Source organism: Pinus tabuliformis, chromosome 7, assembly GCF_031772625.1.
Source record: "Pinus tabuliformis cultivar Carrire ecotype Pingquan chromosome 7, CPIR1, whole genome shotgun sequence".
Taxonomy (NCBI): domain Eukaryota; kingdom Viridiplantae; phylum Streptophyta; class Pinopsida; order Pinales; family Pinaceae; genus Pinus; species Pinus tabuliformis.
Window position 1 is genome coordinate 1,375,014,555 of NC_142293.1, and position 144,179 is coordinate 1,375,158,733.

At 36.8% G+C, this 144,179-nt stretch overlaps 1 protein-coding gene across 1 annotated transcript; it reads left to right on the forward strand.

Annotated features, from left to right (window-relative positions):
* Positions 1 to 9,555: 9,555 nt before the first annotated feature.
* LOC149252749 (E3 ubiquitin-protein ligase BRE1-like 2) lies at positions 9,556 to 97,965 on the forward strand. Its single transcript, XM_089459790.1, has 19 exons — positions 9,556 to 9,953; positions 11,855 to 12,016; positions 12,113 to 12,200; positions 12,338 to 12,568; positions 12,696 to 12,863; positions 13,170 to 13,363; positions 13,661 to 13,744; positions 13,890 to 14,009; positions 14,116 to 14,302; positions 14,446 to 14,606; positions 31,239 to 31,310; positions 31,669 to 31,745; positions 67,858 to 68,052; positions 68,546 to 68,618; positions 68,748 to 68,834; positions 96,763 to 96,900; positions 96,999 to 97,201; positions 97,292 to 97,454; positions 97,608 to 97,965. Exons 1-19 carry the CDS (start codon positions 9,852 to 9,854, stop codon positions 97,737 to 97,739), a joined length of 2,637 nt encoding a protein of 878 aa, XP_089315916.1. The 5' UTR covers positions 9,556 to 9,851; the 3' UTR covers positions 97,740 to 97,965.
* The last annotated feature ends 46,214 nt before the right edge of the window (positions 97,966 to 144,179 follow it).

Genomic DNA, 144,179 nt, shown 5'->3' on the forward strand with positions numbered 1-144,179 from the left:
AGCGCAATGCCTTGGCATTGCGCTTTTTCCTCAGGCATCTATTTCAAGAAAACTCTACATTTTTGGAAATCTCTTACCATCCTCTAAAAACCCATTTGCTCAGATTTTCCAGAGGTGGCTCAGATTTTGAGAAAAGTGGCAAAAAACTAGCTTTTTGGACCCTTTTTTGACAGGTGCTACGCTCCTGGAGCGACCTTGGGAGAATGGATTTTTGAAGGCCTTCCCATGGGTCATTTTCAAAAATTCAAACTGTTCTGGAAACTAGACTTGAAGGGCTAGTTGACTGTTCTCTTAGATCTGCATTTGGACCTCAGGAAGGCACCTGAAAATCAACTCAAAGTCGGCGTTGCGCTTCTGCATTTTTCTGTGTTTTAAATTGTAAATTTCATTGTGTAAAATTTCTAGTTTCCAGTTTGACTTAGTCAAAGTCAAGACTCTTTATGTAATGGAACTTGTTTCGAGGCTAGGTGATGTAGGCATGAATAAATGTAAATGATAGGTTTTTTTTTTTTAGGCCTCCTAAAGGAAGAAAACTCCTAAACAGACTCTCCAAGAAGTGTTTGAGTTTCACCTTCTCTCTCTCACCTGTTGGTTGAGAGAATCTTGGAGTCAGTTCCTCCACCAAGGAATTCGACTCCTAAAGTTGGGCAAGTGGTTTAAGAGAGTCTATATGTATCATTTATCTTTTAGAGAGAAGGGTTGGAATTTTTGTGGAGGAGGCTTGCATGAAATCATCTTTTCAGCTAATACAGACATAGTTGCCAGGGAAAATTTTCAAAACCACCCTAAATTTATATGTATAATAAATGGGCTAATCCCCATGATACATAGGGAAAATGGGAGGTGATTTTATCAATAATATAATATGTATATATAATTTTTTTGGCGAATCTCTCACCAGATTATATTATCTTGTACAGTGATGGAGAATCTTTCACTGAATTATAAAATCTTGTAAGATCTTGGCAAATCTTTTACTGAATAATAAAACATTGTGAAGTCTTGGCGAATGTTTTGTTAAAGTATGAAACCATATACGATAATAAGAAAACATATGCATTAAACTGTAATATACTAACATACATGTTTGGAAAAAAGAAACATAATTTTATCTTCCTATAAACAATGTTCCAAGTTTCAGTGGTAGTGTTTGTCAAGGTTCTTACAATACACTCTTTCACATCCTTCTATTAGTTTTGATAATATTCCACAACAAAATTCTTGTAGGTGTTGATATTGACAACGAGTTCTGTCAAGGTAGGAGAGATTAATCTTTTCTCTACAACTTTTCTCAAGCTACCACTTTTTTCAAGTTATCAAATTTATTTCTTATTCCATAGACTCCAACTGCGAGATAAAAAAAACACATCAAGTTTGTTTATCCCAACACTCCAACAAGTAGCAAGCCCCAACTATATTATATAAGAAAGTATTAGGTATCCCAAAGGCTTGAAGGGGATCTAATTGAAAGAAGTGACCATTGTGAGAATCCTTCCAATCAATATATGAATATATAAATGTAGATTTATTATTAATTTAATTGGAAATCTTCAATTAAATAATAAAATTTAATTACGTCTCTCCCAATCTAAATTGCTTATTAGCATAATTCACTACTCTCATAGGTCTCGCATTTTTTAACAACATTGTAACATGTAGATTAATTTCCTTTTTGGTGAACAATCTCCACCTTTTAGGAAAATATGGTGCAGTGGATCCAACCCCTACAGATCATTAGGACAAACTAAGAAAAGCACAAAAGATGAAAGGTTGTACAAACCAGCTTATTTTTCAAACAACTAACCCAACATCAGTACCTAAACTTTTTCATGAAGATATCATATTGAGAATGTTTGAAAAATGGTGAGAAATCTTCTGGGAGGGTGATGCGGAAAGAGTGACAAGGTTTCATTGTTTTGAATTTTTTTTTGTTAAATCAGAAAAAGTTAAAAACCAATATTAATGGAGATATTGGTATTTTTTACTAAAATGTAGCTTTAATCATTCACCTTAAGATGTTTTTACAATATAATTCCCTTAGTCTATTTAATATCTTCATTATCATAAAAACCAACCTATATCCATCTTAACTCCACATCTACCACTCTTAGGGGGATGAAATCTATTTATCCCTCTGAGCACTTGGTAGACCTAGAATTAAGATGGATCTAAGATGATAGAATTTCTGCTTTAAATAGTCTATGCTCACATGAATACCATGGTATTACCATGGGTCAATACCATGGGATATCATAAATCTGGAGCTTAAAAATGACTATTAGTAATTTATAAAAATTAATAATTGATTTTTATTTTATTTTCTATTTTAACCAAGTTAAAATGTTTAACATACATTAAATTACAACATCCATTTTTACTCTTATCCACCAACCCCCGAGAGGGATCAAATATTTTTTCACTCTATGCTAGTTTGCATATCACGATATTTGATCCCTCTTGGGGTTTAGTAGATCCAAAGTAAAGATGTATCTATGCTGGTTTAATTCCCCCATTTAAATAGGCCATATTCCATGTGAATACCATGTGCCATTTTTATTTTTATTAATACTAATATTAGGGTTAATAATGTTTTTTTGCATGGTATTAATAATAATCTAGCCCATGGTATTTGGCCCATAGTGTTTTGCCCATAGTTTCACCTAAATATAACGCATTTTTTGAGTGTTCTTAAATATAAGGTGATGTATGGAGTAAATATAAAAAAATGTTTTATTTGTTTACCATACCTCTCGTTTATTTATATTTTTATTAATTTACCATACCTCTTTTACAAATATGGTATTTGGCCCACATGATTCACTTAAATAAAACCTCTTTTTTGAGCTTTCATAAATAGAAAGAAGGTTACAGACTAAATATAAAAAGAGGTTTTATTTATTTAGCGTATGTCTAGTTTATTTATATTTTTATTTATTTACCATACCTTTTGAGTAAGTATAAAAAGATGTTTTATTTATTTACCATACCTCCACTTTATTTATATTTTTATTTGTTTACATCCTTGCATGTATATAAGGTGACTTATGGAGTAAATATAAAAAATGTTTTATTTATTTACCATACCTCTCATTTATTTATATTTTTATTAATTTACCATACCTCTTTTATAAATATGGTATTTGGCCCATAGGATTCACTTAAATAAAACCTATTCTTGAAAATTAGGGCGAATCGAAGGTTGTAACTCCTAATTTCAAGGGCTAAATTTACCCTTTTTACCCTCTCCCTTAAAATAAGGTGGGCTATTTGAGGCTATTTGTAAAAATGTACTATGATACAAAATATTCGCGCACTAAAAATTTAAAACCCTTTAATTTCGCCTAAAGGCGAACATTCGCCCCTAAAATTTTCCATGACAGTTGCAGCTATTTTTAAGGAACTCTAGCCCAATGAGTTCATGGTGTTTGTTCTTCATTTTATTTGTTTTCTAATGGCTAAGACATCTTTATCTACATGACATCTCTTCTTTCTATGGATTCCTTGCAGTGAAATACACAAAATTCTTGTTCACAAGCTCGGTTTATCTAGTTTTCTTAGTTATGTTCATGTCTTCCTAAGCTAATGAAATCATGTTTACTTATGCTCATTAGTTTCTTCTACACTCTTTCTTCTATACTACATTGAAAATATTCTAAATACACCATGGTCTTCTGACATCTAGCTCCTTTCCATATTTGCTTCTGCACTCCTACAACCTAGACCTATTTGTGGCTCCAAACCCTAGTCCAGCAAACCCTAAAATCTAAATTTTCACCAACACACAAACAATTATATATATCTAGCCTAAAACTTATTTGCTTTAAAGTCATTTCACTGATAAGAGACTTTGAGAGATCCCTCTCATGCTCAGTAGGGCTAGCTACTGAGCTGAAGTGGTTTGAGGTTACCCTTCTCGATCTCCTTTCAGCCTAGGAAATTGTAAGGGAATAACGCTCCGCACGATAGATTGTGGCGTCATCTTCCCAGATGATGAGGGTTGTTTGAGGAGATGTCTCACGTGGATGTTACTACTGCTCCCATTCTTTATACACATGGTGGAATTGCTCCAGATGGTCCTGGGGTATATCCTCAGCTCCCACTTTCACCCAACTTCTCAAGAAGGCTACCATGACCCTCTCTTCAGAGTTGAGATGTTCCATTCTATCCTCTTGTTTTAGAGCTTGATGTGCTTGTGCTAAAACACATTGGATCTTTGTTTCCGTTGTAATCACTTCCAATGATTTTCTCTTGCTGATTTGTTTTCCTTTAGAGTTTACTTGTATTTCCTCCACTTTCATTGTTTGTCGAGGTTGAATCACCATCTCAGTCTCCTTTACCCTTTCAACTTCTATTGGCTCTTCCAACACTACAAACCTGTTCGAATCTTGGCGGTTTTGCATTGCCAATTGAGGGGGTGGAGGCACGCAGACATAAGGGCCTTTGGTATCCTTATTGCATCTAATAGGCACCTCCTGTAATCCATCTGGAGGAGGGTTTGATGAGGGAGGTGGGTTCTCTTTAGGCCTCTACGGACAGTCGCGGAACAAGTGCCCATACTCATGGCATACTCTGCATTTAAACGACACATGCTCATAATCTAATGGTTGTGACCAGACTTCATCTTGGTACTCTATTTCCACTGATTCAGGTAAGGGTTTTGATATATTCATGTAGACACAAATTCTAGTGTAAGACGAATATCATCTATGCTTTGTGATTTTAGAGACTTGAACAAAATCACCAATGGAGTTACCTATTGATTCCAAGATATCCATCTCCCAAAAATCCTTTGGCAGTGACTACAACCTAACCCATATTGGAGCTGCCAGGAATTGCTCCTTGTCTAGATTATAGAAGGGTTCCCAATGCCTCATAAACAAGCCCACACTATTCATAAAATATGGTCCATTATAAAAAAACCCTCTTCCTATCTTCTAGATCTGCAAAAATCATTGTAAAAAAACCTTTTTCTCTCAAGTGGAGGTTGATTGGGGCTCTTGGTTGCCATTTTTGTTGAATCCACCGAAGGAGATCTTGCTCCTTGGGCTAGATACCCATAAGTTCACAGATAATTGCATGATCTTGTATGAATTGACGGGATTGTTCCATACAATTTTTGGGAATAACTACTCATGGGTTCGAAGTTGCTTTCGGAAGGCAATGACCCATCAATTGAGATTGCCATTGCACTCTTACTGTTGGCGGTTCCTGCTGCTTTTCACATTGTTGTGAGTTGCTTCCAGTCTCTCTGATTGAGGTGCGGAAGGATTGTGTTATGACATTTTTTAAGGAGGGGAGCGCCCCCCGAGGGCCATTGACATGCTGCCAATCAACAAAATTCAAAATTTCAACCAATCTTTAGCTTCCGTATGCAGGTAAAAGACCCAAAAGGCAACAAATTTACAAAATTTGTCTTTCACTGAAACCCTAGAATCCCTAACAAAGCTCTTTGACATACCCACACATAACAACACTTATATAAACATATGTGGCCCTAAATCCTCTTCTATGTCCCCCTTAAGGGTTGTAATTTTTTAATTTTATTTTTATGCCTAAGGTTGTCTTTTACCATTTAAAATAAGAGAGAAGTATAATTCATTTTCTGCGAAACATAGAACTAACACATAACACTAAAAAAAAGTTATTGACCCTAAATAAAATATTTAAACCCCCTCTACATTCAATTACTTTATATATAAAGTAACTGAATGCAAAATAATATTTTAATAGTTAAATATTTATGCATAACTTAATTATAGGAGTGTGTAACTCGTTCCATGTTCCACTTGGAAAAAGATATAAAATATTAAACAAATACAAAATACAATATTGTTATATGTGTGTATGTGTGTGGAATGTTCGTTTATTTGTTTGTTGTTGTTTTTTTTTGTCTAGAGGTATCAACAATTAAGTCGGTTTCATATTCGTGTGGCACAGGGTCAATTTCAACCGCTACCACTATAACCTCTAGGCGCCTACATATGCCCCTTCCACATAAACATGTAAGTCAAGGGGATTTGAATCTTGGTATATAACACTTCATTTTCATAACATTGCCAGTTGAGCTACCCCTAGGAGCTATATATCTTCATGGAAGGTTAAAACACTTTGGAGATCAATATAAATTTTAAATGTTTTAAACATGAAATATTATATTTTTTTATAAGTTCGACATTGGTGACGCTACATCATGGTCATGTCTAAAAATAACGCCAAAATAAGATCGGGAATTGAATCAATAACTTAACATCTAAGAGTACCTTAACAACCCACGTGATTACCATTTATCCAAGACCTTGTAAACAAATGAAATATGATAGTGACTCATAAATATTTTTTTCATTTTTGATTAAAAACTTTATTTAAGTTACTTTTTCTCCGCTACTTAATTTCATAGGATTACCATTTTCATTAATAAAACATGTGGAAGGTTATTAAAGAAATTTAATATCGATGAAATATTACAATTTCTAAAAAGCATTCTTTACATCTATAATGAGAAACCTTATTTACATTTAATTTTTCATTTGTTAGTTAGTTTCACGAGATTGTGCAAACATAAATACAAATAAAAAATACAATATAAGAATATACACATACTCCTCATACTATTACAATTTTCATTAATAAAACATGTGGAAGGTTCTTAAAGAAATTTAATATCGATGAAATATTACAATTCCTAAAAAGCATTCTTTGCATCTCTAATGAGAAACCTTATTTACATTTAATTTTTCATTTGTTAGTCAGTTTCACGAGATTGTGCAAACATAAATAAAAAATAAGAAATAAGAATACACACATACTCCTCGGAGAAATTTAATATATTTCAAATGTTTCAATGATAAAATATTACAATCATTGAAGAATATTTCTTACATTTATAATGTGAAACCTTATTCACCTTTTTTTCTGTGCTACCTAGTTTTGCAAAATTGTGCAAAAAAGGAAATTATGAAATGTTAATACATCACAATGATTATCAAAAAATTTTAATATATGAAAGGTTTTAAAGATGAAATATTAAAGTTGCTAAACAACATTCTTTACATTTATAGTGGGAAGCCTCGTTTACATTTACTTTTCCCCTAGCTACTCAATTTCACAAGATTGTGCAAATTAGAAGATAGATGCATTGGTTTATTGATACCTCATAAAACATGTGTTTTGTATCTCATGAAAAGTACTATGGGGTTGCTTTTATGTTCTATTTTCTATTTATGCTTAAGCTTGCATTATGTTATAGATTTAAAGAGATAAAGAATAAAAAATTGAATTGAATTGATATGTGGTATATAATATAAAAAAGACCAATATTAAAATGTTTATTTTTTAATTTATAAATGATAAATACAATTTTATAATTTATAATTGTAAATATAATTTTACACAAAATAATATTGAAACTATTTTATTATTATTATTATTTTTTTTAAGTGAAAAAGTTAAGTATTATTTTGACTTAGATAAGAGTTTTAATAACATTATTTTAAATAATGTATTGACATAGATTTATTTCAATTTAGTATTTATCATGTATTGAATGGTTTTATTAAAACATTTATGTGTAAATCTTTTTTATATTATATAAACTTAATAAAACATTTACATCTTGAGGGATTCAATTCTACTTTACACATGATATATCTAGAGTTAAGATAGATTTACACATGTTTTAAGACAAAAGGATTCGAAACTAATAACAATGTACAATGACTTTTTCACTATTGACTAAGGTTCCATATTGTGGAAGTTTTATTTGTTATCTTGAGGTAGTCATGGAGACACTTAGAGATAGTGGTCAAAATGTAGTCATGGGGACACTTAGATAATAGTCAAACATGTAGTATGCATAACACCTCCCATGTGCACACACAAGTATAGTTGAATCCCACCTCCATTTTCTCCTTTAGGCCCGCTAACGAGATGTTTTCTCACCACCTTAAGATAGCCTCATGGTCACCTAGAATTAGTTATTGAATGTGTGATAGATACAACACCCCTTACACATAGATATAGTCCAAAGTTGACTTCCACATGTCTCTCATAGCTTTTGGACTAACACAGATCCATCTCAATTTAGTATTTATCATGCATTGAATGGTTCTATTAAAACATCGATGTGTAAACCATTTTTATATTACATAAACTTAAAAAAACGTTTGCATCTTGAGGGATTCAATTCCTCTTTGCACATGATAGATGTAGAGTTAAGATAGATTTACACATTATTTAAGACAAAATGATTCGAAGCTAATAACAAAGTACAATGACTTTTTTCACTATTGACTAAGGTTCCATATTGTGGAAGTTCTATTTGTTATCTTGAGGTAGTCATTGAGACACTTAGAGATAGTGGTCAAAATGCAGTCATGGGGATACTTAGATAGTCAAACATGTAGTATGCATAACACCTCCCATGTGCACACACACGTATAGCTGAATCCCACCTCCATTTTCTCCTTTAGGCCCGCTAATGAGATGTTAGCTCACCACCTTAAGATAGCCTCATGGTCACCTAGAAGCAGTTATTGAATGTGTGATAGATACAACACCCCTTACACATAGACATAGTCCAAAGTTGACTTCCATATGTCTGTCATAGCTTGTGATTTTATATTTTAAAATCTAGAAGATTTTAGAACAAATAATGAAAAATGGCGTTGTCTACTCGGGTGTCAAATTTGCATGGATGACAAAAAATCATCGGAATCTGACCACTTTTTTCCAAAAAATTTGACAGTAGGTGTTCTTCAATCCTATTTTAGATGGTGGAAATGGATTCGACACCATCAAAAACCTCTAGGGCACCCAAAATCTTGAAGTTTGACAGCTATAACTGTATTTCCAAAAATTCCATCATTTTTTTTTCAAAATCGTCGATATTTCCATTGTTTTCCAAACAAATTAAAAACCTTATTAAATTACGTGATGAAAAACAATAATTTTCTCATTATTAACCAAAGTTCCATTCTTATAAACTCGTTTCAATATCTTAAAATTAAATTAAAAAATATTTAAAAATAAAACTCTATTTATTATAGATAAATTTTATATAATCAAATCTTATTAAGATAATTCTGAAAATATTTCGATAACACTATCTATATATATATATACTTGCCATATATATTTTATATGTAAATCTATCATATTATTTAATATAACATTATTAACTTGAAATTAATAAAATTGAATAATAAAAATAAATAAAAAACAAAATTTACAATCACCCGATCAAAACCAACCAACAACAACCGTATCCTTTTTACTAGGAAATAAGAAAAATAAACTTACAGTCTATATTTTATATATAAATATATCAAAATTATAAAGTTATCATATTATTCAATATAACATTATTAACTTGAAATTAATAAAATTGAAATAAATAAAAAATAAATAAAAAACAAAATTCACAATCACCCAAACAAAATCAACCGTATCCTTTTTACAAGAAACAAGAGGAATAAGTGTCCTGAAATAACCCCTACTTTCCCCCTCTTTTTCACCTCTCTCTAAAATTGCTCACCCTTTAACTCGCTCTCCCCAACATGACTTTGGTCCACATTCTCTATTCTGTCTCAGCACTGCCTCGGTGTGCTCATTGCTGTGATAACATCACCAATTTCCTAAGACCTGGAAACGCCATCGCCATTACAATTACAAGCCTCCAGCAGGGAAGACACGCCAAGAAGAAAAACAAGGCGATGGGTACGGCTATCCCCGAGAAGGACGCGACGGTCAGCTGACTCGAAGACGGGGCTTGTCCAGCATGTGAAGCTTCTAAAAGCTACGCGAGCTTAGATTTTAGCTCGAAACCCTATAATGATAGTGATAGCAGTAGCAGAATGGGAAGCACAGAGGAACCAGAGCGCAAGAGACGCCATAACAATTCCATTTCTCCTATGCTCAAGAAACAGCCTCTGCTTCCTTCGTCTGAAGAAAAAAAGGTAAATATTACCTTTTCTTTTCTTTCTCTGTGCATTTTTTTGTGGTGGGGGCTTCTTGAGGTTTCGAACCCTGGAATTTTGAGTACTCACAATGGAATAAGCTCTGGCGTTAACAATTAGGTTTCCTTAGACAACTGACCATGCTGTTATTGTCAGCGATAAGTTGTATTTTCATTTGCCGTTGGAATTTACTAATTAGGTCAATTTTCAGAGAGTTACAATGCACACATAAATTTTCACAGGTCCTTGCTCAAGCTCCTGGTCTTTTGGTTTCGAAGTCTTTTGCTTGTGTTCTGCATGTCTTCTGTTACTATAGATACGGGGGTTAGGGTATGTGGTCTACAGTTCTCTGTGTATTTTATGTTCCAAGTAGTGATTTGTTCAGATTATGCGGAAGGAAGGCAATTTCCACAAACCCTTTATACAGCGACGGGCTTGTAGAAGGTTTTGCCGGTAGCGAGGACTGGTTGTCACAATTATCGTAACGAGCTGGTTTAGCATTGATATGGCTGACCAATCTAGGTTTAGGGCTGCTTCGGGTTATTTCGTGGCACGAAGGAAACTTTCGGCAGTACCAGGCCAGGGGCTGAATTCACTGTGTTAATCTTTGTCATTAGTTTGAGGATAGCAGAAGTGTATTTAAGAGTCACTATCTAGAAGGATTTCAATCAAGTTTAGCCAACATCCTTATCTTATCTGTCTAGACTCTTCTTCTCACGTTAGTTAGTTTATGTTGTTTTTGTGATCGTTTAGTGTGACAATTGGAAACAAGTTGCCAGTGAGGTTGTTTATCAACAGTGAAGATGGTGACATTTCAGGCCATACACCAAGGTTCAGTTCTACTGAAAGCATTAATGAGCAGGTAGGGCAAGGTGCAAGTCTGAACAGATTTTGATGGAAGATTACTTCGATGTTTCAGCAGCTTTGTGTTCAACGGTTTGCCTCTTGGCCGTTTTACCCACACTGTGGTGTCCAATCTCTTTGAGCCAGTACTAATGCTTCTCTTGAGTTTAAATGAAGCACCTTTTAAAAAAATAACAACATGAAACAAGACCTTGTTTGAAGTAGCTGCATAGCTGCTTGACCGTTTGCATAATATTTCCTGCTAATCCACAAAATGAATGATAGGCTATAATCAAGCCTAAATTTACTTTATCTTTGGCTTAATTATGGCGAGAATATTTTATAAATCCAATCTAAACCTTGCTCATTTTTTAGAAGGGCCTTGTTGGTAACTGTTCTTGGTAGTTCAATTTTCTAGGAGTTGATTCATGTTCTAAACACATGACCAGTCACCAGGTGCAGACCCAATGGCTGGGAGTCTGCATGGTTGTACTTGGAGATTTTGACTTATAATGGTTTTAATTGTCCGTTCAATACAGTAGAACTCAGGAAATTCTGCCATGTTGACTTAACTATACTCTTTTCTGAAACACTACTTTGTCTTTCTCGTCCTGCAGCATCTCCTGTTTGGGATTAAATTAAAAATAGCCCAGATAATGATACTACTGTTCGGGGCACTTCCTGCATACTGCCTTGTAAAAATGAATTTCAGTAGTTCTTTCTTACAAATTCTAGTTATATACACAAAACCATAGCTATTACTGAATTTAGTGCTGAGTACATAGACTGCATAATGGTTGATTACAGGCGTTAGGAAAGTTGATTCGTTTTTAGCTTGGTCAATCATACCCTTTCTTTTCCGTGGATCACCTCTCAGCAAATTCTAGTTGCCTTCCAGTTTTTAACTGGGCTTCTAAGTAAATTAAGCTTTGTTATAGTCTATGTTTGTCATGTCCTACCTCTCCGTACCAGGAAATATTCTTTTGAAGTCCAGAAATCTAAGCTTTTTGAATTTCTATTGAACAAGGGATTACTAATTCATATTCAAATGTTGACAGGTTGATGCAGCAGTTCTGCAGTATCAGAATCAAAAACTTGCTCAACAGTTAGACGCCCAGAAAAATGAAATCCACGCCCTTGAAGGCAAATTTAATCAACTCAAAAGCAAACAGACTGCCTACGATGACATATTGATTACAGTAAACAGTGCTTGGAATCAGGCATGTTTTAAGTTTTCTGTATGGATTTTGTTTTGTTTTGTTTTTGCTTTTAATTTTTCATTATTTGCTAATTATTCTGATGAGTTTTGATACCAGTTGGTAGAGGATTTGGGATTGTTGGCAATACGTGCTAGTGGGAAGACAACTGGAGTTCAGGTTTTAGATAATCCTCGCCCTTCAAAAGGTGATATTCAACATGTAACAATAATTAATACTTTGCACTGACTTATATGATAATTATAACTTTTAAGTTGTTTCGAAGGATTTATAACTTTTAAAGTAATATGATTTATCTAATTTATTCTTAATTTTGTTTTCCAGAGAGTATTGCTTCATGTCATCCAGAAGAAACATTTTTGTATCGCCTTTTGGAGACAGGTGCAACTGAAAACAGTGGAGCAAATGATTTTACTAATCATGTTGAACAAGCTCTTGATTTACGGCATGCTTCAACCGTGAATATGATGAAATGTTTAGTAGAAGCAATTGATGATCAAAGAGCGAAAAATGAGGAACTGTCCTTGAGTCTCCGGGAGAGGCTATCCACAGACGGTAAATAATGGCAAGACTTTCTTTGCATTTTTACAGAGACAAGAAGTCATGAAAAGTGTATGGAGAATAGTAGGCACTGTATAAACTAGAATCTGTGATTTTAATGTGTTTTATGTGCCCCTGGCAGAGTCCAGCAAACAGCTACTGAAAGTGGATGATGGATTAAGACAAGAAGTCAAAGAATTGCGGGCAGCAATGGATGCACTTCACTTGAAACACAGGCATTTTGCAAATGAGGTTCGGACGTTTCAAGATAGCCATGCAAGGGATCAGTCTACTATAAAACGGTTGACAGGTATGAATGTTAAAAACAACGGTCATTATAGTTTCCAGTATTTTGAAAACACAAATGAGTATTTTATTCCTTGTTTTATGTTAAATGGGACCCAAGTAGATATGTTTTTTAAATAAATGTTGGGAAGATATATAGATGTTTTTATCGAAGTGGCTGAAAAGAGTCAATCTGAGAAAGTACAAGTTTTTAATGCTGGATCAGAACCTGCCCACTAGTTGTAAACTTTTTTGAATATCTATGAATCGCTGCAATCACAAGACAAGAATTAATCACAGATCAAAATTATGCTTTTGCATGGCAATCAAGGTGATCTGGAGGAGACTATAGCAGAGCTTGAAGAAAGCAGGCGCAAGCTAATAAGCTTGAAAACACAGAGAGATGCAACACCCGGAGCATCTATACCAGTGCTACATCTAGGAAATAAAAATGATACGGGGGACAGGTCAGTGGATAAGAATAGGGAGCTGGAGGATATAGAAGCAGCGTTGGAAGCTACCAAGGTAATGGATATTCACTGCGTTTTTTCTTTAATCTAATATTTGAAAAACTATAATAAATTGAGGATATAGAAGTGTCATTGGAAGCTACCATGGTAATGGATGTTAACTGTTTTTTTGTTTTCTATTATTTGGAAACCCATAATAAACTTCATTGGAAGCTACCATGGTAATGGATGTTAACTGTTTTTTTGTTTTCTATTATTTGGAAACCCATAATAAACTTTCTTTCAATATAAACAACAAAATTGATGCTGTGGCTATATTGTATATGGTTTCTTGTTTCCCGTTTCAATACAGATATTAGCAGCAAGCAGGCTGTCAGAGCTACAAGAAGCACATGAAGAAAAGCTGAAAATTTTAAAGCAGCTAGAACTTATGCAGGTTAACATATAGTCTTGAAACTTCTTCATATTCTGGTCAATGAACAGCTTTTAATTTTAATGATCCATATTGTTTGTCAGACTTCTGCTGATTCTGATTTTTTAAATTTTGTCTTAGACTAATTTTATCTTGTGCTCAATGACAGGAAACTGTAAAGGATGAGAAACATGTTTTATCATCAAGACCCTATATTTTGTTGAATGAGCAGCTTCAACATTTCAAAGTTGAGGTAGAACGATATCAGAGCAGGATTGAGTCACTGCAGGTATATTATTAATCATCTTGTTGGCATCAGTTGTTCCATATTCTTAAGCTATTTTTTGAAGTTATGTTACAAATACCATCCCTAAGTATTGGAATTCATACTGCAGGCAGAAAGAGAGAGTCTTCTCAGGCGAGAGAAGGAAATGTGCTTGAAAGTTGAATCAGCTGATGTTGCACGGAGATTGGCCGCCAATGCTGATGCCAGGATAACCGAGCTGGAGGCCAAATTACAAGACTGTATGGCAGAAAGAAATGATCTTGAGATTAGGCTAGAAGAAGTTGTACAAGAGTCAGGTATAATTGTTGTTGAAATGCTCCAGTATTGTATAAGAATTGAAGGATTGGGTTATATTTTAATTCTTTTTTTATCTTGCGCTTATAGATTTCTTTCAGTATGAGAAGAATAGAGTTTGATTGACAACTACATTCCTAACCAGGAAGGAAAGACATTGTCACTGAATTTAAAGTCATGGTTTCGACTTTACACAAAGAGATGGGCATGATGCAAACACAGTTAAGTAGGTTCAAGGAGATAGCTTGTGAAGTCCACTCTTTGCGGGCAGAAGTTCATTCACTTACGTCTATACTTAGTAGAAAGGTTACTCTCTCCCTCTCTCTCTCTGGAGTTGCATTTAGCATTTTGTGTGTCTAGCTTAACAGACAATTTTTTAGCATCTTTAGGTGCTTAATTCCTTTTACTGAATGAAGATTTATTCCTGATAGAGTTAGATTTCCTCATTATAGAGGCAGATATTTGTCAATAATCTCTGCTGAGTTCCAAACTTCCATTTATGGTTTGCTATGTTCAAGGACTTATTCTTTTTAGAGTCTAACTGCCTAATTTGTGAGAAAACTATTTTGACTCTCTCATTCCTGAATATCATTTAGCATTTTCTGTATTTAGTTTAGCAGAAAAATAATTTTCTAGCATCTTTAGCTGTTGAATTTCATTTACTAAATGAAAACTTAGCCCCTTTAGAATTAAAATCCCCTATTATGGAGGCAGTTATTTGTAAGTATATCATCTCTGCCAAGTTCCATTAGTGGTTTACAATGTTTGAAGAATTATTCCTGTTAGAGTTAAATCCATAATTTGTGAGAACTATTTCGTAATGTTTCACCCAATATCTTTTCTTTAGTTGTCAGACCCTAAGCTATGCTAATATTGGGAAATTTTAACTTTTGGGGTGTCCATTGGCGAATGCTTTGATCAACACTCTTGTTGTGACTTTGCTTCTGCATTCATGATGTTTTTCTTAATTTTAGCCATGTACTTAGCTCTTTTTCTGTTGCTGATATCGTGGCTATAGGAGTTGCTTAGGCAATTCCATTATGTAGTTACAGTGGATGTACTGTTTTAGTCCCATTGATCTACTTTTGTGGTCTTTTGCTGGACATTAATAAAGTTATCTTATCTTAGATTCGATATTTTAAGTGTGAAATTAGAATATACATCATTCTGCCTTTTCAGGCTTCAAAAATAAGTCTTTAAAACTGTCCTACAGCTAGCGGCTAGCCCTGATTCTATTCCATGACTATTTATAAACAGTCTGCCTAGTCTACCTGAAGGAAGCCTTCACAAAAAGAGACTTTTTCTTTCTACATTCAGCCAAAAGGCTACAACAAGTACTACATTAGCAACATAAAGACACCTGAAACAAATGCTAGGGGTTTCGAACCCTGCATCAGAACAGCAAGCTTTCAGAAGCTGATAATTATATCCCTCCCCCGAACTCTTGTTCAGTAAGGGACCCTTCCTGCAGTAACAGAGCTTTTTTTGATAACTGATCAGCCATAGTATTAAACTCTTTAGAGATATGTGCAAAAGATAGACCATCAAATCTCCTCTTAACCTCCAGGAACTAATTTATGATAGGTCAAGTAACAGATTATCTGTTGTGCACTTATTATTAGACCAATCGACCATCAGCTTCGAGTCTCAAAACACTTGTAACTTTTTTATACCCTATATGCTGCTGTTTTCTAGAGTAGCCACATAGCATAAATTTCTGTTTGGTTGTTTGTGCCAGGTCCTACTGCTAACTTTAGTTTGAAATGGTGATGTCGATCCACAAATAGAATGACACCAACCCACACAAACCTGGAACTCTCTGACAGGCTCCATCAAAAAACACCCAAGCCTGGTCGTGGCTATATTTCTGTTTCATTTAGAATTCTGGTTGGTTACTCTTTTGAGGAAGATCGATTTCTGCTGCAAGTATACCTAATTTTATGGGAAACTTGTGCTGGTCTCAACTGTAGATCTTGGAAGATCATTATGTTTCTAGATAACTAAATACCCCAAATCACAAAAGATTGTAACGCCCTGAAAACTTTTACAGATTTATCTACAATCCAAGGATAAAAACATTCAGTAAGAGTCCACTGCTCCCATTTATTTCTCCCACAGCAGCACCTCCAGAATCATGCTTTGATCAATGAACCAATCTGAAAAGGCAACAATGGTATGGTTTCTCAATGGGAGAATTGAAAGTCAATGGAAGATCCAGCCTAAGACCTCAGATGGCTACTTCATGCATCCTTTCATAATCTAATATATGATTAATTGCTCCTGGAAATACTACTGAATGAAGGTGAAAACCCCCACCCCCATTATATATTGGCACCGGGCTACCATGCTGATTTGATCTGGGACCAATCAGTCACTTGTCAGCTTTCTTATCATTGCCAGCATCTCTGTGCCCATCTGGACTGGCACTATACTCTATTCATGCTTCTCAATAAATAATATATTACAGGCTATCCATAGGTGAGCTTAAAAACAGGAAACAAACAAGTCGTCCATGGATTCCTCACTTGTCTTACACAAAAGACATCTTCCAGGACATCCTTATCCCAAGTTAAAATTTTGTTGTCTAAAGCTAACCAGTAAAAGATTTTAGCTTTAAGAGGAATTTCTAACTTTCAAACTAAGTGCCACCATGGGGATCTTTCCCTCATCATTTCTTCTTCCATCTTTACCTTGTATTCCAGTTTGGCAATATATTCATCAGGTCCCTCATTTTTTGACCACTTAAATTAGCTCATCTTGTTTAGAAAGTTTAATCATTAATGGCACTAGAATTTAAGCTATGGTTTCTTGCCTCAGTTTTTACCCCTCACAAATTCAAATCCCATGCTAAATTCAAGCCATGAGATCAAACATTCCTGCCATCATTTGTTGCCGCATTTTCCCTGGAATAAATCCCTAAGAGATGGATATCTCTTATTAGCTTACACAGTTTGAAATTACCTTTACAACCAATCTAGGGGTCTTCCCCTATTCTTACCTTGTTCCTTTGAATCCTCCATGCTGTCCATTTTCCAATTAATGGGAATGCTTTCACCAAATCTTTCCAAACAATAGAATTTCCATTAAAATGTTCCCTTTCTTCTGTAAACTAATCTTCTGTAGAAATCATTCTCAAATGTTTGGTTTTCGTAATTTTCTCCTACAGACCTTCATTGTAGACTAACCTCTGCAGACTTTTAGCAGCTAGAGCTAGATTGAAGAGATTTATATTTTTTTATGCCCCACCCTCCAGCTTCTTTAAAATTTACCACCTGGCTCCATTTAACTAAATAAATTCCTTTCATTTTCCTTCTGTTTTCAATTTTTTTTGTTAATATATATATTATTGTGTTTATGATGCCTTTAGGGATATGGACAACGGATATCCAATGCACAAGAATACTTTCCAGCACAGCCTTGACCAGCGCTAATCTCCCTCCCCTAGAGAACCATCAATTGCACCATAATGAAATTCGAGCTTCAATTTTGCTCTACAACCAAGTTCAATCATAATAAATATAATCAGCAGGCTTTAAGATCCCAAGTATATGTTTCCTTGATCTAATTCCATAAAATTCATAGGAAACAGATTCATGATTTAGGCTTTTTCTTCCTCAGCCAAAGCATTGAACAACATTGTAGAATTCCTCATAGTGATTTCCATACCTGTAGTTTTGCAGTAAATATGCGTTATACCTTTTAACTCCCTTAGTGATTCTTGCCCAGATGTGATGATATCATCAACAAACAATAGATGAGAATATTCAGAGTCAGAAATTTTTACTCCTTTCATCCGTGATCAGCATACACCTTCAACCACTAATAGGAAAAGAAACGGTGATAGAGAGCACCCTTGACACAAGCCTTTGGGGGACTCGTTGATTAAAACTGTAAAAGGAACTGAAGTAAGGCATCCCATTAACCATTCTACAATCTGCAAGTTTGTTCCCAGCTGAATCAACAGCAGTCTAAGAAAGAGCCAATTCATTTTGTCTTACGCCTTTGCAAGTTCTAGCATCATTGCTACAGCAGGAAGCTTGTGAGTTTTAATTGTATGTATTCTTTCATATATTGTTCCCACAGCAGCATAGATTTGCCTATTATAAAGGAGCATAAATTCTTCTTCAGAAATTCAACTGTCCATCCATTGGGTATACGATTTTTAGTTTTTTGGAGTTTAAAACTGCTTTTATCTCCTCTTTGGACACCTCTGCCTCCAAGTCTATGTTCATTTCATCTTTGATAATGCTGGAAATAGCCTGATAATTTTCATGATTTCACAAATATTTGCTGCCATTAGACTTTTAAAATGTTTCTTTCTCACTTCAGCTATCTCCTTAAAAGACTTATTAACCCTAGAGCTATCTGGCTCATGCATTTAAGGCTCAACAAAATTCGCGTTAAACATTGGCTCTCATTCTTGAAGATCGATTTACCGTGAAGCTCACATTCCCTGTCTTAAGTTCACACTTAAATATTGTTCGATAGCATCACATCTTTCACTTTAACATGATTGATATATGATGATCATGACACACATTATTGTGGCTTAATATATACAATGGAGAGGGTCACTTTACAATAGGTTCAAATCTATTTCTCCGTAGCTCAACAAAGATTCGCATTACAACGTAGCTCGCGTGTATTGACTTGTTTGTGGCTCGCTCTAAGGCACGAATTACAGTTGATTATGGCTCATTAACTCATGTTGCGACTTATTTTGGATTATCTCTATGGATCTTGCACTTGTATAAGGATATTACATCACCATGGATCGTATCTCATGTAACTTGCATCTATTGTTTGGTCTTCTCTGTAATTGAAAATGATGTTTGTGTGTGAAATTTATTAATGGTTCGATGGCTCGGTTCTAGGAAGGCATAAAAAATTATATGTTTGTGGCTTGCATAAATGTACAATATCGCATCGCTTGTGTGGCTTGTTCGTATCACTGTGGCAGTGCCTTTATGACTCAGACCGCAATAATATTCTTTATGCCAACTTTGAGTGGCATCGCAACACAATTCTGTGGCTGGGCTTATTAATCTCTATGGCACGACACGATGGTATGCTCATTGATCTCTGTATGGCTCGCATACATAACACCGTGGCATCAATTCTGAGTGGCTCGATCTCCATGACACACTGTGGCTCACAATGAAGGCTCACAATGAATACTCAGAGGCTTGCGAGTATTTTGTGGCATGTTCTAAACAATGGCATCGAACAATATTGACATTAGTATGAATCCACTGCGTAAGAATCTATGATAGGAACTCGCATATGGTTCGTTGACTTATCTTTGTGGTTTGTCAGGATGCATTTTGAAAGGGTTCGTTGACAAATCCTATGGCTCACATCCACTCTCCTATGAAACATATACTATGGCTCACAGACTTTGTCTCCATAGCTCAGATCAATGTTTATGTGGCTCAAGTTTGTTCATATGATTCGTACTCTATTTCTGTGGTAGCATAAAATGACATTTGGCACAATGAACCTGATTGATCTAATGAAATTTAGAAGTAACCCTAGTATGACAGTAATAGTTTATGATATACCACTACAGTATATGACAATGTTGGATTGTGAAATGTTCTCAAGCAGTTATGATATCTCGTTTCTATACATATAGGAACGATGAATTTCACCATGAAGCCGACTTGTTTAGAAGGAACCAAAACTCTGAAAAAGAAACCAAGATTATCACTTAACTTGAAGTACTTGAAGCTCATCTTTGCATGACGAATATGAGAAACAATCAATATATATATATATATATATATATATCAATTGATGACAAAGCTAGCAACCGAACAAAGGTTATGTAGTTGGAGAAGTTAAGGCACCTTTGTTGAAGGAAGTTGACTCTTGACAGTCAAAGACAAGTCAAAGGACAGGGAAAATAAAAAAGAGGTACGTAGAATCTCTATTCTTCAGGTCATGGTGATGATCATGAAATTGGTTTGCATATATAGTAGAGATAGTGACATGTAAGAGTTTGATGTTATGTTGCATATAAAGACTAGGTCGTGTAATCCAATGGAATAAATAAAAGGCATGTGAAACATTATCATTAGGGTTTTACAACATTTTGCAATGCTTGGATGACAAGTCTTGATGACTATGGAAGTTTTAGGGGTTGCATAAAGTTTGCAATTTCTAACGTAATAATATCTTGATGAAGCGAGGGTTGTAGAACTCTATAGTTTGTAAGTGACAGGTTTTTGCATCTAGGGTTAAGAGGGAGTCATGCTTCCTCTAGAGACAAGTATTTAACATCGACTTGATTATTACTAATGCTATTGTCTTTATATTTTCTCTCCTTGTTCTTTCATAAGTCTTCCAACCAAGGTTATAGTTCAAGGCAAATTCTATCTAAAGCATGACTAAGTAGGTGACAAATTTGAAGGAACGTAGCATAGCCTAAAGATTGTGAAGGAAGGAGCAGTTTGATGCATGCATCAAAGAAAACTTCTAGATGGCAATAAGGATAGGAAACTATAAAAGACCTTGATAAATACTATATCGAAGCATGTCGATCGGTTCGTTCACATTGATTGATGATTGAAAGGTGAAGTCCATAAACCAGAACTTGGTTACAATATGAAGATAGGCCATGCAAAAGAATTCCACACGTTGACTAAGGCTACTGTGATTTGGCAACTTTGATAATGGTGAAATATGATTTGGCTCCTTAGAAACACATATTGTAGAAGTATGTGTAGAGGTTGGAAAGATAACAATTGGGATAATTTGTTGGATGATATTAATGTACCTACAACTGCATGGTTTAATCATGGAACACATGGATTGTTTAGATAAGCATGAGGGCATAATTGATATTGGAAGGTTGATATGACTCCTTGAAGAATATGAGGCAAAGCTCTGTTGTGAAGAATAGAAGACATATGTTAGCAGTTATGAGGAGTTTGGCTCCTTTATCATTTGATATCAAAGTTATATGATGATTAACAAAGGTCCAAAAAGGTCGAAGCTTGATATGATGTGAGGAGCTGAGAAACCTTGTCATGAATGTGAAAGAATTCAAAAGGTCGAAACTCAGGTATGATGTAATGTGAAAAAGGAATCCTGCAACTACAACTATATCTCCACGAAAGAACAAGCAATCGATGTATTGATGAAGTATGAGACCATTTAAAAATTGTGGTTATGTCTCCATGATTGAGAGGGAGTAAGGATCTTCTCCCCGATTGAGAGGGAGTAAGGATCTTCTCCTCGATTGAGAGGGAGTGATTAGGGACACCATATTTTCCATGTGTCATGCACTAGACTAGGACTGACAATTGTAAGTCTTAGTGAAGGCGTTGGTAGGGAGGATGGAGGATTGGATAAGCATATGGGACCGATACTCCTTGAGGTTTAGGAATCAAAGATAAGAAGTCCTGTGGACTGACACTCTTTGAGGTTTAGGAATCCAAGATAGGAAGGCTCGTGGATTGACACTCTTTGAGGATTAAACAAGGTCTCCAAGATAAAAGTGGTCGAAGAGGACTGATATTCTTTGAGAATTGGAAATCCAAGATAAGAATGGTCCTAAAAGGACATACCTGGTGAATATCCGGATGGGGTATCTTCCTTAAGAGGCTATGGTGGTGTCCATTTGATTGCTTCCCAGCGTTGTGCTCTAATCTAGTAGAGAGATGGAGCTTGTTAGTCAAGGCCTTACTATATTGCTATGTTGATTTGAGCTCATTTGGACACACAATTCGCATGAGTTGATCTGAAATATCGTAGAAAGGAATGGTGAAGAGGAGGAGAGCCGAAGTCTGAAATTGAAGAAGGATTTTTCTTGAAGTCAGATTTGTGGAAGTTCTGACTTATCACATCTATTGTTGAAAATTGGTTGCTGATCTCTTGTTGTTGATGGATTTGTTGTACATGAGGGTTTGACTTGGCATCTAGAGAGTTGAAGTCTTTCCTGTAGTCATGGGTCTTGGATATCTCACGTTGATCTGATTCTATAAGAAGAGAATTTTTCTGGGTTTTTCCATTGGAGGGGTTTTGCCCTGGCTTGGAGCCTATATCTTGTGTTCTTTCTATTCTTGTGATCTTTATGTTTGATAATTGTTTGATGAAGAAGAACATATAAAATTAATAAGAAGTCAACAACTTTCACAAGCAATTATCAAAGAAAGAGATATCTAACCTAATTTGCAAGCCTCTTGATTTCTCAACAATCTATTCTACCAAAATTGTTGATGGACTAACACCTGTCCTTGTACAACTGCCTAGGAGAAATCACTAGTGTCCCGTTAACTATGAGATATTACAAGATGACACAATAGATTGGCCACATTAGCATGGACGTATGCTTTTTGTTGGTTTCAACTGGGATTACCTGCCTGCCTAGAACAAACTGCATATGCTCAGCCAACTTTTGAGATTTCACTAGATAACACAAAAAATCAGCCATATTAGCATGGCAACAATTTCTTGAAGGGATTGATCGTGAGTCTCTGGGCAAAGCACACTTGATCTACCTCTTGACCAAAGCCTGCTTGACAAACATCATCCAATGCTAACTCACTCATTTTTTGATGTAAAAAAAGTTTAGTTTTATGACATTTATTAAATCATTAATAAAGTATGTTATATTGGATGACTCATTTAACTGTAAGATTTCACAAGACAGTACGATGAATTGGCCGCATTAGCATGGCAGCATGAGCCCTCTAGGTCATCTGCTTGCCTAGGCCACCTAGGCTCAGCTAATTTTGAGAAGGCACAACAATTTGGTTTGATTAGCATGGCAACATTTATGTGAGGGATTTGACTCGTGTCTCTGTTGAAATTTGATGACTAAAATGTTTCCAACAATCCCAACTCGGTTTTAGTTTCACCTTATTACTCCAATTCAGTTAAATGCCCTTTTCCAAAAACATACATTCAACATATAGAATTCTGGAAATGAAAATTTCAGATTAAAACACATGGGACTGTCAACACATGCTGAAAATAAATATGGACATAAATTGACTTTTGCTTTTGACTAAACCATGACACAACTACCGAACCCAATCCGAAGCAACACCCTGAAGTGCTTTTCCTATCAGAAGCACACCCTGCCCAATTTGAATCTGTGTAGCTCACCAACCTTACTCCATCTCCCTGCCTATAGTCTAGACCATAATCAATAGTCCGCTGCATGTAGCGAAGAATGTGATTTGCAGCTAACCAGTGCACCCTCCTGGGCTCAACCATGAACTGGCTAAGTGTGTTCACTGCAAAGCATATATTTGGCCTAGTGTTGACCAGATACATCAAAGTCCCAATAAGTTGACTATACAATGTGGGATCCACCAAACTAGAATCTGAAGTATGAAGCTTCTTCCAGTTGGTGATCATAGGTCTAGACATGGGTCTACAACTTGCCATGTGAAATCTGCTCAACACATCCACAACATTCTGCACCTGACCCATAAAGATATGCCCCTCCTCCTGCCACACCCCAAGCCCCAAAAAGTAATGCATTAGCCCAATGTCCTTCATCTCAAACTCCATAGCAAGATCCTTCTTGCAACCAATAATCAGTGTCTCTGCCCCAATAATGAACAAGTCATCAACATACAACACAAGGATGAGCGGATCATCCCCTACAACAATGTAGTATAGGTTCCGATTTGCATCACTCTCTGTGAAACCCATCTACTGCAAGTAAGTATCAATCCTCGAATACCAAGCTCTCGGAGCTTGCTTAAGTTTGTAGAGTGCTCGTCTCAACCGGCATACATGGGTCGCCCGCCCAAGTACCTCAAAGCCCTGTGGCTGCTCAATATACACCTCCTCCTCTATAACTCCAATTAGAAATGCGGTCTTCACATCCATCAGATGGATCTGCCAACCAATTTTTACAACAATAGAAATAAGGGACCAGATAGAAGTGTATCGAGCTACGGGAGCGAAGGTCTCATCATAGTTAACTCTCTCTATCTGTGAGAACCCTCTAGCCACAAACCTCGCATTGAACTTCTCAATGTTGCCATCCGCAACATGCTTGATCTTGTAGAGCCACTTGGAAGTCGCAATTGACTCGCCCTCAGGTCTAGGCACCACTTCCTAGACATTGTTCTTAATGATAGAGGCATACTCCTGCACCATAGCCTCTCTCCATACCTCCTGGCTGGTAACCTCCTCATAACTAGTAGGCTTAGAGTCAACAATGCCAGTAGCCTTGGCTACATAACTGCAAAACCGCTCAGGTGGCACTCTCTCCTTGTTCACCCTCTTCGGAGGACCAATGGACTGCGCTTCCTTCATGGTGTCTTGAAGCCACTTGGGCCTCCTCTTCCTTGAAGAAGCTTCCCCGTAGGGAACCTCATCCTTTGCCCCCTAGTTTGGTGAACTTGAAGGTCTGCCAATTGAACCTGGTGTGCTTGTACTAGCACGTGTCCTCGAAGAACTTATACTGGCACTTGTGCCTGTGTTAGCTGAAGTGCCATGTGAACTCTGTACTAGTGGACTCCCTAAAGAAGTGCTTGGTGAACTTGCCATTGGTGCCCCAGATGTCACTGACACTGAAGTACCTCTTGTACTAGTCGATCTAGAACCACGAGGTCCTACTCCCTGTAACTGACCTCCTTGCTGAGGAGAAGTCTGTGACTCTCTCGCATCATATTCCCGTGATCTCCGATAGGCCCTCTCCTCGAACTTCACATCCCTTCTAATCATCACTCTCCATTTAGAAGGAATGAAGATTCGATAGGCCTTCGAATAAAGATACCCTTCTCTGCCATGGGTTCTAGCTTCGTCCTCTGCTACTTGGGGATATAAGAATATGTGAGACATCCAAAGATACGAAGATGTCCCATATGAGGCTTCTCTCTAGTGAAAGCCTCCTCCGGAGTCATATTCCCCAATACTTTGTGAGGACCCCTGTTCTGAAGATAAACAATAGTATTGTAGGCCTCAACCCACAAAAATAAAGGCAACCCCTGATGATGAATCATCGCTCTAGCAGCCCCAACAATAGCTCTGTTCTTCTTTTTAGACACTCCATTCTGCTGGGGGTTGTAAGGAACTGTGAACTCTCTCCTAATGCCCTCTTGTGCACAGAAGTCAAAAAACCTACCATCGGTGTACTCATCACCATTGTTTGACCTCAAGACCCGAATCTTCCTACTTGTCTGCTTTTCCACAAGAGCTTTGAACTCTTTAAAGCGACTGAAGACCTCACCCTTGGTCTTTAGGAAATATATCCAAGTCCTCCTAGAGTAGTCATCAATTAATATAACATAATACTCATAACCACCCAAAGACACATGAGACATACGCCCACTAACATCAGTATGAATCAAGTCTAGTATACTTGTAGATATGTTGTCGCTCACTGGGAATGGGAACTTGGTGTACTTTCCCAATGCACACCCTCTGTAGACCTCATAATGCTCGACACTGAAATTAGGAACTCCACTAGTGATCTCCCTCAGTACTCTCAAAGCTCCATGATGCATATGTGCCATCCTTCGGTGCCATAACTGGCAAAAGTCTCTACTGCTGGTGATACTAGTGTGAGTGCTACAAGATGTGCTACTCACCAATGCTCCTGCTGACTGAAAACTGAACCGATATAGTTTCCCAGAGTAGAATCCAATCACTTTGGCCGAAGTGATGGAAGCACCCCTGGATGCATCAATACCTACCCTCTTGAGAAAGTGACGTCAAACCCCTTCTCCTCCATAGTAGACATTGAAATCAAGTTCTTCTTCATCCTCGGAACATACAAAACATCCATTACCTTCTAAGGAGGCAAAGACTCCCTCTCAAAGGTCACAGTCCCCACACCAACAACTCTCACAATGCGGTCATCTCCTAGTACAATCGCAATATCAAGTGCCCTCTCTGCAAGCTCTAAAAATAACTTCTGTGCACCTGTCATATGGCGAGAAGTCCCACTGTTTATGTACCACACATCTGATGATGTACTCCTACTAGACGTAGAAGTAATAAATGCAATGTCCTGGTCAAACTGTGAAGCAAGCTGCTCCACCTCTGTTGAAGTTGCAGTACCCTTCTTCCCCTTGTTCTTCCTCTCAGGATACGTAGTAGCATAGTGTTCCATCTTCTGACATGCCCAACATTTGACTTTGGATATATCCATATCTTTCTTCTTCTTCTTCTCCTTTCCCTTAGCCCCATCTGATGAGGCCCTTTTTTTGGCCTTCCCTTTGTTCTTCCCCTTGGCTGTCAAGGCTACATCCTCCTCATCTGCTATCTTCACCCCACCACTGCCAGCCTTCCATATCTCATGTTGCACACAATCATCCCATAATTTGTCCCAATTGGGAAGATTCTCTCTAGAGGTCATAGCATCTCCAAAGACCTCCCAAGACTTAGGAAGGCCCTCTACAACTATCCTGACTAACTCTGTGGGTGCAACTGCCTCACCAATAGCAGTCAAATCATCACTTACCTATTTGACCCTGCGAAGATAATGAACTACATTTTCAGCCTTTGTCATCCTAATGTTCTTCAATTGTTCTTTGAGTATCATCTTCCTGCTCCCATTGGTACTCTGATAGAGAGTGGTTAGAGCTGTCCACATCTGATATGCATATGTGTTTCCTCTCACATGAGGAACCAAATGATCCTTCAAACTGTCCATCAAAATCCTTTTTGCCTTTGCATTATTTTTTGTGAATTCAGCAAGTTCATCTGCAGCAGTAGGAGGTACAACCACTTGCCGCACTATGTCTCAAACTGTTGCCTTCTCAAACACTGTCTGAATTATGTCTTTCCAAACAGCGTAGTTGGATATCCCATCCAGTGTGTCCTCTATCCTTAAGAACATGGCCACGACTGCTATCCAAAATTTACAAAACTAAGAAAATGGAGAAATGAACTTTCTAGCACACCTTCTTGTCCCAAAAGTTCAGTTTGTGTGAAATTTCACTTTGTTGTCCCAAAATATCGGTTTGCTGTCCAAAAATTCAGTTTGTTGTCCAAACCAATGTTTTTAAAACCGGAACCGGTGACCGGACCGGTCCACCTAATGAATCGGTTTACTGACCGGAACCGGTCGAATCGGGATTGGTTAGGTCTAAATGAACTGGTTTTAGAAAAATACATTAAATAATTAATTTTTAATGAAATAAAACTATTTTTAAGATTTAAAACCATGATTCCAAGCCAATAGAGACAAAATATGCAAAGTTTGCTCATTTATATACCATGTAAAGGTGAATATATGAAATGGCACCGAGTGCAATACATATCATTGACAAAATAGTAAAATACATAAGCAGTGACTCAAATAAACAATTTGTTTGGTTTGCAATTTTATTGCCATAAAAAAACCCTTTATCTTGCACTGAATCACCACAATGAAAAGATATGGTTGTTCATTAATAATGCAAAATGGTTCACCTGCCTCCACCACGTTTGGCTCTCTGAGATCATCAAAGATAGACCCTACAATGCTTTTTCTGTGCTCCATGAGATGGTCTTTGACACTAATTGGAATTGGAGTAATTGAGTATGCCAATTCTCAATATCCATGTCAGAGATAGGATCTCCACAAACAAACCAGTGATACAAATGCCATCTATGCCTTACAAATTTGTACACATCATGTAAACTAAACCTCAAATCCACCTTTATATATGGACAAGTGGGTCAACATGTTTTTCTTTCAAGCTCTTCATGGTCTCAAGTTAAACTGCTTCTGGTTATATGGACAGGTCGGCTCAGATTTAAAACTCTATTTTAAATCAATTTAATCTTCAGTCTATATGTCTTCTCAAACATTCCCGCATCTTGTCTTAGGTCAGCCCTTAAACACGAAAGAAGGCTGGGAATATATATATATATATATATATATATACCACAAAAATGTTCCAAAATCATGCACCCTCTGTAATTCTGCTGCCAGGAACAGGACTGAGCATACAATATCTATACAAGGGTTGATTATTCCTTTTCCTTCAATATTGAGCTTACCTTTTACTGTAACCAAAGTGTGAGCAATAAGAGGTGAGGTGTTCCCTTAGACAGGCTCAAAGTATTCTTTGTTACATGCTGAAAGGTGACTGCGACCATTGTTTCTAGTCTTTTGGCTGCTAGGCCCAAGGATGATCCAGGCATGAAATCAGGTTCAACCAGTATTCTTTCTAAACTAGAGAACACATTTTGCTGGAGTGCTCTTACTGCTGATATATTTTGCTACTTGACTGCTGTTACATGTTTATTGGAGATTATTTCTAGTCTTTTGGCTGCTTGGCCAAAGGATGATCTAGGCATGAAATCAGGTTCAACCAGAATTCGTTTATAATCTGAAAAGAAACATTGTATTGGAGTGTTCTTTCTGTTGATACATTTGCTACTTGAATTTTGTTACATGATTCCTGGAGATATACTTCACTACTGGAAACAGTGTTAAATCTGCAGGCTGTCTGAGATGTTGAAACAGGACAAGACACAGTGCACTTACAGCCTTTAAATTGTGAATTCTCCAAACTTACCATCCTCAATCGGTTGGAATTCAACGTGCCCTACAGGTTGCCAATACCATAGTGGAACAACGGACATGAAATCAGTACACTGTCTATGTTTTGCACAGTCCAACACGCCTTAAAAAAACCTTGTAATGAAGAATCCCCTGCTACCGAGTAACGTAACCATAATGCAAATTTCAACCATAGAGTGACACAATTTTAGTTTCCATAGCAAACTTTCTTCACACCACATGCCTTCACCTTGGCCAAGGATCTTCTTGTTAGTAAAATCTGTACTAGGTAGAATGACTGATAGCGGTGCTACATCTCAGAATGCCATGTATTAAGTTACAATTAAAAAAGTGTCAAAATCCTCATCCTCTTGGCGGTCATGCTCTTCATTACATGAGGGAATGATAACACCTAAAAGGTTTTCATCTTCAGGGTTCTTCTACAGAATATACGCTCTCCAAATCATCAAAAGAGTCATTACTAAATTCATAAATTTGGAAGGGAATATGACTTACCAAACCCTTGCCTTCATGCAAGTGTAGCTCATCATCACAATGTGCTTCATTTGAGACATGATGATGTGCATACTATTTAATAGAAACATGGGGTGCTATAACAAGGGCGTAGTCACACTTTTTTTCTTTGGATCTGAAATCTCATGCATATATGGTTCAAGTGATGAGAGAAAATGCTGGTCATCCTTATACAATTCATTTCCAAGCTTGCAATCATGTGAGAGATAGGATCCCCACAAACAAACAAGCAATACAAATGGTGGAGGCTGGCATGGCACGTAACCAGCTGGTTTGACTACAAACCGGCTGGTTCCGTCCTAAACCGGCCGGTTAGGTCCAAAACTTTGCCACATTTCCTTCTTGACTGGGTTTTTCAGCCGGTTCCAACCGGTGGCCTTGCTGAACGGACGGTTAGACAGGTAACCGGTTAGTTAGGCTGGTTTTAAAAACACTGGTCCAAACCACTGTTTGCTGTGTCCCAAACTACTGTCTACTGTTCAAACTACAATTTTCAGCCTGTAGCTCTGATACCATGTTGAAATTTGATGACTAAAATGTTTCCTGCAATCCCGACCCTGTTTTAATTTCACCTTATAACTCCCATTCAGTTAAATTTCCTTTTCCATAAACATACATTGAACATATAGAATTCTGGAAATGAAATTTTCAGATTAAAATAGATGGGGCTGTCAACACATGTTGAAAACAAATATGGACATAACAGACCAGCGACACATAAAAATACACAGTTTTTGGTCAACTTAGACCCACGCAAAACCTTTTCAATCTTCTCCAGGAAAACCTGTTAGAGAGTTCTTCAAATTTATTTATCTTTCAAGTTTAGGAAAAATACATTTGCATACAAAACAAAACAGCAAAATACAACTTATTTCTTCAGCCCAAAATTCCTTGAAAACCGTGCCCACTTTGACTCGATTTCTGTGCCCACTTGAAGCTGTAAATATGTAATGTATGGATATGACTGTATGATTTCACACTGCTGTACGGATTGTACTGTTTTTTTCAATTTTTTTCTCAAAAATCTCTCAAATGATGTGCAGCACACAGCATTAAATGCTGTTCGTACTGTACCTTCTCTTGTCTTCTACTCCTCGATTTCCGTGCCCAACTTTGCCATAAATCACTCATTCAGCTTGCTGCAACAAATTTCTCCTTCAGAACTTTTCTCTAGCTCTTAGTGTCTTTTCTCCAATCTGCTCATGAAGAATGAATGCAGCCTCTCTTTTCTTTTCCCCCTTTTGTTCCTTAAATGACTTTTGGGCAACTCTAAGATCTAATGGTTCAGATTCATTTAGATCAAGGGATGAAAATAAATGTGCATTTAATTCTGACTTCTTATTTTTTAACTCATCCATTAATAAAGTACCCACATTGTACCTTATCTCTAAAGTCACTTTTCACTTTATAATTTAACATTGACTTTACCACTTATAAAGTCACACTTAGAAAAATAATTATTTTGGGCACCTTTCCTAGGTAGAGACTAACCCATGGGAAACCATTTGCCCAAGGTACATTAAAATTAACAGTCTCCAAAGAAAGCACATTTTTTTGCCACTTGACCACAACCTGCTTGACAAACATCACCCAATATTAAGATGCTTCTTGTAATGTTATAAAAAGAGAGTTGTACAATATTCATTAAGGCATTAATACGTATATTGTATTGCTTTCTTGTATTTTTGTTGTACCAAAGGTGAATTTCAACCTTGAAGGCTTTTGACAGGAGATAGCTACTTTTCATTATTGAATATTTCGTCTTTCCTACTTCCTTCAACTTTTTGAAAAGTAAAGTTTGTTTTGCTTGCCTTTGTTGTTGGGAACGAAAATCCACAATGTTCTTCTTACAAGAAAGTTGTCTTCTTAATACTTTCTAGTTGCTAATAGTCTATTGAAAGTCTGATTTTATTTGAATGATTTATTCCTCTCTAATGCAGACAAGTGAATGCAAGCACTTATCAGATAAATGTGCAGATCAAGCTGCTGAATTCAAGTCCCTTCAAGATGAGGTATGCTTAGCAAACTGCTATTCAGTTAGGTCTACATTCTCTAAGTCACCCTTATAAGTTGAAATTGTTTGATTTCTTCTCGGCGCATCATCTACCAATATTAATTAAACTTTATAACTGAATATTCAATTAAAATACAAGCTGAAATGCACCGAAGGGAATGCCAAATTTGAGTGTAATATTTCAATACATGGTGTTATAGTTAACAAACTGTTGTGATTTTGTTGGACTGAAAAATGACATTTGATTGATGCATTGTCCAAGGTACACTTGGCATGCTTTTGTTCTATTTTTCTGTGTTGGCCTTGAAATCTTCAGGAGTCTATACTATAACTGACTGAAATTATTAGTGGTGTAGGTTAAAGAGCTGCAAGAAACAGAACAAGAGCTGAAGCTGATACTGGATATGTATGGACGTGAATTCTCAGATTCTAGGTATCAACATAGATATCCATTTTCTTTATCAGGAATCAGTCTATTCCATCTATCGTTTAGCACAGATTGAGATATAACAGATGAATACAATTTTCACATATTAACAGTTCATTTGAAATTACTCTTTTTCCTGATACTTGCTTTTTTGCCCCTTTATTTGAATTATTGATGATCTAGAATTATTTCCCATGTTTGTAATGTTTGGAGAGAACTCATCTATTGCATTGTTGTCTTGACTAGAGAAATTTTTATTGTATGAATGTTTCCTAAAATTAGGAACAGTCTTGTGAAGTCTTTAGAAAGGAATCTTGTGGGTTCAGAGGAGATTTAAACTTTATGAATTCTAGCTTGTCTGTTGAAATATGTTGCGCGGGAACTGCTGCAGGGTGTTGGGGAACCCTTCCCAGGATTTCCTGTACCTGGGTAGTTGGAGCTGGAATGAAACATTCCAGATTAGGTAGTAGTGGTTCTGGGAATTTGGGGAGCATTCCAAGAGTTTTGGGGTCGGGTTTGAGCAACTCCCAGGGGCATTCCCATCCTGTCCTTTGCAGTAAAGGACCTGCAGACATTCTTGACAGGCTTGGCACCCCTGTGCATTCCTGATAGTGTGCCCCCCCAAAAAATGCCAGACAGATGCGTCTAAAGTTGTTGTTTCAGCACTACATCACTATTGGGCCCTACAAATGGCCAGCAAGGCCTGAAAACCCTAAAACATTAATTGAATGATGAGAAAATTAAATAAAAGACACTATTCCTAATCTATAAAGACTCCTCTAGCATCATGAAAATACACCATTAGACTTGATTCATAAAAAATAAAGATTCAGCCATCTTACTGATCAGGAGTAAGATCAAAACTGATAGTTCTGCGTCTAATATTATGTCTTAGATGTCCTATTTTCTTGCTTGGAGACTTATTTCGGACTGCAACAACAATGTTTCCATAAAGGCCTTCCTGTATCTTCTAGTATCATACTGTGTCATCCATCTTTTCCTGTTTTTTCATGAGCATATGGCTGGGTGCGAGTTTACTTACTGTAGAAATAAATTTATAAACAAGGTGGTTTAAGCATCCTGATAGATGTGTTTTCAGGACAATTTTATAGATTTGTTCAATGGCCTGTGCAATTATGAGAGATACATAGTTCACATGGTTTAGGTTTGAGTTTGGGTTTGGCAATGATTAGATTTGGTTTGAATTCAGACTTTTTGATGAGGTTTGCCATTAGGTTTGCTATATATGTTTTAAAATTATTATAATATACAATTAGATAATTTTTAAAATGAAATATAACATAAAATAGTAAAATTTTAATGTCAATAAACATTAAAAAATGTTATGATGGACATGGGAACTGCAAGGATAGATTACAATCTTGAGCATAGACATGATGTTACGAGCTTAAGCTGCAGTCTCAGTCAACAGCCATGAGGTTCGACGAAACTCGACTTTTTTATTTTTATTTTTATTTTTTTCAGATTTGCTGAAGTTTGAATGTCAAGGTTGAAGTTTGGTGAGCCTTGTGACTGATATTAATCATCAACTCCTTATTATGTAATATTTGGCTTGTTAAATCAATATGCTTCACTATAAAGTTAATGGATTAATGGCTAAGTTACCAAGATTTGGATCTATATCCAGATACAGATCTGGATTCCAATATGGATCCACCAGTTTATTGAAAAGGCAGGATCCGGATATGGCAAGCACAAACAATATAAATATATTTTTATAATTTTTGAAAATAAAAATTTACATAAAAATAAAATTATATATATATATATATATATATATATTTAATATTTATAAATTTAATTAAGATATTAGATTAATAATCTAATAATCCATTTATAAGTATTTAATGTTAATTACTTTATACAAGTTAAACATCTATAATTTGTTACTACATTATACTACTTAAGTCACTTTATAAACCATATCACTTTTCGTATGTTACCTTTAAGATTCCTTAACATTAACTTTACTTTTAACATATAAGTGGTCTATAAAGTTTACATCTAATTCAATTATGTTAAATGAAAGTGGTTTATAAGAATTACCTTTAATAGATTTAAGAGCCTGTGCTTAAAACTTAATTTCTGAATTCAACAAAACCAAGTGTTGAACTTTGGGCTGTCCCAATCCCCTACCTAAGGAGGCTAAGAAGCTGTGAGGAGAAGCCAACCCAAAAGATGTAAAACGTAAGAGTTATTTCGGATTACATCACTCACGATGAGGAGAGGCAGAGATTGGGGGAATGTAAGGCCTAGAATGTTGATCCATTTACCTGCAAGCAACCAGCTGATGGGGATTCAATTTTTATATTTGTAAGCCTCAGAATGCCAATTTGTCTACCTGCAAGCAGTCAGCTGATGGGGATTCGATTCTTCTCTTAGCTGTTACTGTTACAAAAGTCTTTTCTGTCGAGTAATCCATTTACGAGCATGTTACCCCCAGGTTGATGCAAGGAACATGATGTTGACATTGACTTGTCTGTATAAATCCTGGGCAGATCCAGGCATATCCGGATCTGAATTTGTATATGATTCGGGGATGCAAGGATCTAACCTTTGGGCATGATGGATCCAGTATCACAGATTAACGGCTTCTCAGAATATAAGTTGCAAACTAGAAACAAATGGATGATACATATACTAATGGTACTCAAGATGACAAAAGGGGTAAACTGGTTAAAGCAGTAACATTTTGACTGGTAGTCTCAGTTAGAAGACAAGGCTTGTTGGAATGGACAATACACTGGATATGCAATGGAATTTTTGATTTGCAGTTGCTTGCAAAAGTATGTTGTCACCACGGGTGACTGTTGCTTTACCAACTGACGAACAATAGTACAGATGGAATGACTCAGCAAGCAGAATTCGTGCCTATAATTGCTTGGGACAGAAGACTGATTTCCAACTTGAGCACCATATACTAATGCTTAGTAAAGTTGTAGCAGTGAGAAAAAGAGTAATAGTTATAATAATTCACGAAGTGAATTACTGATTGGCACTCTCCTTTTCTGTATGTTTGTATTTAAAGATTTGGAGTTGATTGATATAATTTCATACAGATGGGCTATTTAATGCACTCAATTGTTTTATTATGCTTTTGCATGAACTCAATCTATATGCTTTTTGTTGTTAAATAATGAATCCATACAGGTGAGGATAGTTTTAGATAGAGGAGGAATGACCTGTTATAGAGTTTTTGTGAACCCAACATTTCGGACTACCAAGTGAGTCCACCATCAAGGGATGCGTCAATAGATATTCTCTAGATCTTAATGATGTATCCAAGAGCTATAATTAGGGTATATATATAAGTTATCAAAAAAAAAGAAAAGAAAGAGTAATAAGAAAATAGGTCGGCTCTTATTTGCCAATGTTTTCTTCTGTTATGAATGCTAATCCAAAGTTTTGTGTGTTGCTATAAAAGGGAGATATTAATGAGAGATTGATTGTCTAGAGAAGGCAAGCATATATCAAGTCATGGATAATATATTATATGAAATTAGATGAATAATACGTTTTCTATAGGGTGTAGATGCCATGCTCACTGTAGAAAATAGGAGGAAATAGGAGGGTAGTCTATTAGATAAAGATGGGCTATTTAATGCACTCAATTGTTTTATCATGCTTTTGCATGAACTCAATCTGAATGTTTTTTGTTATTAACAATAACTGTTATTTGCCGATTTTTTCATCCATTGTGAATGCTAATCCAAATTTTTGTGTGTTGCTATAAAGGGGAGTTATTAGTGAGAGATTGTCTAAAGAAGGCAAGCACACATCAACTCATGGATAATATATCCTATCAAATTAGATGAATAATAGATTTTCTATAGGGTGTAGATGCCATGCTCACTATAGAAAATAGGAGGAAATAGGAGGGTAGTCTATTAGATAAAGATGGGCTATTTAATGCACTCAATTGTTTTATCATGCTTCTGCATGAACTCAATCTGAATGTTTTTTTTATTAACAATAATTGTTATTTGCCGATTTTTTTTTCCATTGTGAATGCTAATCCAAATTTTTGTGTGTTGCTATAAAAGGGAGTTATTAGTGAGAGATTGTCTAAAGAAGGCAAGCATATATCAACTCATGGATAATATATCCTATCAAATTAGATGAATAATAGATTTTCTATAGGGTGTAGATGCCATGCTCACTATAGAAAATAGAAGGAAATAGGAGGGTAGTCTATTGGATAAAGCCTAATCAATGTTATGTCAAGTTTATCATTTCTTTGATAGTCAAATAACCTTGTGTGTTTGAATGACCCCAAAGCTTCTTGAGAAAATATTGTATCTCGTAAGAGCATAATATATTTGAAATTTTTGTTCCCTTAAAACATCCCTCTGGTTAAACTTTTGGTTGAAGAAAATGTTATCAAATGCCACCTAGCAATTGCCAAATGCATCCTACTAACTGAGAAAAAATGCATACATACTTTTTGGTTGGAGAGTTGCTTCTAATTGCAAATTTTAAGGAAATAAATCTCTCTTATCCTAAAGAAGCAATCTCTATTCAAGTAGATTGATGATGACAATGAATGATAGGAAGCATTAACGATAATTGTGGCAATAATAGTCCTTTAGTATTGGTAATTTGTACATTTTAGGTTAGTTAGACAAGATTGTGAAAATTTCAAGTCCTAGGTGACTAATGCTTTTATGATCTTAATCAAACAAGTAGATTGATAAATTTAATTAATGCTTAAATTTAATTTCATGCCATAGCATAAATCACACAATAGCTAAAAATTAAATAATAAGTATACAAATTAATTTCACACATACACAGGGAATTAATCCTTCAAATAAGCTTTTCATTCATTCAAAAAGCTTACAAGGAAACTTCCATAAACTTCCCAAAAAGAACAACATTGCATAGATACCAAAAAACACCACGAACTTTATTTTATTTTTAATATTCCTCCTACTCTTAGTCTTGCATGACATACAATTTTAGGCTCAATTGCTAAATATGAGACTCCCATTTTTTTCTTAATAAAGTGCATTCCAAAACATAATTACTTTTCATTTTTTTGAAAATATCTCGAACTACTTCTTGCACATTCACATTGAATCTGCATAGTTCTTATCGGACTTGTAACTCTCGATAGGATGAACCCTACTTCAAATGTTGGAACATACAAAACTAATTTATCGTATAATGCTTTTCAATGGAAGTTGAAGCAAGTTTTTCTTATTTTGGATAGAATTTCTTTCGACACTTTTGCAATTGAAGTACAATACATTGGTATGCTCTTAAGGACCACTTTTATTAGAACATGGTGTTCTCCCTTGGAAATCCACTTGTTAGTACAAATGAAAATCCTCAATTCTATTTTGTTGAAGATCCACAACCAATCTTCTACATTGAATCAGCATAGTTCTTATCTGAGTTGTAACTCTCAATAGGATGAACCCTACTTCAAATGTTGGAACATACAAAACTAATTTATCGTGTAATGCTTTTCAATGGAAGCTGAAGCAAGTTTTTCTTATTTTGGATAGAATTCCTTTTGACACTTTTGTAATTGAAGTACAATACATTAGTATGCTCTTAAGGACTGCTTTTATTAGAACATGGTGTCCTCCCTTGGAAATCCATCTGTTAGTACAAATGAAAATCCTCAATTCTATTTTGTTAAAGATCCACAACCTATCTTCTACATAATAGGGACCAGGCTTTAGGAAAAACCCACGATATTTCACCCCTTCAATCCTTTGGTAAGGAAGATGTAGAGAGAGGTCCAAGGCAAACTGTAGATCTTCCTTTGGCAAGTGGAATAGGATACAATAGTTCACTGCCATACTAGAAATCAAAGTATAAGAGTCCACACTATTAAAGGATGAAAATCCTTGCGAAGAACTTGTGTTGAAAAGGATCACATCATCAACAAATAAAATATGTGTTAATGATTCTGCAAAAGACACCTTAACTCCTTTTAATCCCTCTTTACTTTAGCTATAAACATCATCTTGCGTAGGCCCTCGACAATTAAAAAAAAGGAGAATGGGAGACAAGGGACATCTCTTTCTAGCCCTCTTGAGGATCAAAAGAAAGGAAAGGGTGGTCCATTGATTAGAACAACAAAAGATGTTGCAAAAATATATCCAGTTCACCAATTGTGGGTGCATACCCATTTGAAGAACCAATCATATATATACCCATTAAACCTTATCACATGCCTTCGATAGATCCAACTTGATTATAACGAACAAGTTGCTTGTCTTGATCAAGTGCAAGTCCTTTTGGGTCAAAGAAATAACGTCATAAATTTGATGTTGGAAGAGAAAACCAAATTGCTCCTTCGAGATAAGCTCATTGAACATTGGCTTAAGTTCGTTTGCAAAATTTTTCGTGACAATCTTATATATCACATTGATGATTGCAACAAGATATAAGGTGGAAGTGTCTTGTTTCTTTGGAATGAGGGCCAAATGAATAGAATTGAAAGCTCCTAGGACCCTGTTGGAGCTCTAGGATTCTAAGATTGCTTTGAGTAGATCCTCCTTGATTAGTTTGTAAAAGCCTTGGTAAAATTCTACCAATAGATCATTTGGCTCGGTGCTTTTGCCTTTCTACATTGAGAACAAGGTCAATCAGAGCCTCAACTTTTGAAACTTCTTTTGTAGATTCCTCATTCATTTCGTCTAAGAAGACTCAAGGAAACTTATTTATGACTTCCATAGTCTTGCGAATAAGGAAACCAACAGGTTTTGAAAAGAGAGATTTGAAGAAATCTTCGACTTCTTTTGCTTCGTCAACAAAAGAAGTGACCCAATAACCATCATTTGCCCCAAGTTTCCAAATAGTGTTCACATTGCGATGATGGTTGGCAAATTGGTGGAAAAATTTAGTGTTATTAATAAGCCTTCTAAAATCCATAAGGCTATGCTTTTAAGGTGCAATATGGATTGTTGTTTTGCTAACACATATTTTGAGGTAGATTGGAAGGAGCTTTATAATGCTTTGTTCTCCTTTGAGAGAGGGACTAAGCAATTGTCCACTAGAAAATCCTTGAGCTTTTGTTTCATGTGCAACAAGAGCTTTTGCTACTTCAGTATGTAGGAACGAGCACATGTGATTGAAGCTACTTCTACTCTCTTGTGGTTATCTAAGAATTATTTCATGGCAAAGTCTTTGGATGAGGAACAAAAATGAACCTAGGTTGAAGAAACCACTAAAGGAACTCTTCTTCTGCTAGTCAAAACTAGGGAGAATTTGAAAAGAGCAGGAGGCTTGTTCTTGGAGGGGTCCAGTTTAAAGACGATGGGCATGTGATTTGAAATGCCACCCACCTGCAGCCAGGATTTCATATTCCAAGCCTCATCAAATAAGACATCCGAAATTAGGAGTCATTCTATTCTTTTGGCCACACTTGCATCTCCACTGCGACCATTATGCCACCTGGAAGACAACTTTGAAGGAGCAAGATTCACCAAATGGAGAGATTCGAATAAGTTAATGAAGAACCCTCTAAGGGGTCTTGGTGGGGATGACTTCCCTAAACCTCCTTGAGTGACAAAGTTATATTTAAGTCACCCCCTAATATTACCTTGGGAACTAAGAGGAGTCCAGAGGATGATAAGGATTCCCAAAGGGCTTCCTATTCATATATGGCTTGTAAATATTGATGAAGTATAATGAACAACCCAAACTGTTATCTTTGTAGGCACGAGATCCCTGAGGGGAGAAGAGCAATGAAAGTTTGAATGAGGGAAGGCTTCCATGTCACCACCAATCCTTTTAGAGAGACCATCAGCGTCAATAGCCACATACCTCCAGTTTCTGAATCATGGAGATAGACTAATGCAAGCTCTCTACTTGGGACATAATGTTTCCTAGAGAAGAATGACATTGGGAGAGCTGGACTAAGCCGACACTTATAGGGTTAGGATCTTAGCCTCATTTCCTAGCCCTCTAACATTAAGAGAAAGATGGATCATTAGAGAATGAGAGCTCGGGCTTTGCTTGCTCTAAGTGCTTGGGATAATGTAGCCTACTTGCCGCTTCTAACTTCATGTTTTTCTTTAATCTTCGCTAGAGAAATATGGGGACTTCCACCCCATCTGTTTTGCTTCAGGCTTATCCAAAGCCAAGCCACCTTCAATGATGTTTTTCTTCAAAATTTTTACTCCAGAACATAATTGATAGCTCAAAATGGAGAGACTATGACGACTCTTGCCGGATTTTGTAGGAGAGGAACTTACTTGCAGAAGGGGAGCCCTCACTATTGAGGATGAAACTGCTTGAGAAGAAAGCTTGATCTGACAAGAAGGGATAATGGGAGATAGAAAAAATAAGGATGAATGGAGAGGGGATGAGGACAGGAGGGCCTAGGAGGGAATGGCTGAAACAAGATTCCTTGGATCGTGAGGGGGATCAAGAATGTCAGGAGATGGCATTGCCTTCGAATCACCATCAAAAAGAAAACAGTGAAGAGGAGAGATTAACATACTTGACAATAAGCTGCTGGGACCTCGAGTGTCTCCGTTTGAGTCTCAATGTTGATTAAGGGCCCTGTCTTGCCCCCCAGTAGGAGGACCCACTACTTGGCTCGAAGAGGGCTTGTACTTGGGATCCAACTCACCTTCCATTTGCAATTTCTCCTTTGGACACCACAATTGTCTAAACAGATTCTAGCTGGAATGAAAATATTTGCACTGTGCGTGCATATGACCTACCACATGACAATCTGTAAGATACCCTCCCAAGATATCTCAGATTTTCCCCTTAAAACGTCTGAGTTTTGAGTGAGTTTTTAGTGGCACATTTCATCAAACAGATTGGAGGTACATGGCTGTAGCCTGTAGGTGCATTTTTACTTTGTTTAGTTCAGAATGACTAGACAGTCTTAAACCAAGCTCCAAAACACTTCTAAACAGCAGTACAATGATTGAATAAAGATCAACTAGAAACCCAATACTAGATTACACTTAACAGCTATAATATGAGCTTTTATCGCTGAAATTAGCTCAATATCACCAAACAGAGATATATCATAGCAAAGACTGGTAAACGTATTAGATTAGCAGCAGGGAATACACTTTAACAACAGTCATTAAATCAGCCCAAAGATATAGTTCATTGATGTGTGTTTAACACTGAGAATACCCTACAAGACAGTCATTTGCTTGCTTAACAATTGAAATATTAGTGTACAAAAGTAAGGGGAACCTGGTATAATTTAGCAGCCTTATCACGAGATATACATAATCTTCTCATTGCATCATTCCAGCACTTTTATCTTCAGGAGTACACTGCTCAGAAAGTACATATGTTAATATGTCATTGATGAAGCCTTTTGTACCCCACCAGCAGTTAAGAATATGCCAGATACACCAGATCTCGGCCTCATAAATAAAGGAGAATTTTGGCTTGCTGAACAGAGGGAAGATGTGCTTGTGCTCTGAAGTAAACACGCCAGGAAAAAAGAGATACTTCGACCCTCTCAGAGGAATACCCACGCTCAGGAATAAGTGAAGGAACTCGGCCCAGAACAAAGTTATAACACTGGATTTGCCCCACGAAATAGATACGCTGAACTACACAGTACAGGAGTGGATTCGGCCCTCTCACAGTCAACTAAACTCGGCCCTTTGCACTGTTAAATCGATCAACTACCATAGGAAATCTCTCAGCCTGTTTGGGAAATGCATCTCAGCCAGCAAAACACCATAAACTTAGTCGTCCTTGAGATAAACTCGGCCAGCGCTGAATGGGAATGGACTGAGCCCAAATTAAGTGATAAACTCCACCTCAGTTAAGCTCAGAACTTCAGCCCCTTATAGCAAGAGAAACTTTGCCCTCCTTCTCACTTATTTATCCCCATTCTCAGCTTGAAGCTCAGCCTGTCATGATATATGAAAAACTGAATGGTAGAAGATAAAATCAACTGATAGTACCTTTACCTCCTTTATCTTCTTCGAATATTCTTCCTCAATGAAGCACAATGGCAAAATTTGAGTGATCCCGCTTTCCAACTAGCTAGAGTGTATGGTTTCAACACTGGATCTAGCAATTTGCAAGTAGGGTTTCCAAAAACCCTCCTGTGTTCTCCAAGAGCTCTCCAAAAATCCTTTTTCTCAAATGGAAAATGACAAAAATGAGGAGAGACCCCTTCATTTTGCTTTTTTTACAACTCACTTGACTCCCAAGTCACATGACACGAGGACACGAGACACAAGACACGTAGGACACATAAATACGAGTATTCAATATGAATCACAACGACCCGGAAACAAGACACAAGGGACACATTTTATATATATATATACCGAAATATAGTTTTTGATCCATATTAAATTGCAGGTTACAACTTATCTAATCAAATTAAAATATAATTACTTCAAAGTTCATAGTTTATTTCAAAAAAATAAATAGAATCAGAATTTAGAAATTAGAATGTGATATGCTTGGTCTTGATTCTTGAATGTTCATTGTTCATTGTTCATGTACAAGCACATAAGAAACTACTAACTATAAATTTAGAACTTAGATATTAAAACCGTAAAATGCAGATTTTCCATTAAGTCATCAAAATCAAAATGTATTACTGTTTACATAGATACTCACTCTTGAAAGAATGCCACTGGAAAATACAAAAGAGTAGATACAAAATAAGTAGGAATATCATAGCTCGTCATTGTCGGGGCTCGTCAACGGCACTGGTCATGACTCACGAGGCACTAGCCAGTGAGCCACGAGTCTATGACTCATCACTCTATCAATAGTCCATGTCCTCTATGTCATAATCACTATCACTGCTACTGCCACCTGACTCTACTCAATCCTCCTCCTCTATGCCCAATCCAAGATCTGCTGCTGCATTTGTTGGTGTGGAGGATGACCCCTCAAGATACCCTGGCTAGCACTGGGTCATTAAGATCCATGTTGGCTAATGCCAACTCAACACTGTCGTCCAAGCCCATATCATTAGGAAACACATCCCACATTTTTGTCTTTCCCTTCAACCACTCTTGCCTCTGCCTGTAAATAAGACGAAGGTTGGTGTGCACATACACCATTGTCTCCTTCTTGGATTTCTTAAGCTTGCTCTTTTTCAAACTATATAGATTCCCATAAGTGCTCCAATTCCTCTCACAACAAGAAGATGAAGTAATCTGAGAGAGGAACCTCAAGGCTAACTGTTGTATAATAGGGCATGTTGCCCCATGAGTTGCCCACCAAGCATAGGCACCTTTGACTCCCCTATCTCCAAGTACATCATATCCCCCAAATCTCCTGGTGCCAGTGGAGAACTCTACAAAGCCGTCCTCCACCTCAAGAAAAGATGCTCTATCCTGAAATATCCTTCTGAATGCTATCTTCCTCCCTTGTGAAATCTCTCCATCCATGTGAGGAGGGTATCTGTGTGAGGTCCTACCACAGAGCCACTCTTGACTGTAGTACTTGGGATTCAAAGAGTGAGCTAAGCAATGCAAAGGTGTGCAATTCTTATTCCACCTAGAGATAAGAATACCCTGTATGGTGGACCATAAGCTCTCTATTGATGTCTAATATCCAGGGCACTCATTCTCTATAATAATAGTCTTCACAGACTCAATCATGGAATCCTAACCCTCATAAACCTCTCATAGCGATGGGTTGGTCAGTGTCTGCAAACCGCGAGAAAGAAATGATAGGGTTCATGATCTTTATGGTAAGATCCACCCTCTCCCACCAACCATCATCTAACACTATGTCCTTTACCTTTTTTGAAGCAGTTTGATGCATCTTTCTCCAAAAAGACCAAAGATCTGAAATAACCATGGCTCCCAAGAGCGACCTTCACCTCCTTCAACCTCTTAAGCATGATGAATGAGGAAGCAAACCGAGTATCTGCAATCTTCAACAATGATAGATGTGTGTACTCCAATGTTCCACCAAGGTTCCGGGACGAGGGGGCGCGGGAGCGGCCTATGCAAAAGCTCCCTACCATTTTTTAGGAAACATGGGGGAGCGTCAGGGTCTTAAAAATTTATAAATATAAAATATAATTTATTAATTGAGTCCAATATGATACCTACATTAAATCTTTGGAAGGTAAAAATTTAAAGCAAGGATTGCAAGAACTTGATGAAATATTGGAGGCCTTGACATTGAATTATTTTCAATAAAACCAAAGTTTTTTTTTTTTTTTTGTATTGTGTGGAAATCAACATCTTCATAAGTTTGCAGGCTGTGTAAAAGACTATATAATGGAGTATTGGGATAAGCTCTAAGACAGGCGAGAAACAATGTTTCATATTTAGATGGATAAACTCCATCCAAACCTTTGTGTTATATAATATATTTGAAAGTTGAAACGGTTCATATATTTTAGAGCGCAATCATGTTTTTATAAAAGCTTCTAGCTTAATTGGCATCAGTATGAGCGTTGTCATATACATTGTTAGCAATATTGCTCAATCATACCGAAGTTGACTGGGCAGGGTGTAGAAGGGCATTTATGATTTAACCATGGAAAAACATTGTAATTTAACTCTAACTACACCAACAGTACACGCATCACAAAAGCAAACCGATCTCAATTTTCAGGGCTACTTCACAGCAATAAATTTTATATTGATATTAGTTAGGCAGGCCGTAGGTTTTCAACTGATAATATTAATATATGAATAGCGGCTAGCCTATTTGGTTGACACTGGACACTGCTGTGAGACAGAAACTCTGATGATTGCCCAAACTTGATTCACACGCCCAATGATTCAAAAAGGGCTGATTTACTGTGCAATGATAAATCATAAAAACTGCAGAATATATGTAAAATCGAGACAAGGCCATCATATGAAAACCAGTGTGGTCGTAAACAAGGCCGTCCGGCGTCATATGAAACCCTGCATAATATATTTAGAATTTTTAATTATTAACTAAAACATGGAAACCTGGTTTCTTTCGAGACCATGGTGACTCTACGGGAGAACTGATGGCTGGAAGTTACGATAGCATTATCGCTTAAAAAAAAGGTTAAAACAGCTGTCAAGACACACCAAACAATGCGCACTATTGATCTGTTGGAGACTTATAAGTTATACTGTTATATCACTTATTGAACTGTTAGTCTGTTACTAACCTGTTCAGCTGTAGCAGTTCGCTCCTCAACACGCAGCGCTGCTCAGGGAGGTGCTGCTCGCACGATGCTCGATGGGAGCTGTTGCTTCTAGGACGCTCGACCAGAGAGAGGGAGGAGTTCTCGAATGATGAATCGGAAATCCAAACAGTGAAACACGCCCCCCCTCGTCCCCCCTCGCCCCCTCACGTCCCCCCCTCGTCCCCCTTTTAGGAAACGACCCCTCAGGGAAGGGAAACGCCCCCTTGACACGTCCCCCCGAGTTTCTTGATTTTTGGGGGTGTGGGGAAACGTCCCCTTCTAGTCCCCAAGTCCCCGGAGCGCGAGGGAGCGAGGAAACTAGAACCCTAGGGGGGGGGGGGGCGAGTCCCCGTGGAACACTGGTGTACTCTTTATATATTGCGAGGGCATTGGTATGGTTTTGTACAAAATTTCGGATATGGCATGCATCCTCAATAAGATTGCCAATCCATGTCACATTTGAAGCAATAGATTTGAGCACTAAATTCAAAGAATGAACAATGCATGGTGTCCAAAATATTTGTGGATATTTAGTTTCCACAATCAAGCCAACAACTTTGCAAACAGGTGCATTATCTGTGATGATTTGCACACAACTTTCAATGCCTACATCTTCAATAACTTTAATAAACAACTCACCCATATATTGTGCATCCTTGTATTGTCCAAGAGCATCAACTGCTTTCAAGAAGACCGATCCATTTTGAGAATATACCATGAAATTGATGAGAGGATGGCGTGCTGTATCTGTCCATCCATCAGAAACAATACTGACACTAGATGAGATCCATGATGATTTAATAGGTTGTAGAATTTTATCCACCTCCTTCCTTGCCTTAACCAACAATGTGGTTCTAAGCTTTTCTGAACTTGGGGGCACATACCCAATTGGAACCATATCAACTAGAGCTCGACACATCTCAATAAACAAAGGAGACTGTGCAACATTAAAAGAAAAGAAGTTGAGATAGAAAAATAATGCCATTGTAAGATCAACCTCATCTCGCTTCTCACATTGAAAAATCTTGTCCATTGGACCACCACAAGTTTGGGCTGCCCTCTTTTTTGTTGGTTGAATTTCAGCCCCTCTCCCAAGTCTACTACTATTAGCATTCCTCAAGAATGGAAGAGGGTCTTCATTTTTTCTAATTTTCCTGCTTGCTGCCACCACATTCCCAAAGCCAGTTGCATCCTCCCTTTCTAAATCCATTCTTTCTTTAGGACTAATCTTTTTGCATGCTCCAATTCCACAAGGAAGGCCTAACAAATGGCCCTTAACTCGAAAGTAAGTGCTCTTAAATTCACCCTTGCAGAAATTACAAGACCAAAGCACATTCCCTCCCGCACCAGCCTTTGGCCCTTGTTTCTTGGTTACATACTTCCATAGAGGGTATTTTCTTAGTTGTGCTTGTTGTCTTGCTACAACAACATCATATGTTAATGTCGGCTGAGAAGCACCTAAAGCTTCACTTGAAGCACTTGGGGCACTATGACCAATAGAAGGTCAAACATAAAAACTTGGAGAGGCTGGGGGGGACCACGAAAAGCACCACCCTTGTCTTTTCTTTGACCTCTGCTCGTTGCCTTGGATGATTGAGCCTTTAATCTTCTTGTTGTTATAAAGTCCACACTCCAAGGGTGTAATAAAAATGACTTGCAAGTGCAAGTTGTCAGTTGCAAGTTGCAATAGTCGCCAAATCCTTCACCTACAAAAAAAAACGATTAAACAATTAGCTATAAATATCATTCTAGGTTTTATATATAAATATATCAGACTTCTTTTCTCCAGTTTTTATCTTCTCCTTACATCAGTTGAGAAGACAGTGCATCAAAATAACTGCTTGATTGTAATTTGCATGGTTGAGTTGAGACTCGAGAGTTATTTGCGCTCTCAAATATAACATGAAGCCTAAAGGTATGCCTTTTAAATTTTAATAAATCTTTGTGCCATGTTTTCTTATTTCAACACATTCTGTTTTCAAATTTGTGTCTTCATACTGGATTTATTTTCAAATACAGGAAAGACTTTGTTTACCTATCTTTTTTCAAAAAACTGAGATAAATTGTATATATTGCGGGAAACTGTATATCTGTTATTTGACAAGAGTGGTGAGTGGAATTCGAAACCAGTTAATAATGTCTACACCTGTTATTTCAATGTTTTGAAACTGAAAATTGTTGAGACTTTTTAATTTCATCTATTGGATTCTGTATACCAACAAAAATATTCTTACACTATTAAATCTAACCCATTAATAATTTTTTAATAATCAAAATTCATCCACCGCAATTCCAATAGAAACAAGGCTTTAATAATTGAAAAGAGATAGAAACCACGAAGAAAAGAGATAGAAACGATGAACAAATCATTGATTCAGATCCAACTGTGTTTTTGGGGGTCAATAATGAAACAAAGATTATAAATTTATAGATATGTACTTTGATATTAAACTGTTAAACAGTAGGTACACTGCATGCTAGCTCTTTTGATATAATCGTAACCAGAACAAATTTGATTTCAAAAACCAAAGAAAATTAATAGCTTGAATGAAAACCTAGTGGGTTGAAAATCGTCTGTCATAACCATTATTATACTATTGTAACATTTGATTGGATGACAGTGTGTCTGAGTAGACTTATTTATATTTGTATACCGCCCCCGGAATTCGACAGTGTAAGCTGCACACAGAATGGTATTAAGACACCATAATAGTTAAGGTATTTTAAATAGAGAGAGAAATAGTGTAGTAATCAGGCAGGTGATACGTAGCCATACAATATGCAATATCGAATGTTTTCTTTTATGTTTACATAATTTTTGAGGACACCTTCTCGCACAAAGCTTGCCTTGTGGAGAACCCTTTGGGAAGCCACATTTTTTGGCTTGCTAGATACAAAAGAAGAGGGAAAATCCTGGGTGTAGAGAACGGTGACAATGGACATCTTATTTTATTATAGCCTCAGGCCCTCAGCTAATCATTGTTACGAATCAAACGCATTTTAACGGGCTTGCTGCTTAAGTTTTAACTGTGTCTATGCCATATGGTCTACGGCTTACCTGAACCTCACACACGCTGTGAAGTTGCTAAACTTTCCAGCGACCAAATGGCTCCACGAAGATGACTCGACAACACACGACGATTATACAGTGACGGAGAGTGATGACACCGGAGGAAAATAGCAAAAGAACTCCGAAAAAATAATTGCGTGGGCTTTAAAGCTATTGATTTTGTGGGGTACGTATTCAACTGGAGAAAAAACGTTAGAGCAATGTTTTTTAGACTAAAAAAACTCGTTTTCCATTACTAGGACACAAAGAAAACGACAAAATACGTTTTATGTTTTCCAGGACGTTCAAAAACATTTACGACACGTTTTAGAATGTTTTTCGTGTTTGACACATTAAATACGGGACACGAGACCTCGGAGGACGTGTCCTGTGACTTAGCTTGACTCTTTTGCCACCCTTTTTACCTTTTCCCTCTAATTAAATAATAAAAGCACTTTTCCATTCTTATTTAATAAAGTGACTTTTATTAACTAATTAGGGTCACTTTTAACGCCAAAAAATGCTTAATTCACCTCCTACCATGTAGTTCTTTTTGCCTCTATTCCAACGAGTTGTTACACTAAGGTGTTTCTCCAAGTAATCAGCCTGAAACAACACCTTAAACATAATTATTTAACATATGCTCATTAATAACTCTGTTTTACGGACATCGTCGGAATGCGATGGAACCAAGAGCGAATCGTGCATAACTGGTCTTAATGATGAAATATAGTAAGTGATCCTAGTCGGACCCACAAAACTCCTCTAAAACCCTCTGGGCCCACCAATTGAGTAATCCCACAATTATGACTAGGCTGACACAAGCTCTGGAAATCCCTCCTAAGCACATCACAAGGTGTCCAAATTTTGTGGACATTACACAATCAGAACATCTTAAAGGACTCTTCAGTAGTCTAGGGTTTGGATCTAGCAATCCTTGTTGTTTTAGATTTGAAATGTGCTCTAACAGGGCTTTTGAAATGTCCAATTCCACTAAAAGCCACAACCACTACGTGTCACACTTTGTTTTCCATCCTTTCTCTGCTCTGATTAAACGACCTAGGCAATTTCCATTCTTTTCTACAAAACCCTCGTTCAAAAATTGTATAGGAAGGTCAGGGAGGATGGTCAAAATTTGGGAGAACAATAAAGGCTCCCAACGATGGTCGAAGGATAGGGTCCAATTTTTTAGCATGAGACTTGAGATACCCCGGCTCCATCTTTGGTTGAGGACTTTCTCCTTATCTTGTTTCAAAGCAAATCTGGACATCAACCAACCTGTTGCTAGGAGGAAATGTTAAATTTAGTTAACAATGGTATGTTCTATGCTTAGCACAATTACTTCAATGTACTTTAAGCAACCCAATGGCAATTTTCCAAACTAGTTTCCAATAGCAATCACATTAACCATAAATCACATTGACAATAAATATAGATAGAACATAAAATTAAATGCAGAAGACAAGCCAAGACGAGGACACAGATTTGGCTGATGCTAGGGAAAAATCCTTTAAGCAATTCTTATTATTATTATATCAAATGTTCAACAAAGAGAGAGTACAGAAGTCAAAATTGACCTGCCAAATCAAAGTCAAAACAACTCTGTCAAGTCTGCAATAAGCTATAGTCAAACTCGGCCCTAACCATAAAGTTAAAGATGGCCAACACAACTATCAAACTTGCCTCCTTGAGCTGGGTCAACCTTAGTAAAACTCAGCCTTCCTTGTTGGTCTAAGTCAACCCAAAACAGTCCTTCAAAGTCTAGTCAAATTCGGTCAAAGGAGAGAGAAAGTCTATTGTGATTTTATGTGGTCAAAGTTGCAATCAACTCTGCAGTCAATGTTGGTCAAAGTGTCCAAATTTTCTCGATTTCTGTGCCTAGCAATGCGGCCTAGAGAAACAAAAATAATCCTCCAAAAATCGTAGTCAAAATTGGTCAAAGAGTCTCTGGTCAACGCTGGTCAAACTTGGTCAACTCCTAAAATTTTCGGCCTTGTAATTCTGTCTAGATATTAGACCTCCTTGCCACATGTGACAGAGAGAGAATGCCTAATAGCTGTACGAACCAATGAGAGAAGGGGAGAGAAGAATGTGAGTGATGATGATGGCAAATGAGGTGAGAAGGCACTTGTATTTATACAAGTCGTTGAGGGTGAAGAGACACGTTTGTTGGGCTTTATGAGCCTACATGATGATGTGATCGACGTGAACAATTTGCACATGTGGGAATAAATTCGAAAACACACTTTTGCTTGTCCAAATTAGATGATCTTTATATCAATTTTGGCCCTCTCGAAAAGAGGATTTTAATGCAATCAACATCTCCATCAAATGAGTTGTCCCAAGGTGGAATTTGGCCCTTGTTTTCAATTTTAACAGGGAAATTTTAGGAGTATAATCGATGACCCTCAACCAATTTTGTTCCATCGAAGACCAAGTTGTAGCAATCCCTAGGGACTTGCGGCAGAATTTGCCCATCACTTCCTTATTTGAGAAATCTGAAATATTTCCATGTCGTGAAACACATGGGAAGCGTTGGTTTATCCAATGTCCAACAATCCCCCCACAATGTGAGCCGGATGTGTATCTAACTCATGACCTATGCTTTGATACCTCTTGTTGGGAATCACGACTGCTGCTATACCAAACCTTGAAGGTGTTAGTCAACGATCACATCGCCAAAGATAAAGATCCATGAGAGGCAGTTAGTCCATGTTGCCAAACACACGGGGAGCGTTGGTTTATCCAATGTCCAACACCACTATCAATCAACCAATGATCCAAAGAATCCAGAGCAGGGGTAATAGATAGAGCGGAAATAAGATAAAATTCCTTTTGTTTTTCTACAACATTACTTTCCTCATACTTGGAGTTTTTCATCCTTTTGGGAGGTCGACCATTTCCATATCGAGTAGCAGGAGCATTCCTTTTTATTTTATTGTTGAACTTGTTCCTTTGATTGCCATTGCCTTTGAAATTGTTGTTGTTGTTGTCGTCATCCATTGGAGAATTATTCTTGGGAGGAGCACTCTAGCATAGTGGTTAACTTGTTGCAATTGAAGCACCTTTCTTTTCTTCCTTCCTTTAATCCTTGCGCATGAACCGTTGACCTTGTTTCCTTGGACCAACATTATTTTTCTTTTTTGCATGAGCAAAGAAAGTAGCAGGTTCATTTCCATTTGAACGCTTGTCTCTCTCCATCATCCTTGTCTCCTCTTGAGTGAATCTAGCCAATAATTCATTGAATTTAGGAATCTTGTTATTGTTGAGAATGGTGGTGTTAAACACATCCCATGCTCTTGAAAGACCCCTAAGAGCAATGAGAGTGAGCTCCCTGTCAACAATAACTTCTCCAATAGATAGAAGATCATTCTTGATTTGTGTGATCCTCATGAAGTAGGATTTGATAGACTCCCCTTTATCCATCTTGATGTCCTTCAACTTGTTCTTGAGAAAGCCGATTTTATTTGCATTGTTCACTTTGAACATCCCAACCAACTTATCATATATCTCCTTAGAAGTTCTCAAATTAGAAATATAGGCAACCAAATGCTTTTGAAAAGAGTCAACCAAAATTTACTTTTCTTTGACCTCACCTTTTCTACACTTTGTCTTAGTAGTAGCGGGTGCATTTGAAGGAGGTTCCACCACTTTTCCCCTGCACATAGTCCAATACTTCATGCTCCTCCAAATTCAGGTCCAAAGTCATCTTCCATACATGATAGTTAGATTTGTCATTGAGCTTGTCCTCAGAAGTAAGATGAAGAAGCCATTGAAACTTGATAAATAAATCTTTAATCACATTGACAATGGTTGCAGATAGAACATAATGTAAAATGCAGAAGACAAGCCAAGACAAGGGGACACCAGGCTTGGCGGATGCCAGGGAAAAATCCTAATGTGGGGACAAATTGGATGGTGTCTTCAGTTTTCTAGCTTGGAAGGTCAGGGTTACCTTGTCGTTAGAAGAGAATGATCACGGGGACGTCGTGAAAGATGCGGTGACACCATCGACAAATCTACAACAATTATCAGACAATGATAAGGAGGGAAAAGCCAAGCAGATGATGATAGATGCCATTAAAGATCAATTGATCCCTCACATATCCGAAAAGAACACTGTTAAGGACATGTTCGATGCACATGTAAGCTTCTACTGGATTGACAACATTAATAGGAAGATGATCGTGCAAAATGAACTCAGATCCATAGAGGTGACTAGATTTGACATTGCTACTAGTTGTTTGATGAAGATCATACAGATTCATGATCAACTCGAAGGAGTCGAGGACAAGTTGGAAGATGACAAGTTGGTGAACATGGCAGTGAATGGATTCTCAATTTCTTGGGAATCATTGTCCAAGGTTTTTGTGCTCGTGAGAAACTTCCCAATTTAGAAAGACTATGGCATGGCTATATTTGGGAGGAAACTCGAAAGTAGTCAAAGGCTAGTAAGAGGGGTGGTGATAAGAACCTGACTCTATTTGGTCATACGAAGAAGGGCAAAGGAAATAGTGTTCTAGTGATGGTGAGGTTAAGAATGGGGAGTTAGCCACGCAACCATGAAAGAAGGACTTTAGTAAAATCAGGTGCTTTATTTGTTAGAAGTTTGTTCATTATGCATCACAATGTCCTGAAAAGGAGGACAAAGGGAAACAATGGTAGAAGCAAGTAACAACCTCAACAAAAACTTGGATGAGTTTGCTACCAAACTTGCAAATAAAATCTCATTGGTATCTTGCCTTTCTACTAGGACAATTTTGAGGAATGTCCAATCTAATAGAGTAGGACTCAAGCGTACAGGTTAAGCTTGGTGATGATGCCAAGTATTCATTAACATTAGTTGGTAGTATTTCCTTCTAGCTCAAGTTTGGTAACTCTTTAGACTTTAGTGATCTGTTGTTTGTTCATGGTCCGAATAAAAATTTGCTTTCCTTATCAGGGTGGAAGAATTTAGCCTAGAAGCTGCACAAGTGATTGTGAGGCCAATTTGTACAAGTTATAGGGTGAACCTGTTCGAGCCGTAATAACATGTGCGAGTTATATCACAAGAGGATGGGGCACTTGCATTATAGAGTGTTTCCTATTTTGAGGGAGATAGTCACAAAACTTCCATATTTCAACATTGAGCAACAAGGAGTAGGCAGAGGGTGTATTCTTGGCAAGCATGCCAAGGTTGCTTTTTTAAGTAAAAAGTGCAAGGACAAGGAGATTCTAGCCCTGATTCATTTAGATATTTGTGGATTGATTTTAGTAGCTTCAATTTGTGGAGGTATGTACTATGTTTTCTTAATTGATGATTTTTCTCGCAAAATGGGCTTTATTTCTTAAAGAGAAAGGAAGAGGTCTTCAACAAGTTTCAAGAGTTCAAAGCATCTTATTGAGAAGACATGAAAGAAGATCAATGTTTTGAGATTAGAGAATGGGGGTGAGGATACCTCCAACAATTTCAAGGACTCTTGCAAGTAGGGAGGAATCAAAAGGGAGCTAATGGTTTTCGTAACAACCCATTGCAAAATGGGGTTATAGAGTGAAAGAATCGATCTATTATAGACACTGCTAGGTCCATGTACCATGACCTAGACTTCCTCGTGTTTCTTTTGGGTAGAGGCATGCAAAAAAATAATCTACATCCTAAATAGGTGGTCACACAGGATCTTGGAGGACAAGACACCAAAGGAGGCATTCACTGGTGTGAGGCCAAAGGTGAGTCATTTTTGTATCTTTGGTTCTCTAGTTTATACTCATGCACCTATAAAGAAAAGGACGAAGTTGGAGTCCTCCAATAGGAAGGGTTTATTTGTGGGTTACAATGAGATTTTAAAGCCTTAAAGGGTCTATATTCCATCATAGAGGAAACACTAGTAAGCATGGATGTAATGTTTGAGGAGGACTTTGCATCCAGGGAGTCGCATGAGCCCATTATAGTGACAAAAGATAAGGAGCAGGAAACTCCGAAGGTTGAGCCAGGGTCACCCACCACAAAAGAAGTTTCCAATTCAAGAAGTCAACATTTATGTGAGGAGGAGACATTGTCCCCTTCCAGTTCTGTTAGGATACCTTGATGGTTCACACAAACATTGAGGGATGCTTAGGAGTATGTTGAGGCTTTTAAGAACACATTCAGGGAGATGGGCCTACAAAGAATTTCCCCAACTGTATGGCATTAATGAGCAACATCATTGATTCCAAGCCCTCTAGTTTTTTGGAGGCGATGGAGCAACGAGTATGGCAGGATGCCATGGTGGAAGAGTCCACTACCATCATGAAAAATGATGTTTGTGACATAGTGTTGAGACCCATGGGGCACTTATTTGTTAGTTCTAGGTGGCTCTACAAGATCAGAGATGCTGTAGATTGCAACATTGAGAAAGTCAAAGTGATATTTGTGGCGAGAGGGTTCTCCTAGAAAGAGGGAGTGGAGTACGAGGATACTTTTGTTCTAGTCATTAGGTACAATCTATTAGAGGTACTATGTCTATTGTCTCAGTCATGGGATGAAGGATAAATCAGATGTATGTGTAGAGAACTTTCCTTAATATGATCATTGAGGAAAAAGTGTACATAGAGAAACCTCAATGCTTTGAGGTACATGGAAAGGAGTCCCATGTTTGCAAGCTTGAGAAGGCCTTCTATGGACTCAAACAAGCACTGAGAGCATGGTATTCTAGGATTGATGGACACTTTCTAGTATGGGATTTGCCAAAACGGAAGTAGATCCAAACTTATACTTTATATTTGTTGGGTTGATCGTCTTATTTTAGTGCCGTATGTGGATGAGTGCTTTCTTATAGGTGCAAAAATGTTGATGTTTGTAGGTTCGGTAGGTACTTATGCACATGCATAAGTGTCTAGGCGTGTAGAAGTCTTCCAAAGTCTCCTTAGACGCTTGATCTAGTGTGAGCAAGTTGCTAATGTAACTTAACCTAAGTTAGACTTAGGAAAAGTACATAATTATTATGTTGGCTAATTGATCTAACTAAACTTAGCAAAAGTGAATAATTACTTTCATGATTATGTTTTAATCACTTTGGACATTAGGATTAGGGATTTAGCTCAATGAAAATTTATAAAAGCAAGGCTAAGGAGAGGGAGAAGACACACCATACAACATCGCAAGATTGAGAGTGGCATCTTAGTGATGAGTATGATACTCTAAGCGTGCTGGGCTTGAGGAAGGGGAGCAACAAGGAGATCCCAATAACCCAAGGAGGGCTTGATGAGTTGGATGAGATCTAATGTTGTACATGTATTTCCTTAGTTGGGACATTATACCAGGAGAAGAGCCCAAGCAGGGTCTAGAGAATTTTAATGATCAACTCATTTGATTGGGCAGAATCTGATGTGTCATTGTAATTGGGATTTGTATTTTTTCCCAAGGAAAAATCGTAATCTTTCATTAATATTGAAAAATTACATATAGTATATGCTTGACAACATATGCATTACTTGTCTTTGGAGTATGTTCAGAATATCAACAAACCCATTCCTGTGAATGGCTGTAACAAAAAACAAAAGTTCACCACATAGGGTGAAGCTGGATATAATTTCATAAAACTTTGCTATGAAAATATACACTGCGCAGGGTGATGTGCATAAATAAAACTATGATATATACATCATCATATGTAGCCGGAAGTCATCAAAATAGATTAGGTGCCATCCACCCGATGATATATCTGGTCTATGTATGGTCTATGGTAGTATTGGTACTGAGTAGTACCCCTTTGCTCATGAATTATCCACTGTCCTCTTGGCAGGAGCGTGGCCTCCTTAGAAAGGCCATTAGCACTGTAGTTATGTTCCCTGTAAATATGATGACAAATAATGGAGTTAAATAATGTTTTGAAATGCTTCACTTCATCCAGTATGTTTACAAATGTGTGTGCATGGCATCTTGTGTTACTGTTGAACCAATTAATAATAGTTTTGGAGTCTCCAAAAATTTGAATATCTTTGCAATCATGGCTAAGTGCAAAATGTAATAAATGACGAAGAGTGATCAGTTCAACAAAATTATTCGTTCCTTCACCCAAACCCAGCTTGACTCTAAAAGAATGATGGTCAGTGAGATAAAGAAGGAAACCACCCCCACACCCATGTTGATTGGTTGCTCCGTCAAAAAAAGCCCATGGAGTGGAATGGTCGATCGGATCAGGAGCTAGAGGTCTGCGCGGTAGAGGCGGGGTATATTCTGGAAGTTCAAGGTAAGAGGATACCATTTTTGCTGTAATGCTCTGCCACTTGATCGCGCTGTCCTCAAATGTCATTTTGTTCCGTGCCAACCAAATCGCCCAACAGATAATCAATTTTGGGATTTGTATATTTTGCTTCCCGTGAATTTATTGTGTTAATGAACCTAGTTGTGCAATTAATCAATAGATCGATAATATATTAGGAATTAAGTGCTGGGTGCTAGGTTTGTAGGAAAATCTAACAAAATAATTCCTTTGCATGATGTAAAAGCATATATGGTAGTTGAGTTCGAGATGAAGGACATTGGCATGATGCATTACTTCTTAGATTTGCTGGTGTGGCAAAAAACTTGGGGAGATATTCCTATGGGTAGGTTAAGTATGCAATTGGGTCCTTAAGGGATTTTGGATGAAGTATTGCAAACCTATGGCCACACCCAGGTTGATGAAGCAAGCCTTACATGCTTCTAAGTTGATGAACTTAAAAGTCTTAAGATCAAAGAGTAGAAGTACAAAAAGTATGGAAATGGGTAGTTATTTAGAACCTTGTAGTAATGATTAAGACTCTTTTTCTTTAAGATATACTTGACCTTAGAACCTTATATTAGTGATTTCGACTCTTTATCTTTAAGATATACTTGACCTGGATCCACCAAATTACACCCTTGATAGGATGCCTTTGGGGCTTCATGCATTTCAATTGGTTATTGTAATTGTAATAGGGCCCTTTTGTCCTCGGTTCAATTATGATTCTGTGAGACCCTTAGATATTCTCTTCATGACTAAGACACACGCAAGTCCTATTCATACTATTTTAGACTATTTAGGGTTACATTCATTTTTGTTTAGGTAGGAGACATGGTGTATAAGTGGGTGTAGAGGTTTAAAGGTGTTGTTGGTTATATTCCAGATTCTTTGTAGGGCAAACTCATCGCGGTGAGTGCGGATGAAAAAAATTGTTTCATGTGGGTTCATATTATTAGCATGCCCCCCTTCCTCATAACATCTTCATTGTGGTTTGTTATTGCCCCCTCCTTCATTAAATTATGCTTTACACAATGATTATGGTGTAGATATTATGTAACCCAATATTTGATATATGTTGAGGTCATCATTCTAGGGGATTTCAATGCACAAATTGGGAATTAATAGATACTACTCCATGATAGATATAAGGATTTTCTACTTTCTGCTTTCATGAGATTGACCTAGCCTCAATTGACCTTCATATGATGTTAGATAACTTGTTGGGCCCTCTTTCAGTATATGATAGGCTCCTCATATATTCAAGTGAGTCTCATGAGCTCTTGATTCTCATATAAGTAGGCCAAGGTTACTAATTATGTGTTAGCCAACCAGAACCCACTTACATATATTTGCCAACTCCTAACCTTTGAAATTCAGTAGAGGGGAGACGTTAGGGAGGACATATTTATTCCTTTATTCAGGTTTAATATCGATTGCCTCCCCCCCTAATCAACTATTGTATAACTTCGCTTCATGTATTCAAAGTTCCCGAGCCGCGTAAAATTGATAGAATATGGGATCTTTAAGTTTTATTGGATTATATTTTAAAAATAAAAATAATTCAATATATCTTCACTATTACTAGCTAAAAGATGACTTTTTTAATTTCATGTGCCCTCCTTATGAAGTTGTTTTCCTTGATGGCGCTTCTTGAATTCGAATCATCTTGTACTTTAATTGCACATTCAAAGAGTTTCATACCTGCCCCTCCACCTTTTTCTTGTACCTAGATCAACAGTTTCTAATGTAATACTCGGGAGAGGCCTTTAAGGTTAGATCTCAAATTATCTACCACCCCACTCAACTATACACTACTTAGAGGATTGCCCCTAGATCTATCATATCCAAAAAGGTTGTTTGGCCCTTGGTAATGAGATTCATGCAAAGCTTTTCCATTAAGGGCTCAAGATAGTGTACACCAAATGAACAATTAACTCCCCTTAGTGAGTGCTCTACAATGGATGACCTCTTCTAGACAGAGAGATATCCCTTTGGCAAAATCCAATTGTTCCATCTATACAAAGATTCTTTCCTTAACCTTGGGTGGTAGGAGAGTTGCACATTTGACCTCAAGGGAGGACAAAGACCCCATTCCTTTGTTTGATGGTTGGCACTTGGAGCCTTGGGGCTCTCTTCCTTGTACTTTATTCGAGAGCATTGCGTTTCTTTTTGGTGTTGAGATATTTGAGCTTATGTCTTATCTCTTATTTCTTTTATAGGAGTGGCCTTCACTGGCTATATATTGCTACTTATGTATTGAGAAATCTTGTTGACTTACTTTTCATAATTTATTGGACATCAATAAACTTATCTGATCTTATCTTATCTTACTTGTTCCTATTGCCATCATCCTTTGTTTTGTTGTACTTGGCTAGTATCTATTAGCATGGCCTCTCCTCGTAGTTGTGGGTAGCTTCATCGTTGTGAACCACCATCACCTTTTGCTTGTTGCGGTCTTTCATGCCACCTTCTTGAATTGATACCCTTTGTGATCTGTCCTACATAATCCGTGTTGTGTTGCTGCATTGAGAGGGGTGATGTATTATCCTTTGTGGAAAATGATTCTTCGTATCCATGTTCATTAATGTTGAAAGCATTTGGTGGCACTTACCTTCTTGCAATTATTACCACCTTGCTAACAATGGTTCTCCTCCCTGGTTGGTATCAATGTTGATTTAGAATTGCAAAAGTTATGAGATGTGATGTATTTTTATAGTTTCTCAAAACAACAATGGTGGAATTATTTTATGCTAGATTAAATACATCCTTTTTTCAATCGCTTCTGGTTATTAAGAGCGTTAAAAAACTTGCAAACATTGGAGATATTTGTATGGATGGTTGCATCGTTGATAGATAGTGCTTCCTTTCTTGAGATGCCCCACAAATGACTTGTCACATTAATTCCAATTTCTAACCTTCGATGTAGAAAGTAGTTGCTTTTTGTCATATATAGCCCAAATAGTGTGGACATGATTGCATTACCAAAATTTCCCCCTCTATTAGGAGTTCATTGGCCTTCAAGGTTATGGAACTTTTTAGTGTAGATTTGGTTACTTCCTTGGATAGGTTGCCTAACTCCTCTTAGTTGGAGTCACACATTATATGGCCTAAATAAATGCAATATTGATGACTTCATGGTGGCATCTATAAGCCCCTTGCAGAGACAGACATGGTTTAAGGCCGACTCTTCTATTTTAGGGGTTTCCTAGGGGTGTGATCAACTCTCTTCTCACAACATTGCTTGTTTGGGCTACCTTCACCATGAGGGTTCTATGCTTTCACAAAGTTTTATTCATTATGAATCCACAGTCAATATATTATGCTATTTATTTACTTCATTTCTTTTATAGGGAGGAGATGCCCTAGGTACTCTCACTAGTGGGAGCATTGTGCATCTTGCAAACATTGCATATGCCACATGACAGTATTGTTATAGTAGTTCTAGCTTTGGACATGGAAAAGTTAGTTGCTTTCTCTTATATCCAACACGAATGTTGATTTATCCCCTCCAATAGAAATTCAATGAGCTTGAATGTTAGGAATGCTGTAGAGTGTAACTTTTGATTACTGTCTAATATAGCCCATTTGACTCTCAATCTAGGCCACTATTGTGATGACATTATGTAACCTAGTATTATAAAGTTTGCAGTAATATTTATTCGTCCCTCAGACTTTGAATATATTACTAGATGTTCCCACCCCTTTTATTGGGAGTTCATTGACCTTGAATGTGGGAGAGCTTTTGAGCATAAATCTTGGTTATCTCCTAGGATAGCCCCACCGATACTACTAAGCATAGCAATGCTGACATAAAAGTTCACAATGGTATTTGCAAGCCCCTCTTCAAACTCAAATAAAGGCTCAAGGCAACTCTTGTATTTTAGCTTTTGGCTGGTGATTTGTTTAACTCTCTTTTGTGGCATTGCTTATTTGGACTGCGCTCACCTTTAGGGATGTATTGATTTACAGAAGGTTTATCCATTATGGATCCACCTCTATTTTGTTATATTTACTTTATTTCTTATTTCTTCGGCTCCCATAACGAGCCCACATCTTGGTCCCCTCCCTTGTCCTCGACCATTTTATACAATGGTGCTTGAAAAACTCTCTTTCTCTTTCTCAACATCAAGATTCCAGTTTCTAGGATTCTCATTGTATCATTTTACTTCACCATCTCATATCCTTTTTAGCTAGATGATTAATTTATATTTCTTAGCTAGGTACCTAATTCTTCATATTTTTCTTTTAGTTTTGACCTGGGAGTTGCTTTCCCACTCCCATATTGTATCCCCACTGGTTACACTTTTTACTTCCATTGACCTACTTTTGTGGTTGTTTGGTGGAAATTAATAAAATTTTCTATCTTATCTATCTACTTTAGTGAGGAGATGCCTTGATCGCTTCTTATTTTTCTAATATTCTCATAGCAATTAACTGATTGAATTATCAGAGTGAAACATTTTCTTTAAACCAGACAAGTAGAGTAACATTAAATTAGGGGTGACAGGAGAACACCGTTCTGAAACAACTTTAGATACAAATACCCTGAGGTACTGAAGGGGACTTAACATAACGGTCACTGCTTAAGACCTAAGTTACCAGGATTCGGATACGGATATGGATATGGATTCAGATTTGGATCCGGATCTGGATCCGCCAATGTTTTGAAAAGTCAAGATCTGGATACGCGAAGGAAACGACAAGTACAAATAAGATAAATATATATTTATATTTTTTATAATTTTAAGAATTAAAATTATAAACTTTTTAATATATAGTTTATATATATTTGTAAAACGTAATATTTATATAAAATAATTAATATATTCCATTAATAAGCTTAGAATTAATATATTAATGTATTAAATAATAAGTGTTTATACAAATTAAATAGTTTATAATTAATGTAAAACATAATAATAACTATTATAAAAATAATTTTTATTATAAATTACCTATTATAAAAAAATATTTAATTATTATAAATTAAATTAAAGAACAAAACTATTGAGATTCATTTATAAAGTGAATTGAATTAGAAATTTAATAAGATAAAGTATCGGAGACCAAACACTTGGGAGTTGGGAATTTAAAAGATTTAATTATTATCAATTAAATTAAATTAAATAAAAAACTATTTAGATTCATTTATAAAGTGAATTGGATTAGAAATTTAATAAGATAAAGTAACAAACACCAAACACTTGGGAGCTGGGAATTTAAAATGCACGTAAATATATTTTGGAGTCGGGAATTTAAAATCCAGATCAATTGTTTTGTGGGCAAAATAAATTTACGTGGGACCTGGAGGCTAACAATCGCGTGACGCACATATGTTCCGACAGACATTTATCAATGTTAAATAATATGTTAAATGCCCATTTGAATAATCATTTGACGCACATATGTTCCGATAGACTTTTGTTACCCAACTGGTCCAACCAATGCACCTTTTTAGTTGTTTTGTACCATGTGCACTTTTCTCTCCCCTAAAGTGACTTTTAAACTAAGTTACCAGGATTCGGATACGGATACGGATACGGATACGGATACAGATCCGGATCCGCTAGTTTTTTGAAAATCTAAGATCCGGATACGGCAAGGATACGTCACGTACAATATATATATATATATATATATATATATATTTAAACTTTTAAAAAACACCTTAAAGCTAAAAAATCAAATACTCCATGAAACCATCAAACATTTTTAGTTTTTAGAACATTGAATGATAAAATCATAAATATGAAGATTAAAACATTGAAATGGTGCATCGTCCCTCATACAAAGTAACAAAAAGGTCCAAGGATAAATTATAATATATTTAAAGGTCAAATTATAATATATTAATATTATCCATAAACAATTAAAAATTAAATTGTAAATACATTAAAAAAAATTAAATTTAAATTTTAAATACATTTTAAAAATTTAAATAACATGATGGCTTAAAATTTTAAATAACATATATTAAATATTAATATAACTGTTATTATTATGTTATATAACATATATATATATAAATATTAAATAATAAATATACGAATATAATATATATAACTGTTATTAAACATTAATATATTAAACCTTAAACATTAAACAGTAAATAACATATATTAAATAATAAATATTAATATAACTGCTATTATAATGTTATATAACATATATATATAAATATTAAATAATAAATATACGAATATATCATATAACTGTTATATTAACATACAAATATATTATATAACTGTAATATTACAATATGAATATATTAATATAACCGTGCATATATTAACCCCGCACCCCGATATATAACTGTTATATTAACATACAAATATATTATATAACTGTAATATTACAATATGAATATATTAATATAACCGTGCATATATTAACCCCGTACCCCGCACTACGCTACGCTATATTATATATAACTGATAACAATAATTGAATAATGTATTAAAAATTTAATTCCCTGGTTAACGCTTAAACCGGCGGGATCCGTATCCTGTAAAGGCTAGCGGTTTCCAAAATCTGTGTATTTAAAAAATATGTATTTTCACCGTATTTTGGAGTATCCGTATCCGGATCCGGTTCAGATCCGTGGATCCGGCAATACTCCACCTGCCTGTGCCGGATCCGGTAACTTAGCTTTTAAAACATAAAAGTCACTTTATAAGCCATGTGACTTTAATAAATTAAAATACATGGTACATATATTATAAAAATGTGATTTTGTTCCAAGACATTAATAAACTCATAATGTCCCTAGACAAAAAGGATATTAAAGTGTCTCCTATAAATGCCTAGGAAACACTTCCTTGGTACTATTTTTTCTCAACACTCCCTCTTACCAAGGAAATTGTTTCGCACCACTCCATCTTTATCTTTGAAGTGGATAGGCTCACCCCTTGGTACCATCCTGTCAACCAATACTCTCCACTTTAATAACTTAAAATACATGGTATATATCTTATGAAAAGGTGATTTTGCTCCAAGACATTAATAAAATCATAATGTCCCTAGACAAAAAGGATATTAAGTGTCTCCCTAGGCCAAAAGGATAAATTCCTAGGAAACACTTTTTTGGTACTATTTTTTCTCAACACTTCCTCTTACCGAGAAGTTGTTTCCCACCACTCCATCTTTATCTTTGAAGTGTATATGCTCACCCTTTGGTACCATCCTGTCACACAATACTCTTGCCACATCACCACCCAACCTCTCTTGTGATCTGCTCTCCCTCATTGACTCGTGCTTCCTTCAAGGTACCATAAAGCCTTCTCGGCTTCCTCCTCCCTGGAGAATTTTCCCGAACAAATGTGGGGGCTTCATCTCCATCCCTTGACACCTATGGCCTTGATGAAGATGCCCTTGTGGCCTGTAGTGATCTTGTACTCAGAGTCCCTGCACTTTGAGATCCTGCACTCAAAGATCTACACTCTATGAACTTGTCACCCTAGAATCTAGTAATCCTCCTAACCCTTGTGAACGTATACTAGTGGACCTTGAAACTTGTAGTGCGCTTGCCTTTCCAGGAACTTGTTGCTTTACATGATCACCCTCCTCCTTCCCATGAACCTGCTGCTTTACACGATCACACTTTTGTGACCTCGTCAGGGTCTTGCAACGCTGAAACAAGAACTTGTAAAGTCTTACCTCACAGACACCAACCACTCTAGCAGATGCTATGCTAGATCCCATGAGATTCATCAACATCTGTCCATCCCAAAACACCACAACATATCTCTTGTCCTCAATATAGGAAACCGATATCAGGTTCCTCCTCAGCCCTGGTACATAGAGGACCTCTATCACATTCAGAGGTGGCAATGACCCCCTTTGAAAGGATACAGTCCCCACTCGAGCTGTTATGACCTTGGTGACATCTCCAAGCACCACCTCCAAGTCTATACTTTCTGTAAGACTCGTAAAGTGCTCCCTCACTCCGGTCATATGGCTAGATACTCCATTATCTATGATCCAGACACTCGTGGATATAGGACTAGTAGCTAAGTTCACGACCGACACAAACTCTGACTCAAATCTAAAGGCAAACTCCTCCACCTTAGCTGATGTTGCGACATCCTTCTTCTTCTTCCCCCCCTTCTCGGGACACTTAGAAGCATAGTGACCCATCTCCCCACAAGCAAAGCATCTCAGTTTGCTCATGTCCTTCTCGGACTTCTCTTCCTTCTTTTGCAGCTTGGCCACCCCACTTGTGGACCCCTGCTTTTTCTTGTTGCCCTTAGTCGCAAGGGCGACATTCTCCTCCTCATCTTTCCCACCACTTTGGCTGTCACTATTGGCACTCCTCCTGGTCTCTTCTTGGATGAGACCATCCCACAACTTCCTCCAGTCTGGAAAGTGCTCTTTGACAACAATGCCATGTATGAATCCATCCCATTGCTCGGTGAAACGATCTAGTGCGATCCTGATCAACTGGTCCTTAGGGATAGCCTCTCCCACTTTAGCCAACTCATCTCTCACCTGAGAGATCTTGGTGAGGTATGAGGTCACACTGTTGGTCTTGGTCATCTTGGTGTTTCTTAGCTTTTTCTTCAATACTATCCTCCTGTTCTCGTTGGAACTCTAGTGTAATGTGACCAAGGACTCCTACATATGGTAGGCAAATCTCGTCTTGGTCACATGAGGAAATAGGTGGTCTCTGATGGCATCGAGAATGATACTCTTTGCTATTACATGCTTTTTGTTGAACTCAGTCAACTGAACAGGATCTGTAGAAAGTTGCACATAACTCTCCAGAATGTCCCATACCTCCAACTCAAACAGAAGTGTCATCCTCTCCTTCCATAGGCTAAAGTGTTTTGCCCTTGCCAATCTATCCTCCACCCTTATACCAGTCGCCATGACTCTGACAACAAACAAAAAATTTCAAATCTCTCACAAATCTGTCACTAGGCAGCCTTTCTCCCTCTCAACCAACTGTCTTTTGGGTTTCTGAAGATGGTTTTAGGCTGGCCTTCAAACTATTTTAGCAGAAGGTGCTTGCTGCTCTGAAATATCAGCTGATGTTCCTCAAATCTGAAGACTCCTTTCTCAGCTCCAGAGCTTTCCAACCTATGATACCATGTAGAAAATTATGCAAGTGCTATAGCCCAACCCAGTTTCAAGTCCTTGCATGGTTTAATGCCCAAAACCCATCATAAACATGTAGCAGATATACAAATTAGTTTGCATTCAACAAGAAACATAAGGGCTATACTGTTTCTCCAATTAGCTGATATAGGAAATAAATGAGCAAGCACAGACCATAAATTTTACACACTTATTTTTAGTCAACTGACCTTGGAAAACCCACAAGGGGAAACCAGTCTTCAAGGAGGATTTTATTTGCTTGTTAAGAAATTTATTACAACAAAAATACAACAGAAATCCACCTTATCTCTTCCCTTGAAGAAGCTTCTCTGAGGTTTTCTTTCAACTAAATTCTGGAGTGATATTTTCAACTCACAGTCTGCTCTCCTGTAGCTGATATTTCAGCCTCTTCTCTACTCCTTCAATGCTGGAATTTAATCTCTGTACAGTGCACAGTTAACACTTCAAACTTGGGTATACACAGCTGAAAAATATGTCCCACTTTTCAGTTCCTTCTCCACTGAGAAATGTACCACCTGACAGTCACAGTTAGCCTGGAAACTCGGGCTTACTTTACAGTAACTGTACCCTCTTTTCAGTTCCTTCTCCACTGAGAAATGTACTACGTGATAGTCACAGTTAGCCTGGAAACTCGGGCTTACTTTACAGTAACTGTACCTTCTTTTCAGTTCCTTCTCCACTGAGAAATGTATCACTTGACAGTCACAGTTAGCCTGGAAACTCGGTCTTTCTTTACAGAAACTATACCCTCAGATAAATGTCAGTTTCCTCCCAGAAATACGTGCTGGAACCTCTCAGAACCTGGTCCAAAATTCACTGTAATCTGCTCAGAAACCTGGCTTGAAAATCTAGCTGTACAGGCCCGAAAAGATAGTAGGAACAGCCTCAGCCTCAACAACTATGCTGTTAGGCCCTGGGAATCACCTCAGTTTTAGGCCTGAACTCGACCTATACTCCTCCCAGAGTTTAGGCTTAAACTTGGCCTAAAAAACCACTCACAAAACCTACCTTACAACCACTGAAAAATTGCTTAAAAGCAAATACCCGAAATTTTTGGGATTCATCTTGGGATTTTGTGACACTGTATTGACTTCTGGAATTCGAGCTCCCTTCCTGGCTTAAATTCGGCTTTCAGGAGGTTCAAACTGCTGTGGTATTGTTCCTTGTTATATGCTGAGTCTCTTCCTTCAGACCTGCAACAAAAACCTCCCTCCTTGCTTCTACACGAGCTCTCCTTCCCTTCCTCTTACGCTCTCTCCTTGAGCTTCTCAATGTCACACACACATGAGAATCAATGAAGAATAAAATGTTTTCCTTTTACTTTTTGTCATTCATTTGTGAGATACCTAACCCTAGAGATCAAGGGCTGAGATTAAATCTCAGCACATGAGATCAATGGATGAGATCAAACCCCACTTGACCCCTTCCCTCATGTGGTTCCCTTCACTAAAAGTCTAAAACACTCCTAGGTACCTTTTTACTTGTTTTTTACCATGTGCACTTTTTCTCTCCTAAAGTGTCTTTTAAAACATAAAAGTCACTTTAATAATGTATAAAGTGCACTTTAGTACTTTTCACATAAAGTCACTTTATAACCCATGTGACTTTAATAAATTAAAATATATGGTACATATCTTATAAAAAATGTAATTTTTCTCTAAGACATTAATAAACTCATATTCCCTAGACAAAAAGGATATTAAAGTGTCTCCCTAGGCCAAAAGGATAAATGCTTCCGAAATACTTCTTTGGTACCGATTTTTCTCAACATTCTTCTGCTTTGAGGTTTTTAATTAATTACCTTCATTATTGTGAACATCACTGATGGAGTCCTAGGCATGGCTAACTTTTGCCATGATTAATTTGTCTTTGTTTCTCATCATCTGCTGATCTGTTATCATTTTATCACTTGCACCCAGTGCCACGGTTTTCATCTGCTTTGAGGTTGTTATTCATTACCTTAATAATTGTGAATGTCATCTATAAATGAAGGACAACGCATGTGTCCTCGGTGCTTGAGGCCACATTTACATCTTTCTGTTAGGTTTCATCACCATTGGATGTTCGGCCCTATTGCCAAAAATGTCTGATTAACAGTTGTCAGAAGATTGTGGTGCTAAACTTTTTATCTGTTTTTTGTGCAGATGAAATTTTCTTGTATAATGGGCCCTAGGCAGCAATTAGAATGATAACTGTTGGTCCTTGGATTTAGCACACATTGTTTTGTGCATCATTTGTCATATCCAGATGCTTGAAAATATAAATAAAGTTAAGGATATATCACAGTTGGTATTTTACAACCACGAAGCTGTTAGTAGTTACTAGTTATTGCTTTCGGATGTCTTCAGCATGGATAATGACCGACTTGGATATATCAGATCTTATCATAATTTTGCAGGTGGTTGTTATGAGTTTATAGAATATTTGCGCACTATTATATTGTACTTCTCCCACCCCTTCCTTTTTCTGACCACATTATTATTGTGTATTAAATGTGAATTACACATCAATCTTCAAAACACTTTCGTATATCATATGTTGTTTATAATATTTTTGACACGAATGTGGGAGGAAAGATATAAGTATTGATTTATAATAATACCAATGTTGCAGGGATGTGATGGAAGTCAGGCAGGCAGAATGCAAAGCCTGGGCACAGGTCGAAATGCTAAAGTCTGCTCTGGATGAACACAGTTTAGAGTTGCGAGTGAAAGCAGCCAATGAAGCAGAAGCAGCCTGCCAACAGAGACTTGCAGCTGCTGAGGCTGAGATGGCATGCTGGAGACAGAGGCTTGATGCTTCAGAGAGGTAGCGTCTCTTACCCAAGAGTGCTATATCCTTCCATGATCAGTTGTAAATTTATGCTTTAAAAGTGACCATTGGTTAGAGTATGTAATTCACAACTCTTTATGGGTAGTGTTTGGTAGTTGAGAGCATTGAACTGCTTCAAATTTATAAGTAAGACTCAATTGTTTTTGTTCTTGTTTTTTTTTTAATCAGGCTAGCAGTGTAATCCCCAAACTACTTCAGTCTCCTTTCTAATCTTCTCAGAAAGAAAAAGTTATGCACTTGCCAAATTTTTTGTCTCCTGAAATCGCTTGCTTCTTTTGTCGTCCATAATTTTGCTTTGAAATACTGGCATGACTGGGGTGTTACCTTATATATCCTATATTTAGCTGTTGAAAAACTTAACTTAGTGTGTGCAGTCTTACTGAATTTTCTATGTTGAATATTACCAATTAGAAGGTACGGAGTCTTTTTAAATTACCCCTACTGTTTTTTAATATCTGGCTTCATGCAGGGATGCATTTGAACTCACTGAAGCACTGAAAGCTAAAAATGAAGAAGGAGAGGCTTATATTTCTGAGATTGAGGTTTGCTTTCTTATATTAAATATTTCTAAGATTGAGGTTTGCTTTCTTATATTTGAAATCAAATCGGGATAAAAAGTAAAAACATGAAAGTTGGAACAGTAATTTTTGCATTCTGTGATATTCTGACAGACTATTGGCCAAGCCTATGAAGACATGCAGACCCAGAATCAACGTTTGCTCCAACAGGTTACAGAGCGAGATGAATACAATATCAAGGTATGTAAAGGAGAGTTTGTCTTCATCGGTGTATATTGGATTGTATAAGCATTGACACAATTAATATGTAGGTGTGCCTATTTTCTGAGATTTTGTATTTGAAATCTAAGGATTATGGCAGAGACCTCTGATGTCTTTTTATTTCGATGCATCTATAATATGCGGTTCATATCACTGAGGATTCCTGTTTGAAAGAATTCTTGTGGACCGTGTCAGGGGTAGAGAAAAGTTATCAATGGATTCTGAAATCATTGTACTTTTCTATCACAATATGCCTTCTTTATGGAGTGGAATAGACCCCCCACAGAATTAACTTCAATTGACTGAGTATTCTCATTCATTTTAATTTGGAAGGGCTCTTCAAGTCTAGGTATTTTGAAAGGTGGGAGTATTGTCCACATTAAGGTCTACATTTACAGCAGTGGCAATCATGTGAAATCATAGTCATTGACCAGTAAGTATACCCAAAAGATGATGGTGTTGTCTTTATGTTGCCGGAGAAATTATAAGAAAATAAGAAACGGTGATGAATCCTGAACCTAGCAAGCAGCAATCAAATAACCTTCTCCAGAGCAACAGACCAAACTCCAAACAAACACTCTGCCTTCAAATGGCACTGTCTTTTTTATTTTTCTAATGAACAGCAGGTATATGCAAAAGATGATGGTTCTGTCTTCGTGTTGCTGGAGAAATTATAAGAAAATAAGAGACGGGGATGAATCTCCAACCTAGCAAGTAGCAATCAAATAACCTTTTCCAAAGCAACAAACTGAACTTCAAACAGACATTCTGCCTTCAAACGGCGATGTCTTTGTCTGTAAAAGTTGTCATCCAGATCAACACACTTTTTACCTCCAGAGTCCAAACTACACTAGTTTATACCACCAAGCAACATTGTGTTAGCTCCAATCAACACTTACCTCAGCTCTAGACAATGGCATCTTGGCTGGAAATTATGCAATATTGAATTCAAATGGTGGGAGGGGGTTTTCCAAACAATAGTATCTTAGCTCCACACAACAATCTCACAACATATGAAAAAGAATTGGTTTTGGGGAAGCTTATTTTATAGAAAACATGCAGGTTATTTATTTATTTGCTTTTTTATTAGAACTTGTGCTATTGGGGTCACAGTGTGTACGTTGTGCCAAAGCAACGTTGTGTTAGCCCCTTCTGGGGCTTGTTAAGCATGAGGATTCCTTCTTAGATGTCGTTGGATTGTACCCTATTTTGGCAAGAGAATTGATAGGGTTCATTTGGGATGTGTTTGATGCCTGCTAGGGCAACCCTTTCATTGTGCGGATGTCGCCAATCCATACCTTTGTCCTTGATGACGAGGGATCCCAGGGGGTGAACTCCCAAGATACAGGAACTGTCGTCGTATAATTATATGGTTATTCTATAATTTTTTTTTTTTTTTACCTTTGGATGATGTGTATGCTTAGATAGATGGTCTTGGTACCGATATTGTTGTGTAGTTCCTCCTTCACATATACCACCCGAAACCATTTACAGATTCAAGAACAATTCAACAATAGTGGGGGCTTTTAGGGCAGAGAATTTGACAACCTTCTCAATCAGGATAGTGAATGTTGGAATGAATTCCCAAAAAATAACTAATTTGTATCAATATCAATGAAAGACAAAATGACTTTTATACAAAATAGAGTTGATGCACATATATTCTTATGTGAATATTGGATAAATGTGGTAGAAATGAGTTTATCATTCGTAGCCTAAGATACCTACTGAATTTTAAGAATGATTGGATACAACATAAAAGTTTTCATGGTTAGACAATATCAACTTTTGAGTATGTATGTTTTCACAACTGTGTAGATGGTTTTGAAGTGTTCGACGTTTCAAGTGGACACTTCACCCATCATCAGGAACAAATAAAGTTAAGGAATTAGAAAAGAGTATTAGAAATTAGGTTTAAAGGGAAAACTCATGAAATAACCACTGTGAAAATTAACTAAATAAATGCTAATTATAATAAAGATTGAATTTTTTAACTAATTAGTGGTTGGGAGAACGGGAAGGCTAATTAAATATAATTTAATAGTGAAAATCATGAAAGAATTTTAGCCACTTTTCATAGAGGAGTTATGATATATGAAAGGGAGGGATTAACATGAAGGAAACAAGGTAAATATACTATATTAGATTATGAAGGAAACAAGGTAAAAAGACTATATTAGATTATGAAGAAAACAAGGTAAAAAGACCATATTAGATTATGAAGGAAACAAGGTATATATATTATTTTTAATCTAGTAAAATAAAAAGTTAATTAGAGAAAGGCAAGAGACAAGAGTCGTAATGATCAAGACATTGAATGATGGTCTTCTAAATCTGGTTGAGTTTGAAACCATCCGCACAATTGAAATTATTTGGGTGTTTTTCAATTTTCAATGCTTCTTGAATGATACGAGAGGAGTTATGTGGTGCTAAGGCAAGAGTTTTGGTTTGGCCAAAGCAAATTAGGTGATTAGATTTATAGTGGTGTTCAATAACTCACTTAGCGACGTGATTATGGGTTGTGTCAGGAATATGCTCTTTGAGATGGGCTTTGAGGGATCTACCAGTTCGGCTTATGTAAGATTTGACACAAGAGCAACACATTTGGTAAATCCTTAGGCCAAGCATAGGGTCAGATATCATAACTCCTCTATGAAAAGCGATTTAAATTCTATTAGGATTCTGAATTCTCACTATTAATTTACTTTTAACTAGCCTTCCCATTCTCCCAACTACTAGTTAGTTAAAAAATTTCAATATTTACTTTATTATTCACAACAACTACTTCAATTTTCAAATGACTGTTTTGAGACTTTTTCTCTTTAAATCCAAATTTCAACACTCGTGTCTAATTCCTTAGCTTTATTTGTCCCAAATGATGCGTGGGGTGTCCACTTGAAATGATGAGTGGTTTTTGTTCTTTGAGAGGTTTCTATTGCAACTCCAATTTTGATCCAATCATATAATTTTCGAAATGTAGTAAAGCATTAATAGTTCACTTGACCTTTGTTTGTGTATTCTATTAGTGAGGTAATGTTATGGGAGGTATTAATGAGGTCAACAAGCATATGCCTTTAGTTTGCTTATTTAGAAATTTTCAACACTCATGTTCTTATAGGGTAAAAAATGATATTTAGTCAAAATAAAGGAAACATGTGGAGAGGAGATTGGATGAGATCTAGAAGGGAAGTATTTATTCAATTTGTAAGGGGGTTAGCTGTTTGTTTGGAGTGGATGTTTGATGAATTGAGTCTTGGATGGTTTTTATGTCATTGGCTTTATATCTCGATTGTGTGCATTATCTAATATGCTATACTTAAATTTATTTTATATATCTATGTATCTCTTGTTTACACCATAATGTTTTTTTATCTCTCTGCCTACAAGTTGTGATTAAACTAAGCTTCTATATATTGGATATTGACATTGTTGTATATTATTACATTCTCTTTGGTTTTATAGAAATTGATGAGGGAGCATCTTTTATTTTATACATGATGACCATTGTGATTTTTTTTTTTGTCAAGGCTTCCATGACTTGTTCCTAGCATCAAATGCAAGCAAACGTTAAAACCTAGGCCAATCTAAGCATAATGACCAATGAGATATCCTTTTTGTTGAAATCTCTGAGAGTTGTACCTAACGTTAAGTGCTTGAGAGCTCATTCATGTCAAGGATAGAACCTGGATCATTTGCTTGATAAGTGCTCCTATTTACCATTAGATCGTAAATTGATGGACTTTTGGAGACATTTACTATCTTGAAGGTTTTGTTAATGTAGAATATATTATGATCTAGAGAATTTTGTATTCATGTTGACAAAAACAAAGGATGCTTGATGACGATCTGTAGAACTACTTTGTTGATTATGATGCTTGAAAGTGATGACCAATTTTATGATTAAAATGGCTTATGGGAGACATGTACACATCAACAATACAATGCGGCTACCTATTAAACGGTATAGGTTTATGGATTATTTTGTGTTTCCTATGGCATGTTTTATGTGGATTGATGGCAAGTAAATCGATATAATCCTTGATGACTTAAAATAGCTAATAAGGAAATTATTCCATTGTGATGGTTGGTGATGGCATTATTAGTAATAATATAACCTAATGATATCTCCCAGATATATATGTGAGGGAACATATGGTGCATCACCACAACTTCCTTGCCCCCTTGCCCCAAAGATTGTTAGGCCATGAGGGTGATATTGAGCATTGGTCCCAATGTTGGATATTCCTAGAGATGTAGGGCCAAATGCTAAGGTTTGCCTGGCATTGGTTGTGGTCCTCAACATTTGCTTTGTGTTTTAGACAAACCACCATGCTAAAAGGAAATTATTTTTGTTGATGTTTGTAGCTTGGGTAATTAGTTCTGTATCGGGCTAAGTGTTTAGGCGTGCAAAAGTCGCCCAATCTCTCCTTAGGACACTTGCTGAAGTATTAAGTTGCTATTGTAACTTAGCATAAGTCTAACTTATGAAAAGCACACAATTAATTATGTTGGCTATTGAGCTAAAGAAACTTAGGAAATAGTGAAGTATTTATTTTAGTGATTATGTTTTAATCTTAAATGTTGATCTTAGGTGAAGTGAGATCTTACCTCAATTATTAATTACTTTGGAGATTAGGGTTAGGGATTTAACTCAATGTAAAGCTATCAAAGTAAGTTTAAGGAGAGGAGGAAGACACACCATACAACAACGCACACCATTGAAAGAGGGATTTTCTTAAGTGAGGAGTGAGATTCAAGTGTGTCAGGGGCGAGAAAGGTGCAAGGGTATAACATAGGAGATCTGGATCAACCAAGGAGACCAAGGATAGATCTAGGGCTTGATAAGCTAGATCAAATTTAGGATATGTTGTAACTACAAATTTCTCAATTGGGACATTTTCCCAAGACGAGAGCCCAAGTAGGTTTTGGTTTAGATTTAATGAAAAACTTATTTGATTGGGTGAAATTTGTATGTGTCACATGTGATTGAGATTGGTTGTTAATATTTTGCTTCCAGTGAATAATTGTGTTAAGAACCTAGTTGTGCATTTATTTAGTAGGTCTATGATAAATCTGCTAGGAACTAATTGTTGGGTGCTAGTTGCAGGAAATTAACATGTTATCAAAGTGTAAAACTTGTGAACCAATCTATGAATCACCAGGTGGGCCAGGGTTGTATAGGCGTTTCAAAAGGGCTAAGTTTTTCCACAATCGTATGTAGTGTAAAAGGGGAAATTTTGTCCCAGAATCTCTTTAGTAACTAGGGTTTCAAATAAAATTTCTCCCTTATACAAGCAATTTAATTCAATGCGTATGGTTTAATTTTCAATAAACATAATTGACTTTCAATTATGAAATAACCCAATAGTCTAATCCAACAATTCCACCAACCAGTGTAATAGATTTAGTTCCAACCAATCTAAGCAAATTCAACAGTAAAACACAGGTTTGAATTTATATGCAAATGTTAAAACAATCTACAAGTTCTATTAATAAAATACCCTAGTAATCTTGGATCTGTTACAATTAGAATCTTTGTAATGTTGATTTGGGGTAGCATCGGATGTGCTCTAGCCACGAAATTTGGTGGAAAGGTTGGGGCACATAAGATCTCCAATACCCAGAAAGGGTTTGGGCAGATTCTAAACAGATTAGGAGATATTAAAATAATTAATATTTTTAATGGAGTCCCTAAGTCTAAACTTAGGGAAAATAAAATATTAATGTGTATTAATATGAATCTGTGTTAGAATGGTCCAAAAGACATGGATCAAGCCAGATCTAATCTTAGCCGTTGATTAAGGACTTAATCTCGACTGTTGAGATGTCAACAAAAAAAGTATAAGGGGAGGCTTGAGGGGCACTTGGAGAACACTCAGGGAGACCGGTCAGTTCAATTTTTGAGAAATTTCTGGAGTGGGTTTGCTGAGGAATTGAACCAGTGGTTTGGAGAGCAGTTAGGAGGCACCAAGTACGGAACAAAGATACAAGAGATCAACACAGAAGAGGCAGACGCAGAGCCATAGGAAGCCACGCAGAGGCAACAGAGACTGTGCAGAGCTAGAAGGGTCTGCGTCATCCACGCAGAGGTTGCAGGAGTGACGCAGAGGCCCAGAGAGATTGCGAAGAGCCTCAGCAGGCTGACACAGAGGGTTTCAAGTTGTAGCAGAGGTCAGTAGGGCCTACGCTGGATTTATAAAAGTGCTGGAAGTTTGTCTATCTGTGGGTAAGCCAGTTTGGCACCCTGCTGTACAAGAAAATCACTAAATAATAAAATCCTCCCTTGCTGCACCCGTTTTCCCACATTGGGTTTTTCCGGGGACATTAGTCCAAAATAGCTGTGTCAATGTGTGCATATGTTTGTTTCTGTATTACGGTGTGATATTTGCAGCAATATTTATTTTAATGTTTGTTGAAGTAATTTCATGAATAACTTATGATGAAATAAGTAGGAAAAGTAAATTAGTTGCTGTAGTGCTAGAATTTTCCCATGGTATCAGAGCAAGTAATTAGAGGTAGAAAGGGAAAATCAGTTATGGGTTGAGACCACGATGCATAGGCATCTACCTCAGGGGACTCATGCAGATTTTTAGAAGATTGCACAAGAGAGAGATTTTGATTTCTCTATGTTGGCTTCTAGGTTGGAAAAAAAAGTGGCGTGCATGACTAGTGCTGCATCATCAGAAGTATGGTATATAGACAATGGAGCCTCGTGGCATATGATGGGAATCAGGGAGTGTTTCTCATAATATTGAGAAGAGAAGATGAACTTTCAGATCCCCATGGGGAACAAGGCAAAGTGTACTCTAGTAGGAAAGGGTACCATAGTTTTTCAGACATAATCGGGAGAGCGGTTCCGTGCCACAAATGTGCTGCATGTGCCAGGATTGGGATAAACTTACTTTCTGTGTCACAAATTCAAGGCAATGGCTATGATGTCTACTTCATCAAGGGAAAGGTATATGTCAAACACCCGAGCTGGAAAAGGAAAGTGCAGATCGGGATCAAAAGTAATCGGTTGTACAAAGTACAACTAGAATCTTCAATGGCACTAATAGGTAGTCATGGGGACAAAGACTTGAATGAACTATGGCACAGGAGGATGGGTCACTTGCACCATGGAGCTCTGAGAATTCTCAGGAGCACTGTAACAGGGGTTTTGGATCTGAGTACGGAACGAGATGATGTATGCAGGGGATGTGCTCTAGGAAGGTATGCCAAGGCAGCATTTCCTAGGAGCAACCACAAGGGCAAGAGTGTACTAGGATTGATACACGGATATTTGTGGACCTATGTCCGTCAAAGCTCTCAGCGATGCCAAGTATTTCCTTACCTTCATTGATGACCACTCGAGGAAAATTTGGATCTATTTTCTGAAAACCAAGGATGAGGTTTTCTGTTGATTCAAGGAGTTCAAGGCTCTAGTGGAGAATTTGACAGGTAAGAAAATAAAAGTCTTGCACTCAGATAATGGTGGAGAATATGTCGATAAGGACTTACTGGTTATTGCGCTAAGGAGGGCATTAGAAGAGAGTGGACAACTCCCTACAGTCCGGAGCAGAATGGGGTGGCAGAAAGGAAAAACAGGACTATTGTAGAAGCAACTAGGGCCATGCTGTATGATCAGGATATGCAAAAATTCCTGTGGGCAGAGGCATGCAACACAGTTGTCTACATTCAGAATAGGACTCCTCATTGGGCATTGGGCAAGATTACTCCAGAGAAAGTCTTCACTGTGAAGACATCTGAAGTCTGTCATTTCAGGATATTTGGGAGTTTGGCATATTGTCGCATACCTGAAGAAAAGAGGAAGACACTGGATCAGAGTATAGAAAAGGGGTATCTGGTAGGATATAGTGAGAATGCTAAGGCATACAGGATCTATCTTCCAGGGAGCAAGAAGGTAGTAGTACGACAAGATGTAAAGTTCATGGACGACGGGGCTTTCAAAAGATCTCACAGAATGCCTTCCAAGGAGCAGTCGAAAGAGGATGCGTTGGTCATGCCTCGTCAACCAACGAAAGTGAAGAATCCTTCCTCAGATCAGGAAGATCCTAAGGATGAGGAAGAGGAGCGTATGAAAGCACCTATTGGCAGAGAAAGAACCAGCAGGGAACTTCGTTAGATTCTCTGTGATGCAGAGAACTTCATTGGAGAGCCAAGGAACAGTAAAAGGGAGCGAAAACAGCTAGAGAGGTATCAGGCGTTAATAGCTCAGGATGGAGAGCCTGCCAACTTCAAGGAGGCAACTCAGCATCAGGTCTGGCTAGATGTGATGGTGGAGGAGTATAACTCCATAATGGTAAACGATGTTTGGGAGGTGGTGTCAAGGCCTCAAGACAGATCTGTGGTAGGTTCAAGATGGATCTACAAGATCAAATACGTTGCGGACGGTAGTATTGAAAAATATAAGGCCAGGTTTGTGGCTAAGGGGTATGCTCAAAAGGAAGGGATTGACTATGAGGAAACCTTTGCCCCAGTAGCCAGGTATACATATATTAGGATCGTGATATCTCTTGCAGCCTAGATGGGATGGGAGATCCATCAGATGGATGTCAAGACGACATTTTTGAATGGGGTAATAGAAGAAGTATACATTGAACAACCAGAGGGCTTTGAAACTCATGAGAAGAAGTCTCATGTATGTAGATTGAAGAAAGCCTTGTATGGACTAAAGTAGGCACCAAGAGTGTGGTATGGTCGAATAGATGGCTACTTGTAGAAGATGGGGTTTGTCTAGAGTGACACAGATCCAAATCTCTACTATCTGGGCGTAGAGAGCGAGCCACTTATCTTAGTATTATATGTGGATGATCTCTTCTTGACAGGATCATCCAGACTCATTGGAGACTACAAGAAGAATCTAGCCATAGAGTTCGATATGAAGGATTTGGGATGAATACACTATTTCCTAGGGTTTGAAGTTTGGCAGCAGAAAGGAGAAATTTTCCTTGGGCAAGGAAGGTATGCTACAGAAATCTTGAAAAGGTTCAGGATGGGACACTGTAGACCTATGGCTACGCCAATGATCACCAACTGGAAGAAGATTGATGCATCAAAAGACAAGGATGTCGATCCCTCCCTATTCCGACAACTTATAGGGTCCCTGATGTATCTAGTCAATACCAGGCTAGATATTTGCTACGCTGTCAACACCCTTAGTCAGTTCATGGTGGAACCAAAGAGGGCTCACTGGGTAGCAACCAAGCACGTTTTTAGGTATTTACAGGGAACAGTTGATTATGGGCTCATGTACAACAAGGGGTTGGATATCAGGTTGAGTGGATTTACTGATGCAGATTGGGCAGAAAGTTTAGTGGATCGGAAAAGTACCTCTGGGTACTGTTTCAACATTGGATCAAGAATAACTTCCTGGTGCAGTAGGAAACAAAAGTCCGTGGCTCTGAGCTCGTCTGAGGCAGAATATATGGAAGCAAGCACAACTTCGTGTGAGGCTATAGGGCTTAGAAAACTGTTGGAAAACCTATTTAGAAGAAATATGGAGGCGACCAAGATCATGTGTGATAATCAGAGTTGCATGAAACTCTCTGAGAATCTAGTATTTCATGATAGGTCAAAGCATATTGATATCCGATGTCACTTTGTCAGAGGTTGTGTCCAACGAGGAGCTGTACAGTTGAGCTACACTCCTACAGGGGAACAAGTGGCAAAGATCCTCACAAAGGCCCTTGGAAAGTCAAAATTTGACTACTTCAGGGAAAGATGGGGATGGTAAAGAACCCCTTTCGGAAGTAGTGTGTTAGCAGCACGAATGAAGAGGGAGTTGCAGTGTAAATGCAGTGTTGGGAGAAAGGACCAACTACACCACAGATGCAGGAGGAGTTGCAGTGTAGATGTAGTGTTGGGAGAAAGGACCAACAATAACACAAATGCAGAGGAAGTTGCAGTGCGGATGCAGTGTTGGGAGAAAGGACCAACAACAACACGGATGCAGAGGCAACTGTCGTATAGATGTAGCAGTGGCAGTAACAAAGTCATGGGTAGCAATGTAGAGGATATTGGGTAGGAAGGCCTAGCATCAGCACAGGTATGGATGCCAGATGATCAAATCAATACTCAGTGAGGAGTATTGCTAGAGCACAGTTCTCGCTAAGAGGGAGTGTTGATTTGGGGTAGCATCGGATGTGCTTTAGCCATGAAATTTGGTGGAAAGGCTGGGGCACATAAGATCTCCAATACCCAGAAAAGGTTTGGGCAGATTCTAAACAGATCAGGAGATATTAAAATAATTAATATTTTTAATGGAGTCCCTAAGTCTAAGCTTAGGGAAAATAAAATATTAATGTGTATTAATATGTATCTGTGTTAGAATGGTCCAAAAGACATGGATCAAACCAGATCTAATCTTAGTCGTTGATTAGGGACTTAATTTTGGCCGTTGAGATGTCAATAGAAAAAGTATAAGAGGAGGCTTGAGGGGCACTTGGAGAACACACTCAAGGAGACCAGCCAGTTCAATTTTTGGAGTGGGGTTTGCTGAGAAATTGAACCAGTAGTCTGGAGAGCAGTTAGGAGGCAGCAAGGAACAAAGAGACGGAAGATCAGCACAGAAGAGGCAGAAGTAGTGCTAGAGGAAGCCACGCAGAGGTAGCAAAGATTGTGCAGAGGCAGGAGGGTCTGCGTCATCCACGCAGAGGCTGCAATGGTGACGTAGAGGCCCAGAGAGGCTGTGCAGAGCCTCATTAGGCTGACGCAGAGCCTCATTAGGCTGACGCAGAGGGTTTTAGGCTGTAGCGGAGGTTAGTAGGGCCTATGTTGGGTCTAGAAAAGTGCTGGAAGTTTGTCTATCTGTGGGTAAGCCAGTTTGGCACCTTGTTGTACAAGAAAATTGCTGAATAATAAAATCCTCCCTTGCTGCACCGGTTTTCCCACAATGGGTTTTTCTGGGGACATTAGTCCAAAATAACTGTGTCAATGTGTGCATATGTTTGTTTCTATATTACGGTGTGATATCTGCAGCAATATTTATTTTAATGTTTGTTGAAGTAATTTCATGAATAACTTATGATGAAATAAGTAGGAAAAGTAAATCAGTTGCTACAGTGATAGAATTTTCACACGTAATTCCACAAGAATCCTTTTATTCTGCTACAGGATCCGCACTCTGCTTCAAGACTTTGGTTTGCTGAAATTTTTCTTTAGAAACCCTTCGTGTGCCACAAAGATCGTAAAAAAACCCTTTATGTTCAGTTTGCTACAAGAAGGCACAAAATCGACCTCGCTTAGCGTTACAAGACATAAATTTCTAGGTTACAACATTTTGTGACTATCTCAAGATACCTCGTGAATTGGCTTTAGGAACTCAATTCCCTACCTCAGATAATGTTTATCTTGCAATCTGCAAATAGGAGAACTCAACTGCGACAAAAATATGGATTTGCCTCAAACGAAGACTCAGTGAAGACTCGACCTTCTATTCATGCTTAGGTGGATACAAAAAGATTAACCATCCATGGTTTGGCCTTAGAGGATTGTGAAGAAGTTGCATGAACCTTCAGATATGTTGCAAGCTTCTTTAATTGAATTTATCTCTACGACGTAGGGGGTTTGGTCATCGGAACTCGACTTGAACCAGATATCTAACCTTAGGAAGAATCCATTCAGTTATCTGCGGAATACGTCCAATTTAAATGTGTTTCAATCATCCTTCCTAAGCTCTTCCACGAATCTTCCTTGCTGCTCCTGATAAAGAAAGCCATGTGCCAGAACAAAGTAACCAAAAGGAGAATATGACTAACTAGGGTGGAATCTTTCACCACTGAAATTAGTAGAAGAGAAGGGATCTTAAATCCCTTAGAGCTTAAGCTCAGAAAAACAGAGGATTTGATCCACAATGGATGATGATGATTTGATCTCAACTCCTCTCTATTTATAGATTTCTCCACGGGCTTCAAGATGTGAGGGATTGTGGGTGCAACCCATAGTTTTGGGTTCTTTTGCCCCAGCTGACCCAACTTTTGCCCCAATTTGGGAAAAATTGGGTTTTTACCCCTTTATCAAGACTATAGCCTACGGGGTTGGATAGGCTATTTCGTCCCTCATTAATCCTCAATTTGAAAAGTACATTACATCGTACATGACAACATAGGATGACTGTATGCAGGCTGTATGTCATATGACGCAAACTCGCCAACTTTTTTTTTCTAATTAATTATTTATATAAATCTTTTGTTTCTCGACTGAAGAAAAGTTGTAGCAAGATAAAGTTTGAACTAAAAAGGCGGTGGTTGACGACTGTGGTGGCTGACAAGACTTTCAACTAGTTGCTGCGTTGGAAGGAGGCATAGTCATGGGCCGCAACAATCTATAGGAGAGTTTGTTTCAACAAGAGAATTGGTAGTTGGGGAATTGCTGCAAGAGGTGGTTGCCTACATAGATTTAGACAAGAGGGGGGTAGAGAGGCTCGCAGATAGAAAATTGGTCACAACAACCATCACGACTGAGACAAAGTATGTGAGACACCAAGGTTGTGAGAGCTTGTGTATGGGTTAGAAAGTGTGACCATCAACAAGGAGTTGTCGTTGAGAGCATCCGCTACTCAGTGTGAAATGCAACTGTACACATAGGAATACAAAAGTCACAGGTAGAGTGCCTAGTCATCGCATGGGCTGGTAAACAGTGGGAAATGGTTACGAGGTCAAGTCTAGCCATCACAAAAGGTTGTCGAAGAGTGCATAGGTGCTATCAGATGCAACATGCCCAGTTGTGAGTCGTTGATAGGGACAAATAGTTTTGGGCGTTGGGGCAACAACTAGAGTCCCCACGCATTGTAAAGGGGCATTGCCAATAGGTGTTAACTGCAACAATGGGTAATTGGTCGTAAGGTTAGCCACACATAGTAGCCGAATAGTCGTGTGTCCCAGTGGCGCAGAGGCCACAACAAGTAACATAAAGCTTAGCCAATAGTGCAAGTAGGATTGGCAGATGTTAGCCCTTAGAGGGAGAGAGAGAGATCGTACCATAGAGGTTTGACAATATATTTGGGTGTCGGAAGGACTAGGTAGATTTTTTTAGTTGAGATCAGGTCAAGATGACTGTAGTGTGTCTTCGATTTGAAGATAGGTTGGATAAAGCCTCAAATTTCTTTCCTTGGGAGGCTAGTGTCACCCTTGTTCTCAAGGAAATGATCTCTGGGAGATTGTTGGGAAGGTGATCTCGAACCCGATAGATGCGAAGGAGAAGGCCACCCTAGTTAAGAGGAGAAATAAAGGCACAAAGGGTACTTTTGGATGCAGTGAAGGAACATTTGATTCCTCACTTGTTTGAAAAGAAGTTAACAAAGAATATGTTCGATGCTTTGGTGGGCTTATACTAGAGCAAAATTGTTAACATGATAATGGCGTTGAGGGACAAGCTATGGTGTACGTAGATAACCAGATGTGACATAGTGACGAGTTACTTGATGAAGATCACCCAGATTTGTGATCAACTCGCAACAGTGAGGGAAAAGGTTGACGACATATAGTTAATAAATGTGGTGTTGAAAGGCTTCCAGAGACATGGGTTCCATTCGTTAAGACTCTGTGCTTGAGAGAATCAACCTTCATTTGAGAGGTGATGATTACATTGAGGAGGAGATGAGGGTGCAGTCAAAGCCCAAGGCTAGCAAGCAAGAAGAGGATGAGGAGATGTCTCTTGTTGGTATGATAGTGAATAACAAGGGAAAAGGTTTGAGTAGGAGTCAGTTGTCAGTTTCATAGCCGAAGGACTTGACTAAGGTCAAGTGTTGTTCCTGTCATAAGACAACACACTATGCTTCATAGTGTCCAGAAAGGAAGAAGGGCAGAAAGGGTACATAGTCAACTGTAGCTGGGTTGACAAAGGCTCATGTGGAGGAGTTTGCCTTGAAGTTTGAAACTAAATTCTCACTTGTTTCCTACCTTTCGTCGAACACCTTACCAGTTGGTGTGTGGCTACTGGATAATGGAGCTACACGACATATTATAGGGGTACGAGAGCTATTTGACAACTTGACAAAGAGTGACTCAATGTTGCATGTGGAGTTTGGTGTTGATATGAAACATGTAATGAAGGGGGTTGGAATAGTGATATTCTAGCTTGAGTGAGGAGGCATGTTGAAATTAATTATGTACTATGTGCGTCAGAAGTCAAGTGGAGTTTGTTATTAGTCTCTATGATCAAGAACAAGGGTGTTTTGATGTAGCGTTCTCTGATGGACATGCACTGATCATACCCATGGAACCTAGCTTAGGTGATGGCTACATTATTGGAATTAGATACAACAACCTGTATAGAGTAAAGGGCCAACCCATTCGGGCAATAACATTAAGCAAACAATCATATAGAAGGAGTGGGTAGCTCCCAAGTTTGAGTAGTGCAAAGGGAGTCAACCTTCATGTTTAGGTGGCGAGGAGTGTTCAAATGATTCTTTCAAGTTTGTCAAAATGATGTCTTGGTATGAAATGGACTTATAGGATGTTTAGGAGCAAGGGGTGTCTAGGAACAAGACCAAAGGGAGTAGGTCTTCAAGTATGATTCCAAACCAAGTGGCAGGGATGACTTTCGTTTTAGAGGGAGTATAGCCATGATAGTAGATGCAATTCTAGACTAGAGCGAGTACTTGGTGGTAGAAGTACCTCCCTCGCTAAGAGGGAGTGTTGATGTTTGTAGCTTGGGTAGGTGCTTTTGCATTGGCCTAAGTGTTTATGCATGCAAAATTTGCTGAAAGTTTCCTTAAGACACTTGCTCAAGTTTTCATTAAGTTGCTATTGTAACTTTTAGCTGAACTCTAACTTAGGGAAAGCACATAATTAAAGAAACTTACGAAAAGTAAGTATTTGCTTTTAGTGATTATGTTCTAATCTCAACTATCGATCAATGTTATTGGAACCAAATTGGTGACTGAGCCGGAAAACCTTGTGGATCGAGAATTGGTCGGCACTGGACCAAAATTGGTAAAAAAACCGAATCAAAAATTCAGTTGACCAAAAACACAAAATATTCAAATTTTAAAGAAAAACATATATTTTCATGTGGATACATATGAATCCAAACCATTTATACACAAATAAGCAAAAATTCTCATTTATATAGCATCTAAGGGTGCACATGACCAAAATAACATTGAGTGTAATCCATCTCTGAACCAAAAATACATCAACAAATAAGCTCTAGATGGCCTTTAGCATCCAAAAAAAATGCTAAAACAAATACCTACATTGGGATCTTCATGACTAATATAACCCTCTAAGCATTAAAATAAGATAGAGAAAAGGTCGGACCGACTGGTTCCGCCGGGTTCGATAACATTGCTATCAATCTCAAGTGAGGCAAGATCTAATATTGGCCATCAATCTCATTGGAGATTAGGTTTAGGCATTTGGCTCAATGTAAAATTATAAAAGCAAGGCTAAGGAGAGGAGAAAGACATACCAGACAACAACACAATCATTGAGAGAAGGATTTTCTCAAGTGAGGAGTGCAATACTCAAGTGTGCCAAGTTTTAGGAAGGTGTAGGGGGTCAACATATGAGATCCAGATCAACTAAGGAGATCAAGGATAGATCTAGGGTTTGATTAGCTTGATTAGATTCAGGGTATGTTGTAATTGTAAATTTCCTAGTTGGGTTTGTTACCGCTTAAACTAGCAAGGGTCTTAAGAGCAGATCCTATGGAGCAACTACTAGGTCAAGGGAAACAATGGAGCGATAGCCCATTGTCACCTTAGCTATGGCTCCCTGCTCTTTACGGACTTTCACTGATGGGAGGAGACCCGATATGAGAGGAATCACGATAATGGATATGTCAATGAAAATGATGAAATGTGATTCCCAAGGCCTATTCACAAGAGAGACTCAATTGTATGGCTTTCTTGTTTTGGAAGCAAGGGGACGAGCTCTCTAAGAAGGGCTAAGAAGATCCTTAGGGCTAGGTTATGAGAGTATGCTTTGCCAAGATGGTTCCTAGACCTAGGGGTCTTTGTGGGGACTTGGGTTTTATGTGATCTTTGTGCAATTGGAATCAACAAATTGTGGACCACAAAGCGCCAAGTGGACCCACAATTAGGTCAAGGGTATGGAGTTGATCAACCAAGAATGTGCTTCACCTAATTAGGGAGGAGAAGAGGATTAAAGAAAGATTTTTTTTTTGATAATTTAATGCTATGATCCTAATGAGGCTACTAGCCAATGGGAAACCAAGGGCAAGAATCGATCTTCGAGCTAGGGCTTGAGATATCTCAAGATGCCATTATCAAATTTCGTGAAATTTGAAGGGTTTCTAGAGGACACACCAACGCAATTGTGGGAAAGAGATTGAATTCTTTTGATGGCTAAATTGTGAGAAAAGCATTGTTTTAAGAATCCGCCGGCTCGAAACCGACTAGACCGAGTTGGTCCGAGTTATGCCCTCACTGGGTCGACTTGGCCTTCGAACCGGTTTGGTCGGCCAGGTTATTACCGAGCCAGCTGAGTTGTTTAACAACTCAACCGGCTTGGTAATAACCCAGCCGGCTCGGCCAAGTCTGAGCCTACTCAGTCGGCTCCGTGACAGCGGCCCGAAAAAGGAAAAAACAACGATTTTTTTTTAAACTTGCTTTTTGGGGACCCCAAACCCATTTCTAATTTGCCTATAGGTTATTTGGGGTCCATTCCCCTCTCCTAAACCCTATAAAACCCACCCAAGCCCTCTCATTTCCTCACAACTATCTCATTGCATTTGAGTGAGAGTTTGTGAGGAGTTGTGGAGTTTATTTTTGGAGCAACAGTGAGGAGTCTTGGGCAAGCATTGTAGCAGGAGTGAGGAGCTTCTTGGGTAGCCATTTGGAGTAGCATTGAGGAGGCAGTTTGTGCCTAGAGGTATTTTTTTTCACTTGCAAAAATTTGGTTTTGCTTATTAATTTTTATGTGCAAATCTCGAAATTGAAAAGAGTGTTTTTTGTGAAAGAAATGAACATTGAAGCAATGCTATTTTTTTGTTTTCATTTTCAAATTTTCTTCTTTTATTTCCAAGTCAAAAAATGGCACATAGAGTGAAAGATGTTGCTTGGGCATATGTTGAAATGGTTGATAGTCAAATGCATTGCAAATTTTGCCATAGAAAAATTAAGGAAGGTCCTGGGGGCATTAATAGGCTAAAACAACACTTGGCGGGGATTAGAGGCCAAATTACTCCATGTGGATAAGATGAAATTGGGGAGATTAGGAAGAAATTGTAGCCAACTTTGAGAAGTTTAAAGAAGAAAAGGCTATACAAAAAGAGTTAGAGGCTGAAATTGGGAGGAAGAGGAATATACAAAAAATGTTGGCTACCAACCCCCATTTTGATTTTGAGGGTTCTTCCTCTATCCCGTGTACTGATGCATCAAACCCCTTCTGATATGTTCCTCCCTCTTTGGAGTCTATTCAAGAAAAGGGTAAGGGTAAAATGAAAAAGAAGGGTGATATGAATATCAAAAGTTATTTCACTGTCACACCCTCCTCTCCATTAGATGCACATGGTCCTCGAGCTAGTAGAACTTTGCAGCCCACTTTAGACGACCATTGGAAGAAAGAATTGATGGAGACTGCTTGTGATTACATATGTAGATTGTGGTATGATGCTGATATCCCCTTCAATGCTTCCCGTTCACCATATTATGAGCCTATGTTTGATGCCATACATGCTGTTGGAAAAGGCTTCAAAGGCCCTACTCTGCATGAGATAAGGGGGTATCGTTTGCTGAAGGAAATTGCCTCCATTAATGAGTATTTGAAAGATTTCAAGGACTCATGGGCAAGAACAACATATACCATCATGTCAGATGGATGGACTGATCAAAGGAACCGTACCATCATAAACTTTCTTATCTTTTGCCCACAGGGAACCATGTTTCTAAAATCAGTTGATGCATCTGATAAGGTAAAAGATGGACAATTGTTATTTAAGCTATTGGATGAGGTTGTTGAGGAGGTGGGGGTGGCTAATGTTGTTCAAGTCATCGCAGATAATGCCTCTAACGATGTTCTTGCTAGTAAACTGTTAGAGGAAAAACTCAGAACCATCTTTTGGACCCCATGTGCTGCACATTGCAAAGACCTCATGCTTGAGGATATTGGAAAATTAGATTGGGTCAAAAACACTATAGATCATGCCAAAAGCATAACAAAATTTATCTACAATCATTCATGGATTTTGAGCCTGATGAGGAAACACACAGGGGGAAGGGATATTATTAGGCCTGCCATCACTAGATTTTCGACTCATTTTTTGACATTGCAATCTATGCTTTCACAACATAGAAACTTGCAAAAAATATTTTCCAGTGAAGAATGGAGTCAAAGCCAGTGGTCTCACAAACAGGAAGGCAAAGAATTGAAAAAGAAAGTTACTGAAGAAATATTTTGGAGAAAGGTAGCAGAGATTGTGAAGCTTGCTGAGCCACTGGTTAAGGTGTTACGGTTGGTGGATGGGGAAAGATTGGCTATGGGCTTCATTTATGAGGCTATGGATCAAGCAAAGGAGCAAATAAAGAGGGCATACAAGGATAAAGTGTCTAAGTATGGGCCCATTTGAGCAATCATTGATGAAAGATGGAACAATCAACTCCATCGCCCTATACATGCAACTGGGTATTTTTTGAACCCGCGATATCATTATAAAGCTTAATGCGACAAGAGCTTTGAAGGGGGAGGTTAGAGATGGATTGATTGACTGCATTGATTGCATGATCCCATTGGAGTGTGATCAGCCGAAGATACACCGACAGGTCACAACCTTCAGCAATGCCTCAGGTATCTTTGGTAAGAACCTAACAAAGATTGCAAGGGAAGCAGATGAGCCAGGTAAACAAAAATTTCAATTTTCAATTTCTTAATACTTATTTTGTTAAATCTTTTATAATTTGAAAGTTGGATATAATTTGTAATTTTGTTGAGCTAACTCATTACACTACATTGTTTTTTGCAGCACAATGGTGGGAGGCTTTGATTGCCATTGTCCTGAATTGTAGAAGTTTGCAATTCGTTTTTTGAGTCAAACTTGCAGTGCTACTGGGTGTGAGCGCAGTTGGTCTGTCTTTGAGAGGATTCACACGAAGAAGAGAAATCGTTTGGATAAAAAATAATGGTTAAATGATCTAGTCTATGTCCAATACAACCTCCGGCTCAGACGCAACCAATTGCTGAACAAAAGACTTGATTCAGATCCCATTGTGTTGGAAGACATTGATCCAACATCAGATTGGGTAGTGGAGAGTCATCCAGCAGAGTTTCATTCTGATGAGGATATTGATTATGATTATGAGACGATAGCATCACTCGAACATAATGTTCAGTTGAATGCAGATCCTGATCCACTTGTACCAACCTCAGGGCCAACAAGTCCTCCAATTGTAGGCGCTTCCTCTGCTCAGCCACGACAGAAGCGCATATCTCGTCTATCTCAGCGTGTAGCTGTTGCACAACCTGCTAGTGCTACCACTTCTACAGTTGCAGTTGGAGATGATGATGAGGGGCCATGGGGTCCCTTGTCTGAATCTGATCTAGAGGTTGAGCTAGATGATCTTAGCTCCTCTAGTAATGGCCAGTAGCACTGATCACAGTTTACTTTTGTTGTAGAGGCCATTTCTAGCCTCCTTGGTTATGTGTTTTTGTTTTGATCTCTATATCATAATCATGTATGTATTGGACAGTGCACCGGGTGCCATTTTGATATAATGGATATATTCATGAGCTTACTTTGATCATATGTTGTCTTCTATCTATATTCTAATGCTGTGTGTTTGGAAACATGAACGAAAATCTTTAAAATTATGTTGTTTATAAAATAAATAAATATTTAATGTATTTCGTACAACGATCGAGTCATTCAAATCTAGTGGGGCGGGTCGATATCAAGTCGGAGTCGGAGTTTTAAAACATTGGAGAAAAGTGATGCCCTAGGTGACCTATGGAGGCTAGGCCTAGAAAAGGAAGGGGAGGTGAGAGAAATAAGCTTTAAAAGTGATCACCTATGGAGGATTAGTGTCTTGTCCTTTGGGAGAGATGGAGTCAAGGAGAATTTATGGTTTGGAAAGAGTTCACCTAATCAAGGAGGCCTTCAAACAACTTCACATGGCATTAGGGCATGAGAGCAGCTGCTTCAAGGTCTTTATACTTCAATTTGCAATAAATGATGACTTTTCGAGATGTATTTAACATAAAATAGCTCTGGGAACATTCACCCATTCATACATGGCCCATGACATGATGCAACACTAATTCCACCAATTGTATAGAAAAGCAATGAATTTCAGACTTGTATAGCGAAAATCCTGGAGTCGGAGTTTTAAAACATTGGAGAAAAGTGATGCCCTAGGTGACCTATGGAGGCTAGGCCTAGAAAAGGAAGGGGAGGTGAGAGAAATAAGTTTTAAAAGTGATCATTTATGGAGGATTAGTGTCTCGTCCTTTGGGAGAGATGGACTCAAGGGGAATTTATGGTTTGAAAAGAGTTCACCTAATGAAGGAGGCCTTCAAACAACTTTGCATGGCATTTGGGCATGAGAGCAACTGCTTCAAGGTCTTTATACTTCAATTTGCAATAAATGATGACTTTTCGAGATGTATTTAACATAAAATATCTCTAGGAACATTCACCCATTCATACATGGCCCATGACATGATGCAACACTATAAAAGATCACAATTTCCACCAATTCGTATAGAAAAGCAGTGAATTTCATACTTGTATAGCGAAAATCCCAACAACATTCATGTGACAAAAGTAAATAACAAGAATAAACATGAAAATAACACTTACATGTATAAAAGAGTATATCCAATCATCAAATTATGCCAATAGAGAAGCTCTAAGACAAGAGAGAGATATCCAAACATCAAAATTCATCCATATCATCCAAACTCGCCCTCTAAAAGGTATATCAAAAATCTCACGAGACTAACCTAATCCAAGTGATGATCAAGGAGAGAGAATGCCTCTCTTTTATTTATATAATCCTCTAAGGGATTCAAATAACCTAATTTGGACTAGTAATGCCCCTAGAATAAAATAATGTACATAATAACAATAATTTGGTGACAAGCCCACCAAATAGCTTAATAACACAAGAATAAGTCTCTCAAGAGGGTCGAATGATCAACAAAGTGAGTCGTTGGGTCTTTGAGGAGGCCTAATGAAGCCCAAGGGGTGCGATGATGTAGAAATGGACTCCAAACACAGTGGGCAAGGGGTTGGCCCCTTGTTTTCCAAGCAAGAAGTTGTGGTGCTCCCAAATAGGTGTGGGGGCAAAAGGACATCCTCATGGGTCTCCAAATGGATCGAAAATGCGTGTAAACCATGTGTAAGGGCTAGAATGATGATATAAGCCCTCCCTCTGCAGCGGGAGGGATCCTCTGGACCCTGGAACATCTGCCAAGTGTATGGTGCAAGTGTGGAGCCGGTTGGCCATGGTGAACTAGTTGTATTATCCTCATCCAAAAGGTGGAACACGAGCAATCAATGAACGCTGCTAGGGATTGATGAAGTAATATTTGCTATGGTGGAGGTCCATGGCTTGCAACGCTCACCCTACAAATGCCAGTGTGGCCCTTTGGAGGGTTAGGACCTTGTATAGGGAGACGAAGCCCCAAATGGAGACCCACTCGCAATCCTGCATAAGATCCAATGCATCCCCTTTGCCCTCCAATACAACAAATCATTAGAGTAATCAAGTAAAAGATCTTATAAGTCATGGAATCAATGGGGTACTTCATGGTGGCATGCCTTTCCATAGTGGGCTTTGGCATATACTAGTGTCTCCAAGCTCAATAAGGGGTTTACTCAAGGAACCTATTAGGTGGTTTCAACCTTTAAAGGGGTGTGACATATTCATGGTACATCCCTCAAATGGTAGGTGGTAAATGATATTGTAATGGAGTGGAGTGGGGATCAGGGGAATCATACAGACCACATGTCATGGTACAAGGGTAGCTATAATAAGGGAAGCCCACACCTTGGTATATGAGCCAGTGTTGCAGGAAACGTCCCCCCCCGGATCAAAAGCCGATCCACGATCTCTACGGATCCGTGGGTGATCCACCCTCCAAAACACGTTTTGGAAAAACCAAAATGCAGATCGGGCTGAAAAATACGGTTCTTGCCATTTCGGAACCGTACGGCCTGATCCGCATTTTAGTTTTTTTCGAAATGCGTTTCTGCTTTCTCTAATCTACATTTCGGTTTTCCCGATCCGTGTTTTGGTTTAATCCAAAACGCATTTTGTACAGAGGCAATTGAGCAACTATATGCTTAGGATTGGTCCATTTGGGAGCATGCATGCAATTAGAGATCAAGAGACTTTTTCTTCTCTTGAGTGGTGGAACATGCGTGGAGGTGCTATTCCACTTCTACAGACTTGGGCATTATGGGGTGCTATTACAGTTGGTAAACACTTCTTTTGGAGAGAGGTGTTGGAGCTCTTATTCTTTCATCCGCATTGTTAAAAGGAACATGTTGAGTTTAGACCGGGCAGAGAGTTTGGTTTATGTTCATTACAACTTGCAATTGTTGTCCCATTATTGTGATGGTGCAAAGACTAATAAAGACCTTAAGGTTTGGGATAGGAATCTAGAGGAGCCCAATTTGGAGGATGGAGTGTTGCAATTAGAGTAATTAGAAGATGCTCTTATCCAGGTATATCCATTGTGGGATGAATTTTGCTTATAAAGCATTTCTCTAATTACCGTTTTTAATTTTTTTGGTTAACTAGTGGGTTTTTTTGGTATGAATTTTTGAGCGATCCCAGGATGATGATGATCGAGTTGAGATGCCACCCCCATCTGGTCCTTTGGTTCCCAGGTTCCATCGTTCAACACCAACAGTAGGGGGTTCGTCTTCATCAATTTCAGTGCCACAACTTCCACAAGCACCATCTTTTTCATTGTCACCATGTGGAGGCCCACTGCCACGTTCTCTTCGTGGTGGAAGGACGAGATTAGTAGATATATTCACAATTTACTACTTTTGTGATGGATTAATCATTAGACTTGTAGGCTTGTTGTGAATTTGAACCTTTTTGTCTTTGGTGGTGACCAAGTGACCTATTTTGTAAACATTATTATCTAAGTAACCTGACATGGGGATTCAGGGTTCATAGGATACGGGGATTCAAGTGTCGGATTCAGACACGTTGACCGCTCGGAACATGACACATAGGATTTGCTATATATATATATATTAAAAATTAGATATTTCTTACACAAATTCTCATTAATGATGCAAATTCATTGATTTCAAACATAGATCTTCATCTAGATCTTAGTTTTACTTTTAACAAAGTAAGTTAATAACATTATAGCATGCATGGTACATACAAAATTCAAATACATGTCACATAAATCATGATTCATAAATGAAAGACAAGATAGTAAGATAAAGATACTGACAATTGTAGTTTTCTCATTAAGTCATCAAATCAAAATGTGTTACATAGGTAGTGCAATGCCAATGGCAAATAGAAATAGAAAATATAAAACAATTATAGGTATGCAAGACTCAAGGCAGTAGGTAGCCCATGACTCATGAGTCATCAATCCTCATAGTCATCATCAAAATCAACATCAATGTCCTATCATCATGGTCACCAGTACCACTGCTATCCTCTGGATCCTCCTCCTCCCCTGTACCCATAGTCGCCTCTGCATCTGCTGGTGTGGAGGATGACCCCTCTAAAATATCACCGCCATCAAATCTAATAGCCTCTAGCACTGGATCATTGAGATCCATGTTGGCCAATGCCAACTCAACACTGTTGTCTAGACCCATATCATCAGGAAAGACATCCCACATCTTTGTCTTTCCCCTCGACCACTCTTCCCTTTGCCTGTAAATAAGACGAAGGTTGGTGTGCACATACACCATTGTCTCTGCCTTGGACTGCTCAAGCCTGCTCTTCTTCACACTACAAATTCCCATATGTGCTCCAATTCCTCTTGCAACAAGAGGATGAATCCACCTGAGAGAGGAGCCTCATGGCTAACTGCTGAAGGGGAGGGCTTGTTGCCCCATGATTTGCCCACCAAGAATAGGGCTTCTTAGCCCCCCTGTCTCTAATCACATCATATCCTACAAATCGAACAGTGCCAGTGGAAATCTTTGCAAAGGCATCCTCCACCTCATCAAGCAATGCTCTATTCTGGAAAACCCGCCTGAATGCATCTTTCCTCCCCTGTGAGATTTCACAATCCATGTGAGGAGGGAATCTGCGGGAAGGTCCATCATTCAACCACTCATGGCTGTAGTATTTTGAGTTCAATGAGTGAGCCAAACAATGTAAAGGTGTGCAATTCCTATCCTATTCGCTGACAAGAATATCCTGTATAGTACCACAAAAGGCCTTTGGTGATGTCTCATACTCGGGGCACTCACTCTGTAGAATAATGTTTCTCGCAGACTCAATCATGGAATCCCATCCCTCATAAACCTCTCCTAGGATGGGTTTTTCTGTATCTGCAAATCGAAGCAAAGAAATGATAGGGTCCATGATTTGAATAATTAGATCTACCCTCTCCCACCAAGCATCATCTAGCACTGTTTCCTTCACTCTTTTAGAGGGTACTTGATCTGTCTTTCTCCAAAAAGACCAAAGCTCAGAAATAACCATGGCCCTAAGAGCGGTCTTGACCTCTCGCAACCTCTTCAACATGATGAATGAAGAGGCAAACCGTGTATCAACAATCTTCAACAATGATAGATTGCTATACTCCTTGTAGATAGTGAGGGCATTTGTATGATTTTACACAAAGTTACGGATATGTCGTGCATCCTCAATAATGTTACCAATCCATAGCACATTAGAGGCAATGGATTTCAGTGCTAAGTTTAATGAATGGACAATGCAAGGTGTCCAAAACCCTTGTGGATATTTAGCTTCCACAATCATGCCAGCAGCCTTGTAAATAGGTGCATTATCTGTAATGATTTGCACACAAGAATCAACACCTACATTTTCAATAACTTTAATAAATAACTCACCCATAAATTGTGCATCCTTGTATTCTCCAAGTGTATACACTGCTTTCAAGAAAACTGGACCATTCAAGGAAGACACCATGAAGTTGATGAGTGGGTGTCGTGCTGGATCTATCCATCCATAAAAAACAATGCTAACCCCAGATGTTGGCCATGATGCTTTAATTGGCTCAAGCATTTTTTGCACCTCTTTTTTTGCCTTTGTCAACAATGTGGTTCTAAGCTTCTCTGAACCCGGAGGCACATACCATGATGGAGACCCGTGAGTTAGAGCTCGACACATCTCAATAAATAGAGGTGAGTGTGCAACATTAAATGATATGAAGTTTTGATAGAAACAAAAGGCAATGGTGAGATCAAGCTCTTCCCGTTTCTCTTTTTGAAAAATCTTGTCCATTGGACCAAGTGAAATTGCTTTTCTTTTTGCTGCTTGTCCCCCAATAGAACTCTGAAATGGAAATTTGGTGGTGTCTTTTCTCAAAAATGGAAGGGGGTCTCCATTCTTGGTTTTTCTTGATTTTGCAGCCACCTTTGCCATACCAACAGTGAACTCTTTTTCCATTTCTCTCCTTTTTTGTAAAGGAACAACTTTACAAGCTCCGACTCCACAACCTGATAAAGCCAACAAATGGCCTCACACAAAAATATGTGCTTGTGAAAGTATTGTTGCAAAAGTTGCATCTCCAATGCACATTGCCTCCTCCCTTCCCCTTGGTGCTTTGCCCATTCCCTCTTGTGACATATTTCCACAAGGGATATTTTTCAATGTTGTTTTTAGGAGGAAGTCTTCCCTCAACATTACTTGCAACAGACTCTGATAATATTGGTGGAGGAGGGGCATCTCCAATGGGGACATTCTTCCCCTTCCTTTGCTCCTTACCTGTTGCCCTTGATTGAGTCATGAATACTGTAAAAAATATAAATAAAACATGCACAAATTTGTAAAAGAAATGCATATACAAACTGCTGTAATAGAAATGCAAAAGATTAGAGATGAAATGCACTTACTTGGTGCTTGAATCTCCTTGCCGAACGCTCCAAACTCTTAGCTCCTTGCTCCAAACCCTTAGCTCCTTGCTCCAAACCCTTAGCTCTTTGCCCACAGCTCAATGTTTGCAAAACTGAATGAGAGAAATGGTAAATAATTAAAAGAAGGACGCTGTTTTTATGCCACGGGTTTCACTTCTTTGGGATTCGAATCTCAAAATCGGGACAAGATGTGTCCTAACGGGACACGACCGGGATTTGATCGTGTCCTGTTAGGACACGTCGTGTCCCATTTTGGGATTTGAATTCCCATCGAATTGTGTCCGATTCGTGGGATTCGGAAATGTGCCCTGTTTTGGACGAATCCAGTTTCAGAGATTATTATTTGAATTTTGGATATGACAAATGTTGATAGTTGCGCACTTGCTAGATAAATCATAATATGCTCTATGTTTTATGTTTTATAATATGCTTAAATGTTTTATGTTTTATAATATGCTTAAAAATTTGATGTATGTTTGTAATTGCTAGAATATAGATGGTTGATGCTCGAATAATTAATCATTGATGTACAATGGGGTCATGGATGCCATAGCTATCTTGATTTATGTAAAAATATGCATGTTTTTATGTCTTCTACAACTAATTTTGTATTTGGGATGTTTGTTTTGAATATAAATGCAAAAAAAGTACATATATATATATATAGATAGTAGATGCTTTTGAGACGCTTCGCTTCTTAGATTTTTGGCCGCGTCCCCGCTTTCAAAAAACGTTCCCGTTTCGTCCTCGCTTCGTGCAACATTGATACAGATGCAGGATTGGAAAATCAGTGATGTGGTGAAATATCAGGAACATGACAACAAAATTCGAACGATCTGCAAATTTTCCAATTTCACTGTACTTTGATTTTGTTATACTACTTATATGGTCCTGATTATTATAAGAAGCCCCCGGAACAAAAGAGGGGAAGAAGGCATACTGTGAAACTCTCGAATTTTCTTCTAACCTGTGCAGGTTGGAATTTGTAATAGAAAACAGAATGTATCAGAATCTACAGTTGGTTCTCCTACGTGATTCCCAAATGTCAATATACATATATAATGCAGATGTAATAGGGAAAAAATTGAAGGAGTCATATTGTTCATACTAATGTAAAACATTAGCAAATCTTTATAATTCTGAAAACATCAAGTACAAGCATATGGTGGCACTTATACTAAGTTTTTTGTTTTTTTGTTTTGTTAGTACTTCTGTATCTAGAAGAATCGGCAACTGGGTTGGGCTTGTACTTGCATGACATGGGGTCGATTCCATCTGCTACCACTACAACCTCTAGGTGAACCCATACTCAGCCCACATTTGTTATCGGGGGGGGTTTGAACCTCAAACCTCAAATTTCACAAAGACTTCATATCACATTGATTGCCAATTGAGCTGCCCCTGAGGGGGCTGGGACTTTTACAAACCTATTGAGATATAAGGATCTGATATTGTTTTATAGGAAAACTTCACGATTTTAAATAAAATATATTCATAATATGGACATTTGGGCGATACTTAATTTTGGATTGGTGAATTTATCTATGTGACAATTGGGAAAATTATTCAAATTGTGAATATTAGCCCCTCAATAATTCCCTGGATGTAATCTGTAAATAATTTAAGTGAAAAACTTGCAACTGAAACAAGAAACTGCAATTATATGTAACATTAACTATTCATTGTTTTTTTCTCACTAGGGTTACAGTTATTCCAATCGTTGGCTGATTTATGGACAACTTACACTGATTAATATTCCTATCGCTTGAAAATGGCTAAGTGAGGTCACAAGTGGAATCATTTGATTATGTCAGACATTTTTAGGTTTTAAATCTTGTTTGCTCATCATCTTAAAATGAGATGAATTGCAGTATCCCTGTTGACTGTGGCCTTTTCTGCTGCATATCAGCTGGTGTCAGAGAGTGTCAAAGCAAAGCAGCTTCAAAACTCTCTTCTTTTGGAGAAGCAGGCAGTCGCAAAGCAGCTGCAGCACACTAATGCCTCAGTTGAGTTTTCTAAGCAGAAGATTAGTCGTCTTGAAGAACAGGTGTGTCTCTCTGAAACTTTTATCTAAATTGAGCATGCACGGCATCCTGTTTATTTGAAGACTTATTCTTTTATTTTACTCACGTTTTTCCTCTGCAGTTGAGGATTTATTTGGACCAGGTTGGAAAGGCTACTGATGAGAGTAGGCACTATGCACTTGCTTTGGAAAGTTCAAAAAGAAATTTATTGGAGTTTGAAAGAGAAGTGCAGTCTCTGAAGTCTGCAGCTGAAGCTGTGCGGAATGATCTTGAGCAAAGCAGACTAAAATTGTCTGAGGTTCAAGTGGAGTTGGAGAAAGAAAGGTGAGTTAGCTGTATTTGTTGTGGACGTAGTTGACATTGAATCTGTATTGGTTGGATTGACTTCCTTTTCTGTTCTATGGTATGAAGTAGATATGGGAAGAAGAGAATTGAAGAAGATTTGATGGTGGTGAATAGCAAACTTGCACGTATCAATGCCCATAATGATGCAACAACTATAGAAAAGCTCAATGAAGAAATCAAAGAATACAAGGCGATATTAAAATGCAGTGTCTGTCACGATCGGCCCAAGGAAGTAGGTACCATAGGATCTGTAATGCATTTGAAGTGTTTTAGCTCCAATACTGCTGGTTTACTTTCTACTTTCAAAGTAAACTATCTGTGTTTCTTTCCTTCACATATTTTCCAATTTTTTTAACAAAATTGTTTCATGTGTGTGTTTTGGCAGGTTGTAATTACCAAGTGTTATCACTTGTTTTGTGGCCCTTGTATTCAACGCAACTTGGAGATTCGTCACCGCAAATGTCCAGGGTGCGGTACAGCTTTTGGACAAAATGATGTACGGACAGTATACATATGAATATCATCGGGCATGGTGAAGAGGAAGTTGATGATGGTGGGCCTGCATCCAATTTTTTTTTGTAAAAAGTGGGGGATGCAGGGTGTAGTTGTACTTCTATATCTTAGTGTACCTTAAATTATCTTGTATAATTGTTACTGACAAGTTATTACTTTGGGCCCTCAAATTTTTGGAGGATGTTTTGCTCTAGACAGTGTTTGCCAGTCTCGGATTAATAGTAGCATAATTGTTTACTGCCATTCATCCTCTGAAGTCAATTCATTACTTTGGCCTTGAGGTTTCCAGTGTTCTTTAACACTCTCAGCACCGGGGTCAATTGTATGCTGTTTATATACATTTTTCTGTACCTGAATGGATCAAATCAAGCCATTGAATTGGTTATTTTAGAAAAAATTGAGAATAAATTCATCAGGCTGATGGTGAAATAGATGGTTTCATCCAAATATTTGATCGTTAATTTACAAACATTTAACTATGTTGGGTTGGCACTGACCATATATTCGAGGTCATATGAGGAGTTAAATTGTAACCACTTACATTGGACAGGTAAGAAATATATGGGAGGAGAGAGGCTTGTACCACCATTATGTGCCCATTAAAACTGACTGTATATGTTTAATGTCCCTTTCTTCTCACAGTCAAGAATAATGCTCAAATATTAAGTCATGAAACTCGGATTGAATCACCAGACAGTACAATATATCGCATTGTTTTGGTTGTGTTGATTTATTGTCTGCTTAAATCAACAAAATGATATTCACTGGAAGCTTTTGTGAGAAAGCGAGTCTGTGGACGTCAGTCTATTAGTGTTTGTGACATAATTTGACCTGCTATATCGAAGCACAGGCCATGGTGATATTTTCGTTTCCTCATGATCAACTTTCGACTTCTTTGCCTATTGACAGATTTACCAGTATAGGCTAGATATCGGCTAAATCAAGAAAATCAGTTATTGCACATATTTGGTAATTTTGTGCTTCAATTAACACCCTCTCTTTTTATTTTTAGTAAATTTCTGGTGTATTTTTATTTATTACATAATTTATTTATTGACGTTTTTATTTTATTATTTATTTATTTATCCATAGATGTTTTTTTTTGTTGTTATTTGTAACACCCTCTCTTTTAGGTTTATATATTTTGATTAATTTTTATTGTATTATTTATCCCTTTTATTATTTATTTTTATTTTCATATAATTTATTTGGTTTATTTATTTATATTTTTATGGTGTTTTATTTAATTGTAAAAAAAAATTAGGTAAGATAATCATTTAAACAAATAATAATATTAACTAGTAATAAGGTATGAATAAGTTAATCAATAAATTAAATAACTAACTAAACAAACTAGATTATTATTTATTAATTATTTAAACAGTTCAAATTAATTCCCAAAGATAGCTGTTTGGTTAATTTATAATATATAAATATATTAAGTAATATAATATATAATTTTTCCCCTCCCTAGTCAAATATAGCTGTTTTCCTCTAGCTGTTAGGTTGACCTTTCCCTTTATTTAACATGCCTTTCAGATCTGCCTCTTCATCTGGTCCTGAAGAACCACACTGGCCGGTTCAAAACGGGTCGACCAAATATTCTCAATGTGATTTTTCCCGAAAAATTTTCATTAACGAGATTTTCAATGTTCTTTACCTGAGTTTGGCAGTATCATTTTAGATTATGCCACAGGCTGTAGGATTACCTATAGTCAACCAGAAATGATGTTCAGTACCATATTTTGTAGTTTTTTTCAAAGGGGAGCTCCATGTTATTTCCCCCTTCTTCAGAAGTTTTAAATAGAGGAAGGTGTTAACCACCAGAGGTAATGTTAGGTTGACCTTTCCCTTTATTTAACATGCCTCTCAGATCTGCCTCTTCATCTGGTCCTGAAGAACCACACTGGCCGGTTCAAAACGGGTCGACCAAATATTCTCAATGTGATTTTTCCCGAAAAATTTTCATTAACGAGATTTTCAATGTTCTTTACCTGAGTTTGGCAGTATCATTTTAGATTATGCCACAGGCTGTAGGATTACCTATAGTCAACCAGAAATGATGTTCAGTACCATATTTTGTAGTTTTTTTCAAAGGAGAGCTCCATGTTATTTCCCCCTTCTTCAGAAGTTTTAAATAGAGGAAGGTGTTAACCACCAGAGGTAAGAATTGCTGAGGACTCATTCAGATTGGAACCTATACCTGTTGTAAATATCCTCGGTATCTCTTGATATTTCCGATCTTCCCATGTTTTGTCAGATTGCAGATTTGTAAATATTTTCAAAGTTTTCCAGGTCAAAGTTTATTGTTTATGATGTTTTCATTTAATTTCTGATGAGTTTCTTTTCGAACCCTTGGCGTTGTCTTCACTGAAATGATATTTGTAATGTTGATATTTATATACATTTTCCTGTACCTGAATGGATCAAATCAAGCCATTGAATTGGTTATTTTAGAAAAAATTGAGAATAAATTGATCGGGCTGATGGTGAAATAGATGGTTTCATCCAAATATTTGATCGTTAATTTACAAACACTGAACTATGTTGGGTTGGCACCGACCATATATTCGAGGTCATATGGGGAGTTAAATTGTAACCACTTACATTGGACAGGTAAGAAATATATGGGAGGAGAGAGGTTTGTACCACCATTATGTGCCCATTAAAACTGACTGTATATGTCTAATGTCCCTTTCTTCTCACAGTCAAGAATAGTGCTCAAATATTAAGTCATAAAACTCGGGTTGAATCACCAGACAGTGCAATGTATCGCATTGTTTTGGTTGTGTTGATTTATTGTCTGCTTAAATCAACAAAATGATATTCACTGGAAGCTTTTGTGAGAAAGCGAGTCTGTGGACGTCAGTTTATTAGTGTTTGTGACATAATTTGACCTGCTATATCGAATCACAGGCTATGGTGATATTTTCATTTCCTCATGATCAACTTTTGACTTCTTTGCCTATTGACAGATTTACCAGTATAGGCTAGATCTCGGCTTAATCAAGAAAATCAGTTATTGCAAATAGTTGGTAATTTTGTGCTTCAATTAACACATAAATCAGTTCCCGAATCAGTTTACAGAGTTTTTACAAAATCAGGTTTATTGCATGAACTATTTTGTAAACAATGTTTTAAAATCAGTTTGATCTCACGAGATTTTCAATGTTCTTTACTTGAATTTGGCAGTATCTTTTTAGATTATGCCACAGGCTGTAGGATTGTCTATAGTCAACCAGAAATCATGTTCAGTACCATATTTTGTAGTTTTATTCAAAGGAAAGCTCCATGTTATTTACCCCTTTTTAAGAAGTTTTAAATGGAGGAAGGTGTTAACCACCAGAGGTAAGAACTGCTCTGGACTCATTCAGATTGGAACCTACACCTGTTGTAAATATCTTCGGTATCTCTTGATATTTCTGATCTTCCCATGTTTTTTCAGATTGCAGATTTGTAAATATTTTCAAAGTTTTCCAGGAAAAGTTTATTGTTTATGATGTTTTCATTAATTTCTGATGAGTTTCTTTTCGAACCCTTGGCGATGTCTTCACTGAAATGATATTTGCAACATTGATACTTCCATTGGTGGAAATAGTTAGGACATCTTTATACATCTATTGTGATGTATGGCTATGTGTTCACTTGAATGTTATTTCGTTGTCTTGGGGTCTTGAACAGGTTTTCGTCATAGCGCCGGGGAATAGATTCTGATGGGTAAATGGCTCCCCGGGTGCCTTGCAGTGCCTTGTTGCGTGTACTTCATAATAATATATTGGTTCTTGCTATAGATAGCTGTGTAGAGGTGAGTGATCGCTTCTTTTTGGTCCTATAGGACTTGTTCTTAGTTGAAATGCTGGGTGAGAACAATACGTTTGATTAGTTATTTGTTAGGATCTGAGGAAATTTTCCTTTTCCTGTACGCTGATTCAGGAGGGTCAGACAATCTCAGTTATCATTGAATGAGATATTTTTAAGATGGTGCAGAAGATTGCAGTTACTGAAAAATGAGATAGCCCTATTTCAGATCATCTTCTAGTTCTCAGTTATTCACAGTTATAAATAAAAATGTTAATAAACGTTTTCTTGGTTCCTCTTGGCATCTATGTAAGATGAAGTCCTAAAAAGAGTTAAATTTTTTTATGTATGGCTATGCGTTCACTTGAATGTTATTTCGTTGTCTTGGGGTCTTGAACAGGTTTTCGTGGGTAATAGATTCTGATGGGTAAATGGCTCCCCGGGTGCCTTGCAGCTCCTTGATGCGTGTACTTCATAATAATATATTGGTTCTTGCTATAGATGTGTAGAGGTGAGTTGTCACTTCTTTTTGGTCCTATAGGACTTGTTCTTAGTTGAAATGCTGGGTGAGAACACTACGTTTGATTAGTTATTTGTTGGGATCTGAGGAAATTTTCCTTTTCCTGTACGCTGATTCAGGAGGGTCAGACAATTTCAGTTCATTGAAATGAGATATTTTTAAGATGTGCACAAGGTCGCAGTTACTGAAAAATGAGATAGCCCTATTTCAGATCATCTTCTCAGTTATTCACAGTTATAAATAAAAATGTTAATAAACTTTTCTTGGTTCCTCCCGGCATCTATGTAAGATGAAGTCCTAAAAAGAGTAAAGTTTTTTGTCAGGTTAATGGCAATGGTATTCCAAAAATATGCCACTGAAAACAGTTTATTTCTATCATAAAGTCGATATTAGTATTGAGTCTTCAATTTTGTTGGTTTGATGTTACCTTCCCGCTGGTCGAGCTTGCTTGCGCACCTCTCCTTAACAGTCCAGCCCTGCCGGGAGTTCTTGCAATCGACTTGCTTGCGCACCTCTCCTTACAGTCGAGCCCTGCCGGGAGTTCTTGCAATCGACTTGAATTTTGTAGGATTGAAGGTGGCACTCGTAAATTTGTTTGTTCTGCATGTGATGTAATATGAATGATTGTGTTAAATGTGATGTTTTTGTGATCAAAATATTTAAGATAGACTGCACTCGGCCATCATAAGTTAAGCACTTGCACATCATTGTAAATTTGTTTGTTCTGCGTGTGATGTAATATGAATGTTTGTGTTAAATGTGATGTTTTTGTGATCTAAATATTTAAGATAGACTGCACTTTGGCCATCATAAGTTAAGCACTTGCACATCATTATAACTTGAGCACTTGATATTAGTTGTGTAGTCATGGAACTTCATGCAATGCCCTTGCATAATTAACTAGTGAATATTTATTAAATCATATAAATTAGCAAAATCCAATTAAGTGGTGAAATCACTATGGAAGACCATAAAGCAGATCGCCATGAGTCATATAGGTAATAGGAATGCAACTTTTCTCTCACTAAAGAGGAAATGAGAGTCAATGTGTGAGAGTTAGTTGCATTAAATTTAAAGCGGAAATGGGTGTCAATTTGTGGGAGTCGGTGGAATTAGGTAGGACGGAGAGTTCAAATTTTGATAGTAAAGGGTGCCCAAATTATTATGGATATTATTTTAACTATCAAACCCCATACCAACCTCTATGTATCTAAAGTTGCAAAACTCTTTATGTTTATGCAATGGATTCACCATGGGAAACAATGAAGAAGATGGTCACATGTGCAAAACCCTTTATGTTTATGCAATGGATTCACCATGGGAAACAATGAAGAAGATGGTCACATGAGCCACAGGCAATGGGAATGCAACTGTTGGCTCACCGAAGAGGAAATGAGGCTTCACAACTGTTGGCTAACTGAAGAGGAAATGAGGCTTAATCATGGGAGTCAGTGGTATTATATGTGAATTTTAATTATAGACAACTGAAATCACCCAAATTATTATGAAATATTAATATTATCATTCAATATACCCAATATGAATAGGAGAGTTTTAAGTAATAAAAGTTGAAGATTATATATATATATATATTTTCCACTAGGTACATTCTACTAGGTATAATTGGTAACTTTGAAAAAATGGGTGCCACTATTCCACCATTGGTAGAACTATTTCAGAAATGCCACATAGGCCAACATTTCTCTGCTAACTTGAACCCATGCTACTTGGGATATAAATCGTGAACCATACCACTTGAGCCAAATTCCTTTGACAAGATAATATAATTCTTAAAAGATGGAATTTAATTATTTTTACTGAAAGGGAAATGATCTTTATTAATGTGAGAGTTAGTGGCATTAGGTATGTCAAAGTGTGAATCTAGAGAGTAGAAAATGTTCAAATTATTATAGGTAAAATGAATAATGGCAGTTAATATACATGGATTCGGTTAATTATAAAGCTAAAACAACTAACTCTTAAAAGAACTAAATGCATAACTCACAAGATTAGAGGAATCAACCTCTATCTCTTTTTTGTTAGTTCAAACACTGTTCAATGGTCGCTAACAATGTTAGACGATGCAAATGAGAAACCAGTGATAGGTGAGCAATTCTAAGTTTGAGCAATCAAGGAAAATAAAAGCTCAAAATATAACATAAAAGGTAGAAGTTGAGCAATTTCATGAAATTTAAAATCTCCACACATATAGTTGGTCAATTATTGAAAGAGTTCTAGTGATAGGAGAGTTATAGTTCATTATGAGAGATTAAACCAAAGAATTAAGCACATTGGTTTCTGAACACCTCAAAGGAGTTATGATATCCCTTGAATATATATTTGGTCAATTAATGAAAGGGTTCTAGTGATAGGAGAGTTATAGTTCATTATGAGAGATTAAACTAAAGAATTAGGCTAAGTCAGTGTTGCAACATTGGAATTCATGATATAATAATCTTTGGATGGAAAAGTCATCATAATTTTTGACATCTCAATTTATTTATGCTAAGACATTTAAAATTAATTTTAATGGTATATGCATATACAAAGAAATTCTAGAGGATATGCAATTAGAGATCAACTAATTATAAAGGTGAAAACATGGCATGCTAAAGCATATTAGAAAAGCATTCAAAGTGAGTATAGTTTAAGGGAAATGTTGCATGATTTAAAACTTAAATAGGATGTTATTAAATACACACACACACATATAATTAATGGTGGATCAACGTATTTACAAAACAAAAAAAAGGCTGCGTGTTTCAACTAATGAAAAATCAATGATGATTAAATCCAAAACAATAATAGTAATGTTGAACCTAGCACTAGATCTGACACAATTATTAAGAAAAAATAAGTGATAATGTGTTATGAAACCAGCTCACAAAAAGATAGATCAATGCCTTAGGAATAAGCCTCTTCGATGGGGCAACCTTTTTTACATTACACAAATGAACAATTCTTAGATGATTCAAATGACAAAACCTCTCTTTTATATATAAGAGTCTAAGGGGTCACAATATAACCAAAGCCGACTTAACAATAATAACATAAAGGCACAAAAATAAAAATAGTGGTATTCTATGGGGCACAATAATAACAATATGGGGATAATAGGGGCACAACAATAACAATAAGGGATTTAATGGCAATAGTAATGGGGGAATCACTAGTATTATAGGGATCTAACATGTCCCTCTCATTCAAAAAAATGTTGTCCTCAACGTTTGAGTAGTTTTGGATGCTTCTTTTTAAAATTCTTATCCTTTCATGTGGAATTTTCAACGGGAAGTTCTTCCACTTGATGAGATACTCTGAAATTGATCGATTTCGTAGCTATCGAGTTTTTGTTTCTTTGATTGTTTCAGGTTCCAATATGATTTTTCTTTCCTCATCAAGTTCTGTTAATATTGTTTGAACTGGAAAGCTTATCACCTATAACCTTCTTTAAGCATGAAACATGGAAAACTGGGTGCACTCGGGAAGCTGCAGGAAGATCCAATTTGTATGCCATAGTACCTATCTTTTGCAACACCTTGTACGGACCATAATACTTTGGTGATGATTTATTATCCTTTTTAGCTTGCTTGAGGGACATTTGTTTATATGGTTGTAGCCGTAGGAATACCTAATTACCTACATCAAAACTTCTTTCGTTGCGATGTTGATTTGCATGCTGTTTCATTCTATTCTGCGCCAAGGTAAGGTTATCCTTTAAGTGTTGGAGAACCTGTTGCTGATGCTCGATATGATTTTCCACTGCTTAAACTTTAGAATTTTCTCATAAATATGATGTGATGGATGGTGAATGATATCCATAAAGTGCTATAAATGGGGTCATTTTTGTTGCAGTATGGAAGGAAGTGTTATACCACCATTCAACCAGATGCAACCATTTGACCCATTGTGTATATTTATCGTATACAAAGCAACGAAGATATCCTTCCAAACATTTGTTTACTATCTTAGTTTTCCCATTAGATTGAGGATGATAAGATGAGTTATGAGCTCACTGAGTACCAAGACAAGAAAATATTTCTGTCCAAAAATTTCCAGTGAAAATGGTATCTTTGTCGCTTACAATAATCTTTGGGTTTCCATGTAGCTTTTGAATTGTTTCCATAAATGCAGTAGAAACTGTACTCACTTTAAATGGATGAGAGAATGCACAAAAATGGGCATACTTGGTAAGTTTGTCGACTACCACCATGATAACACTCTTTCCTTCGGACTTGGGTAAACCTGTGATAAAATCCAGTGAAACCTCCTCCCAATGTTGGTTTGGAATGGATAAAGGTTGTAATAGTCCTGGGGTCTTTAATTGTTTCAACTTTATTTTGTTGGCAAACCAAACATTTCGCCACAAACTTTTGAATATCCAATTTAAGGCCATCTCAAAAAAATCTTTCTTAACCCTGTGGTAGGTTTTTAAAAATCCTGAGTGCCCTCCTAAGGGAGAGGTGTGCAATTCCCTAAGAATTTTTTGTTTGAATTGGGAATTCTTACATAGGTATAACCAATCCTTGTACCATAACGAATCATTTTTCTAGCTAAATGTATCATATGTACTGGGATCTTGTTGTATCTTTTGAATGAGTGCCTACACTTCCTCGTCATTCTTCCATTCATCCCTTGCTCCGTTTATCCAATCTAGTTGGATAATAGAAATGGCGCAAAGAAATGCTTCCACATCCTCATCCTTTCTTGAGAGTGCATTTGCCACAACATATTGCTTCCCCTTTTTGTAGATGATTTCAAAGTCATAACCCGATCCATTTTTGTTGCTTTTCTGAAGATAATCTTTGTTCTAAAAAGTATTTTAGACTATCATGATCTGTTTTTACCTTGAAATGTCTTCCCATTAGGTAGGGTCGCCATTTCTTAAGTGCATGTAGTATTGCCAACATTTCCTTCTCATAAATAGCTTTGTGTAAATACTGTCCTTTGATTGGACGACTTTCGAAAGCAATGAGTCTTTCTTTTTGCATTAAAACAACACCAATTCCATTTCTTGAAGCATCACATTCCACAATAAAGGTTTCTGTGAAGTCCAATGTAGCTAAGACTGATGCTTGGCACATTGCCTCTTTAATATGTTCAAAGGCCTTCATTGCTTCTGGAGTCCATGAAAATGCATCTTTCTTCAATAATGTTGTTAGAGGTGTTGTTATTTTCTCATAATTCTTAACAAATTTGCGATAATACCCTGTCAACCCAAAAAATCTTCGTAGATGCTTTATGGATGTGGGGATTTTCCATTGCTTAATGGTTTTAATTTTGATAGGGTCTACTTTAACACTCTCATGAGATATAATATGACCCACATATTCCACTTCTTGTACTCCAAAGAAATATTTGGAGATTTTTGCATATAATTGTTTCTCCTCCAATAGTTTGACCACCATGTCAACATGTTGGACATGATCTTTCCAAGACTTGCTGTAGATTAGTATATCATCAAAAAATACCAACACAAATTTTCCAAGGAAGGGTTTGAAAATGGAATTCATCAAACCTTGAAATGTAGAAGGTGCATTCGTAAGGCCAAAGACATGACCAAAAATTTATGACCCTCATGAGTTCTAAATGCTGTTTTTGGAATGCCTTCAGTCTTAATTCTAATTTGATGATATCTTGAATGAAGATCCTACTTGGTGAAGTAAATTGATCCAATAATTCATCAATGACAGGAATGGGAAATTTATCTTTAATAGTGAGCTTGTTGAGCTCCCTATAATCTGGACACATGTGCTATGATCCATCCTTTTTGTGAACTAATACTACTAGAGCAGAGAAAGAACTTTGACTAGGTTGAATTATACCAGCCTCTAGTATTTCTGAAACCATACGTTCAATTTCACTCTTTTGGACATATGGATATCTGCAAAGCCTGATGTTTGGAAGAACACTTCCTGGATCAAATTAACTACATGATCTTGATCACGAATAGGTGGGAGGCCTTTGGGAGTCTCAAATACCTTGAAATGATTGTCCAAGACTTTTTGGAGATTTGGAGAAATGGATGATTTTGATGTGCGAACCTCTAGTGAACATAATTGTGCAATTATGCCTCGTTGTTCTTTCTTTAGAAGCTTTGTCATTCCATTAGAGCTAATTATCTTTCCTGGTTTCGTTGCGATACCCCTTAATTCAACTTCCTTCCTTCTGAAGATAATTTCGTGAAAAGTTCTTGAAAATTAAAAGCTATTGTACCCAAGGATTGTAGCCATTAGACTCATAGTACAACATCAACACCACCCATTGGAATGGAAAGCATTGGGCTATTCAATTCATATTCTCCCATGGATAGCTTGATATTATGGCACTTTCCTAAGAAATTTATGGTTCCTCCACTTGCAACCATCACTTGACACTCAGGCGCTGGATATAGGAAACAATTCAATTCCTTGGCTATCTTACAATGAATAAAATTATGGGTACTTCCTGAGTCAACCAACACCATTACCTTTTTGTTCTTGATATGCCCTTCTCTTTTGATAGTTTGAGGAGTGGTAATTCTAGCCAATGCATTAAAAGATATGGTCGGATTCATTTCTTCTTTTTCTAGGGTTTGTTCTTGGTGCCATTTCATCCGTAAAAATAACCCGAGTGACAATTTGTTTACGAGAGCAAAGCCATTGATACCATACACACTGATTTGGTTCCGAATATAAAGTTGCAATGCGTACCTTTTGTGTGTTTTGCACATTATGGAGATCGAAAAATTGCTCCATCTGTAGTATCCATGTTTCGGGATCTTTGCCATCAAACTTCCTCATTTCAATCTTTGGAACATGGTGGTTCTTCGATCCAACATTAGAGTTTATGAAATCACGATTAACATTTATTTTGTTCTCATCATGAGTTTCCTTTACTACCCTTCCGCCATTAGTAAGCATTTCTTGTAGAAACTTTGTCAAATCCGTCTTCAAATCTTCCATACCTTTCTTTAAATTATCCATCTTAGTTTCCACGCGATCCATCTTAGCTTCCACGCCATCCATCTTTGCTTCCACGTCATTCATATTAACTTTTACGCCTTTATTTAAACCATCCATCTTAGCTTCTGTTACTTTTTGTGCGAGTGAAATTTGTTGCACTTGGTCTCGTAATTTTGATCTATCATGTTGCATTTCTTCCTCTTCTTCATGAGTCATGCTAGAACTTTAAGGTTGGTTACTAGGTGTTTCCATTTTATTTCTTCAGGACATCAATTACCGATAATAATGCTTCACTATGTCCTTTGAATTCCTTCAAACTAATTTTTCAAACCAAGTTTATGCAAAAATTTAAAAAAACCTACACAACTTTTTTCACCTTGTAGTAGCTCGATATTGAATATGATGTATCTTTGTAATTTTGGATCTCCAAGGTCTGAATTTTATTCATGCGGTAATCCTCTGAGTAATCTTTCTAACTCCACAAGTCTGATCAAGATTGGATTCTCCAATGAAGAGTTATGCTAAATCTCCCACGATGACCTGAGTATACACTAGTTCGGTAGAGCGAACATGTACGACGTGTTGTGAGTCACTGTTTCAACCTTAGGTTCTGAAAATGATACCTAAAAAAACTATAGTCCGTCCTCTTTCGGTAATTTCTTACGAAAATTTAATCTGATGCTTAGAGCAAAAGTTATGACGATTTTCCCAAGGTCACTTGTTTGGAATGTAATTCAGGGGTCTGCAAAAACCCTAACTTTCTCAGATTATATTTTCGAAAATATAGCGAGTCAATATCTGAAATTCGGGACGAAGTTCAGACTGATTCCGTCTCAAATGGTTTTTTTTAGCTTCTGAAACTTTGTAGCGAAAAAGTTATAGCGAAAATGCCACGATACCCTGTTTGGAGCAGCGAAACCCTAGAATCCAAACCTTTGATACCAAATGTTATGAAACCAGCGCACAAAAAGATAGAGAAGATAAATCAATGCCTTAGAAATAAGCCTCTTCGAGGGGCAACCTCCTTTACATTACACAAATGAACAATTCTTAGATGATTCAAATGATAAAACCTCCTTTTTATATATAGGAGTCTAAGGGGTCACAATATAACCAAAGCCAACCTAACAATAATAATATAAAGACACAAAAATAACAATAGTGGGATTCTATGGGGCACAATAAGTGCACAACAATAACAATAAGGGATGCAACAACAATAGTAATAGGGGAATCACTAGTATTATAGGGATCTAACATCATGATATGAAGTTGATTAGGGGACAAAGCAAGTGCCTTGTGAAGTTCCTCATCAGAGTATCATCATTCCATGTTTCCAGTGTTTATTCAATTTTACTAATAAGAATTTGACAAATTTTATGAGCTATATATACAAAATATAAGTGAGAAGGTGTTTACATGAAGGAAAGTACAGAAAGATGGACCATTTCGAGAGATGAACATAGAAATGTAAGGCCTTGCATTGCAAGGGATGGTATTCCATTTTAAGAGCTTAGTTATGTGTACTTAGTATGGCCATTGATTGTTGTAAATGAGAACCTTTCTCCGTTGATGTCAATGAGGAGCATGTAATGTTGACATTGATTGTTCCAGGTTTTTTTCATGTACAACAAACAACAATTTTCACATTTGTCAAATATTTTGTATGTTTTGAATACATGTAGAGGGTATTGAGTCAAACATATGAATACACATCTTATGTCTCTTGTTGATGAACTTCAAAAGCTATGGGCCACCTTGATGAAATTTAGAAATTATGGGTTGTTATGACAATGTCAAATATTTAGATTAGTTGGGTAAACTTGACAATTATAGGTAGACTTACATGGAGAAATCATGATGCCCCTAGGCTCTCATAGTTTTATGGTACATAAAGTACATTTCAATATCATATCATTCTTTTGCGATCTCTTTTGGGTTATTAATGATCTTAATCTGTATGGCTTCTAACAAAAAGGGTAAATATGCATGTTCGATAGGTGAAAACAAAATGACATCTTAACTTGAAAAAATATGTGTATAATAAGTGCATGCCTTTGTTTCCTCCAAACACCATAGCTATCAAATTATTGAAAACATTCTTTCATGTGAAGGAAGAGAAGGGAATTCACCAGTGAATGGCTCCTAAGTGCTGGATATGTGTGTATGGGAGTTAAATCAATTTTTTTTGTTTAGTTACATAAATTTTGTAACTAGTTAGAGTTTATATGTATTGCTATTATATATTATTGGAAGTATTTTCGTTTGTGGTCACTAGGATAATGCAATGTGTCTTCCTGAGGTTTGAAAGAACATTCAATATTCAATTGCAAAAGTATTATGAGTACTTGCAAATATAATGTCTATTTGACATAATGCATATTGAGAAGAATGTGTCAACGTCTCAAGAATGTTGGATGGTAGGGAAAATAACAATCAAATTAAGGAGTGATCTTAAAGAAACATAGATAATGTAACATTTGACTCAATATTTTTGATGACAATGCACCCTTTCATGTTATAGTATGCGATTCCTCTAGCCCCTTTAGAATAACTTGGATAATACCACAATGCAAGTTTATGTGTCAAACACAAAATTATAATTCAAATGCTATTATTTATATATTTAATGACAAACAATGAATATCAATTATATTGTACTTTTATTGAAAAGCTTAATGTCTCATGTAGGTGGTTGTCATTTAAGGAAATATAACAAGAGGATACAAGGCATTGAGGGATAATTTCCCCATCTAATGTGTGATATACAAAAGTAGTTGCATTCAAATGTATTTAATGCACATGGACTCTACCTCATAACCCTTGTTGGGGAGGTTGAAATATGTGAACATGTACAAGAAAATGTTAATGTAATTGGAGGAGTTCTACATGAAGGTTAATGCATTTCTCAAGGATGGATTTGATATTGAAAGAGGTTAATTTTTTAAGGATATATGGTATACTAATGCATGAAATATCATAATGAGTACCTACTATTGAAGTGCATGGCTTATGGAATGACAATTACAACAACATATTTGAGGATGAGGTTTTGATGCCGAAAATGAGATTGAAAAGAGTGAAAGGCGAGGTAATGTGATTGCATTTCTAGTATATATGTTTGTAGTTGAGATTTGATTATTCAACCTTGAATCTAATGTTTTCATTTTAAGGTGGTAAGAGGGATGCAATGCATCTGTACATTACGAACAATATAGATTTTCTAAAGATATGGCCACAAGCGTACATAAATGTTCATACCAAGCTTACACAAGGAGATTGGTTTAATTTGTGGGGCATAAGATAGAAATCTGGGCATGGTTCTTTTTCCATTTTTTTCTAGTATTTATGTATTGATTACACCTCCCTAGCATCTTCCATATAAGTGAAGCATGAGAAAGCTATGTGGTGCCATGGTTAGAAATTCCACATCAAATATTTGGATGATAAGATAATATTTTTGATAGTGGGATAATTGCAAAGCTCTAGGTGATTGATATTTCCCACAAGCGCGATAAACATCTACTCACATATGATCTAATGCTACCATAGGTTTTTTGAAGATATATTGCAAATAGACTAAAAATCCTTCTAGCTGGTATTTTTTAAGGCACATTGGCATATATTGTTACTCTAGGGTGATGGAAGCACTACCATTGTTCATGGCAGTAGATTATTTGATTAAAACTATAAATGCTTGGAACTAAGTGATATGTCCTCCCAAATCAATAAGATTATATATTGTACTTAGAGGTTCCAGTGGAATAGGGTGGTCATTTTTTCACATGCAATCCAAGAGGGGGCTTGCAAAATTTACACTAGAATAAGGTGAAGACTATAACCATAAGAGAATAGTAGGAAGATGAAACCCATGAAAGAGACCAAAAAGCTAACCATTTGAATGATGACCCCTTAGATAATGACAATGACATTTAGAAAGATAAATCACTTCCCATGAATGCAATGAGGATACTAGAATGCTTATCAAACACTAGACACTCCAAAAGTGGTTATGTCTCATCCATTTAATGTTTGAAGATATATGATAACAAATTTTCATGATAATGAGTTCAACCTTGAGGATTATATTCAATATCAATATAAATGATGTATAAAGAAAGATATTAGTAAAAGATTGAATGCTAGTTCCCCAATATATTGTATTTAAGTCAACATAAACATTTGTTCTATATGTGGATAGTGACATATCCATAAATTGCAATAATATGTTGAGTTCAATTTATTCATAAAATGATGACACAATTAAAAAAATGTAATAATCATATATGAATAAATACCTGTGATCTATTTCGGTTATGTAAGAGACACCACTACCAAGAATGATGGTGAAGGGTTTTATTCTTTGAAATATTTGAGCTGATCACTCCTTTTTCATGCATCTTTACCAAGATTAAAAAGGTGTGTTGCCTTGACAAATGTCAAATTTCACTATTAAGTCAATAAAGTATGATGTGAGTATTGAGCAAGAAAGTGTCGATCTAAAATTTGGCCCACAACTGATTTTAGAACTTTGCATAAGAGTTCTGAGCTTCCATTATAAACGTGGCCTCATAACTTTGTCTAAAATTATTTGTGAAAAGTAATACAAGATACCATTGTTAGTAATTTAGGCTTCATAATATGTAATAATATGTATTTCATAAACAAAAGACAATATTACGTTACAATGTGTTTTATTGCCTTTCAAATATAATTTATTTAACAATAATATGAAAGAAAAATACAAAGCTTAATAAATTTAAAATACTAAAAATATATAAAAGGAATATAAATATATTTGGAAAAAAGAACCAAACTGATGAAACATGAATGTATTATAAAACTTAATGAATGAAATATCTTAGGATAAAAAATAAAATTTGGATATGGTTAATATTTTTATTTTAATAATTTATACGCTTTATTTCATTTATTTTTGTGGATACTTGATCCTATTCTCTATTTTATAAAATATAATGATGAATGATGGAAGACATCATATTTGTGATTTTTTTTTTTTTAACGATTGTTGAATAATAATGCAATATAATAATATAATAGATACTTATATATATATAAACTATTAAGTTATAACAATATCATATGTTTAGAAACTTTTTAAATATGTCATGCTGTTTAAAAAAATGTGCAAATAATAATATCTATATAAAATGTTATTTTAATTATTTAATAATATAATCGATACTTTAATATATATATTAACTATCAAATTACAATAATATTATATGTTTAGAAACTTTTTAATATGTCAAGCTGTTTTAAAAAATGTGCAAATAATAATATCTATATAAAATGTTATTTTAATTACTTATGTAATAATATAATCGATACTTTAATATATATATGAACTATCAAGTTACAATAATATCACATGTTTAGAAACTTCTTAATATGTCAAGCTGTTTTAAAAAATGTGCAAATAATAATATCTATATAAAATGTTATTTTAATTACTTATTTTGTGGTAAGTTAAAAGTGTTTGGTAAACAAATTATAAAATCTAAAGAGAGTAAAAAAATTATAATAATGAAAAAAAAATTAAAATAATAGTTTGTTTTAGTAAGTATTTTTTGTGTTAGTGGTTTAGATTTTATTATTATTTAGTTTATTATATTTGAATTAATATGATAAATAAATGTATAAATATTGATGATAATTTAATGGTAATAATTTTTTAAAATATCAAGTTATGATGAATGTTGGAAATATGAATAATTTATTGTGTTGAAGTTGTAATTAGTGTTGGTCTTCATAATGGAATATATATCTATCATGATGTATGTATTATATTCTTTCTAATATTTTTATTTTGGTCAAAGCATGTTCTTCATGCTTATAGAGTAAAAAAATAGTCAAGAAGAATTTATTACGAGTCAAAGAAAAATATATTTGAGTCATGTCCCATTCATACATTTGTAAGAAAAAGAAATTTGATTTTTATGTTGATTCATTAGTCCACAAAATGTCAAGCCGACCCTCCTTGGAACAAGTTGGCCTGACCCTCCAAAGTGGTACCCATTCTACCTCCTTGACATATATATATAGAAGGCAGTTTGACTCGCTTGATAGACTATCCAATCACACAAAACAAAAAAAATTTGAACCATGCGAAGGAGAACAAGGAGCGGAAATGAAAGGACAGAGAAAATCAGGTTAAAAATGAGAAGAATACCCCTTTTTGTTGATTGAATCTCTGATGTGGAAAACTCACACGAGTGAGGACAAAACTCTATGAATAGGCCGAATTTTTTTGTGCTACTGCAGGCTCGAAATTTTAGGATGACCAGAATTTGACTAGGTTTGACCTACGTTGACTGACTCTTGGAGGGGTTGGAGAATGTAGTAGGGCAGTTATTTAAACTTTTTTTACTTATCCTTGATAAAATCTTGTGAATTTATGTTATCTTCTTATGTTCTTTGTTAGATTCTTTTCATCAAACAAATATCAAGAAAAAAAACAATAGAGACAATAGACACAAGAATTAGGCTCCAAGCTAGGGAAAAACCCCTCCAAGGGGAAAAACCAAAAATACTTCTCTTCTTATAGAATTTTATCAAATGTGAAAACCAAGACCCAAAACCCTAGACCAAGTCCTCCTTCAAGCACCAAGTCGTCCCTCTAAGAATCTTCTCCAAGGTCAAAGATCAACCAAGTCAACAAGGGTCAAATTCCCTTCAACCTGATTCAAGTCTTAACTTCAACCCTATTAGGTCCCTATAATACTAGTGATTCCCCATTACTATTGTCATTGTAGCCCTTATTGTTATTGTTGTGCCCCTATTGTCCCCATATTGTTATTATTGTGCCCCATAGAAGTCCACTATTGTTATTGTTGTGCCCTTATATTATTATTGTTATGTCGATTTTGATTATATTGTGACCCCTTAGACTCTTATATATAGAAAGTAGGTTTTGTCATTTGTATCATCCAGGAATTGTTCATTTGTGTAATGTAAAGGAGGTGCCCCCTCAAAGAGGCTGATTTTGAAGGCGTTTATCTATTTTTTCTTCTATTTTGTGAGCAGGTTGCATAACGTTTGGTATCAGAGCTTTGGATTCTAAGGTTTCGCTGCTCTAAACAGGTCATCGTGGAATTTTCGCTATAATATTTTTTATGTGACGTTTTAGAAGATAACAAAAAAACCCATTTGAGCTGAAATCTCTCTAAACCTCGAATCTGAATTTCAGATCTTGTGTCGCTATATTTTCGGAGATATGATCCAAGGAAGTTAGTGTTTTTGAAGGATCCTGAATTATATCTCAAACAAGTGACCTGGGGAAAATCGTCATAACTTTCTTTCTGAGCATTAGATTGCAATTTCGTAAGAAGTTACAGAAAGAGGACGACCTGTAGTTTCCTCCGTATCTGTTTCAGGGCCTAAAGTCAAAACAATGACACTTGGAACTTCGTACAAGTCCGCCCTACTGAACCAATCTATAATCAGGTCATCACGAGAGATTTGGCATAACTCTTCCTTGGAGAATCCAATCTTGATCAGACTTGCAGAGTTGGAAAAATGAATCAAAGGGCTACCGCAGTACACAATTTTGGACCTTGGAAATATGAAATTGCGGAGATACAATAGATCCAATATCGAGCTCCTACAAAGTGAAAAAATGTGTGTAGTTTTCTAAACTTTTGCATAAGTTTGGTTTGAAAAATTAGTTTGAAGGAATTCAAAGGGAATAGTGAAGCATTATTATCATTAATTGATGCCCCGAGGAAAGAAAATGGAAATACCTAGTAAGAAACCCGAAAGCTCTATCATGACTCATGAAGAAGAGGAAGAAATGCAACATGATGTATCAAACTTACGAGACCAAGTGCAACAAAATTCACTCTCACAAAAAGTAACAGAAGCTAAGATGGATGGTTTAAATGAAGGTGTGGAAGCTAAGATGGATGGTTTAAATGAAGGTGTGGAAGCTAAGATGGATGGTTTAAAGAAAGATGTGGAAGCTAATGGATGGTATAGAAGAAAAACTTAAAGGAAACATGGAAGTTTTGAAAATTTTTCTACAGGAAATGCTTACTAATGGTGAAAGGGTAGCAAGGGAAACTCATGAGGAGAACAAAAGAAATGTTAATCATGATTTCATAGACTCTAATGGTGGATTGAAGACCCACCATGTTCTAAAGATCAATATGAGGAAGTTTGATGGCAAAGATCCTGTAACATGGATACTATAGATGGAGAAATTTTTCGATCTCCATAATGTGCAAAACACACAAAAGGTATGCATTGCAACTTTATATTTGGAACCAAATATGTTTGTATGTTATTGATGACTTTTCTCTTGTAAACAAATTATCACTTGGGCAATTTTTACGGAAGAAATGATAGCACATTATGAGGATACAAAAAGCAACACTTTTTTTAGCTAATTGATAAATCTCAAACAAAAGGGTTCAATGATGGAGCACATTGAGGACTTCCAAAAATTGGATATAAGGGTAAAATATATTCCAGAGGAGCATAGGATTGATGTGTTCATAGGGATTTTAAAGGATAACATCCAACATGAGGCTCGACTTTGGGAACCTGATTCATTGGAGAAGGCATTCAAGTTGGCAAGAAAAATGGAAAGAAAAATTATGGCCACAAGGAAGCCTACCACTCACAACTATAAAGATGGAAGTGTTGTTTCCCCTAGCCTTCCACAACCTACAAGGTTGACACCACAACAATTTGAAGAAAAAAGAGAAAAAGGGCTTTGTTACAGTTGTGATAATAAATACACTAAAGGTCATAAGCTTGCTGAGAAGAAATTATTTTACATAGATTGTGAAGAGGAGGAAGAAAAGGAACAAGAAACATCAAAATAAGAGGATATACACTAGGAACAAACCCTAGAGAAAGAAGAAATGAATCCGACCATATCTTTTAATGCATTGGCCATAATTACCACTCCTCAAACTATCAAGATAGAAGGGCATATCAAGAAGAAAAAGGTAACAATGTTGATTGATTCGGGAAGTACCCATAATTTTATTCATTGTAAGATAGCCAAGGAATTGAATTGCTTCCTATATCCAACACTAGAGTGTCAAGTGATGGTTGCCAGTGAAGGAGCCATAAATTTCTCTGGAAAGTGCCATAATATCAAGCTATCCATGGGAGAATATGTATTGAACAATGTAATGCTTTCCATTCCACTGGGTGGTGTTGATGTTGTACTAGGAGTCCAATGGCTACAATCCTTGGGTACAATAGATTTTAATTTTCAAGAAATTTTCATGAAATTTTCTTCGAAAGGAAAGGAAGATGAATTAACGGGTATCACAGGGAAACCAGGAAAGATAATAAGCTCTAACGGAATGACAAAGATTCTAAAGAAATAACAACGAGGCGTAATTGCACAATTATGTTCGCTAGAGGTTCCCACATCGAAATCATTATTTCTCCAGATATCCAAAAAGTCTTGCACAATCATTCCAAGGCATTTGAGACTCCCAATGGCCTCCCACTTATTCATGATCATGATCATGATATTCATTTGATTCCAAGAAGTGTTCCTCCAAACATCAAGCCTTACAGATATCCCTATGTCCAAAAGAGTGAAATTGAACGTATGGTTGCAGAAATGCTAGAGGCTGGTATAATTCAACCTAGTCAAAGTTCTTTCTCTGCTCTAGTAGTGTTGGTGCACAAGAAGGATGGGTCATGGTGCATGTGTCCGGATTATAGGGAGCTCAACAAGCTCACTATTAAAGATAAATTTCCCATTCCTGACATTGATGAATTATTGGATGAGTTGCATGGATCAATTTACTTCACCAAGTTGGGTATTCGTTCAGGATATCATCAAATCAGATTGAAGATTGAAGACATTCCAAAAACAACATTTAGAACTCATGAGGGTCATTATGAATTTTTGGTCATGCCTTTTGGCCTTACTAATGCACCTTCTACATTGCAAGGTTTGATGAATTCCATTTTCAAATCCTTCCTTAGAAAATTTGTGTTAGTATTTTTTGATGATATACTAATCTATAGCAAGTCTTGGAAGGATCATGTTCAACATGTTGACAGGGTGCTCAAACTATTGGAGGAGAAACAATTATATGCAAAAAGCTCCAAATGTTTCTTTGGAGTAGAAGAGGTGGAATATCTGGGTCATGTTGCATCCCATGAAGGTGTGAAGGTAGACCCTAGCAAAATTAAAGCCATTAAGGAATGGAAAATCCCCACATCCATAAAGCATTTGAGGATTTCTCGAGTTGGGGTATTATCGCAAGTTTGTTAAGGATTATGGGCGAATAGAAGCACCTATAACAACATTATTGAAGAAAGATGCATTTTCATGGACTCCAGAAGCAACGAAGGCCTTTGAACATCTTAAAGAGGCAATGTGCCAAGCACCGGTCTTAGCTACGCCAGACTTCACATAAACCTTTATTGTGGAATGTGATGCCTCAGGAAATGGAATTGGTGCTGTTTTAATGCAAGAAGAAAGACCCATTGCTTTCGAAAGTCATCCAATCAAAGGAAAATATTTACACAAAGCTATTTATGAGAAGGAAATGTTGACAATACTACATGCACATAAGAAATGGCGACCCTACCTAATGGGAAGACACTTCAAGGTAAAAACGGATCATGATAGTCTTAAATACTTTTTAGAACAAATATTACCTTCAAAAGAGCAGCAAAAATGGGTCACAAAGATGTTGGGTTATGACTTTGAAATCATCTACAAACGAGGAAGCAAAATGTTGTGGCAGATGCACTCTCAAGAAATGATGAGGATGTGGAAGCATTTCTTTGCGCCATTTATATTATCCAACCATATTGGATAAATGAAGCAAGGGATGAATGAAAGAATGAGGAAGGAGTGTGGGAACTCATTCAAAAGTTACAACAAGATCCCAATAGATTTGATACATTTAGCTGGAAAAATGATTCGTTATTGTACAAAGATCGCTTATACCTATGTAATAATTCCCAACTCAAACAAAAGATTCTTATGGAATTGCACACCTCTCCCTTAGGAGGTCACTCAAGATTTTTAAAAACTTACCACAGGGTTAAGAAGGAATTTTTTTGGGATGGACTTAAATCGGATATTCAAAATTTTGTGGTGGAATGTTTGGTTTTCCAACAAAATAAAGTTGAAACAATTAAGACTTTAGGTCTATTACAACCTTTATCCATTCCAAGCCAATGTTTGGAGGAGGTTTCAATGGTTTCATCACAAGCTTACCCAAGTCCGAAGGAAAGAATGTCATCATGGTGGTAGTTGAAAAACTTACCAAGTATGCACACTTTTGTGCACTATCACATCAATTTAAAGCAAGTACAATTTCTATTGAATTTATGGAAACAATTCAAAAGCTACATGGAAACCCAGATATTATTATAAGCGACAAAGATCCCATTTTCACACGAAATTTTTGGACATAATTATTTTCTTGCCTTGGTACTCGGTTAGTTCATAGCTCATCTTATCATCCTCAATCTGATGGGAAAACTGAGATAGTAAACAAATCTTTGGAAGGTTATCTTCATTGCTTTGTATATGATAAATAGACACAATGGGTTAGATGGTTGCCTCTGGCTGAATGGTGGTATAACAGTTCCTTCCATATTGCAGCAAAAATGACCCCATTTATGGCACTTTATGGATATCATCCACCGTCTATCACATCATATTTAAGAGAAAATTCTAAGGTTCAAGCAATGGAAGATCACATCAAGAATAAAAAACAAGTTCTCCAACTCTTAAAGGACAATCTCACTTTGGCGCATAATAGAATGAAACAACAGGAAGATCAACATCGCAACGGAATAAGTTTTGATGTAGGTGATTGGGTATTCCTACATCTACAACCATATAAACAAATGTCACTCAAGCCAGCTAAGAAGGATAATAAATTATCACCAAAGTATTATAGTCCGTACAAGGTGTTGCAAAATATTGGTACTATGGCATACAAATTGGAGCTTCCTGCAGCTTCAAGAGTGCACCCAGTTTTCCATGTTTCATGCTTAAAGAAGGTTATAGGTGACAAACTCCTAGTTCAAACAATGCTGCCAGAACTTGACGAGGAAGGAAAAATCATATTGGAACCTGACGCAGTCACAGAAACAAGAACTCAACAACTACGAAATTGATCAATTTCAGAGTATCTCATCAAGTAGAAGAACTTACCCATTGAAGATTCCACATGGGAGGGTGATAATTTTATACAGAAGCATCCAGAACTACTCAAGTGTGGAGGACAACATTTTTTTGAAGGAGAAGGGCATGTTAGGTCCCTATAATACTAGTGATTCCCCCATTACTATTGTCATTGTAGCCCTTATTATTATTGTTGTGCCCCTATTGTCCCCATATTGTTATTATTGTGCCCCATAGAAGCCCACTATTTTTTTCCAAAGGAAAAATCGTAATCTTTCATTATTTTTGAAAAATTACATATAGTAGATTCTTGGTAGCATATGCAGCATTTGACCCTTAGCCATATCAGTGTATACAAGTCAAAAATATATACATCCATGTCCATTTCAAAATTGGTGCTGAGTAATAAACATATTCACCACGCAGGGTGATAGCATGATAGTGTCTGAAATAGAAAACCATATTTGACATATCTACAATATAGATTCACCACATAGGGCGATAGCATAATAGATAGTCTGAAAATAAAAACATACTATGACATATACAATGAATAATATTATGTCTGGATATGTCCCAAAAATATTTAGGGCCTATCTGCGCTATGATATGCTTGATCAATATAAGACTTGTGGTAGTATTGGTACTGGGCTGTACCCCTCTGCTCCTGAATCATCCACTGGCCTCTGGGTAGTAGCGTGGCCTCCTTGGAAAGCCTATCAACGCTTTTGTTATTTTCCCTATAAATGTGATGACATGAGATGGAGTTAAACTGAGATTTGAATATGACCATAGAAGCCCACTATTGTTATTGTTGTGCCCTTATATTGTTATTGTTATGTCGATTTTGATTATATTGTGACCTCTTAGACTCCTATATATAGAAAGGAGGTTTTGTCATTTGTATCATCTATGAATTGTTCATTTGTGTAATGTAAAGGAGGTTTCCCCCTCAAAGAGGCTGATTTTGAAGGCGTTGATATATCTTTTCTTCTATTTTGTGAGCAAGTTGCATAACAAACCCCTAGCTCAGATTTGCAATCTCATCCTACAACTCTTGGCCCTGCAATAATTGTAGAAACCCTACCACAAGTGTGGGTAGAAGAGATCAAATATAGGTATCCTTCATTTGATTTAGCTTGCTCCTTTCCTTGTAGACTTTTGGCTTCAAACCTTGATATTCTTGCAAAGTTTCAGACCCGCGATTAAGTATGCAATTCCAGCCTTTGAGAAACAACAAAAACCCTAGATCCTTTGCACATGTGAGAGAAATATAGTCACAAAGATTAGATTTTTGTTTCTCATTGAGATGCTTTCTTCTTCTAGGTCTTTGCTCCTTCTTGTCTTCCTTTTCTTATTTGAGATTGAACTGTAGAAGTGTGTCTCAAATGAGGTTGATCTCTTCTTATATATAGCCTTCTCATGAGGCCAAATAGCCTCAAACTGGGCCGACTTGTGCTTGGAGGATCATGTGAACTTTATAGACTCAAAATAATATCTTTTTCATGTTACAACTTTCCCAATAAGGTATTATATTAATGATAAAGAGTCTCTTGACCCAAGAAAAATATTCTTTTTGATTATACAAACCCTAGAAGCATGAAGAACATGCTTGACCTAGTTGACCAATAAAATGAAGCATGAAACACATGCTTAAAATGATATTTTTCATTCTTGTTTTTCTTGTAACATAAGATATACATAATGACATATGTATGTGACAATTATGAAGACCAAAATTAGTTACATTTTCCAATAGGAGGTGACTTGGAGGAGGGCTGGACTTGGCATTTTTTTGGCAATTTTTTCTTGGTATTGGTCTTGTATATCTCATTTTGATTTGATTCTATAATAGAAGGATTATTGATTTTTCCGGCTTGTGGGGTATTGGCTTGGCTAGCAGCCTAATTTTGGTGTCTCTTTCTCTTTATTTTACTAGAAGATTGATCATTTGTATAATTGTTTGATGAAGAAGACATAACTAATAATAAAGAAGAAATCTAACATTCATAAGTAATTATCAAGACAGAGAAATCAAGCCTAATCTGAATACACTTGGTTTCTTAACATGGTATTAGAGATATGGTAAATACATGGGCACTATTGAAGAAGCCCTAATTAGGACTAAGTCTAGTGTGCAAGAAGCCCTAAGAAGGTTTTTAAATATAATGCAAGAGGAAAAAAAATCTTTGCATGGCCAAGACCATCAAATTTATGACATAAAGTTTGTTGAAGGAATTATCTTACATCTTTTAACAAAAGAATCAATATATTTTGGGCATACAAAGGATTTTAAGAAGGCCATATATAAATCATTAATCTCAGATCATACATTATTCTCTCTGAAGTTAATACAAAGGATTGAGGTTACCTTTCTATGGAGTAGTACAGAAGTTAGAAGGACATTCTCCTATGATTTCAGGTCTACAAAATGACACAAATTTCAAAAGTCAATCTTCTGTAATAATACAAATTTCAGAGCTACTTGTGATGCAAATTCTTGTGACATGACATGCCTCTCTGTGATATGAATTTTGTGATGATATATATCTCTATGTGATGTGAATTTTTTGTTGAAATATGAAACTAATTTTGGTCTTCATAATTGTACCTCTATGTATTTTATATAAAAAACAAAAAGAAGAAAAAGAAAGAGAAAGAGAAAAATTATTTTCAAGCATGGTCTTCATGCTCAAAAGAATTATTATTATTATTATTTATTAGGTAAGCATGTTTCATGCTTCTAGGTTTTTTTGAGTCAAACAATGAAAGTCCTATTTGGACCTCTTGAAAGGAAAAAGGAAAAAGGAAAAAGAAATTTTATTATGTAATTTTGGGTCAAAAACCCCTCTAGATGCCAAGTCGATTTACATGACAAGTCAGCCCTGCCCTAAAGGACATGTTTGTTTGGACCCGTATGGAAAGTATAAATAGAAGATGATATGAGCTCATTTGGACACACACTTGGATGTTTGTTTGGTTTGAAATTTTGCAGAAGAAGAGAGATGACATGGAAGAATATTTTCTTCTTGAGATGGAATATGTGAAAGTTTTGCCTTGATGCTTCTCTAGTTGTTGATATCTTGATGATGAATTTGTTGAGTAGAATGGAAGGTTTGACTTGGAATCTAGAAGTGGAAGTTCTTATGTGGTCATGGGTCTTGGATTTCTCACTTTGATTTGATTTATAAGAAGATATTTTCACTGGGTTTTCCATTAGGAGAGGGGTTTTTCCCTAGCTGAGAGTCTATATTCCATGTTATTTTGTGTTTGTGATCTTCATGTTTTTCATTTGATAATTATTTGATGAAGAAGGGCTTAAATAATTGAAAATATGCTAATAGAATTCAGAAATAATTATAAACGAAAGAGAAATATAGTAATTATTGAAAGAGAATCTCCACATGAATATGCGAGTTTTTGTGATGTATCTATCCATGGGGATGTGAGTTTTCTGTAACATATCCCTCTATGATGATGTGTATTCCTGTGGCATAGTTCTTGATACTATTGTGAGTTCTTATGGTACCTTTCCTGCAATGAAACAAGCTTTTGATGGAACCTATATCTCTTTGATGTGGCAAGCATGTATAAGAAGATTGGTTAATAATTTTGTGAACAAAACACAACAAAGTTTGAAGAAGGATACATATTTTATGTCATCTCTATGATTACATTCACTGAATGACTTTACCACTTGGCGAAACTCCTTTGAACTACTTAACAATCTGAATTACTATAGAAGAATCCACTCGCATCTCTTAATTGGAATATACACACATATGATATGAACAAATAATTCAAGGCCAATCGCTCAAGAAATTTTGGAGGCTAATCTAAAATAAAGGTATGAGACTAAAAGGTACAAAATCTAAAGGTGAAGAAAGACAATGAAATCTGAAGCAATATTTTTTTGAAATCTATGAAGCATAGTAACAATTATGATATGAGCTATAAGAAATTCGAAATCCTTGAAAAATGACAAGGATAAGATTATAATTAATCTAGATGGTATTTAGACCTAGTTGTTCGAGATCATACTTTCTTCTATGGTACTAATCCGTGAAGGTTACACTATATACAAGAGAGGAACATAATACATATTATGGTAAGTCGACCTATATCAATGAAAAGGGTCGAGTTTCTATGGAAAACCAATAATTTATAATTGACATCTGAAGCTTACTATACAATGATGACCAAGTCCATAAAGACAATATAATTTATAACAAGTTGATCCATTATATTTAATAGAAACTCATACTCAAAGGAAGGAATGAAGGATGAAGTAAAATAGACCATAGTATGAAGTGTTTAGACTATTATATCTACCTTGCTCTTATATCTCTTGAAGTCTGAAGTATGCATCTTTGAAGTAAAGAGAATTATAAAGAATTGAAGAATTAAGTTGAGCTACCATGGTGTGAAGTTTGAATTCACTATGAACATATCTCTTTGTAGAAACCTAATAAATTCATATCATGATACCATACTCGAAGGAAAAAATGGAGAAAAGAAAGGTTGGACAGGCTAATTTTTGTTCTTCTCATGACCTATATTAAATATAAAACTAAATCCTCTCAGTCATTATTACATCTAAGAAATGGCCATGAAGAGTAAGCTAATGATCTTTTTCTCCTTTATAGTGATAGGTATGCATAGATATATTAGAAATCTTGACATGTTAACATTTAAAACCATTCCTTACACTTGAAGACTAGGTTTTTGTAATCAAGAAAGAAAAGTTGTCAATAACATTTATAGGGTTTGTAGCTAACATATTAGTATGCTTGTAGAATTTACAAATCTAAAAGTTGGCAGGCTTTGGAGATTCTAGACATTGAAGCATCTAGGGCTTGTAAACCCTTGTTAAGGCACAAATAAGAAAAATCCTAAGATAAACCCTAGGGATAATCATTAAAAGAAGAAACCCTAGCTCTTGATAATGACAAAAATGGCATCATGTTGATGTGAGGACAAGGTTAAGAGAGAGTTGAATTTCCTCAAAAAGATGAGTACTATGCATCTCCTTTATTACTACTATTATTATTGTCTTTGTACTTTTCTTAATTATATTTTTTCTTTCATAACCTACTAATAAAGCTTGTGGGTCAATAATAATAACTACCCAAGCTTTGGCATCAGATAAAAGAATGTAGCAAAGCACGAAGAATTTCCTAGAAAATGTAAATGAAGAAGGAGAATGCAATATGCATTAGATGCCATATCTATGGCAATACCCTTTAGCAAAAAGTTGAAGAGTTTTGATATTGTTGATACATCATTGTACTGACAACTAATTGGTTCCATGATATATTCTATTCAACCCCACATTGATTGGGTTACTAATAAAGATATTATTGATGGTTGGAACTGATATAATTCCTTGGAAGAACATGAGGCAAGATTATATTGCACTACGAAGAAAGAGGATATGGAAGTTTGTACAATCATTTGTGAAGCAGTTTGACTTCGTAATATGTTTAAATTGACATGTTGGATTTGATTGATCACGACTACATGAAGATTGTCAAAGAAAACTAGGATGGTCGAAGCTTAATATGATTTAAGATGTGATATAGATACGAGTCGATAAGCTACGATGGATCTCCACAGGATGAACACGTAGATGATTCATTAAGGAATATCCTTGCTAAGGAATAGGATGAGTCTTTTTAAGACAATATTTGGCTTGTGGATATATCCTTTTTGGTTGAGAGGGAGTGAGGATCGACACCACGTTCTCCATGTGTCACATACTATGGCTAGGACTAACCGTTGTAAGCCTAGTGCATGAACACATGTAGGGAGAATGGTGGATTGGATAAGCATCAGGGACGTACATTCTTGAGTCATGTATTGTGGTTGATTAGGATAGATATACTAAGTTGAATACATGGACTTGGTAAAGAATGGTCTGGAGGACGAACTTTTCCTTGAGATTAGGAAATGGTCCTGTGAGGTCATACCTTTGGAATACCTAGGTGGGGTGTGTGCCTTGAGAGGTGATGGTGTCTAAATTATTGCCTCCCAACATTGTGCTTTGATCTAGTGGAGAGATAGAGCATACTTGTCAAGGCCTTCATAGTTTGACAATTTTGGCTATGATGATGCTATCATCATTGATGCTTATCCATTCAGATCCTTTCTTATATGAATATTTCAACTTGATATTACCCTGTTTAGTCATTATGAATACCTCCCTAGTTAAGAGGGAGTGTTGAAGTTGTAAGTCTCAGTCTTCATAATGTGATATAATTATATCATTGATGCATTTATTATATTCTTTATTATATTTTTGTTTTGGGCAAAGCATGTTATTCATACTTATAGAGTCAACAAGCATCAAGAATAATTTATTATGAGTCAAAGAAAAATGTATTTGAGTCATGTCCCATTCAGACATTTGTAGGAAAAAGAAATTTATTTTTTTATGTTGAGTCATTAATCCACAAAATGTCAAGTCAACCCTCCTTGGAACAAGTTGGCTTGACCCTCTAGAATGGAACCCATTCAACCTCCTAGATAGATAGATATAGATGGAAGTTTGACTCACTTGATATATTATCCATCACACAAACAAGAAAAACATATGAACCATGCAAAGGAGAACAAGGAAAAAAAAATAAAGGAGAGAGAAAGTCAAGTTAAGAACAAGAAGAATATCCCTTTTTGTTGGCCAATATTTTTATGTGGAAAGCTCGCACATGTGAGGACATAATTCTATGAACAAGCCGAATTTTTTTGTGCTAATGCAGGCTCAAAATTGTAGGTCTGAAATTTGAGGACCGAAATATTAGGATGACCAGAATTGGACTAGGTTTGACTCTTCGAGGTGACTTGGAGGAGGGTTGGACTTGGAATTTTTGGGGGCAATTTTGTCTTCATATTAGTCTTGGATATCTCATTTTGATCTTAATCTATAAGAGAAGGATTGTTGGGTTTTCCCCCTTGTGGGGTTTTTCCCTCGCTAGCAACCTAATTTTGGTGTCTCTTTGTTTTCCTAGAATATTGATCATTTATATAATTTCTAGATGAAGAAGACATAACTAATAATAAATAAGAAATCTAACACTCACAATTAATTATCAAGATAGAGAACTCAAGCCTAATCTTAGTACACTTCGTTTATCAAAATATTGGTCAACCTTACTTTGAGGGCGCTGCTTCCCAAAGAAGGAAGGGATAGTAAATAATAGACAATTTAAGTGGGAGTATCAACTCTATAAAAGTGCAAAGGATTTAGGAAGGATGGTAAACCTATTTATTAAAATGAGAAGATGAGAAAATGAGTATAAATAAACAAGGGTTCTAAAAACAAATATTCTAAGAAATGAAGTAAATTTCTAAGTTGGATCCCTGATGTTAGTGGTATAAAACTGAGAAAATCACCTTATGAAGGAAGAGAAAAGGATGAATTTGAAATTTGTCTAATGATTTTATTGTGTTTTCTTCTTGAATGTGTACGAAAAGAAATAACTTAAGTCTATGGATGACAAACAACCCTAACAAAGAAAATGGCTGCTAAACATTGTAGATCTACAACAAATGATAGAAACAAAACCTGCCAAAGCCTTGATCTATGCCACAGTCATAGTTAAACAACAAAATGGAATGGTAAAATAAGTGCAAGTAACTCCAATAATCCAATGGAAACTAGATATATAAAGAATATATTTTATTAAACAACACCTATGAAGGGAACAAATAATGTTACCAACACCCCTCTATGGGATGGGTTCTTGGCTATCCTCAAATTTCTTCAGCTTTTGTAGAGTCTCTCTCCTCTATAATATGTAAAACCCAACAAATAAAATGTATGAGCTCAGTGAGAACTCAAATGGAAGGAAAAACAATGTGCGACAATGATAATAATTAGATTTACAACATTGAGTGCAACAATGAAAATAATCGAAAGTGAATAATGAATGGAAAACCCTTCTATTTATAACAAAATATTAAGTTATCCTTGAATTATGAGCAATAATAAAATATTATTAACCCCATTCTAGGAATAACCATTTGGAATATTTTATTATATTTGGTAAGAGGGAAAAATTATTTAAACTTTTATTTAGAAATAATAAATAAATAAATGATTTATTTATCATCTCAAGAAATATGGTTAAGGAATAATAAAAAAATAATGATTTATTTAATTATTCCTAAGGGATTTGGTCAAACTTGACAAGGAATAATAACTAATTAGTGATTAATTAATTATTCCTAGAGAAAAATAAGATAATTAATGATTTATCTATTTATTTCTCATAATTGGGTCAAATGTGACAATAAATATTATTTAAACAATGGTTTAATTAATTATTCCTAGAAGACAATTAAACAAATAGTGATTTATTTATTTATTCTAAATGGGTTTAATTATAAATTGCTTAACAAATGTGGTTTATTAAGTAATTTCTCACAGTGAAAGAAATTTTACTATGGTAAAATTGGCCTTACATGGTGTACTTCAATCCATCTAGTAAATTATGGCTAGATGATCAATTTTTTGTGATAGTAGATTTTCCCCTACGTACGAGTGTTAGGAGAAAAACGTATGACCGAAGTACATTGTAAGGACACAATCACCAGACAAAAAAGTGGATTCAGAGAGAGAGAGAGAGAGACCAATAGAGCTAAAGTGAAAGAGGATAGTGATAGAGGGGGTATGACTATTGCAAGTCTCCTTTTTTGTTGTGGTACCAAATCTCAGTGATGCGGGGGAGGCATACTTATACCCCTCAAGATAACTTAGTGCAAAAATAATGATGCGCCCAGAAACATGAAACTGAGCAATAAAATACATGCTGAATGGTACATGACATGCTGGCATCAATGAGATAGAAAATAATACAACGTGTCCCATATACAAAACACACCTCGAAAAAACATGAGCCAGGACTAAATACAATAACATCTGAGTACATGAGATATAATGGCCCTTCCCTTAAAAAGTGGGTGGGAGGGAGGGTAGAACAACCAAAGAAGCCCTGCTGAACAAGAAAGGGCTATGGAAACTGAATGGATGATCTGCACATGATCTAAAGGAGACATGCATACTATGAAGGCTGTAAGCGGAAAGAACCGAACCCATAAAATCTATGGAACTACATCTGACGCTGAAGGCATCTGGGCATGTGGGGGGCTACCTGAAGGGCCACCCCCTCATGAGGTTTGAAACATCTCGCACACGCCCGAGAATCACTGGTACAATCTGTTGCATCACTAGACCATCAAGTGTATGAATCATGAGCATGAAAAAACCAAGTCAAAGGGAAATGATGATTCCATTTGCTTGATTTGATGCGAAGAACAAGAGTAGAAGCTGTAACCAAGATACACCGCCCTCTAGGGCGTTATTCTGGAATAGATGTGTTGATGTCGACAGAATAGGGCCTGCCATAGATGAGGCAATTGGGGATCCTAAACTAAGGCATGAGGGAAAATAATAATGTGACTGATGGACTGACACCAGGGAGAGTGGGGAAGATGGGATTGATGGACAAACATATGACTTCCCTGGTCAGAGCATAAAGTGCATGGTTGACCTGGTAGCCACTGACTCGACTCTGGAGGGGATGGGGGATAATATGACTGAAGGCCAAAATGGGCAACACGAGATAAATGGTATGAAAATATGGATGAAATACTATGACATGATACAATGGGATGCGAAACATACTCCATCAATGCAAGGGTGACTCATTACAGATGCTCTGAACAAGGGTGACTTGATGATGTTGCCACACAGAATAGGCCCGGTGGGGACCATGAAGGCATAATAAATTGATGGTTACTCATGATGAAAATCGACACGTGAGATGAAAATAACTAAGGGGAATTGGTACCCAAGGTACAAGCGTCACATATGCAAAAATTCTATTTTAAGAGGTGACGAAGTGACCCTTCTTGGAAAAATGGCTTCTAGGTGAAGTGGCAAATAATAAAAAACTAAGAGAGATTTCAATGGTGCTGATGGTTCATCAAACTGAGCTCGGTTTGGTCACAATGGGTGATAGAAAAAATGTTGTTTTTTCTCTAAAAGGACATTTTCCCTCCAATTTGAATTCATTTCCTAAGTGAGTTGGGGTGAATTTGGAGACGAGGAAAAGGCCCTAAATATTGTGGATATCGTAGCGGACAAACTGACCATTAGAATCAGGATCAACGAATTTCAGGTAGGTGGCCTTACTTGTCTAAAGATAGCCTTAATGCTTCTTGGAACGATGCTTCCTGGTGAAGAATTAAGGGAAGAGGAAAATGAGAATGAACTACTAGAGGAGGTCTAGAATCATCCTCACCCACTAAGTCAAACATGGGGACTAGGTGGTAAATGTGGTATGACATAGAGTAGAATATTTGAAGATATGTTATTAAACGTCTACGATATGCGATGTGAATATGGCTCGCCGAAGAGGCCACTAGGACAAACTATCCAATGAATGGGAGGATAATCGACCATACATAGATTCAGTGGGATATAGGCCAAGACTTATGTTAATAAATTGAGAATATGGCCAGTGGAAAACCATCATACCCCAAAGCATGGGATACTGCCCGCAAACATATGTGATGGAGGGGACTGATTTGGTATGAAAAGGTGGGGATGATTCCCCCTAACAGGAGGAGTTTGTGGAGTGCCATTGTGTTTCGAGTGCTCGAAAAAGGGATTCAAGAATCTCAGACAAACTTGGAAAGATATCCTCCAAAGGATGATAAGGAGATGTAGGGGCCTATGTGTCCCCCAGTGTGCTATGGGCGTAGCGGATGTATTTAGAGTGGTGGACTGCAAATATGGAAGGAAGTACACACGATGGTGCATATCGTTCCAAGGATAATCATGGCTTCCATGATGTCCTCATAAGAATGGAAGATGGGGGGACGAGAGGAATACTAACTACATGGCGGCGGTACCTGGTGCATCATCATCATGAGAAAGAAGGTTATCATACACATCATCTGAACTTGTAGACAACAAGCTAGTAGATGGAAAATCTATCGATGTTGAGACCTAGGCTTCCGACAAAGGAGGTTCGATAGATGCGCGCGAAGAAACCTTAGAAAGGTTTGTTTGCGAGGAAATCAAGGATGATGATGAGTAAAGGATATGGACAGTGGAGTCCTTCATCTCGACTTCGGGGGGAGGGATCATGATGGTAGGATCAGAGCCCCCCTGTTTTGGTACACTAGGGGTATAGGAATCCACAAGTAGAGGAGTAGACGATCGAATAGGAGTGGCATCATATTCTCAAAGCGCTTGAAGGCAATTACGAAATTCATCGAGACGAGGGAAACAATGGGAATAATGACCATAATGATCACAATGTTTTGAGTTTCTTGGCCGGTCCTAGTAAGCTAACTTGGACCTTAGGGATATTTGTGATTTGTGCGCAACGTTTTGAGTTTCTTGGCCGGTCCTGGTAAGGTAACTTGGACCTTAGGGATATTTGACTCAGGGAACGCTTCATGAACCAAAGGTTTGAGATGAGGAAGTTTAGGACAGTTGTTGGTGGCATGCCCAACAACCTCACACAAAGTGCATAGAGGTGGTGGCTTTTGAGCTTTGGGAGCTGGAGGTGCTTGGGGAGCCTTATCCTTAGGTTCCTTTTTCTTGGCTTTGCCCCCTGTCTAGATGCTTTCGCAACAGGAGTGGGTTCCTATTGAGGTGGCGGTGGAACTGGAGCAGTGACAGGGGTCATAGGGACCAGTTGAACCGAGGTCAAAGCATGATATGGTCTTAGCTGACCAGGTGGAGTGTTCACAGGGGGATCAATGTACCACACTAGGATCCCCAAATTCATGTTAGGGAGGACCAATGAAGCCATGACAGGGACAGAAAATATTCCCAGAGGAGGAAACAAGAAAGTTATCTAGCCTGTAGGATAATGTCCCGACGGGACAACTCTTGGATGGTTGAGACTTGCAGGAACAGTTCCTGGTGGGAACAAAGAGGAGGAACCCATAAAGGGAGGAGGTCTTGGGGGGTGGATTTGGATGGCTCGGCTAGGATGGTAACTATAGGGTACTGAGGAGCTGGCTATTGACTAGAGGTACCAGACTGCTTTTAAGAAGCCCATGCCACTTGTAACATGTAAACACTCAAAGAGATAGTCTCAGAGATGGGAGGGGGAGGACCAGGCAAAGCACCCAACAAGGTGGAATCTTGTAGACTCTAGTGATACACCGGTTAAAGGGGTATTAGACTGCTTGCCGGACATCAATGAGATAATGGACTCAGGGGAGGTTAAGGATGATGACTCATAATATGTAATTGATCGATAATGATGATCTTTCCTTCATGGGGGAAGCACATCTCGTGGAAAATCGCAGACGCGACAACTGACATGGCATATGTGTAACTACAACCCAAGAGAATGTTGTAATCTAGAGGGGCATCAATAACCTCGATGTCTACATGAACAATCTTTCCCACAAAAGTCATTGGACAATTGCGATACATGCCGAGAGGGTGGGACGAGTTACTGTCCCAAGCACGCAAAGTGATGGTGGATTGGGACAACTCAGGGACTTGAGTTGCTTCTAATCATCAATGGACATTACATAGTGGATGTGCCTTCGTCAATAATACATTGAGAGGTGATGGCATTACGAACTCAGACTAGTATCTGGAAAGAAATAGATGGAAGTAATGGAGGATGTTCTGACGTATCAATGGGGAAAAAAATAAAACGATCGTCTGATGGATCTATTGCGCCCAAATAAATTAGTAGAGATTTCTTTTGAGATGGACACGATTGGAGAACTTCCTGCGTCGACATGGCAGTAGGTGATTGTGCCAATTCGTCTACTATACTGTATGTATGGGCAGCTCGGTTAGAAGTCGCGTTATGTTGTAATGGTCCCTTTAGGATCTTAGGAATTGACTCATCTTTAGGTTGAGGGATCTGTAACAAACCATTTGATGTCGTAAGAGGCTCAGTAGATGCTTTAGGTTTGGACTCACTGGCAGACGAAGTCGATGTCTTGTCATATTGACGCGACCGAGTTTGCAAGTTGACATCAGAGGTATTGACCTTGTTAGAATTCATTATGAGGATCTGGTAGTCACTAGGACCAAAATTTTGGGGAAGGTGAGCTGCTTGACCTGGCTGAGGTTGAGCAAAAAAAAAATCCTTGCTGAGGGAAAGGATTTGTGAGCACGACCAGTTGAGATGGCGCAAAATTATGAGGCGGTTGCTGTATGGGCGATTGACCTCTAGAAGCTGCTTGGGCTTCCCACATTTGGCACATTTGGGGTAAGAGGGGACACTCATGAGTATAATGGTTATGTACACCACAACATGCACAAGGTTTGTTCATAAGAATAACCTTGTTCTGCTTGGGCTGGTTGTCCTATTGCTGGTTGTTGGTGTTAAGCTGGTTCCCCTGGGGTTCATTAGTTTGATTACCTTGGTTACCCTGGTTACCCTTGTTAACTTTCCCCTTATTCTTTTTCTTCGAATTTTTGGAATTGGTCGCAGTCCGCTGTGAAAACACTTGACCCTAAGGGGGCGGTGGTTGCTGGGGTTGAGGATGCATGGGAGGTTGCAACATTAATGCCTGAGGGGCTGGAGCGCTTAGTGGTGCATAATTATAAGATGGTGAAGGGGAAATGGTCTGGTAGACAGGTTGAGCACTAGCTAGCCCTAAAATTTGTTGATGTGGATGGGTAAATGAATAAGAGGTGCTTTGTCCCGAATACATGTTGCTGGAAGGAGGGGCATAAGTGTTGGAGGAACTGGAGCCCCCCTGCAGATAGCCATAACTCTGCTGAGTATATGGTGAAGGATGTAAAATATCTCCAATGATACCGTCGACTACGTGGGATGCCCCTGGTACATTGGCACCACCACGATGGGGGAGGTCTGGTATAATGAAATAGATATAACTGAATTGAGCATAAATAAAGTCATATCTCAGAGCAATCTGGAGAGCCTCTTCCTCTGTCTGAGAAAAATGAGACGCGACATCTTTGGAAATAGGCGATAAAAGAGTCCTAAGGAACCAATTGAGGTAGACATGATCTTCGAAGGGTGGAGCACGGTACATGCTCCTCCTTCTACGCCATTCCTGGACATGATTGGAAAGACGGGTGGCAGAGGATTAACAGAATGCAGTCAAGAGCTCTGTACCAATGTCATATAGGACAGGTAACTAAAAATATGAGAGGAACGCTTTAGTAAGCGTCACGAAAATGGAATGAGAGGCGACGGGCTAGTCTACATACCACTTTGCAGCATCTCCAGTGAGTGTGCGTTGGAATAACTGAAGACGAATGGAATCATCGATGATGGAATTGGATGAACACCACATATGGAAAGAGCGGACATGATTAGTGGGGTCCTCTCCAGGATTACCCTCAAACTTGGGAATGTTAGAGGGAAGCTTAGTCAACATAGTAGGCCAACCAACATCATGGTGTATAGGGTCATTAATCAACTAGCTAAAATCAGGATGCTTAACCTAGCCATGAAAGGTAGCATGGGAGATGTCAGAACAGTTCCTGAGATGATTTCGCTAGATGTGACCACCGAGGTAGAACCGAAGACAACATTAGGTTGGGATCTTGCACCTGCAGTGAGTCTTGACGTGATGATGATATGTGGTGAAGGAGGCTCGAAATCAAATGAGGAATTAGATGAACCAGAAGAAGAGTCGGTATGGGGACTCAGGGGACTATGAACTCGAACCCTGCGGGAAGGAGTAATATGCCCAAGCGGAAACTAGGGATGAAGGCCTAAGAGTCTTCATGACAAACGCCTTGGTGGTGAAATGGTTATAAGGCACAAGTGACATGGAAATGGTGAAGGGAGATCAACAAGATGTTTTGTCTCTGTGTGGGGAGATAAATTAATTAAGTTAAGTATTGGATTGACAGTGTAAACCAAGCGCCCTTCGCTTAAGGTGTGATTTTGTGTGTAAGTGTGTTTATTAATTAAGCCAAGATCGTGTTTAAAAAAAGAAAAATATTGCTGAAGTGAACTGAAATGAAAAACATTAAATGAACAAAAAATTAACTTTCTAAACCCCACCCAAACTGGGTTTGAAAACACTGTGCTGGTTGGTGGCGAAATCAACTGAAAACACACGAAAAAGGCCAAGAGATCTAAGCGTCGATGTGACTAGGATCAAATGACACTATGCTGCTAGAAAGTGGTGCAACAACAACAAAATACCAGGGGGGAAAATCTCTGCAAAAATATAGAAACCTAGGGAAACCAATGGGACCCTAAGGGAAATGACCAAACAAGGTTTAAGATGAAATTTTGGATGGAAACAACCTATCTGTGAATATTTGAAAAAGGAAGGTATAGATCTGGAAAATATGGTTGAAAGCTCTGCAGAAACTCAGACTTCTTACTAAGCTAAACTCCTCCTATAAAGGTGGAAGCGTACTAGAAGCCCTAAGGGGATAAATTCCACATCGATGAGAAAAATAAAGTAGATCAAGGCCTAAGTGGGTGAGACAGTGGTTAACCAACCCAAAAGACATCTCTCGGCCAAACCCAGAAACAGATTGGAAAAAATCCCAGAAAACCTAAAATTGCAGGTATTGACCTGATTCCTGGGATATCACACTTTTTGGGCCAGAAAGTGTGCTCTGTACCTCCAGATCACACTTTTGGGGCTAGAAAGTGTGCTCTAGACTTTTAGATCACACTTTTTGGGCAAAAAAGTGCAATTTCTACTCCTTGATTCTCTGTCGATAAGTCTTAGAACAATATATCGTCTTTGTCACGGCTGGTTCTTATGACCTGCAGAAAAGAGCAGAAAACTTGCGAGAGTTAGAAATTTCAGTGATCTAGGGTTAAAAAGCTAGTAAAAACATTAAGAGACTAAAAAAGAAAAACCCCAAGCTGAAAACTAAAGGTCACCTAGGTTTTCGGATCAGAATTAAAAAACGCAGTGGAGTCGCCAATCGTTAGCGACAATAAGAAAATCCCCAGTGGAGTCACCAATTTGTTATTGTGTTTTCTTCTTGAATGTGTATGAAAAGAAATCACTTAAGGTTGTGGATGAAAAACAACCCTAACAATCAAAATCGCTGCTAAACATTGTAGATCTGCAGCAAATGATAGAAACAAAACTTGCCAAAGCCCTGATCTATGCCACATTCATAGTTAAACAACAAAATGGAATAGTAAAATAAGCACAAATAACTCCAATAATCCAATGGAAACTAGATATATAAATAATATATTTTATTAAACAACACCTGTGAAGGGAACAAATAATGTTACCAATCCCCCTCTATGGGATGGGTTCTTGGCTATCCTCAAATGTCTTCAACTTTTGTAGAGTCTCTCTCCTCTATAATGTGTAAAACCCAGCAAATAAAATGTTTGAGCTCAGTGAAAACTCAAATGGAAAGAAAAATGGTGTGCGACAGTGATAATAATCAGAGTTACAACAATGAAAATAATCGAAAGTGAATAGTGAATGGAAAACCCTTCTATTTATAACAAAATATTAAGTTATCCTTGAATAATGAGCAATAATAAAATATTATTAACCCCATTCTAGGAATAACCATTTGGAATATTTTATTATATTTGGTTAGAGGGAAAAAGTATTTAAACTTTTATTTATAAATAATAAATAAATAAATGATTTATTTATCATCTCAAGAAATATGGTTAAGGAATAATAAACAAATAATGAATTATTTAATTATTATCAAGGGATTTGGTCAAATTTGACAAGGAATAATAACTAATTAGTGATTAATTAATTATTCCTAGAGAAAAATAAGATAATTAATGATTTATCTATTTATTTCTCATAATTGGGTCAAATGTGACAAGGAATATTAATTAAACAATGGTTTAATTAATTATTCCTAGAAGATTATTAAACAAATAACGATTTATTTAATTATTCTTCATGGGTTTAATTAGAAATTGCTTAACAAATGTGGTTTATTAAGTAATATCCCTCAGTAAAGCAATTTTACTATGGTAAAATTGGCCTTACATGATGTACTTCGGTCCATCTAGTAAATTATGGCTAGATGATCAGTTTTTTGTGATAACAATGATAACTTAGAATTCATAATGATGACCATATTAGAATGATAAGATGAACAAAAAAGAGTAATTACCAAGAGTGATTGGAAGTTTCAAAACAAGTTTAATAAATCAACAAGAAGTAATAACATTGAATTGCTAGGGGAACTATGCAAATGCAAAAAATTCTAGAGCAAATTTGTGTAACTATGGTGAAGGGGAGGAATCCTAGTCCAACTAATAGAAGGGTTTAAGAGATTAGGTGGTATTCAAGTTGGCAACATAATGGGCTTAAGTTCCCGATAGTGTATTGGGAATCACATTGGAAAAAATAAAAATAAGGCATTGCATTAATATATCATTGTTATAGAAGCAACACATTGATGTCTTATTATTCCACAAGGAAAAAGCTATGTTGAATTTAGTGTACTTTCAATGTAATCCTTTAATTATAATGATTTTGTTTATTTATTGGAAGTGTCTAATTTTGGAACACCACAGTATGTGGGGAAGAATATGAGGATATAATAAGTAGAATAGATTATGCAGGTGTGTTTAACTGAAAATTTCAAGGAAAACTTAAGCATAGAGAATGCATAATAAAATTGAACAATGGGAGGGCATAAGCTCTTTGTATGGAAATATTAATCTGTGGTATGAGGAACTAAAGGAATGTTTCTCTCAAGCAACAAGTTTTATTTATGATATTGATTAGAGGATTGAGTAGCATGAATGATGAATATGGATGATTGGCAAGGGTGATAGTGATGACCTATATTATTTTAGTGTCAATATAGGAATTTATGAAAACTCGTAATTGTTGAGGAATGAAAAGTTATAAATTGAGAAAAATGTTTAAAGGTTTAATATTCAAGGATAACAATTATATACTTGTGACAAAGGAAATAGATTGTGTGATAGGTTGAGTATTAGACACTAATGAGTCAAACTTAGGATGAAGAGTAAGAAAATTGCATGCCTATAATGAGTTGTATAATTGGATTAGATGAGTCAATGTGCCTAGGAGAATAATGTTATCTTAAAAATGATGACATTGTGTAACTGCTATTAGCTATAGTGGTCCTATAATGGATAAGAAAAAGATATAAAGTGATGTAAGAACCATGGGTAGTGATCAAAAGATATTCATGCCCGACACTATTAAATTTTGATCATAATAAGGAAATTCACCTAGTTTCAATATCAGGAAAGAATACCTACTTAGATATTGTGGCTCTAAATAACGAAGACCCATTTGAGATCAAATAATGTATTTAGATAAGGAAATATGTGAAAGCATTAACATCTAATTGAAAGATGCACTATACTTAGCATGTAAATTGTCAACTTTCTTGAAAAAAAAAGATTTTCTTTTGAAAAGCAATTGTTATCTTGTTGAGAACATGACAGTCATAGCATTGATGATCCAACCTAGATTTTAGATGAATGCCAAATGATGCCATTACATTAAATGTAAGAGAAGGTATTCATTGTTTATGTAGGCTAATGATTTTAATTTTATTAATTAATCATGATAGGGACACTCATGATGTCTTATGGCTCTACATGTGATATGCATTGAAATTGTTATTCATATTTATGATGTTATGTTAACATATGGTTCCATTGATTATGTTGAGATAATGTTATATTTTTTATACAAATATGTTGATGTTATATAATTATGATGGTATTTCATGCTGTGAAGACATGCAGTAATTGTATGCAGTTTTTTTATGAGATGTTAATGATGGCATGTGAGAAGTAAAATGTTGATTATTTATATGATATTATGAACTTATGATTATTTAACTAATGCATTGATTGCATGATGTGAGGTAGTAATTAGAAATAAATACTCAAGTGGGTTGAGAGGGCCAATTTACTTGATGATCTTTTCAAAGGCCATACTTACGAGGTATAATATGTAACATCTTATGGGCTAGCGACATACTCAATCAAATACTTATACCATTGTCTCTTTTCCTTATGTGAATGCTCGATGTGACATAGGACCATATTGAGAAGGTCATGTGTCTAATATTGGAGTTGTGATGTTGAAGTCCAAATAATGACTAGAGTGTTTCTCACTAGTGGAGTTATGTGATTGGAATTTGATGCTTGGGGATGTCTACCCTGGTGATTTGTGGCAAGAGTTTCTAGATAACCTTTCAAGATGCCTAGAGTACGTGAATACCAAGACGGATTCCTATTTAGGTAGATAATGTCTGCAAACTTAAGGTCATAATAGATTGAGATGGATTTAAGCCTAGTTTTCTGAAAGTAAAGAAGTTATAGAGTGTTGCTCACGCTTCTTGGGAACTTTCAATGCTTACTATTTCAAAAGTAGAGAAGTGTTAGAGCAATGCTTACACTTCCTATGAAATTTCGATGCTTATTGTTCCGAAAGTAAAGAAGCAATAGTCTTTCTTGCACTTTTTGTGAACTAACAAAACAAAATAAAACAAAAAAAGGAAAAAGAGGTAACATAATCAAAGTTAAATTCAATACAAAATTCCTTGAATATGGGGAGTATGTAATGCCCAATATTATTATTAAATAATAATAAATAAACAAGTATAATTTTATCAGAAGGATAGTAGAGAGTAATCAATTTTTTGATATTTAATTTGTCTTTTCTAAGTAGAATGCAAAATGATCTCTTTATCAAGCCTAGGCCAATCTCGATATGGGATTGAAACATGTATATTCAATCCTCATTAATATAATTTTGCTGGAAAAATAAAATAAATTAAACTGTTTTATTAATAAGAAAAAGAGAGTAAAATTAAGTAAAGATAAATTTATGGAAAAAGCTAAATTAAGAAAAACTTAATATGAAAAAAAAATTGCATGATGACATGTGGAACATATGCATGAAGTGTTTCCTTCCATTTTTGGAATACAAGAGTTATGTATAATGGATTAGAAGAGGGATGAGGCATCATTTTCCATGAGAATTATTGGAAAGTAGGGATTCACTAGTAGAGGTAGTTGATTGAGGGGTCAAAGGTGGTCAATTGCAGAAATACATGGTGTGGTTGAGCCTATGGCTGGGTGGGGAATCATCCCCCACACATTGGTTTCAATTAGTTGGATCAGAGACTTGTGCATGGCAACTTGGTGTCCACAAAATTGTGAGTGAGTTAGGTTTTTCATTTCACAGGTAAGTTCTCATCACCCACTACATCTATGGATTATGTAATTCTTAATGAAATATTATTTATGTTTATAAATTATGGTTATAATATATATATATATATGTATATATATATATGTATATATATATATGTATATATATATATGTATATATATATATATGTATATATATATATATGTATATATATATATATATATATATATGTATATATATATATATATATATATATACATATTATGCTTGAATTTTGTACCATTACAACATGTTATTATTAGTCCATGAAAGCATGTGTTTTGAATTTTTTTACTAAGTGATCCTCATGTGATAACATCATATTTGAAGAACACCGATGTTTTTTCTTGTTTGACTCAATTTCAAAGGTCAAATTGTATGATTAAATTTTTTTTGTGTGTGACATGATTTAAGATGTTGGTGATATGAGGTACTTTAGAAGAGGTGAGTTTGTGTTCTTTTATCTATTTTACTTGGACTATAATGGCATGCATGAATGTTACTTGTCTCTATAAATGTTGTTTAAATTAATTTTAAAGAATATATTTACTTATATGTTTGAAGCTCAAGAATGTTTGAATTCTCTTCCATGTTCTCATAGTCGACCTTGTCAGCAGACAATCAATTGTTATTAAATATAAGATCGATATATAACTAACATAAATGCTACATTAAAAGCTAATGAGATTGACAATTATGAATATTTTTTCATTTAGTTTTATATATTTTCTTATATTTTCATATGCATATTAGAGAACCATTTGATCACTATTTTTGATGCCAAATACTAAGTCGAAGAGCATTTCAAAAGATCAAATCAAAAGAGGTATATCTTAAAAAGGGTTAGTTAAAAATGTAGTTTTCACTTGGTGCATGATAAGTAGATTAAGCACTCTCTTTTATGAAATTTTATAAATACATATTTATTGAATAATCATAAATAATTTGAATATGGAATAATAAAATTATATGCAAGTGAAAATTTTCAATTACGAATACTACTTTTCTAACAAAATGATAAAAAATCACAAAAGATTATTAATAATTATAAATAAATTTACCAAAAAGACACAAGAGAAATAAGAGGAGGATATCATAAATTTTAACATGGATGATTATTATTAGTCCATGGATACATGTTCTTTGAAAATTACTAAGTGAACCCCAATGTGATGATTATATTCAAAGGACTTCAAAGTTTTTCTTCTCCATTCTATTTTTGAAGCTTGAATTGTATCATTATGGGATTTTTTTTAGTGAGATATTTACTTAATAATTGGTGTTGTAACACACCCCCTAATATCCCTAGCCCATACTAAGGGTATAAGGAGGATTACTCTGATGACCTAACCTCCAATGTCCCATTATGGAAACAGGGTCTAAATTTTTCAATGTTTTTCAACTACACCAAAACTTAAGATGGATAACACCATTGTGTTCATCCCATTGAGACCTTTCCAATGATATAAAATTTGCTTCAATATGATTCCTGGATCAAAAGATAAGGTCAATTAAAGTTTGGCCTATTAGGTCTCACCATGTCATCTACCTTCCACTTGGTTCCCATGTGACTACCCAAGTCACATACCATATCATCACCATGTGGCATATCTACATAGTTGTTGACTTGTTCATGTCCAATATCACACTATATCATTCTATAGCTTGTGTGTGTGTGTCTATAAAGGTTATATCCCCCTTCTAATCATACCGAATGTGCATGCCCCTATATGTCACCTAACCGCGGAAATAAAATCTTGGGAGTTCCCACTGCAGTCCTCTCTCAAAATCTTTGGGATAGAAGTGTCGGGGTGATGTGGAGCTTCCATGCCATGTTGCCACATAAAATTTTAGGAGATCACTTTTCAACTAATCACATGGGGTCAAAACCCCCCTTCATGGACCCCTCCTTCAATGCATTTGATTTCCTTCACTCATGGTCATGCGTGTGGTCTCCACCATGCCACATCGTCAGAACCCTTTCCCCCTTGCGATTTCTTTAAATCCGTCAGGGTGATATGACCTTATAAACCTCCACCATGATACAATGAGTACCATACAAATGGCCCCACTACTCCACATCACCTCGAGAATTAAATCCCTATGGGATTGCACCAAAATCCTCAAGAAATAATCAGGGTAGAGGCACTAAGGTGATGTCATCAATTTTTATTGGTGGGGTGACATCACACCCTCCACGTGGCTCTAACTGAGCTGTGCCACATGACACTAATCTACAGGCTTCTTGGCCCCACAAAATGCCTAAATTCAAGTGACACATGTCCCACCTCCCAGGTTTCCACATCGCCTTGAGGCCATGTCACCTTTCATGCTAGACATGGGTCCCACCAGTCTTTCCTTGCATGGTGAAACTCATTTTCACATTATAATTAATTCAGGGTCCTCCACAACTTCACCACCAAGTTGGCCCCACATTGTCACATCATCCCAGTGAATAATTCCTCACAAAATTTTCTAAACCTCCATTTGATACCTCTAGGGTAATTCTTCTGAGAGAAAAAATTTCGTGTTACTTGATGGTACTTCTCATCTAGTGCCAAGACCTCCCTAGCACTTGGACATAGAGACTATTCGCATGGGTGCTTAAACCTAAACCTCCTTTCTTCTATGGGCCCTAAACTTCCAACTCCCACAACATAAATGGGTATATGCTAGGATCCTCTCCACCTTCGGTGCTTGGTTACAACACCAACACACATGGTCCTTTTACGACTTGAGGTCCGGGCCCTTAATGCCTTAGGGTTAGCCCCTACCATTTCCATACAAGTATAGTTAGATATAATAGTGCTGCTCTTTGGAGCTATCCCTCCTAAGGTTTTAATGTGCGTGCATACACAA

What these genes read in the sequence shown, in the direction of transcription:
- LOC149252749 (XM_089459790.1), top strand. Translation starts at nt 9,852, where the DNA reads ATGGGAAGCACAGAGGAACCAGAGCGCAAGAGACGCCATAACAATTCC. An exon ending in TAATCCTCGCCCTTCAAAAG is followed by an intron (nt 12,201 to 12,337) that starts GTGATATTCAAC and finishes TTTGTTTTCCAG; the next exon opens with AGAGTATTGCTTCATGTCAT. An exon ending in GCAGGATTGAGTCACTGCAG is followed by an intron (nt 14,010 to 14,115) that starts GTATATTATTAA and finishes TTCATACTGCAG; the next exon opens with GCAGAAAGAGAGAGTCTTCT.